Source organism: Pleurodeles waltl, chromosome 3_1, assembly GCF_031143425.1.
Source record: "Pleurodeles waltl isolate 20211129_DDA chromosome 3_1, aPleWal1.hap1.20221129, whole genome shotgun sequence".
NCBI lineage: Eukaryota > Metazoa > Chordata > Amphibia > Caudata > Salamandridae > Pleurodeles > Pleurodeles waltl.
This window is the reverse complement of record NC_090440.1, coordinates 1,179,174,683-1,179,318,861: the sequence shown is the minus strand read 5'-3', so window position 1 is coordinate 1,179,318,861 and position 144,179 is coordinate 1,179,174,683. Positions and strand designations below refer to the sequence as shown.

General features: G+C 46.9%; 1 long non-coding RNA gene across 1 annotated transcript; it reads left to right on the top strand.

The window, feature by feature from the left end:
- The first annotated feature begins 46,055 nt into the window (after positions 1 to 46,055).
- Positions 46,056 to 88,220, top strand: LOC138283332 (uncharacterized). Its single transcript, XR_011201195.1, has 3 exons — positions 46,056 to 46,226; positions 57,037 to 57,072; positions 87,952 to 88,220. It is a non-coding gene; the product is annotated as an uncharacterized lncRNA (long non-coding RNA).
- The last annotated feature ends 55,959 nt before the right edge of the window (positions 88,221 to 144,179 follow it).

The window sequence follows — 144,179 nt, the reverse complement described above, 5'->3', positions numbered from 1 at the left end:
CACCCACTTGATAGACTGTGGCCTTGCACTCCCCAGGACCAAGCACAGGGCATGTTGCCCCCTCCAAAACCAGTGGAAAAGTCACCCACTTGAGAGACTGTGGCCTTGCACTCCCCAGGACCAAGGACAGGGCATGTTGCTCCCTCCAGAACCAATGGTATCCGGCTGAGGTTCCTCCCCGAGGATGCGAACTGAGCACTGGGCAGTGGCTCTTTTTCTGTACATTTGTAGATATCTGTAACATTGGCTAAGTTATTTTTATACTGTGTTGATATTATTACACTCACTTTAGTCATTTCTTTTTGTCCTTGCATTATTCAGCCGATTTAGGGGGATTAACTTGTTGTCTTGTGCATCTAGTTGTGTGTATGGGGTGGGAGTATGTGGTGTGTGTGGTGCGTGTGTGTGTCGATGTTGTTTTCCTGCCCCCTCCCTTGTGTGCTAGGTGGCTGTACTCACCATCGTCCTCTTTGCCGGCATTGGTGTTCGTGGTGGAGCAGAACTTGAACTATCATCAGAAATACATGCAGTTCTGGTTCCATGACGGCATGGTTGTTCCCTGTGTCTCCAATGGTGAGTCCTTTCACTTCTGAGCTCTGTTTCCACCAGGCTTTTGATGTTGTTGGTATTGCCCCAGAAAAGGTGGAGAATTGCCGGGTCTTAATATGGTGGGCGGAACATTGACTTCCGCCTGGCTATTGTTTCTGCCCTGGCGGTCGGTGTGGAACATTGGCTGTCTTCTGGAGATCTTTCAGCCATGGTCATAATTTGGCAGTACTTACCACCGGCCTGTTGGCAGTATTACTACCACTTTATCACCGACCACCAGGGTCGTAGTGAGGGCCATAGTAAGTAAAATCACCTTACGTTGAAAAAACTGAAATTCATTGAAAAAACCAAAGGTCACATTACATTAAGTCCTTGGGGAGGTGGCAGTCCGGGGGGCCACAGTGGTCCACAGGACCCCCTTTAATAATTAAGCCATTAAGTCCCAGGTAGGCGGTAGTCCCCAGGGTGCGGGGAGCCGCGCGCCCCCCGGATGCAACATAAACAAATGACATGCCCTGGGCAATATAAGCCCTGGACAAGGGCCCCGTGCACCCCTCCTTATGCTTTCCATGGCCCCAGGACCGACCTGGCCCAACCAGAGGCATAATAAAAACAAGCACAGGAGACAGCACTTGTTTTTGTTTTAATTATTACTGTGAATTTGAAATGACATCGCACATTTGTAGTGAAAGATCTAACGGGTCAGGGTCTGTATTGTGGCCCCATCTCCTTTTTTTTGCATTTTTCTTTTCTGTTGGTTCTCGGCTGAAGCCAAGTCTCAAGATGGTTGCCAACACTTCCAGACTGTAGTGTTGGCAGACAATCAGAGCTCTGCATTTCACTCTATGAGCTCGTCTTTATGGGAGGAGTGGTTGCGAACAGAAAGCCCAATTTTATTTTCCATTTAATTTTTTTTAAAACTACTGAACGGATTTACACCAAATAAGCAAAAGCACAATCTGCATACCGAAAGCTAGCATTCTGCCAAATTTGGTGTAATTCCATCAAGTGGTTTGGGCTGTAGTTGTGTTCAAAAGCCCTATAGGAATTAACATGGGAAACACAACTTTTTTGACTCCCCTTTTTTCTCAGCCCCTTCTTGACGGATCACAGGAAGTCTTTCAGTGCACAACAATAATCACTGCACACTTTTTTTGCAAATTTTTGTGAAGATTCATTAACATGGTGACAAAGATATAGGCAAGTCATAAAATGCTTTTCCTATGGAAACATAGGCCCTCATTACAAACCTGGCGGTCGGTGATAAAGCGGCGGTAATACCACCAACAGGCCGGCGGTCACAAAAATGGAATTACGACCACGGCGGAAAACGGCAACACAGACAGCAACTTTAACACTCCGACTGCCACAGCGGTAGCAACAAACACAGCAGTGGTAACCGCCAACAGCCAGGCGGACAACAATGTACTGCCCACTCTATTATGTCACACCAATCCGCCAGATTTTCCGGGGCGGTACCAACGCCATCAAAAGCACAGCAGAAACAGTACACAGAAGGGAAACGACTCACCTCTGGACACTCAAGGAAGAACCAAAATACCATGGAGCCCCAACTGCAGATCTTCCCCATGCTGGTTTACCCCCTCCTACCCCAGGAACACGAACGTCGGCGAAGATGACAATGGTGAGTACCGCACCTAGCACACAAGGGAGGGTGGGAGGAAAAAGAGAGTGACACACACATGCAACACCCCCACCCCTAACAACATACACACAAACAGATGCAATAACATCACATATTCACCTCCCACCCCTCAGGAATAACACAAGGACAATAGGAATTGATTAAAGTGAGTGTAATATAAAATATTTAGATAAATACGTCCTTAAAGCATGAAACAGTATGTACAATATTTACAGATGGAGGGACAATGCCCACTCTGAAATGTTCGTGGCCCACAGGGCCATAACACATAGGCCAAGGCCACACTTGACTCCTGCCTCAATATGGAGAGAACACTGCAGGGGCATCAGGTCGAAAACACACAGGCACCTCAGGGGGATGGGGAATAGGGGGCACCTCAGCCGGAAGATGGTACAACGCCAGTGCTCCTGGAGGGGGCTACTTGCCCTCTGTGATGTCATGAGGAGTGCAAGGCCACAGTCTCCCAAGTGGGTGGTTTACCCACTGCTTGGTCCTGGGGAGTACAAGGCCACAGTCTCTCAAGTGGGTGGTTTGCCCACTGCTTGGTCCTGGGGAGTGCAAGGCCACAGTCTCTCTAGTGGATGGCTTCTCCACTGGTACTGGATGGGGCCTAGTGCCCAGTGTGCTTCCTCCTGCCAAGGAGGGGGTGAGTGGATGTCTTCTTCCACTGGTTCTGGAGGGGGCTCTGTGCCCAGTGTGCTTCATCCTGCCAAGGAGGGGGTGAGTGGATGCCTTCTTTCACTGGTTCTGGAGGGGGCTCTGTGCCTAGTGATGCAGATCCTGGATGGTGCAAGGTCACAGTCTCTCACCTGGGTGTCGCACCTACAGGTGTTGCAGGGGCCAGGACATACTACAGCCCATGTAGGCACGACTACACACTGCTTGCCATCGGTGACGGCTGCTCAGTAAGTGGCAGTTGCGCTGCAGGTGGCAGTGCAGTCAATGGAGGGGGGAGGCTCCAGCCCTTCCCCTGCAGCCTCGGACGGCTGCCCACTAGGGCTGCTGCTGCTGGCAGTGGTGCTGCTGGCAATGCAGGTGGTGGTGCTTCTGGCAGTGCAGCTGGCGGTGCTGCCAGCGGTGCATCTGGCGATGCTGGCCGTGGTGGGGGGAGGCACCAGCCCTTCCCCTGCAGCCTTGAACTGCTGCCCACTGGGGCTGCTGCTGCTGGCAGTGGTTCTGCTGGTGGTGCAGGTGGCGGTGCTGCTGGTGGTGCAGCTGGCGGTGCTGTCAGAGGTGGGGGGAGGCCCCAGACCTTCCCCTGCAGCCTCGGACAGCTGAGTGCTGGTGTTGTCTTCCCAGATGCTGCTCCAGCTGCAGGAACCAAATCCATCCTGCCTGCGGTGTCAGTTCCCTTTACATTGGCCTTGGCAGCTGTTGTCCCCTTCCTGCCTTTGGCAGATGGTGGTGCCTCCTTGCTTCTGCCAGCTGGTGTTGCCTTCCTGCCCTTGCTGGCTGGTGTTCCCTCCTTCCCCTTGCTGGCTGGTGGTGCCTTCTCCATCTTGCTGGCTGGTGTCCCCTTCTTGCCCTTGCTGGCTGGCGGGCCCTTCTTGCCCTTGGCAGGTGGTGCAGACACACTGGCTGTGCTGACGGGTGCCTCCTTGGAGCCTCTCACACCTGCAGTAGCTCCAGGAACTACATTGGCCATGGACTAGGTGGCTGAGGGGCTGGCCTGTGTTCTGCCCAGCCTGGCCCGAGGTGAAGGACAGGGGAGGGGGAGGGAATAGGTCAAGGTTGGAGAGGAAAAGCCTTTTAGGGACACTGGGGCTGAAAGAGGGTGAAGGTTTGGGAGTGTAGGAACAGGGAGTGGTGGTAGGAGATGTCAGTCTGGTGTGTTTGGGTGCAGGTGCATGGGCTGGATGCTGTTGTGAGGTGGATGGCTGTTAGGTGTCTGAGTGCTTGCGTTTGTGTACTTTGGGAGGAGGGGTCACAGACACAGTGGGAGAGGACACAGGGGACGTGTGCATGGATGTAGGGGTGGTGACTGCCAGTGAGGGGCGTGTTGTGATAGGTGTGCTGGTGATGGAAGTAGTGGATGAGGATGTAGTGCATGCAGGTGTGAGTGTAGACGCTACTGAGAGGGAGGTGGATGAGGAGGAGGAAGGAACACAGTGGAGGCAGTGGATGTTGGTGGGTCTGCATCTGGATGGTGCCTGTGTGAGTGCCTGTGGGATAAAGTGTGGTGCTTGTGTTTGCCTGAGCCACTTCTGTGAGTTGATTTGGGTGTATGCTGGTCTGAAGGTGTGCTTGGGATAGGCTGGGGTTGAGGGAATGGGACTGGGTAGAAGAAGTTGGAGGGGGGAGGCTAGAGACCGGGACAATGGCTGCCATCAGTGAGTTGGCCAGAGTGAATACCCTCAAGGTATGCATTTGTTTGTTGCAAATGACCTGCAAGACCCTGGATGGCATTCAGTATGGTTGACTGCCCAAACAGAGAGGGATCTCAGGAGGTCAATAGCCTCCTCACTGAGGGCAGCAGGGCTAACTGGGGAAAGGCCTGAGGTGCCTGGGGCGAAGAAGATGTCCACCCTCCTGGGTGAGCGGGCACGGGAAACTCGCTGAGGGGCTGCTGGGACGGCGATGCTAGTACGGGGTGGTGGCTGTACCTGTAGTTGGGGATGAAGACGTGTCCGCCACTGCCAGGGAGCTCCCATCGGAGGAGGTGTCCCTCCCTGAACTGTCCCCTCTGGCTCCGTCGTGGTGCTCCCCTCGCCCTCCGACCCACTGGTGCCTTTACCGTCGGTGGATTTGGCCTCCAGGCTCATGTGGATGCAGCTTCCTCCGTCACCGGTGCCTCTGCTCTTCCGCCAGGTGATGCTAATGCACACAAGGACAGGGTGACAAAACAAAAAGGGGGGGAAGAGACAGAGGATACACTTCGTCAATGCCAGCAACAACACTACTGTTGGCATACACAATTCACAGGGAACAGCCCTATGCACTAGGCCATGCACTACCAGTTACAATGCTAGTCACCAGGCCATGCTGTACAATGCCTAACGCCATTAGCTGCACACCTGAAACCCACAGGACCCTGCCCAGTAGTATATGCCCACTAGCATTATTGGGGTTGGAGTGCATCTGAGGTTGCCCATAATGGAACCTACCCTGCCATGTTCGCCCTGGCCTATCACCCCACACAGACCCACATCCCCCACCCAGGTAACACCTTAACGCGCGCAAAGTCATGATTCTGAATCTGTACTCACCCCCTTGTGGCTGCTGTGATACCTTCAAGCGCCCATCCTACTCCAGATAGGCCACTGCCAGGATGCGGAACATCATGGGGGTCAGGATACGACGGGCACCCCTTCCTCGTTGGGAGGCCAGCCCCACCTGGGCCTCCGCCGTCTTCCTTGCCCAGCAGTGCAGGTCCTCCCACCGTTTGCGACAGTGGGTGTTCCGCCTGTCAAAGACCCCCACGGTCCGCACCACCTTGGCGATGGCACGCCAAATACCCTTTTTCTGATGGGCGGTGACCTGCAGAAAAAGATACAGCAGAAAAGGTATGATTCATACCATCCGGACTGTTAAACTCATGGCCCACCATATCCCTCCCATCCCCTTATTTTTTTTTTGTAAACAAAGTTTATTGCAATTTCGATCAACCAGTGAGCAGGTAAACATAGTATGAGAGAACATACAGTAATCTACATAGACTCTGAGGGCTATAGCTTTTTCAATCTATACATCTCTGCACTAACAGCAATCTAATGTTGCAACATCTACCCTATCCCCCATTCCACAACCTCCCCAACAGTGCCCCTCCCCCCAGTGATGATGCTGGTAGCATATCTGGACAGTTGTATTGTATGTAGGTGTGTTATGAAGGAGTCAACCCTCCGCTCACTATGTGAGAGTGTTTCCCCCGTCTAATCCAACCGTAGGATCCTGCCCCGGGGTCATCTGTAATGGCACCAATGGATTGGGTCTATAGGTAACTTCACAAAACATCCAATCATCATTCAATCAGGGGACTGGACCCAATCGACATTCCTCCTTAAAGGAGTCTAATATCGCATCCCAACATTGCGCCGCCTCCAGGGGCCGCCAACCCCTTCTGGCCTCACCATGCAGAACCGCGCTCTCGCACCCAGCCCACCTAGTTAATTCTCTGGTCCATTGGGACAGTCTCAGCCCAACTGGATTCTTCCAGGACATCGCTATTTCCCTCTTGGCCAGCACGTAGGCCAAGTCCCGGAACCTGTTGGTTATTTTGTACTTAGCCGTGCGTGGAAACCAGCCAAGCAGACAATGACCTATTGTGCAGGGGACCTCCCTTCCTATCGCTCCAGCCACCAGACGGCTCACCTCCGTCCAATACACCTCCGCCGTAGGGCAGCTCCAGAACATATGCCTAAATTCCGCTTTCTCTAGCCCGCACCTCGGGCAATGTACTCCTTTCACTCCAATGTACCTGCTGATTCGTTCAGGGGTGAGGTATGCCCTATGTAGTACATAAAAATTAATCAGCTTAAATCTGGCATTGCGACTCATTTTGGGGAAGCCCCCCAGAATACGCTCCCAGTCCACTTCGGATATAGTTGTGCCTAGGTCTACTTCCCAGGACGATTTGAGCTGAGTCAAAGGTATGGTCCTATCGGCCTGAACCATGCTGTAGAGATTAGAAACTGCCTTAAAGGTGCCAGACGAAGTCGCCAAATATGTACAGGTTGTTTGTGCAGTGAGCTCTCCTGTCCGTCTCAGCCAATGTTTCCTGATACTAGCCACTACTGAGCCATATAATAAGAAGTGCCCTCCCTGTAGACCGAATTGTGTCCTTAAATAGTGCTCCTACCGTCTGTATCCCGGCCTCCACCCAGGACTGGAGTCCACCCCAGTCACCTCGGTGGGGCAAAGCTCTTAGGGACAAGAGGGGTAGGTCAGGGGAGTAAGGAGCCTTTACTTTAAGTTTACGCAAAAAGCTCCTCCAACAGCGCGCCAGGACTTTAAATTCAAGGGAATCATGTTTCCCAGTACTCGGACACCCCAACAACAGTTCGTATAATCTAGTCTCTGGGGGAGTAAATGCCTTTACCCCCAACCCTGTCACTGCTCTGTTGGTTATCCATTGCGCCAACCACTGGAGCTGCGCTGCCAAGTAGTAAGCCTCAAAGTCTGGAACTGCTAGGCCTCCGTCTGGGGATCGCCTCTGAAGTTTGGCCAGAGCCACTCGCTTCCGTCCACCCCCCCAGATAAAGGCTATGACCATGGACTCCAGTTCTGCAAATATGGCCTTAGGAATCCATACTGGCAGGACCGTGAAGTGATACAGGAGGCGAGGCAACACCACCATTTTAAGGATGGCTACCCTCCCCGCTACAGATAGAGGTAAGGTTTGCCAGAAAGCCATGTTGGAACGGAGGGAACGCATTGAGCCTCCAATATTGCTGTCTATTATATCCTGTGGGTCATGGAAAATCCTGACCCCCAAGTATGAGAGGCATCTTGGAACCCACTGGACATTTCCCAACTCCAATGGTGGGGTTACATTAGCATTCAAAGGAAACAGGCCGGTCTTGCCCCAATTCACCCGAAGTCCAGAAAGCTCGCCAAATTGCGAAAGCATCTGTTGGGTTCGGGGAAGGTCTCTGTGTACATCGTCTAAGAAGATCAACAGGTCATCCGCATATAACGCTATCTGATGTCTCTTGCCCCCCGCCACTATGCCGGGACCCCCACCACCACAGCGGGCTGCGGCTGCCAGTGGCTCCATAGCCAGTGCAAACAGTAGCGGTGATAGAGGACACCCCTGTCTGGTACCCCGCTCAACGGCATAAGGTCTGGATATAGTCCGTCCTGTCCGTACCCTAGCAGTGGGCTCGGTATACAACAATCTGACCCAGGCAATGTATTCAGGTCCGAAACGAAGGTGGGACATCACTGTGTAAAGGAAAGCCCACTCCAAGATATCAAAGGCCTTTTCTATATCGACTGCGAGCACTCCAGGGGCTGGGCTAGTCGAATTCTGATCGTTCATGACCGCTATAAATCTGCGTATGTTATCCGCTGTGTTGCGCCCCGGGATGAACCGTGCCTGGTCAGTATGTATTAGTGTTGTAATGTGGGGGAGCAGCCTAGAGGCCAGTACCTTGCTGAGGATCTTGTAATCCAGGTTCAGCATGGATAAAGGTCTGTATGCCCCGGCTTCCGCAGGATTTTCCCCAGGTTTAAGCAAGGGCACTATTACCGCACTATTACCGCCTCCCTCGCTGTTGCTGGCAAAATTCCTCGGTCTCTGGCGGATTGAAATAGAATCTCGAGCCTAGGAGCTAACAAATCTATATACATGGCATAGAATTCAATAGGGAGACCATCTGTCCCCGGAGTCTTTCCCCTTGATAGTTCACTAATGGCCCTCCGAATCTCTGGTTGCGTAATGGTGCCCTCAAGTTGTGACGCAGCGTCCGGTGTTAGTGCCTGTAACTGCAGTCTTGATACATAACTATTGATGGAGTTACCGTCAGGACGAAGAGTGCTTTTATATAATCGTTCGTAAAAGGTCATGAGGTGAGAGTTAATTTGCTCCTGCCCGTGAAGGGGATCCCCCCCTCCGATATCATTTCCAGGATAGGTGATGTCTTATGCGCTTGCGATACTACCCATGCTAACATCCGACCCGCTTTGTCTCTCCCCCCGTGTGCTCATGTGATATAGTTTTGGTAGTCGAAGCAACGAAGGTGCTCTACACAGTCAGCGACCGTTGCTCTAAGCTCTAGGATAGTAGGTTGAAGGAGCGGATTTTCAGGTCTTTTTTTCTCCACCTCTCGCAGCTCACTCTCCACTTGTTCAGTGTCCCTGAGTAGAGTCCTTCGGACCCCCACCGCTCCCGCAATACAGCGCCCACGCATTACCACTTTAAAAGCGTCCCATTCAATCAAGGGGTTATTGGTCGAAGCCTTGTTATCTACAAAGTAGTGGGTAATATGTTGTCTCAGCTCCTCCCGAAAGGGTGCGTCTTCTAGGGACTCAGTCTTCAGCCGCCAGGTGGGGATGCGGGAAGGGGTGAACCCCAGTGTAACTCTAATAATAGAGGGTTATGATCAGAGATTGTGCGGGTCAGGTATTCAACATTATGCACCTGATGGAAAATGTCTGGGGAGCAGAAAAACACATCTAAGCGGACATGGAGCTCGTGCCAGGGAGAGAAGTAGGAATAGTCTCTGGTCTCAGGGTGTAGCCATCTCCAGACATCCACCAGCCCCCAGCTCGCCTGCCAGGAGGAGAATAGCCTTGCTACTCTCATCAGAGGGGAATCATGTAGCGGAGGGTGGGAGCGATCCCTGGAGGGATCGACCACACAATTAAAGTTGCCCCCCATCACTAGAGGGAACTGCAAATAGTTGGCCAGGAGGCCCGATAAGCGTGTAAAGAACTCACCCTGGTCCCAGTTCGGGGCATAGACATTGATCAACGCTAGATCCCTTCCCTCCAGTCGACCCCGGATTGCTACAAAACGTCCCTCAGGGTCTATGAGCTTGTCCAATAACTGGAATGGAACCCCGGCTTTGATCCATACCAAGGCACCCCTGGCGAATGCGGAATAAGAGGTATAGTATGCCTGGGCCCTCCACCGTTTCTGCAGTGCTTGCCCTTCAGCCTGGGTTAAATGTGTTTCTTGGAGCAATGCAATCTGAATCCCTCTCCGCTGTAAATGTGAGAATACCTTATATCTCTTGGACATTGTGTGCATGCCCCGTACATTCCAAGAGAGAAATTTATAAGTGCCTAATGTCGCCATAACTGTATTTCAGTCCCCATCTGTGACATGCCCCAAGCAGGGCTAGCAGATACCATGAAGATCCCTACTTTCACATTATACAACACCAGCAGCCCAATGTTAAACATCCACCACTCATCACTCCCCCTAAACAAGCCCCAACAATTAACATCCCAACTCCCCTTCCCCAGGACAAAAGTTTGAACGTCTCTCATCCAAACTTCGTGAAATGTCAACTAGTTTATCGAAAGTGGGGGAACTCCTAGACCACAAAAGGAGTGGGCCATCGCCCCGATCCCCACTACCGGATTGCAAGATATAGTAGTACTTGTGGACCCATATCTCATCCATCTGGTGGGTACGACTGCCATAGTGACAGCTAGTGCGCCCCCCTCATCAGCTACTACGGTGTCTGCCAGAGGAGGCTCTCATTACCAGGGCAACTGGTGCAAGTGTAGATCGATGGGAGGACTCTCATATGATACAGTCAGAGGTGCCCGGTGTTATGGCCGGGCCCGATCCGTCGGACACACGGGAGGTCTCGGATTCATGGTCCGAATCAGATGGTTCATCGTCCGCAGCGGTCTGTACTTGGGATCCACGATCAGAGCCGCTCAATGAAGCTGCTGCCTCCATGGCTTTTCGTCTCTCAGTTTGAATCTCCACAGGGGAAGGACTATTTACTATACGGGTCGTGTTGTTTTTAGCCCCTCTCCTCCGTTCATGTTCAGGGTTCTGTGTCGGAGGACCATTCCCCTCATGTGTCAGCAGATCAAGCCATTGCCATACCTCCTCCGCCGTAGTGAAAAACTGTGTACTGTCTTTGGCCACTACCCCAAGCTTCGCCGGGAACAGCATGCCATATTGTAGACCTAATTGGCGCAGTTTCTGTTTTGTATCCCTGAAGGAGGCTTGTTGTTTCTGTACTTCCCGGGAGAAGTCTGGGAAGATACGTACCGTGTGATTGTCCATTGTGCGATCTCCTTTGGTCCTGCTCTGATGCAACAGGTAATCCCTATCTCGGTAATGAAGAAGCCTGGCTATTATAGGTCGCGGGGGGACTCCCGGGGGGGGAGGACGCGTCGGAACTCTATTTGCCCTCTCAATCGCAAAAAAGGGAGAAAGTCCATCGCTCGCTAAGTCCTCTCGGAGCCACCGCTCGAGGAACTCCGCCAGGCCAGTTTGTGGAACACTTTCAGGCATACCGATCACTCGTATGTTATTGAGTCGCAATCTATTTTCCGCATCTTCGGCCCTTAATTCCGGTTCTCCAGCTGCTTTGTAGACTTAGTGGCATCCTTGACCTCTGGAAGAAGCTCTTTAAGTTGCTTGTCGGTGGTGGACACTTTTTCGGCCAGGCGACGGTGATCATCTCGCAGTACTGTGAGATCCATGGCCAAAGCGTCGATTTTCCCCTCCAGTGCTACACGGGAAGCCGTTATAGCTTGTAGGACATCTTGAAGTGTGGGGTCGTCGCGTCCCTCTCTTGAAGCGTCATTCCTGGGGTCAGGCGGGTCTGCTTGTGCCTCGGCTGAGGACCCACTTTTTTGTACCATGTCCCTCCGGCGACCGATTTTACCCATTTTCTGGGGCATGGCTCCAACTCCGTCTGGTCGGTGGCCTCTGGACATCAACTTTCCCACCTCAGCGCTGTATACTTCACTGCCAGAGAGATCGCTGAACTGTTATTAGAGAACTGCTGTTTCCGGTGCTCAGTACTCGTGTAAGAGGCTTATCGCCTTCCAGTGCCAGCCGCACTCTGCACTCTGGGCCGCCAAGAACCCCTGGGGACACCACACGTCAGGTAGCCAGGACTCCCTCTCTCCTCTCAGTCAGGGTGTGGACCTGTCGAGCCAAGTAGCCTCGCCGTTCGTGGAGGGCGCCCTCAAGCATTCATGTCTCGCATCCAGTGTCTGGGGGCCCCCTGCACTCTCCTGTAGGTAGCACTGCGCATCTAGAGGGACCCCTGTAAAGGGGGGCCGTATGCACCGCGCCTCAGTGCAGGCCAGGTTCGCCCTATCAAGCCACCGACTTCGTCCCCCTCGTTCCAGCTCACCTCAGGAAGTCCATGGAGTCAAGCCTCCCCAGGAGTACCCCCCGGCGTTGCCGGGCAGACTGCGATCAGTCGTCCTCAGAGGGGAGCTGCCAACGGAGCTCCGGGGGAACCCCGGAATTATCGCCACTAACCGTGAACCATTGGATCCTTCCCTCGGGTGCCGGCCGCCATGTTGTGTGTTCTCCGCAGACCTCAGCCGAGCGCTGTCGCAGTGCTGGGCCCCACTGTTCACCGGTGTGGGTCCCCAGAGGGAACCGCCAGGTCCCCTTGTAATTCTTGTCTCACAAAGGGGTGAGCTGGGTAGGATCAGGGAGTTGCTGTAGTGGGTCGTCTGCCGCCGGGAGCGTCGGACAGATCGCGGCTGCCATCTTTTTTTTTTTTTCGCGGCACTCCGTCGGCTGCAAATTCGGCCCCGAAACTCTCTTCCCTTCGGGATCGGGCCCCTCAAAATGAACCTCGGGACCCCTTCGCACTTTCAGCCAGTCAATGGGGCGGGTTGGGGGTCCACTGCATTTCAGGCTGGACCGGAGTGGGGATCGCTAGCAGGAGCCTCACGGAGAGGCTTCCTCTGCCATCGGCGTCAGGCCACGCCCCCCTCCCATTCCCTTATGCACAGACATTGGCCACTGAACATGCAGCACTCTGCCCAGGAACCCTCAGCCCCCCCTACACGAAGCTTACACACTCAGCACTCCATACATTTATGCCCCACACATTGTGCTCACAGTGTACTCACCTGTTTGTCTGGAGGACCACAAAGTAAAGCGTACTGGGGTAGGACCCCATCCACTAGTCCTCCGAAGTGAAGGCAGGGGTCCTTTCCCCAGACACTCGAGCCATGGTCACTTCCAGACACAGGTCACAGCAGCACTTGCAGTGTAGGTCCTCTCCTGTTGAAGGTCAGGTAGCAAGTGAGTGAACAGATAGAAAATGGCGGTCATGTCCGCGGCGGTGCGTACCGTCACCGCCGGTGTACATCACCATTGGCTCCTGGAACTCATAGGTCACAATGATAACCAATGATGTGTTGCATGGCAGTCGTCAACGCCAGCGGAATTACCTAATTTCCACTTGTCCCTTCTTCAAGGTCAGGCAGCCGCCATTTCAGAGGGACACAGGCCATGGCACCTAACTGCGTCACAGCAGACATAGGCACATCAACGAACCTACACGTTCACATACTGTTTCTGTAAAAAAAGAAAGGCATATTGAACTGAGTATATATTTGATTATGACCACCTGCTCACTGTTTTTCACCCTAGAGTTCAACCACTGGGGATGAATAGGAGATGGCGACATACCCCATGTACAGACCCCTGGTGGACCTGGCGACAATGGAGGACAGGAACATTATCCTAACCTACAGACTTGATAGGGCCACAATCCAAGAGCTGTGTGCCCAATTGGAGCCAGACCTGATTTCAGCTATCCGCCACCCCACATGTATCCCCCCTCTAGTGCAGGTACTGTAAGTGCTCCATTTCTTGACAAGTGGTTCCTTCCAAGCAGCAGTTGCCATGGCATCAGGGATGTCACAGCCTATGTTCTCAAATGTGCTGACCCGAGTGTTGTCTGCCATGATGAAAAACATGCGCAGCTACAGCGTATTCCCCCAGGTGGATGAACTGGCCACAGTGAAGGCTGACTTCTATGCAATGGGACATATCCTCAACATTATTGGTGCCATTGATGGTATACCTATTGCTTTGTCCCACCCTGGAAAAATGAACAGGTGTTCAGAAATCGAAAGAGCTTTCACTCTCTGAATGTGCAGATGGTGTGTTTGGCAGACCAGTACATCTCCCATGTTAACGCAAAGTATCCTGGCTCTGTGCATGATGCCTTTATCTTGAGGAATAGCAGCATCCCATATGTGATGTCTCAACTCCAGAGGCACAGGGTGTGGCTAATAAGTGAGCCCAAGGTCCCCACCCAGTTGATGTAGGTATATGGGTGTGTGGTTGGCCTTAAGGGTGAGTGTGTGGCTAACAGGTTTCCCCTGATATTTACAGGTGACTCTGGTTACCCCAACCTCTCATGGCTACTGACCCCAGTGAGGAATCCCAGGACAACGGTAGAGGAACGTTACAATGAGGCACATGCGCAAACAAGGAGAATCATTGAGCACACCTTTGGCCTCCTGAATGCCAGATTCTTGTGCCTCCATCTGACAGGTGGATCTCTGTACTACGCACCCAAGAAAGTATGCCAGATCATCATTGCATGTTGCATATTGCACAACCTAGCCTTGAGATGCCAGGTGCCTTTTCTGCAGGAGGGTGAGGCTGGAGATGGTCTTGTGGCAGCTGTGGAGCCTGTGGACAGTGAGGAAGAGGAGGCAGAGGAAGAGGATGTGGACAACAGAACTACTATAATTCAACAGTCCTTCCAGTGACACACAGGTAAGACACTGTAACTTAACCTTCCATTGCAGTTTTGTGTTGGACATTGTACATGGCAGCCTGATTTTCCTATTTTTATGGCCACTTACTGTACCCTTTGGCATCTCTATTTTCAGATATCTGTGCCCCACTCTGGCTCCTCGTGTGTTAACTGCTGCCCACTACAGGTCATACCTATGTAAATATAACTGAACATTTGAATTGCAATGCTTTCAGCTTGTTAAACTAATACATATTTCAATCAATTGCCAGACTCCATACTCGTATTAGTTCCAAGGGTGTTTATTTCTGTGATAATAAGTGTAGGGGGTATTGAAATAGGCTGGGTTGATGGTGGAGAAATGTCCAGGATGGAGTCCAGTCTATTGGTATCACAGATGCATTGTCCAAGGGGGCATATGGAGTGGGGCAATGGCAGTTCAAGGTAGACAGGGTGACAGAGTAGGACACAAGGGTGACATTCAGGGGAGTCTTATTTCTCTGGCTTCTGCATGGATTGCAGGGACCTTTTGCGTGGTGGTTCACCTTCTGCAGGGGGAGGGGTGCTGGTGGCCTGTTGTTCCTGTGGCGGGACCTCCTGTCCACTAGCGTCGGCGGAGGTGGAGGGCTGTTCTTCAGTGTGGCTAGTGTCAGGGGCCCATTGGTGTGCCACTGCCTCCCTCATGGTATTGGCCATGTCTGCTAGCACCCCTGCAATGGTGACCAGGGTGGTGTGTATGTCTCTCAGGTCCTCCCTGATCCCCAGGTACTGTCCCTCCTGCAGCCACTGAGCCTCCTGCAGCTTGGCCAGTATCTGGCCCATCATCTTCTGGGAATGGTGGTATGCTTCCAGGATGTTGGTGAGTGCCTCATGGAGAGTCGGTTCCCTCGGCCTGTCCTCCCCCTGTCACACAGCAGTCCTCCCAGCTTCCCTGTTGTCCTGTGCCTTTGTCCCCCGTACCATGTGCCCACTGACCACAGGTCCCTGATCGTCCTGTGATTGTGAGGTTGCCTGGGGTCCCTGTAGTGGTGGACACACTGCTGACTGACGTGTCCTGGGGACAGAGGGATGGGCCCGCTGGATGGGTGCTCTGCTGGTGTTTCCTGAGGGGGAGGCTCTGTGGTGGTTTGGGACTGTGGCTGGGTCACGGATGGGTCCAGGTTGGTCATCCTGATCCAGGTGTGAGAGCTGCCGTCATCACTTTGGGCCTCTTCTGGGGAGGGACTGGATGTTGCTGGCACCTCCTCTCCGCTGACGTTTTGTGAGGGGTCCTGTGGGGATGTAAATGCAGTGTTATTGTTTCTGCGTTGACATCTTGTGCATGTGTATGTTTCCCTCTATGGTTATTATTACCAAGGCAGCTTTGGCTTGTGTGAGTTGTGATTTGGTTGGCTAAGTGATTGTCACTAGTGTGCATGATGTGGTGATGGGTGTCCATGCAGGTCTGTGATGGGGGTCCATGCATTGATGTTTCATACAGGGCTTGGTATTGGGATTGGTGGGTTGTGATGATGGGATTTATATGAGGTGGTGGGGTGATGGGGTGAGGGTTGGGGTAGGATTTTGTGATGGCATGCAGGTAGGCGGGTGAGAGTAGTAAAGATTTGACTTACCAGAGTCTAGTCTTCCTGCTACTCCTGCCAGGCCCTCAGGATGCATGATCTCCAAGACTTGCTTCCCCCATGTTGTAAGTCGTGGGGGAGGAGGTGAGGGTCCACCGCCAATCCTCTGTACAGCTATCTGGTGTCTTGCAACCACGGAACGCACCTTCCCCCATAAGTCGTTCCACCTCTTCCTGATGTCATCCCTTGTTCTGGGGTGCTGTTCCACTGCATTGACCCTGTCCACGACTCTCCGCCATAGCTCCATCTTCCTAACAATGGACGTCTGCTGCACCTGTGATCCGAATAGCTGTGGCCCTACCCGGATGATTTCCTCTACCATGACCCTTAGCTCCTCCTCTGAGAACCCAGGGTGTCTTTGTGGTGCCATGGGTGTAATGTGTGTGGTGTGTGTGAGGGTGTGTGGGATGATATGTTAGGGTGTGTGCTGTGAGGTGTGTGGATGGTGTATGGGTGATGGTGTTCTGTGGCTCCGATTCAGTGGGTGCTCCTGGCGTGTCTCTTTCTCAGTTGTAAATTTTATTTTTTGTAAAGGGTTGTGGGCAGTGTGTGTCTGTGTTTTATATTGGTGTGGGTGTGCTGGTGTGGTGTGTGTATGTGTGGCAGGTGTGTGTAGTTTGAATTGTCCACTGTGGTGTTGTTTTGTAAGTGTATGTTATTTTTAGCGCGGCGGTCTGTACCGCCAATGGTTAACCGTGGTTGAATGTCCACTGCAGTGATTCGTCGGTCATAATGCTGTGGGCTTATTTTTGTTGGCCTAACGGTGTGGGTTTTGGTACTGTCATTTTATCAACGACCTTTGGGCTGGCAGACTTGTGTGTGTGTCTGTATAGTGGCGGATTTCTATGTGTGGGTCATAATACGTGTAGCAGTATACCACCTCGGTCGCGGTATGTTGGCGGCAGTCAGCATAGCGGTAAGCGGCACTTACCGCCAATGTTATAATGAGGGCCATAGTCCCAACTGTAACTAGCTAATGGCGACTGCCAGTAGGTAGTATATATGTATATATGTCACTTACTGGTGGTCAACAGTAGGTAGTTGTAGTTAGGACCAAGTTTCCGTAGAAAAGCATTTTTTTACTTGATTTTATTTTTGGCACTGCTTGACGCATCTACATGAATTTTCCCCAAAAAGTGCCTTCGCCATGCACTGCTGATTATCCTAGATATTACATCACTCATGACATCTTCCATGACATCATTGATGATATCACCGTAATATTTTCTGTTTGATGAGAAAACTGTGCATAGGTAGGCTGTGTTTGTGTGAGTGTGTATATTTATATTTATATTTAGATATTATATCATAAAGTATATATGTGGTGTGTCTGTATCCATGTCAGGAAAAGTACAACTTCAGTAATACTAAATAGAATATTGCTTTTTCCTTACATGTACAGCTGTAGGAAAAACCATGGTACGTGTTGTTTAATATGTTATAATTAATGCACTCTGCATTTGTCATTTTACATATTTGATGATGTAAAATTTCACATATAAGTTTTTTCTTGCTTTTTTCCTATGTGCAGGTCAGCCCCAAGCAGAAGTAGAAAATCTGGCGGGCCATCACATGGAAATTGCGGATTCTGTGAAACTGGACCAAAATAACAGTTGAGGTCCATTCTGGAATGTCCTTATGGTAGCGGTCACTTAATGACCTGCATCTTGGTGGTGGCCTATACACAATTTGATGGGATGTGACAGCCAGACAGCAGCAACAAATGGGGTAAGCATAAGCTTGTTTTATTGTGTTGTATAGTTAATAATGTTTTTTTCAGTGTCATAAAAGGTGTTTGAAGATTTCTTTGTGTGGGCTGGAGGCAAACGCTTTGACGTGTAGTGGTGCAAAGTACAGCTCTCCCCTTAGCCATTCGGGCAGAATGCCCATTCTTTTCACATCTAATCACCTTTGTGTCACTGTCTTGGAGGAATACATAAACCAGTAACAGCAGCACCATACACAATCATGTACCCAAGGACACTGGCAGAAGTCACAAATGGGTAGGACAAGTAAATGGCCAATTTCTAACGTATACAAAAAAGTGATAGAAGAATGCTTGAATTAATCTCAGCCCCTGGTAGTTACTCAGGTCACATCCCAGTCAATAGCTATTTTGCACACCATGCCACTACAGTTTGAACCCATCTATATACAAATCAGTTGTGACCCTTCTCCAGTAGTAACAGTCTAGCCTGAATTGCCAAGCCAGGCCCTCTCTGATCTGGACCACAAGCAACCCAGGACTAGTTTCACCCTAGGTAGGGATCATCAGCCAAGTATAGCTTGGCTCCAGGGACACTATGTGCATGGGATCCACATCTGGATATATCTGTCCCACTTTGGGTGACACACTAAAGTATACAAAAAAGTGATGGGTGGAATGCTTGAATTAATCTCTTCTAATGGTTGTATCCCAGTCCATCATTATTTTGCACACCATGCCACATCAGTTTCGACCCAGCAATACACAAATAAGTCTTGACTATGGACCATTGAGAACAATCCAGCCCAAACTGCCAATCAAGGTCCTCCATGAAACGGAACAGAAACAATCCAGAATTAGTTTTTCCCTAGTTAGGGCTCATCAGCCTGGTATAGGCTGGTCTGTTTTATGCTCCACTTTGTACCATAGGACACATTTGGCACCTGGTGCACCGTGTGGTGCAGATTGTGCTGATTTTGTAGCACGGAACAAGTTCCCAATGCTAAAAATGAAAGGGCCAGGTGTATCAAAGATCCGTTATGCATTTCTTAAATAATGAATTTCAAGAAATCGCTATTTGAGAAATGCAAAAAGGGATGTATGAAATTTGCGATTCGGTAATAGCAATTTCTTAAAATTCACAATCGCTATTACCAAATCGCAATTAGAGAATGCAACTCCGTTCATCCCTATGGGCCTGCAGGCCCATAGGTGCAAATGGTTTTGCATTTCCCAATTTGCGAATTCCAGTTAGGAATTCGCAAATTAGATAATGCAAACCCCAAGGTGCTGGGGGCCTGAGGCCCCCTCTGATGCACCCCAAACAAATATTTGCGGACATGTGAAGCACACACATGTCCTTGGGGCATGTGTGCGTTACATGTCATTTTTAAAAATGCATTTATAATGCATATTTAAAGATTGCACATGCTTACCACCAAATTGGATTTGGTGGTAATTTCATTTCCTAAATGCCCAATTCGCATTTCGGAAATGCTTGATACATGTGCATTGGAAATCGTAATAGGAATTCCCTATTTGCGATTTCCTATTTAGAGAATTGCAATCTGCGATTCTCTAAATGGGGTTGCAATTTTAAGGAATCACTATTTTAACAATTCCTTAAAATTGCACAGTGAATGCCTTTCATACATCTTGAAAGGCATTTTTGCATTCGCTAACGGCCAAATTTTGCGATTCGCACCGTTTGCAAATGCAAAATTGCTTGATACATCTGCCCCAAAGTGACCACTGTAATATGCCTGAAATCCACCCACTCACAGAACTCTGCAGAATCTTGCAGACTTTTTATGTAACTCTGCAGAATTCAGTGGAGTGAAACTTGCCAAGGATTAGGCAACTCTTCATTTTTGTGTTTAGAAAGCTTGGGTGTCCTCCTATGCTCATGACTGGGCCACTACTGATGTGACTTAACATTTTCAGGATTCCATCTACAAACTCAGTGGCAGTCTGTGGGTGGATAAGAAGAACCTTTAGCCACATAAATACTGTTTGTTCTATTCAACTGTACTTCCTAGGTGTTTGTTATGTCTGTCCAGTGAGACCTTCCTGAAGGGAGGCCTGGTGCCTGGTTACTTTGCATGTGCATTATTAACAGCCATTTGAAAGGCAAGTGGGACGGGTACTATAGACACAATACCAATTTTGGCAGTATGCTCAACGTCTCTCAACACCCAGCCCCTATTCTAGACTGTCATATATAAGTATTCTTTCAGGGGGGGACAGGAAATTCCACCCCAGGTGCAATGGGACAATTGAAGGCAGGCCGCTGAAAATTTATGCTGCACTTCAAAAATAGATACAAAGATTTTTTTTATCTGACTAACGCATTATATTTAAATGTTTCCTTTCAGGGAAATGTACTTTATTATAGGAAAAAGTGCAAAAAGCATCCTTCTTGCATTTCCGTACTGGATTGTATACATCATTATGATCCAATCTTACACTAAAGAAAATAGGTCATAGATTATCTAAAGTGGCACAGCATGTTTAGACAATACATGTTCTTGTAGGTAATCTGGACTTGTGTTTTGTAGGGCCTACCTTAGGAGTGTTTTATACATCTTGGAAAGTTATATATAGACTTGAAATGTTGTTTCCTAGCAAAGGACACTGCCTCAAAACCCTAATACATGAGATTAATTCTGCTGCAGCACAAGAGTAGTTGTTCAAACTTTGATTTAAATATGTTGAACAGACTCATAATCATATTTGTGTCACAGTAAACCATCACCAGCAATTGTTGTGAATGTATGTAGAAAAGTACATAGAAAATAAGAGATATAGGGCCTCATTTACAACAAACTGGTGCTTCACTCACGATGTGACAGTTTGCTTGTGTCACCATGCGCCCCCCCAATGACACCATGGAAGCACTGCATTTACAATACAACGCACCATGGCTCTCGTTAGCACAGCTGCATCAGAATTTCTGATGCAGTTGTAGTACTTTGCTGGACTAGCATAAAAATATTTTACGCTAGTCCAGCAGAGCTTGGGTAGGCCCATTTAAAACAGTCTAGCATCACTCGAACACCTGCCCTTGAGCAGGCATAAAAAATGACACGAGAATGACGCAGTGAAATCTTGTAGATTTCACTGCACCATTCCTGTGGGCCTCCTAGTGTGGGAACCCCTCCCTTGCATACATTATACCGGTCACATTTATAATGTGGGGCAGTAGTTTACAAACTGGCTCAATGGTCCCATTGCGCCTGTTTATAAATATGGCACAGGGTCGGGGACTGTTCTGTGCTGCCGTAGCATCAAACAAAATTATGCTACTGCTGCACAAGGGGCCTGTAAATGAGCCCCATAGTTTGCTAAACTAATTTAAAAAAATTCTCTTTCTATTGTAAGCATCCGCCTGAGCTACTGAAGCAGACATTTGCCAGGAAGGTGCCACCACTGAGATGGAAAGACCAAGAGGCATGGAGGGTGTCAGGGCTGGCAAGGAGGCCACAATATTATCTGAATTTGAGGCCTTCACATTAGACTAGCCCCAAATGGTAGCAAACTCTAGACCATCCACAGACTTACTATCTTGTCCATCACAGCCAGATCCATTAGAATCCTCCCTCATGCTCCCCCCAGTGTAGGCGAACACCCAATCGCCAACAAGGCTGGGGTCTTCTTCACCCTAGGCACCTCAGCACCTCCTCCTCTCCACTGAACAGTGCTCTCTGCAGCAGCTCTGGATGTGTTGCAAAGCCTCTCTGTAGAGCAGACTGCACTGTTGTGTGCTATTCTTTCAATAAGCCAGCAACTCACTATGTTAGTAGCATTCCTTCAATACATACTCTGTATTGTGTGCTCGCAATGCAGAGATGCTTGAATTGGAGGAGAGCCCCCTCAGACAGCACTGGCTCCTTCTTACCCCATCTACCCCTTCCTTTCTGAACCCCTCCTTTTTTTACACCCTTCCTCCGACCACCATTCTACCACTAATCCCCCTTCATAAACACCTAAACAGCCTCACACCCAGACCTCAGCATTACACCACCAGACACATAAAAATGCAAACACACACACTCACTCACATTATCACCAACACTTCAAGCCAAAAGCACACGCAAAGCAAAGCACACCAGCACAACACAAAGCATCATCCCCACAACCACCACAGAACCAAACAACAAACAGACTCACATACACCCAAGCACCCACCAGTATCACAACTCTCACAACGACTGCCACAGACACCAGCAACATACAAATACCCATACCCCAACTCCATCCAATGCTAACACCTGCATCCTTTAGCAAGCACCCAGCCAAAACCACTCCCTCACCCAAAGAAACACTGAAACCCACATCCTCACCCATACACACATCCAATAAACCCTCACCCAAACCCACCCACGCACCCAAGCCCAAAACACATCCTCACCCAAGAACACACCCCCAAAAAAACCCTTCCCCAAACTCACACCCTCAACCAAACACACACCACTCCCAAACACCCAGGAATATTCTGTATCAAGAAACATAGGAGTCAAGATTATTTAGCAGTGCAAAACTGTTTACACTCTTTTAATTTATTTTGTATTATTTTCTGAAAAACTAATTATTTCTGTTTTATGAGAGATAAAAATCGCAGTAAATAAATTTAATTTACATTTCTAATCACATGGTTTCATTTATCTTCTAACATACATTATGTCAAAAATATGTGCCATTTGATTAGAATACGAGGCACAACATATGCCATTTTGACTTTGAGCTACTAGGATACTTTTGTGTATATCCTTTTAAATGTTTTTAACTATCAAAAGACGTGCAAAATCAATGATGAAGACAGAACAAAATAAAGGTAAGGTAAGAGCAAAACCGATAATGGATATGCATTTTTGTGAATTCGTTTCAAGTATACTGAAATTCAACTTATGCTAATGTATGATATGGTAACATCAGGGAGAAATTATGCCAGAAATGTTGAACTACAATTCACGTTAAAAATTGAGAACACATGTACGTGTATGTCTCCTAGAGGTTTTAAAAACATAACTTTAAATTATTGTACCATAGCTATACCTTAAACTTTAATAAACATTGCTTAGTTGGTGTGTGCTTCAATCATATTGACAGAGGAGTACACTAAAATGTCAATGAATAGTCATGTGGGAAAGCAACAAGGATTTAGAAGGTTGTTTTCAAGTTTTATTTTAAGTATAAGACTATAGTTAAATATTTATAATGAAAATAATGAAAAAATAAAAACTTTTTGTAAAAAACTACACAAACAAATAATGACACTAAGTAAAAACATCACATTTCACAAAGAGGTAGTTGAAGAAAAAAACATTAACATGCCTTCAATTATGTTGGTGACATTGTGGTTTGTCATTCATATCAAGTTCAAGTTTAGTTTTATTTTGGTAGAAAAAATATACCATAAAAGCACATTTTTACAAGACACTTAGATAAATATGAAAGAAGAAGAAAAAAAACAAGAATAACATCCTCTGACTAATAATTTTGAATATCCATTTAGCACTATGAACCATAAGCGTTGTCTAAAAAAAAAAAAAAAAGTACAAGGATAAAAATACAGTATGATATAAATAAGTTTAAAATTGTAACCATGTATAAAAAAATGTGACCTCACGAAAAAAACAAAGGTCTTATTCTCAATTCAATACTAAACGTTCATAAGTTATCTATAAAATGCTAAGCTATTGGGCTGCAACTCCACACTCAAATCAACTTTAATACAGTACCTTATGAGTTACCCCCCAGGGGTTTTGCTCTAATATGCCAAATTACTTCTGAGAATTTTGCCAGTGTGCATGCCACAATCCCATGAGGGTTAGCTTTACAAATCCTAAGGCCTAAAGACCGATTAGTAAAGACCGATCTGCATAGTGGAAAAATCCAGCGGGCCCTCTGCCTTAAATATGCGGGGCAGTGAAATAAAACATGGGCAGCACATTCAGCAGTTCCGTATCCCATTGGACATAGATCTGAGTGTTTCATTTTGGGACCATCTACATGTGAAAGCGCTTAATGGTAAGGATCCTAATCAGAATCTGATGTAAAGTGCACGTGCTAAAGGAGATAAAATAAAATCCATATAATGCTCAAATTCATAATGGCATTTGACTAATGTGAAACTATCTGTCATACTAAGCGAAGGCACCTGTGCTAACTTTTATACTTGTAGATTTAGCCAATACGCGTTCTTTACAACCTGCTTGGCATTTTTCAGAAGGTGAGAAGGATCTGACCAGTAAACAGCCAACCCAAGGTTATTAAAGGTATACATAATTGCACCACATGATTTTTTTGATAGCATGCGTACTCAACAAATCACTTAGCCATGTTCTGTATGGGCTAAAAATATCCAGAGACCAGATCCTAATCCAATACAATAGTGGCCTTAAGGCAGCTATATGTGAGATGGACTATAGGTTTGAGTCCATCCGAATACGCAACGTGGGGGAACTTGCAGGTATTTTTAATAAGGCTTTTATGAAAAAAATGTCAGCTCTCCCTAAATCCTTCAGGTTGCTATGTCTCCACAGCTCAGCACCATATAGTACCCCCCCTCTAGCTTGGGTTTTAGATATTTCTATAGTGGGGTGATGGCAAATCTAGGGGATCTAGCAGCAAATCTCAAAATACCCCCAGAGTTTCGTTTCAGGCACATGTGGGACCTTGATAGATGAGCCTGCCATTTATGTGAGTCCTCCAATCTAACTCCCAAATAATCAAAGTCTGGCACTCTATCTAGAGCTTCCCCATCCAGAAATATCTGTTACCTCGCTATCTGTTTTAAGTCACCAAAAACCATGTATTTGGTTTTGGAAGTGTTGATTTCCAAATCATGGTACTTGCAAAACCCCCTAAACTTCTCGAGTAGGTTAGCAAGTCCAAAAGAAGTTTGCAAAAATAACAAAGTTTCATCAGCAAACAGCAGACACAGGGTCATTACCCCGCCTAATTTGAGTGCGTCATTAACGCAGTCCAATAAGTAAGGAATGCAGTCATTAATAAACAATAGAAAGAATGTGGGGACCAACACACAACCCTGTCTCACCCCTCTACGAATTGGGATGTCTCTTGTTAGTTCCCATTTTGTTCCCCATCGAAATTTGGCATAATTCTCAGAGTACAAATCTTTAATAAGATTTAATAGGGGTCCCGGAACTCTGGCTCTATCCATGACCTCCCACAATTTCCAAAGCGGGACCAGATCGAAGACAGACTTGAGATCTACAAAAGCAACAAAAAGTTTCCTGCGTCTATGTCCACTGTCTTCCATTTGATTGTAAGAAATAAAAAGACCTGGTTAACTGTGCTTATTCTCTGCCTAAAGCCCGCCTGAAAGTGACTAAGGGCTTAGCCTTCTTCTATCCATTCCTTAAGCCTACTCAGGACCTGGTGACAAAATATTTTTGGGAGATTGTCCAGGAGACTGATTGATCTGTAATTCCCCGGGACACCCCCATCCCTTTTTTTGTGAATGGGAACAAAAATTGCTCCCCTCCAAGACTGGGGGTAATGCCACTTACCAAAGCGGCATTTGATACCCTACTAATGTAGGGGCCACAATAATCAAGATCAGATTTAATCAGATCAGAAAGTCTACCATCCAGCCCAGGTTCCTTTCCTGATTCTTGGCCTTGATGGCTATCTTAGTTTCCTTAAGCGTAAAGGGTGTAAGACTATCTGCAGAGGGAAAAGAAGATATCATTTTGCTATCATTAACAAAGGGAGAAACAGGCTCACAGCTATACAGCTCAGCAAAATAGCCAATCCAATTTTCAGGGGGGATATGGCAATCAGGTATAAAATTCTCATTCTGTCCATTTTTTGGCCACCATTGGCCAGAAACGTTTTGAGTTGCTAGCCTTAGCTGCTGATAATAGTTCCTGCCATGATGACTCTTCCCAGTGGTTTTTGCTGGACTTTAGTACAGATGCATACTCACGCCTCACAAGGCTCATAGATCTATCTTTTGATTCTATTGCTTTTAAAATACTACTCTTAGCCTCTCTGTTTGCCTTACCAAACCACCTGTGGTGGAATCCTACTTCCGAATGTTTGTTCTCCTTAGAAGTTCTAAAAAATAACTCCCTCAGAGAGGAAAAAAGGCCTATATGCAAGACCATAACCTCATTTTGGGTATATAGACAAGAGCCATCAGATAGTTGGTGGGTTGATACTAAGATACACATTTTTGCCCACAATTTCTTAGAGCTTCTAAAGGAATCCCATTTCAGGGTGCGCTTGTTGGAACGCACCTCTAAGAAAGAGGTGGCTTCATAGTTTTGTTGTACATCTGCTTTGGCAAAAAGCTGCCCAGCATATGTTACCAGAATTGGAGCGTGATCACTGTTATATTGGTTACCCATCCTAATATCTTTAATTATATGCCATATCCTCACATCAATAACTACAAGGTCAAGTATGTTACTATAAGTCCCTCTGAAAAACCAGGGTTTAGCAAGAGTGTGCGAAGGAAAACGCCCATTTCCTGGGCGAAGACCATGCATTATCATAAAATCTATGACCTGAAGAGCCCTGATGCTTGATTTAGGTTGTTTTCTCTGGGATGGAAAAAGTGGAATATTCCATATTAGATCTTGTAGCTGCATAGTCTCAGAGAAAGCAGAATTCGGCTCAAGAGACACATTAAAATCACCAGCTATAATGATAAAATGTGAAGAAAGAAAATCCAACACAAGGGCATTCAAGATCTGGATGGTTTTAGATGGTTGGTTTGGACAGCCTGGTCTATTGTAAACATTGACACACAATAGCGGCCACTATATCAGCTGAATCCACATAGATTTCCTTAGTTTTTCCCACCTTGGAAATTCGTACCCATGTGATAAGACCCCTGCTGCTCTCCCAGCCAGAGAAGGGCTAGCTTCCTTCCAGAAGGAGTTATACACCTGTCTATAAACATTTGAGGTAGCCCAGGTTTCCTGAAACAAACAGATGATGAACTTATCAATCAACATCATCTAATTTATTACGAATTCTGGCCACATTCCATGTTATAAGCTCCGGAGTTGAAGTCTCAAGACCCATAGAGACCTTCTGAGGGAACTCCAGGGTACACATTCTTTCTGGACTCTTCAAGGATTTCGAATTTGCCATATTTGCATTATGCATTGAAGCCAGGCTCACAGTATTATCCTGGGAAACTGGGTGCAAAAACAGTCAGTCAATATCGGAAGTAACATCTCTTTGTTCTATCTCCGGTAGATTGGTCCTCTCAATCAGGCAAACATGTTCCTTCTTTTGGACCATAGAGGATGCCATTTCTGATGGGGCTAGTGCCCCAGTTCCCTCATTTTGGCATCTAATGTTCCAGGTAGTGGGAATTCTCTTCGGTAAGGGACTGTTCACAGGCCAACAGCTTTTAAGACAATCATTTGAGCCATTTTGCAAGGGGTTTTGAGCCTCCATAGATAACAAGCCCTTTACCAACCTAGAGCTAGATAGCATTAGCTTTATGATGTCCCAGTGGCCTGCCTTCTCAGTGAAACGTTCAGCTGATGATATATCTGAATGGATAATGGAACCACATTGTCTGGTGTGTCGTATCCAGTGAATAGCCTTATTTATTAATGATGGTCTGTCCTCACCTGTATTGAGCGGTAATAAAGGTACCTTGCACATATAAATACTTCTGGACGGTTTATGAGAAATTTGCATGATAGTAGAGTCCCACGCCAGTTTTGCACAAGATCGAGGAGCAAGTGGAACACAAGGATGACCCTCAGTGCCTGATGGACTGGTAAGGCTAACCTGGGAACCTTTACCGCCCTGAACCGGCCTGACAGGACGACTAGAGCAGCTTTCATTACTCATGATATCTTGTTTTAAGGAGGTAAGAAGGGTAGTACGGGCTCTTCCTTATGGATGGAAACAATATCCCTTGTCAAGCTGATGGAGCATAAAGTATTTAATACATCTACCATTATTGACTTCAGCTCCCTCACTTCTTCTTTTAGACCCGTAATGAGAGAGAACACTTCTTCCTGGGAAGGGTCTGCACTAAAATGTTGCCTTAAAGGTCGTGGACTTGGGATGGGACTTCCTTGTTTGTGGGCTTGGTCCTGTATTTGTAGCGGCAAGTAACGATTTGTGCAGGGGATATAATGAACAATCACGCGGTTTGACAAGGTATTCTCTGTGGTTAAATGTGATAAGCTGGTTCCCATAGCTTTTTCATTTGGGCCTTCGACCTGAGCTGCTGTTACTATCAAAATGTCTCCATTTGAGGAAGTGCTCTCTTTCCTAGGGAATCTAGCCTTCAGAAAAGGGGAGAGAGAGATGCTTTTCAAATCATTCCGAGGGTTCTTCTCCTTTTTCTTCAACAAGGTTTCAACCTCTTCAATCAAAGTATCTATTTTGTTAGTTACGCAACTGGAAAAGGTGTGTGACTTTTGGTGGAGCTTAGGGATATTAGTTTGCACTGTGCCCACTGCTAGGCCGCCCTTTGCCTTACGCTTCCCCATTTTTACAATGCAGAGTCATCTGCAGCACAGGATTAACAGTACCAAGCAACAGCAAAATTCAATCAGAACTCCTACCTCAGGGCCAAAAGGGATTGCCCAGCCAAGCCTCAATCGGTCTCAGACGAGCACGGATGGGCCCGCCCTTGGCTCGGGCTTTGCCTGGGCACGGCACGCGCGCATCCCGCGTTGCAGGGCAGCGCGACACGCTTTGAAGCGTTCCCAATCCTGGCTCTGCCCCCCTCACAGCAGCAGGATCCTGCGACTGAAAGTCCCCAGCAGGACGACACAGCAAAGATTACCCACTGTTCACCTGCTGTTTGATTGTCATCCATTTCAAACAGCAAGTAAACAAAGCCTTGCAATATTAGATTAATGGTGAAAGATCGATGTGGAAAGGTAGATAAGCTCTTTTGTCCACGTGTATTGGTATGAAACCACCAGGTCAGAGCTGACTGTTTAACAGCCATGGATACGTTGACAGAAAGCAAAGTTATGATGTGGCGGCCAGAGTTCTGGTCAGCCAATTTTCGTCAAATACTTTGATGGCGGAGTGAGGTGAAAGCAATTGAAATGGCAGTGTTTTAACGGAGTTGCATCCATCGAACTGCCAACATATACATTGGGTGGACAGACAGTCACGTGGTAGATGGATGGATGCAACATCGATTCACGATGGACCCATTGCATCCGGCCAAGATATAAAGAGGACCCTTTGTCTTAACTTTTCATAATAAACAGATCTGGCCTGTAACATTGATCATTGGTCTGTCAAGATAACCAATTCAGTTTTACTGTAGTGGGTATAAACTTTCCTTCAAGGCAAAAGTTGCAATACCTGCTCTGTTTTTCAGTGGAGTCACAAAGCTTTCCCCAATCAAGTGATTCAGCATTCATCGTGTGAGTTGAGTCAAAACCACATTCTCGGCGGTGCTTCTAAAAGCCTTTTCTTCTGTTGATCACATAAGGTAAATAACAGTTGCACTGTCAAGCCGGACCTAAAAAAACAGGACATTTTATGTACATTAATGACAGTGTAGACTAGACATGGTGTAGCGAGGTTGTACTAAAACCCGCAAACACTGGCATGTGACTAGCAATTTCTTTCTTTCCATGAATTCTCCCATCGGAATGAGACCAGTGGCTGTCGAAATATACTAATCTCCACCAGAGACTAGAACTGTGTCAAGAGCAATGACATGCCAGAGCTCATAAGTGATTGGCTTCCACTTTCATAAGCCTCCAGCAGCTCATGTACTGTAATTTTCAAACGAGCTACGACAGAGAGTTTAAAACAAGGGCAGAAAATATATTACCAAGTAGTTCCAATAAAACTGCATTCCAACGCTTATGACATGTTTATGATCTCGTTAACTTGATCTTAAATTTCAAGGCTTTTAGTGTACACGTTAATATTGAAGTGTCAGATGTCTGCTTAATGACATCCTTTCAAACCTGTAATCAATATCTAGCTACTATAATTGTTTCTTAATTCAGTTTGCTGCCTACCCATTCTTCAACAACCTAATCTATTCCTGTTCAGCACAAAAGGTATCTAATTCCACATGGTTAACTTTTGCACTACCTGTATAATTACATGCCATTCAGACTCGTAATCTCACCTCTACTTTCTGTGTGCCACCCTTCAATGTGTGAAGATTCGTTTGGCGGAAAAGTTTCCATTTAATCCTGTATATGTGTATATATATATATATATATATATATATGTATATATATATAAATATATATTTATTTATTTTTTCAGAAGTTTTATAGAACACTTCGGGGCATATTTATACTCTGTTTGCGCCGGAATTGCGTCGTTTTTTTTTACGCAATTCCGACGCAAAACTAACTCCATATTTATACTTTGGCATTAGACGCGTCTAGCGCCAAAGTCCATAGAGATTGCGTCATTTTTTAGCGTGGACACCTACTTTGCGTTAATGATATGCAAGGTAGGCGTTCCCGTCTAAAAAATTGACTCCGAGGCATGTGCGCCGTATTTACACTCCCGGGCAAAATTCACGCCCGGGAGTGGGCGGGTCAAAAAAAATGACGTCCGTCCGCTTTTGCGCCGTTTTTTAGCGCCTGGTCAGGGCAGGCGTTAAGGGACCTGTGGGCTCGGAAGGAGCCCAGAGGTGCCCTCCCAAGCCCCCAGGGACACCCCCTGCCACCCTTGCCCACCCCAGGAGGACGCCCAAGGCAGGAGGGACCCATCCCAGGGACATTAAGGTAAGTTCAGGTAAGTTTTTTTATTTTATTTTTTTGTGGCATAGGGGGGCCTGATTTGTGCCCCCCTACATGCCACTATGCCCAATGACCATGCCCAGGGGACATAAGTCCCCTGGGCATGGCCATTGGGCAAGGGGGCATGACTCCTGTCTTTGCTAAGACAGGAGTCATTTCAATGGGGGTTGGGAGTCGGAAAAAAAGGCGCAAATCGGGTTGAGGCGAAAAATTTGCCTCAACCTGACTTGCCCCATTTTTTGGCGCCCAAGCTCCATATCCCCCTACGCCGGCGCTGCCTGGTGTACGTGGTTTTTTTTCACGCACACCAGGCAGCGCCGGCGGCTAACGCACACCAGGCAGCGCCGGCGGCTAACGCCGGCTAACGTCATTGAATAAATACGGCGGCCGCATGGCGCTTCAGAATGGCGTTAGCCGGCGCTAATTTTGTTGACGCAAAACTGCGTTAGCGCAGTTTTGCGTCCAAAAGAATAAATATGGCCCTTCATGTATTATTTAGCCCTTTTCGGAACACTGTACATGTCAAGTAAATCTCAAGAAAGTAAAGGGTAGTAGGAGTCCCGTTGAATAGTAACGAATGCACCAATCCTGTATTTTCCACTCACTGACACAACGTTTAGCTATAAATCAAAGGTCAAATTGGCAATTTAGTTTTTAAGATTTTTCTGAAGTACAGGTGATCAGATTTGATCTCAAAGAGTGGTTCAAAACTGAGTACTATGTCTGCCACGCATCAACCTTTAGAGGTCCACCGACTGAAATAAGCTTGGTTACCTAGATTGGAACCAAGTTAGATGGCCTGTCTGCAGACTTCCTTTAGATTCACAACCAGGGTCTGCCGCTACTGTTTTAAGAGACGCTTATCTTGGCATAGTTTCGTATGTAAATACACAACTTATCTGGAAGACTCACTGTGTAGAAGGCTGCCCTTTTCATTTCCCTCTATTACCCGCCATACCCTATTGGTCTCCTTGGGAAAGGACTCAAGTTGTTTTCAAGGCAAAAACACAACTGTTTCAGGCCTGCATGTATGGGTGTTGCCCAAACAGGAATGACAAATATTTTGGACGTGACAGTGAGGTGAACCTGTGTAAACCACAAAATGTAAATTCAGACATTACTCACCACAAAAGATTAGGTAGGCTTTAGCTAGCTGTTTTGCTCGTCTGCTGATGTTTGTTACTGTTGCTATGCTATTTTAAACCATCTCCGTCTTCTACTAGTTAAAAGTAGTGAAGATCAGACACTGCCGCTGCTGGAAGAGGTAGCAGTCTTAATTCACATTTTAAGAACCGACATTTCTAGGGCCACATTTCTAGGGTCTGTCACCATCCCCACCACATTAACATTTCAAAAATATGCATAGGACAGTCACTTATTAATTCACTCATTCATTCGTTCGTTCATCCATTCATTGGTTTTGTAAAGTGCGAAAAATGCCCAGAGGCATCAAAATGCTTTACCACAAACTAAATAGTTATTATTGCATAAATGTTAAAGGAACGACACCGTTACTTTGAATAGAGAAAACAAATAGTTAATAACATCTCCGGTGACAACATTATGGCGATCTATAGGTAAATTTGACGATAATGTGTTTTCCACGGTTTCCTCAATGCATGCGCTTTCTAAATGGTGAAAGTTTATTCTTTGCCACGTTCAAGGAAAAGACTTGCTCTTGATTTCACCTTCACTGCTTTATACAGAATCAAATACATTCTGCCATCTCAACATTAGGCTGTCTACCCGGGCTAGATTTCTACACGTGTCTATCCGTTGAATGAACACCAGGTCATGATTCGGGTCTGCGGAGTAAGTTGACCTTTGTATAATTTACTGGAAAACCAGCACAATCTTGTTATTGTTTATAAAGCAGTGGGAATGTATAGTCTTGGAATATGAAACACATTGAAACCTGCCCCATACCGTACTGCATTAATATGTTCACCCTTTATTTTAATGTGCGAATTGTACAATGTAACAACTTCAGGCCTGTTAAAGTGTGTGATTACCCAGTGGCATACACTGCATGCAGCATCAACTTTGGAAGTAAATGCTCCAACCAGGCACCAGGAAGCACCCACAGCTGCTGGCTGCAGACAGGTCTTAAAGTCGGATGAAAAAAGTGGGGGCTCTCTAAAAGAGAACTTGTAAATACATTTCTGTGATTCCCATTGTGTGCCACCGGGCCTGTATTTTGGTTTCTCTCTGAGATGTTATTATATCCAGATATAAAACACAACTGACATTCACCTAAAACCTGTCAGTACGTTTGGCTTTGTCAATGGTTGTTAGATGTTTAAGATAAATGAGTAACAACAGTGATTAATTATAAATATTAACATTGGAAACGTTTCAAACCTGAAATTGTGAAACTGTGAATTAAATATTATTGAGGCATGTTGAAGGAGAAGGGCTTTCAGTTATGTGTGCTCTATGTTAGATATGTACACCCTTTTTCTCTTCACATCATCATCCATCTGCATATTTTCAACCTCCACTCTTTCCTCTTCAGCACCCTCTTTTCACTCTTCCATGAATGCACTCCCTCGCATCTCCCTCATTTTACCACCCCAAACATACATTGCAACCATTTACATTTAAGCACTTTATTTCCTTTTGCTTTTGCCTTCTAAATATTTTGACCTCTGTGCACCCCTTCACACACATTTACATTGAATTTCAATTTTATCTTTATACGTGACCATTGTTTTGTGTGCTCTGCAGAGAAAAAGCACTACCCAGCAGGGAAGGACATGTGAAGGAAAGGTTTGGGTTTAGCATCATTGACACCATGCACATGCACTACATTAGGATACACTACAATCCAACATGGCTGTTTTGACGTGTTGGCTTAGGGTCTGGGGAATCTTTGAGCTAAGCTCTTATTGAGTCTGCCCTTGTGATATTTTTGTCCTAGTAAGCAGCTGGCACTTTGCACAGCTTTGGTCCTCCTTCGAGTCCATTTCTATTGCCATAACACACATGCTTAAAGGCATGTATAACCTATGGATGCAAGAATGGGTTCTCACAAATGTGCCAAAAGTTTGCATTTTCAATGTGAAGATCAACCCTAAATTTGATTCCTATTTGGACAAAGTTTAGTGGATATGAGCAAAGATTTTGCATTTCAAAGTGGGGGTCCTTTATCTAATCACACTAACCATTGTCAAATTTTCTATTGCTGTACTAATTGGAATAATGATGAAAGGCAGCGCTCTCATTCAATTCAAATGAAAGTGTGTTCCCTTTACAACTACTTTTATTTGGAAAAGGGTACTTATTTAGGAGCATACTTAAGAGCCCCTAGCACCATTTGAGCACCAAATTAGCGTCATTTTTCAGACGCTAATATGGTGTTACATGGCCAAAATTGCTGCACCATTTACAAAGTGGCGCAATGCATGCGTTGAGCCACTTTGTAAGCCTTTGCGCTGTATTATACCTGCGCCAGTCATATTGTATGCAAATGGGGTGTTCCGCCATTAAGAAGGACAAAAAATGGTGCAAGGAAATCTAAGAGATTTCCTTTGGCAATTTTTTTGGGCACTTTTAATACCTGCTCAGAGCAGGAGTTCAAAGGAGGCTTCCATTGGTTACACTGACCCCTGGGTGTTTTGCAGGATTAGCATCAGCATTTTTTACACTAATCCTGCAAAGCACCGGACTAGTGTAAAACATTCTGAGGCTAGTCCCCTAACTACCACCGCGACTACTACCGCGGTGCACAGATGGTGGCATTAGGGGTGTGCTAAAGGTCACAAGAAAAGTGGCCCTGCACTGTGTGCAGCACCACTTTTCTTAAATATGCCCCTTAGAATTTAGCAGTCTGCTGTGCTCTATTGGTTTGTATAAAGAATTTTGAGCTATTGCTTAAATTGATACCATATAAACGTTATATAAAAGTTAGGGAAATTAAATGGTCCCCACCAGCAACCAATATCATATCTTGTTCTGATTCATGCAGGCAGAGAAAATTGCCTCTTACCCTAAAAAAAAATAGCCCGAGCACTGTGAGCTTTTGGCGTGGCACTCAGATCTGCTTTTAATTTGGAGGTGGATCTCTGGGTTCTCCAAATACATCTACAAATTAAGTTGATTCCACCTGCATTGCATTAAAATGGCGCAGAACATTGGCGATGCTGATCATAGAATGAATAGAAATGAAGGGGAACATACTTATCATTCTCAAATACTTTTCAAACGTAAAGACTGAAAAGTCAATACAAGCCACGTTAGCTTCTAGCAAACCCTTTAAGAGACAGAAACTTAGAGGTGGCCCAGTTGAAGGGGTCCAGAAAAAGAACATCTTGCAAAAACTGTTCCCTAATAGATACATATAGGTATGCAGAAATATTAATTTGTGAAACACAGAAGTCAACCATACTGAAAGTAATATTTTCAGTTAAAAAACTGTTGTACTGCGGGTGGTAGCTCTGATTCAACCAGTAATCAAGGGCCTAATGCACAAAAATTATTCACAAATCCGGATTTGCAGTTTGCACGCTGACTGGTTTGTGAATGGGTATGTAACATGTGATGCAATGTATTTACTAATAGGCTGCATTGCAGATTATACATAGTAAAACGATCTGCCTAAAGAATACTGTTAGACAGGTCACAGTTTGCAATGCGCTCTGTGTGGTTGTGGTTGCAAATGCAGGGATAGTGCCCTGCAGGGACAGTAGATCTCACTCCTTGCATTTGCTTTTCCAAATGGGAAACTTTGCTTTTTTTTAAAGATAGCCCATGTCCATTGTAAAGAACTGGTGCTGGTTTTAAAAAACAGGCTTTCTTTTTGGGACATACTGGGAATGAGAGCAGGTATATGGTTTAGATAATAGACTTTTAGGACCTGATCAATGGTTTGCAGATGTAAAGTACTAATAAATCCCATTGTGACTCCTTAGTATGTTGGGGACGTCCCTTCACACCCGATGGTACATGTGATTCCTCATTAGTTTCTAAAATCCTTTTACGAGTCAGAAACACTTTCACGACTTGTGAAAGGGGTGTTATACTTGTATAAAACACTCATTCATGGTTGCAAACCATGTGATTGCCCCAATAGTAATGTGAGGCCAACTGTTTGGTGAGATCTCCTCTGAACAGGAGCACATGCAGCCTAGATGGGCTTTGCCTATTTGGGCCTCGTCTGTAAGGTGCAATTTGAGTCCTGTGACACAGTGAGAATGGACCCATGCCTGGGCATACCTGTCACTCTTCACGTTTTTGTTTATGTCAGTGCGACACCCTAAGGGCATCAAGTTTGCCCAGAGGAAGGGTGTGCCCACTCTGCATTGGAACCAAGTTATTCTCTACTGATGAGGTCCAAATAGGTTGGCACAGTACAACCACACCACTGCCAGAAGCACTGAACTTCGTGGAAAGCAGGCATCATCCTCATAATATTCATGGGAGGTCCTCTGCCAGTGGAGTGGAGGCCATGGCCTAACAGGCTGCTGGGCTTCACATTGATGTCTAAATGGCCTCCTATATCTTCAAATAGAATAGAAAGGACCTGTTCTGGCAGTTTATGAGGGAATGTACCTATTGGAGAGGACCAGGTTTGATTTACGTATGTCTGCCCCCTGTCTGAAGTGACAAGGGGGAGAAAAAATGGACTGGAATGCAAGTAATTGCCCATTCAATTATCAGTGGTTGAGATTATTTCAAGCATTCCACCCAAAACGTTTTTGTTTTCGTCAGTGTGGTGCTCTTAATGCAACAAGGGTGCCAGGACGTGGGTCCCATTCTAACTGAGCACTGAAACCAAACTGCACCCTCCTGACTAGGCTCAAATAGGTTGAAATGGGTGTGGAATTGCTTATGCTCTGCTTCAGAGGAGTCCTGGACAGGTGACGTGGGATGGAATATTTTTAATGGAGCAGGACCAAGTCCGATTTGCTTCTGGGTGGTTGTTGTCCGAAGCGACAAAGACAAAAAAATAGATTGGAATCGGCTAATTAAGTCAAGCATTCCATCCATCAGGCTTTTGTTTACTTTATGTTGCCCTCTACTTGTATGCAACATCACCCCTTCTTGACACAACTCACTGTCGATCCAAACATCCAAACATTCATAAATTCGGTAAAAAGCTTTTCACAGACAACTTCAAGAGTAAGTGACAGAAGCGAAAATCTGCACCAATCATGTTTTGGAGCAAGCGAGAAAAGAAACTACACTGGCAAACAAAAAGTATGATAAGCACGGCACAGGTAAATATGCTAACTGCAAGGAACTATAAGCAAATTTGACTGGTTTTCCCCACACTGTTCTACTTCATGCCATGCATAAACTCAGATACACGTTTATTGCCAGGTTTGGAGCACACATGAAGTACACACTCTACCAATCATGTACGTGAACATGAGTGACAGCTTAGAAGACCACCTAGAAAGCACTTTCTGGTCTCTTTAGGCACAAGAAAGCGTTTACAAATGTTAAAGTGCATGGCATTACAGTATACTACAGACCCCCTCAACGACGATGAGGGTCACCATGTGGTTTTGATTCAGCTTGACCCTGACAGTCTGCAACATGCTTGTTGAAACAGCTGCAAGAATAAATTGATATTTTGTGAATTGTGCCTAAGTGGACCAAGAGGAGTCGTGTTAGTCAAACCAAACAGACAAAGGGTTTGATGTAGCATTCCACTGGGCTCCTCCCCTCCCACTTAATGCTCCAAGTCAACGCCTTTTTAACAGATCTAGATTAAGTCCTTATCACGTTTACATAGAGATGCCGCTATTATATCCCCTTTAGAAAAACGGAGCTTTTCCCCAAATCCATATTTTTCAGGGCTTTTTGCTATTTTTGTAACCCACATTTAAATTTTAATGTTACCCACTTCCACTACACAGAAGCTGAGGTTTCTTCTGCCCTTTTCCTTAATTCCTTACTAAAATCCCCATTGTCACTGTTGCCCCCTCATCTTCTCCCAAAATGCTGCTTTTATATTTAGCGTTCTAGACCTCTCCTATATTGATGTCTTGAAGTATTCTTCTACTACCTTTGTTTAATTCCTCTAATACCAAATTTGCTTTGTACTGGGACATTCTGCGAATTGCATGAGTAGGGAGGGCCAGTGTTCCAACTAATTCTGTTTTCAGTCCTGGAATTTTCTTCTTCCTCTGTCCAAAGACATTGCACAGTTTCAAACATCATCTAAAAACATGGAACATGAGTTACATAGCAAATATCTTTCCTGAGGATAATCTGGCATTAGACAGATTATTATTCCAACACCTCATTTAGAATATTTAGGCAACAGAATTTGCTTTGCGATTTATAAAAATTAGATGGGCTTATAGTACCCAGGGTCGCACAATGCATGTCATAGGAGAGAAAACCCTTCTAGATTCACTTGTATTCCTTATTAACACTGTTTTTAATTGATGTTTCCTTCTTATGATAATATTTTTATTTTATGGAATGGCATGTTTTTCGCATGTACACTTGTGCTTTCAAATAAAAAATGTAAACTTAAAAAAATAGGAGAAACAACGAATGACGCATGTCAAAAAATGAAAGAACACTAACATATTTAGGGACATATTTACAAGAAAGTGGTTCAATGGTCCTGATGCATCACTTTTCGTGCCTCGCCCCTGCCCCACCTAACAGCATTATGGTTGCACCATATTTACAATAAAGCGCACCATGGCGGTCGTTAGGACAATAGCGTCATAAAGTTTGACGCTATTGTGGTACTTTGTTGCACTAGCATCAAAAATGTTGATGTTAGTGCAGCAAAGGACAGAGAGGCCCCCTTATTAAAATGGGTGGTCATTTTGACACCTTGTTCCGAGTAGGCGTTAAAACTGATGGAAAAAATGGCGCAGTGAAATGTTGTTGATTTCACTATGCCATTTTCAGGCCTCCCTGCATCGGTTGACCCCCCTTGCATGCATTATTCCTGGCGCAGGCATAATGTGGGGCAAGGGTTTACAAAGTGGTGCAATGCAAGCATTGTGCCACTTTGTAAATATGGCGTGGGAGAAGGGCCTCCTTGGTGTCAAAAAATTGTTGCTAGAGCGGCGCTAGGGGCTTGTAAATGTGCCGATAAATGTGGCCTTTACTGAAGTGAATGGAAACAGGTGGTCAACGATCTTCACCTCTTTCAAGTTTTCACTATTTTGTCCCAGTCAACCATGAATGACAGACAGGCACCCTTGTGATGTTTGCGCTGATATCTGATGTCATTTTTAGCACTTCTGGCCAGCTACGTTTGATATCAGAAACTGTCTGTAATAAGAGCATTTTGTATATAGTTTCAAACGCAGGCGTACAATATAAGAATACGTGTACTTCTCCATTTGAAAGACAATAACGCAAACCATTCCATTATCTATAATTTTTTCCTTTAGTTTAAAAGTGCTTTATTAAAGAATAAAAGGAAGCAAACAATGTACTATGTCTTATCATAAAAGTAAAAGACTCCAACAGATAATGTGAGAAAGTATAATGAGCAAAACATCAACAAACAGTGTATAAGTATAAAACTATTATACAAAATAAGTGATTGATATAAAACGTGCCAGTATTAAAAACTGCAATTTTTTTATTTCCAGGAGCAGAGAAGATAAAGATAGAGGTAGCAAGAAGAAAAAGAGAGAAGGAAAAGAAGAGGAACATAGAAGAAAAAACTACCTTTGCCAGAGATACTCATTAGCTCATTTGTCATATCCACTATCTTAAAAGCACAAAAGCATCTTTTCCCAAATAAATTGATATGAATTCGACCTCAGACAGACAGACATAAACGGAGAGAAAAGCTCATACTATTTCCCCACAGTTATACCTTTTTAGGGTCGAGCCTGCGTTGCATGCGCTTGCGCATGCGTATCGCAGCAAGATGCTTTAGTGTTTAGAAAAGGGCTTGGAGCCCTGTCAAGGTCAGGTCAGTTTTTTTAATTGGTTCATGGGCTTGCCTAATAAAATCTGCTTGCTTTCATTAGTGAAGGCACGCATACGTCATGCCTTTTCCGGTGGCTAGCCCTCCTGGAGCGCAGGGACCAAGTACAGAAAACATGCGAGGCTTGCTGTTTTCCATCGGGCTCGTGGACTTCTTTTTCACTCATTTACGAGCGCGATCTCGCTTGGCAGAAGTCGAGCGCTTTACATAATCAATTTCACTTTTTCGGGTTATGTACATAAACGCACTTTTGCCCGATAGGTGAAAAGTCGGGTTAGGAGTTTACAACGCAATCAGCTCTAACATGAGCAAACGCGAGACCCGTTGCATTATGTTTATTGCTTCCACTTTGTTAATGTGTCTTGTCCGTGAACCCTTCTTTTGTTTCGCTCCACCCTACTATAAAGTAGGACGAGGATCTTTAACTGGAAGGCGGTAGAGCCCGCTGCCCGGTAAGTGTTACTTTAAAATGATGCTGTTCATTTTCTTTCATCTGTCTTCTCATTTTCTTTTATCCGTCTAATGCCCTTTTTGGCGACGTTGCTCGGATCCGACTTGTTTCCACACCAAGAGAACATCAGTCAAAATAACACCAGGCAGAGCAGCGTTTCCGCTTGAATTGCCATTGTATTTGCGTACGCCGGATCAGGCAGCGCATTAATACAGGCGCGCCCGACTGAAAGTGGCATATGGAGCAGGAGGAGCCAGGGGGTGTGAGGGGAGAGAGGCGGTGTGGAGGCCTTAAGTGAGTGTTCTACTGCGAGGATTTCAGAAGGAGGGACGGAGACCGCAGGGTGAGTGAGCAAAAGATCTAGAAAGAGGTGACATAGGAAGGAATGGGTACTATAGCGAACAGAAGCCTGCTTAAAGCGCATTCTGTCTTAATGAATTTAAAAGCATGGCACGAAGGTCAGGTTAGGCTTACCGTTATTCTCCATGTCGTGCTAACACCGCGACATCGGTTCTTGGCATTAACGTGAAAGCCGAATGACACCAAGGTGCATTCTGGTATTAGTAGGTTTTGATTTCGCCATGAATGTGTTCGGACTCCATTAGCTGGTAAAAATGATTTCTGACAAAAAAGTCCAGAACTTTATGGATTAGCAGCCTAAGAATGCTCTAACTCGTTTGAGGATGTTTCTTTGATCTTTATAAGTATTTTATATTCATATTAATTAGACACAGAAACCTCTATCCACTCCTATTTCTGTTCATGTACCTTATTAAATTGTAAAAGTTACAGAAGCTAGGAGCTAATTAATATGAGCATGCTGATACAAATTTATCAATATAACTTCATCAGGTTGTTAGATTAGCACATAAATTATGTAAATGTAAACTTTATTTATGTGCAATGGGCTAATTTACAAAGCATGCTCTAATAATGCTGCTCAACTATATATGGGAAAAAAAAAAAAAAAGGAAACCACTTTTCCAGATGACTTGAATTGATTTTTTCATTGCTAGGCGAGGTTTCTTCTCTCGGACTCTTGGCTGAGGAAAACTAGAAGCACAGATCAAGTTTTTGATGGAGTCCATCTCTGGCCAAAGGAGCAGATACTTAAAGGCTAGGTGCGATGTGGGACACAAAATATGTCTTTAACTATGTGTCTGAGACCCACAGAAGAGAATTGGCAGTCACGTCACGCTCATCAGACCAGTCGATCAAACCTGACCCACTGGAGTATAAGAGGCAAATAGGGTATAGGCCAGCTATATTTATTTTAAACAAGCAGCGTGTTTTGGGAGTAAAGCGTAGCCACATCTCACGAGCCCAGCACTACAGTCTCTCAGAACATATTGTGAAAAATATTGCTGCATCTTCACATCAGAAAAGCAGCTGTGAAAACTTGGTTGCATTGACTATAACTTTATTGATGAGGTGAAGGAGGGCTATAGTAGATAGGTGTGTCAATGGCTTCTTTTAATCCGCTTGCCTGGGTATAAGAATTGAATTTGGTTTCGGAATTTTTTAGAGAGCAAAGTGCTCTGTCCCTGGTGTAATCTCTCTGTGGACTTTTCATCACGCCCATCAGTTTGGTTGGTTTGTGTGCTTGGCTTTTAAAATTTGATTCATTTCTGAAAGGCATGCATACGTTATGCCTTTTCCGGTGTTTAGCCGTCCTTGAGCGCACTCGCCAACTGCTGAAAACATATGAGGCTCCGTGTTTTCCGTATGACTTCAGGACTACTGTTTCTCTTTATTCCATAGGCGTCACGATCTCGCTGGGCAGCCGTCGAGTGCTTTGCATGACATCGACCCTGTTACATGGATAATTACACTTTTGCTGATATGTTTCACTGCGAGTGAACTTCTGTTTCCCTTTGTGTGTCTCCTTCACACCCATGGCGCCGTCGGCTCCCTTATGTGAGACTGTTTTACTTTTCATTTTTTTCCTTTGTGTTACTTTTCTTTTATTGAAACCGAGCGGCCTGTGTGCATATGTTGGCTACGTGGTAGTATGAGAAGGCAGGCAATGGCATTGGAACACAATGCACTGTTTATAATTGGTGTGAGCTTGTGTTTTGTGTTATTTCACTTTTATTAAAGAATAGCAGTGTGAGTGTATATGTTTTTGCTACTTATACAGTGAAAAGGCAGCCAACGGCCTTGCAACATAAAGTGAGGCACTTAAATGGCACAAGCCTCTGTTGGTGTGTTGTTGGGCTTGTGTTTTGCATTTGGTAATTTGGTTTGTGCAAAAATGATGGCGTGTGGGATAGCAAAAAAAAAGATAATTAAGAACGATAAAGTAGCATGGGTGCGCACTTGTGAACGCTGTTTTGTTTATTTTTAGTGTCGAGCCTTCGTATCGCTTGCAAGACTCTAAAGTAGTTAGAAAAGGGCATGGAGCCCCGTCTATGTCACGTCAGTGTCTTTCATTGGTTCGTGGGCTTGCCTTTTAAAATCTGCTTGCTTTCATTAGTGAAAGGCATGCAAACATCATGCCTTTTCTGGTGGTTAGCCCTCCTCGAGCGCAGCGTTGAAGTACTGAAAACATACGAGGGTCGCTGTTTTCTGTCCAGTTTGTGGACTATGTTTTATCTTTTTTCGCCGCGCGATCTCGCTTGGCAGAAGTCGAGCGCTTTGAATGACATCGACCCTGTTACATAGTTAATTGCACTTTTGCCGGTTATGTAGATAATTGGAGTTTTGCTGATAGGTTTCACTACAAGTGAGCTGTAGCAGCGCGATCACGCTCTTTTCCCCCATTTAATGTGGCAAGAAAAATCCGGTTGGGAGTTTACAACTGCTAATAGCTCTAACTCAGAGAAATGCGAGACCCGTTGCATTGCAAATGCTTGTATTTATTCCAAATGGAATGCTCGCAGCTCTAAACAAAGCTCACCTGCCTGTGTCTCAATAACAGATGGCTGTGGGTTTCCTCTTAGTAAATATAATCCAGTCTTCATCCTTGACTCAGACAGATTTAGAAATAGAGCGCAGTAAATACGTTAACCACAGGGAGAATGTCTGAAAGATAGTTTGTAACTAAGAAAGCAACCGAATTCTCTTTAATGTTTTTTCTAGATGCTATACTTAGAATGTAGAGCTTTTTATACCTTAATTACTGTGTGATAACCAAAAACATTTCATAACAGAGATCCCAAACTATTAATGGGCTAAAGGAAAAATATGAAGTGTGCTGGAGTAGCAACAGTATAGTTGGGTCTTCAATCAAACAAGGAGTTAACTTGAAAGTTGGGTATACCTCCAGAAACGCTATTTGGTTTCCATGCGACCATCATGAAACATAATATTGTAGTGGAAAAAAGCCTTCGAGGAAAATGATTTAACCTTGTATTAACACTGCCAATATTTTTAGGACAAATAGCATTCCCAAGGTGTTTACCAACGCTTTACAACATTTTTTTTAACTGCACTGTTAAGTGAGGGGATTCTGCCGATAATAATTAGCTCCAAGTGAAGTTTCAATGTTACCAGAAACATTCCCGGAATTTCGTGTTATAATTTTTGCATGAAATTCCGAAAAATTTCCTAGTTATGCCATTTGGCGTAAATATGGGTCGCTCAGGTAAAAATCATATCCTGAGAGCACCCCAACAGCATGAAAGGAAGGAATAAGGGCGACTCTTGTGTTTTTTACTCCCTTTTAAGCATGACGTGTGTCCTCGCATCTGAAATGAATCCGAAGATGCATTTCGCACTAGAGTACAGTGCAAATATGGCAGAAGTATTATGTAATTTAAGTACCACATTTTCATGTAGTTATGTGAAAGGAAATCATTGCACACTCCTACTAAATATCTAAATTGAGAATGAGCAACTCAGGTGAGTGAACGGGAAAAACATTATTTTGCAAATAATCAAATCTTTAGACTTTCTTCAATACAAACTTGTTTGTGTTTGCTAAAGCGCAGAAGGGCATTCCATTCCCTAGAAGCATGAACAGAGAAAGAGCGTTCTCTCTTGCCCTTTCAAACTGTGGACCCATTATCATGGAACTGTGAAAGTGTGTATAGGCTTATTTGGGACAAATAATTGAATTTTTGTTTGTAATTTGGCAGGAACCTGCTGATGAAGGGCCCTGGGGATAATGTAACTATAGTCTTTTGCTAAAAGGGAGCCAATGAAGATCCCTCCTGATAGGGCAAATGAGAAACCATCTAGGGAGTGACATCACAGTGTGCCCAGCCATATTTTGTATCCGCTTCAATTTAGACATCTGGTACTTTGCAAGTCTCCAAAGCAACGGTTGCACAGTAATCTACTCATGAAAAAATAATATCTTGGACTATGGTTATTAGTGCTTAGTGAGGGCTTGACAGATTTTAGACAGTGATTTCTGACAGTAAAAAAGAAAAGGTAATTTTATTGATATTCGACCTAAATCAAAGTCTAGTGATTATAATAATCCCTAAATTTTTCACCAAAGAATAGATGGAGCATCCAGCTTCCTGGGCCACAAAGCACTGGCAAAGCTTTCCGGAAGGCCCGAGAATGAGTTTCACTGTTGTTTCCCAACTTAGTTGTATGGCATTGCCCATTAGCTAAAAGGCTATTGCGGAGAAACAGGTTGTGAACTACACTTTAGTTGCCCCCTTCATTTTTTCAAGTCAGATTCACATATGAGTTGCTTCTGCGGATGTCTTAAAGGTAGAGCCAAATAATCCAATCAAGCAGGGCAATGGGATGACGTAGATATTGAAGAAGGAGACTATTGGGGACTCCTAAAGAATGCCTTGCTTCACAAAATTAAATACAGAGTAAAAGGAGTCTGATAGCTTGGCTTCTATTTGATAGAGTGGAGCCAGGACAGCACATTGCCCTGGATGCCTACTTCAAATAACCTGGTTAGTAGAGAATTATGTGAGATTGTATCCGAAGTGGCAAATGTAACGTCCTCCCAGCTTGGGTACCCACCATTGACTACGCCACGCATAGAGCTGTAAATCACCCATCTTTATTCCTCTGCGTGTACCAGTGAACTGCAACATTCTAAACCAAGCTTTCATTACATTCTATTCTAGCGATTACGTCACATGGCTCTGTTAGGAGCCAGAAAGGTCCGGTACTAAACATGCAAGAGACTACATCTCCCACTCTGTTCAATTTTTTTTTTTTAGAAAATCGATATATATATGTGTGTGTGTATGTGTGTGTGTGTGTGTGTGTATATATATATATATATATATATATATATATATATATATATATATACACACATATATGTATTCTATATACATATATATTCTATATAATTACACATATATATATGTTATATATATATATATATATATATATATATATATATATATATATATATATACTTCGATCAATCTTTGTGACGCTTTGATGATCTGATTACCGGAACCTGTAAGCTGTCATTTTCAGAGTCAGGGATTGCTATAGTGCAGCAGTCACTGAATTTTCAAAGTCAGTCTTTCTATCACCACATTGAGTTGAAGACCAATGAAACACAGGCCTAAAGTGAGAAGGGTCTCTGGTAACCAACCTCCCAGGGCGCTGAGCAGTCACCATGTATCCCTTGGTAGATACCACTTGGAAAGGTTCAGCATCATAGAGAGCATCAGATTTTCTTTTTCACATCTGTTGGGGGATCACCAAATCTCCTTTCCTAAGAAAGATGTCCTTTGCATGTCACCTTTTCTATGCATGAGCCTACATTTTCTTCTTGTTAACCAAGTCCCTTGAATAAACCGTATTTTCACTTTTGTCTCTTAATAGTTGTTAGAGAGCAAACATTAAAAATAAAAATGTGTAACTAAAACAAAATGATTAACGTGCACTAAAAAGGCCTAAACAGAGAAACGTGCTACAAAAATAAACGTGCAGCTTTAAAAGTGATTGCCATGGTTTCAGCCAGCAGAAGTTCAATTTGAAATAAAAAGTGACTGTGGAAATGTATTTGGATTGACAAAAGAAGATTAATAATATGTACTACAAAACTAATGGTTTGAAATTATTATGAAATGTTTTATTCTTCGTGTTTAGAATTAGATAAAAGGCCCACGTTTTGTTAGTTTTCAAGAAGCACAAGTCATCCTGTGTGACTTGCACTGTGGAAATTTCTGTCCTGTTCTTGTTTCACTTGTTATAATTCCTTGAGATTACTGCTGCAACCTTAAACAATAAGCTTTAGCTTTTGAAAGCAACCTTAGCTAAGTGTCATGTTCTGTTGTCTTTTAAAAAATGTATCATTCATAGGGAAATTGCCATCCAGAGAGGAGCATGAACGTGACCCTATCTTGGAAGGAACAAAAAAAAGATACAACTGAAGCACAGATGATGTTTTATTGGCTGCACACTTACCTACCTCGTCCCCTTGTTCAAAAGAAGCTTAGCCTGTATCTTTTGGAACTTTAATTTAGCAAACTTGATGCAGGTCAGTTTATTTTTTCTTTCAGCTCCATGCAGTTCAGTTTTCCATTCAGCTGTTTGCAGTCTGCTCTTGTTTAAAGGTTCAGTTACTTTAGGCCCAGCATTCCTGAACTGAGGCCTCCATGTTCCTGATGCTGACTGAGGAGCTGTTTTTCCTTGCGCTCTGCTGCTGAAGAATCTGCAAGCTGCTGTCTCATTTAGGAGAGGTATAACCAATGTGCATGTATTTTTCATTTGCAGGTTTTCCCTTCAGAAACCCAACCGCATGTTTTTTGGTTAGTGCCATAGTTAGATGTTTTTCAAATAATGTTTTGTCTTTTTAATTTTGCATGAAGTCCACACATGCTTTTTCATTATTGCATATTTTGATTGTTTGATGGCTTTTGATTTTCATTGATAATTTGATAATATCATCCTTCTGTCTGAGGCAAAAGATTTGAGTCAACGTCTGAGGGTAGTAGATGTCACTGCCCTCTTACATGTCACCTCATCATGATAATATAAAGTAATATAAGGTCACACACCCACCGATTTTGGTAGCAGAAGATTGTTTTGTCTCAATCGGGGAGGATCATCCAGGTTTTGATGATTTCATCTCAAAAGGAGAGAATCATCCTGAATTTGAGAGATTTGTTTTTGCCAATGTTTGTTGAAAATTTCGATTGTTTTGGAAATTTGGTTTTGGCAGTGCTTGTTTAGATGAGGTTTGTCATGTTCCCTGTGTTGTATGGGCTCTAAGTAGGGTTTTGTGCTTGCAATGCTTTGACAAATTGCAAGGTAATTGTGATGTCTGAGAATTAGGGAGTTTGCACATTCCAAAGTAGCTGAATAGGGAGTTTGCGTACTTCAAAGGGTGAGTGGAGGGAAGTCGTTGTACTTCAAATGTGTGTGGTACTTTGTGTTTAAAAATACTCCACATGGTTGTTATTGTAACGGACCCTGCCAGACTCCGGAGTATTTTACAAGTGTAGAAGACACTTGGTTGTTGTAACTTGTTTGCTGTGTTTGGTCAATCGGGTGTGGTTGACAAATAGTATCCTAGTGTGTGTGTTAAGTGAGTGCTAGGTTGACAGGTATTAGGTGATTTCTGAATGCCTACAAAGGATCCTGCACTGGTCAGGAGTGAGGTTTGCAGGTCAAATCTTTATTGCATTTCTGAGAAAGCTATAAGTCGAAGGAGTAGCTGTCAGAGCTAAAAGCTGCAGTCAAAAACTCTGTAAGGTTTCCGAAGTGATTGAGCCCTCCCTGTAGTAAGCAGAGAAGTTTGTTTTTGTTGATTTTTTTTTTTTTTTTTTTTTTTTTGTTTTTTGTGCTCGCAATATTTTGCCGTTAGTTTTCTGTGTGAATCAAGTTTGAAGAAAGAGCCGCTGTGTGAGCAAGTGGGATGTCACTGGGTCTGCGCTGAGATTGGTCTGTTGGTGACAGGAGACAAACAGATTGGTTAAAACAGTGGTGCAAAATAACAGGGCAGGAAGGAAGCTTAGTGTTTCCAACTCGTGGGAGTTTTGAATGAGAATTTTAGAATATTTGAGAAGAGTACTTCATGAATGAAAGCCTCCTTGGAGACCAGCAGAATTGAAGCCTTGGCTATTTGGGAGCTGGTAGCCAGACAACAAGACAAATTAAAATTTGAGAAACAAATGAGAAAACTGAGAAAACATTGCTAGAAGCCAAATGAGATAATGAGCAGAAGTTGTGGAGAATAGAAACCTTATAAGGTATTGGAATGTTATCCTGCAATTTCACAAGAAAAAATGGGTACAGAGTCAGAACAAAGGCAAAGAAAAGGAATACTGAAATAACTGAGTTGAAGTCAGATGAAGCTAGAAGATCACTGACTTATGATAGTGATTCAGATGATGATGAATTTATAACACAATTGCTGAGAAACAGTCCTCCTCCATATGCAGCAGAATAGGCAAGTCAAGGTGCTAGTACTAGTCTAAGTGCACCTCCAGTTGTGGTAACACAGAGTCAAGTACAGGTCGCAACTGATTTTCTGACTATTACAGTAACTCAGCCTCCTGTGATCCAGACTGTAGCTCAGCTTGTAGTATATTCCTAAAAAGGACCTGTTGTGAGTTCTGCACCAAGTATTACAGTACCGGCGGCAACACAGATTTTACTGAAACCAATGATGGTTCAGGTGGAGTTTGCCCCTAACTCAATGACTCCTGTGCACGTTGTTAATCAAGCCCAGACATTGCCAAGGTATACTCCACTAACATATCACAATCAAGTTCCACAGTATTTACAGGTCAGAGTTCTGTAATGATTTACTCGAGAAATCAGAATACTTCACCAAGTCCAGAAGAATGAACAGTTCCTGTTACAACTGGTCCAGTTGTTCTTTTGTATGTTCAGGGAAATAATGAGCGCAATATGCAGAATATTTTTAACACAAATGCGGAAATGGAAAACTCAATGCTACTGCAGAAGGTATGTCTCCAAAATATAAATTGTTTGACAAAACAGGTCTGCTTATAGACGTAGCATGTCCTGGGATTTCACAAACTTTTGTCCCTCCAAATTCAGTTCCGGTGTTAACTGACAGAGTGATGTCTCAGCCATGTAATACTCCACAATGTGTGCCTAGTGTGAATAATAATGTTTCCTACAAGGCTTGATAGTTCAGCAATTAACAGAATGTTTGGAGAAAGTGAGTGGAACATCAGCAGTGAAAACAGTTCCTGAGGGAGAAAGAACACTGAATCTGGCAAGACCTAAGTTTGAATTAAATGAATGATTGAGAGAACACTTGAATGAAATAGAATTGACTCATAATGAAGATGAGTTAGGCTTCATGTGCACAGATGTCACAAACAGAGCAGGAGGATTGGCACATCAGAATTTTTCAGAGCTTGCAGAAAAATATGAAGTGGATATTGGGAAATCCAAACCATTAAAGAAGAGTAACAGGTTAGAATTTGATTCAAAAGACATTGTAAACATAAGATCACCTGGAATGAAAATTCACATTAGAGAATTAATCCAAAGTATTCAAACATAGGGAGCATTAAATCAATGGGAATGCAGATGGGTAAAAAAAGAGAACCGAAGAAAATAGGGTCTGCAACTTTGAGCTGTGCTGACATACAGTAGACTGATAGTCCAGTGAACATTACCAATTAGAGAAATTCCTGGAGGGAATTATGTTCATGTTCCTTGGAGCAGGAGTGATATTTTGACATTCACAAATGAATACCCGAGATTGAGAGAGAAACCAGTGGAATGGTATCAGCAGACAGGCAGGTTTTGTGAAACTTGCAAAATGGTTGGTGGAAGATTTAAATTCTCTTTAAGAAATAGTGGTCCTGGCTTTTGTATAGATTGGATGCAAAAGAAGTGTTGACTGGCCGATGAAAGAGCCTGCACAAGATCCAGTTACAGGTGCACCGCTCCTGAAGTAAGCTATCACAAAGCGATGAAGAAGAATGTGTGCTAGCATTTTCATTAGCGATGGATCATAGTGGTCCGTATGTAAATGGAACAGTCATGGGTCATGATGTTTCTTTTTTGGTTGACAGAGGAGCTACATGCTCTACTGTCAGAACTGCAGAAGTTTCCAATGTGCCACTTCCTGGGAGAACAGTACAGGTTGTAGGAGTAGCGAATCAGAACTTGATAAATCAGATTACAAAACTGATTCCTGTTAAAACTGGTACTTTTAAAGGCATGAACAAATTTCTAGTCTGTGACTCAGGTCCAGTATGTCTTCTGGGAAGAGATTTGTTGTGCAAATTAAAATGTTCATTTACTTGCACGAATGATAAAATTACCATTCATACAAATAATGATGATGAGGAATCATGTTTACCAGCTGGAAGTTGTAAGTTGATTAATGAAGAATTCCCATTGATTACTCTTTATCATGCATTCACAGTACAAGAGCTGCCAAATGTTGAGCAAGGAGTTTCGAAAAAAGTGTTGAGCAGCCCATGTAACTCACCTATTATGGGTTTGCGAAAACACCCGTGGAAATTTCACATTATGCAGGGTTTTTGAAAGATTGACAACATTGTCATTAAGGGGGTCATTCCTACCCTGGCGGTCCGAGACCGCCAGGGTAGGGGACCGCGGATGCACCGCCAACAGGCTGGTGGTGCATCCAGGCCCATTCTGACCGCGGCAGTAAAGCTGCGGTCAGAAAAGGGAAACCAGCGGTTTCCCGCCGGTTTTCCCCTGGCCTGCAGACGCCATGGGGATTCTGACCCCTTCCCGCCAGCCTGGTTCTGGCGGTTTCAACTGCCAGAACCCGGCTGGCGGGAACGGGTGTCGTGGGGCCCCTGGGGGCTCCTGCAGTGCCCATGCCAATGGCATGGGCACTGCAGGGGCCCCCTAACAGGGCCCCACATTGATTTCCAGTGTCTGCATAGCAGACACTGGAAATCGTGACGGGTGCAACTGCACCCGTCGCACAAAAGCAACTCCGCCGGCTCCATTCGGAGCCGGCTTCATCGTTGCTGTGGGTTTCCCGCTGGGCGGGCGGGCGGGCGGCCTTTTGGCGGTCGCCCGCCCGCCCAGCGGGAAAGCCAGAATGACCGCCGCGGTCTTTTGACCGCGGTACGGTCTTCTGGCGGTTCCCGCGGTCGCCGCCCGCCAAACTAGGAATCACCACCTAAATGTTGTCGAGTGGTACCAAATCCAGCAGTGATTCTGTTCCTAATTCCATGTGACGCAGAATGGTTCACAGTAGTGGACGTGTCACAAGCCTTTTTCTCAGTGCCTCTACATGAGGATAGCCAGTTTCTCTTCTGTTTCAAATTCTGCAATCAATTTTATTGTTGGTGCAGAATTCCACAAGGGTTTTCAGCATCTCAGTTGATTCTTAATCAGGTGTTGAAAAAGAATTTGAATAATTGGAAATGCCTTTCCAATCTACATTGGTTCAGTACATTGATGACTTACTGGTTGCTTCAAAAACACGAGAGACATTTAGGCAAAATACTATTATTGCCTTATTGAATCATTTGGGTGAAAATGGACATACGTGTCACCAGCAAAATTACAGTATTGTCAGAAAGAGGTGAAGTACTTAGGACATCACATAGAGAAAGGTACAAGGAAAGTGCAAGAAAAGTGTCCAGAGAAAGGGTTACATCCATATTGCAAATGAACCCTCCTGTTACTCAAAGAGATGTCAGAATGTTTTTGGCAATGGAGTCCTACTTTTTCTGTTATTTCCAAATCTTTGCAAAGATTGACCCACAAGGATGTTACTGACCCTGTCCCTTTCGATAAAGCTTGTATGAAAGCTTTTTCTGAACTAAGAGATAGTTTGTGCAGAGCACCAGCTCTGGGAATGCATGACTAAACAAAACCATTTTCATTGTTTTGCCATGAACGTGATTGTTGTGCTATTTCTGTCCTGAAACAGGTACATGGTGGTGTAAATTGCCTGTAGCATATTTTTTTGCTACTTTGGGTCCAGTTGCTGCAACTTTGCCTGGCTGTTTTAAAAAAATGTGGCTGCAGTTGGTATTAGCCTTGCCCAAAGTGAGAGCATTGTAATGGGACATCATTTAACTGTTCTGGTTCCTCACTCTGTTGAGGTTTTGATTATCAAACTAAGACACAATACCTGACAAATGCCTGTTCAGGAAAATATGAGCTCCTTATTTTGGGCTCTTCCCACATTAACCTAAAAAAAGAAATTGAAAATGTAAATGAAGTGGAACTTGACTTCCTGGATGTTACTGAACTGTGCGACAAACCGAGACCTGATATTCAGGACAAACTGTAAGAGAAATATGACCAAATAATTTTTATTGATGGTTCCTCTCTAAGAGACAATGCAGGAACATTGAAATCTGGTTATGATGTATGCACCATCTGGCATACTCGAAGCTTCATGGCTTCAAGGAGTATTTTCTGCACAATTGACGGAATTGGTTACTCTTACTAGAGCATGCTGTATTTCTGCACAGCTTAAAGTTACAATTTTTACAGATAGCCAGTATGGATTTCGTGTTGGTTATGACTTTGGGCAGTTGTGCTCCCACAGAGGGTGTATGACCTCTTCTAGCTCACCAATTAGGAATGGTGACAAAATTCATGAGTTACTGAGAGCTTTACAATTTCCTGAAAAAGTTGCAGTTGTGAAATGTACTGTGCATTGTAAAGCAAATGATTTTGTCACAATGGGCAAGTAGCTAGGTATTGTGCACTTAATTGTGCCACTTTCAATGAAGAATGGAAACATTTAACAGATACTGATGAGACAATTCAAAGCTTTTTGTTGGCAATGGTTGATACTGGGAAAGACATTGAAAGACTACAAAATGCAATTCCAGATGAAGAGAAAAGAAGCTGGAAAAATTGGGTTGACCTCAAATAGACATTGATGTAATTTGGGCTTCCAATGAAGGGCAGGTGGTCTTGCCAAACTGTCTATTAACGCAAATGACAAGATACTATCATGGTTAAACTCACATTGACAGAGATGTAATGATTCAAACATGTAAGCAATCCTGATTCAATCAAAAATTTAGGTTGCAGAAGCAATTTATCACAGATGTATTACATGCCAACAAATTAACATGGGAAAGAGAACTGTTGTCAATGTGAGTCACATTGGAAGAGCAGGTGGTCCATTTAACAGAATGCAGATGGATTTAATTGAGATGCCTGGGTGTGGTGGTTTGAGATACGTTTTGGTGATTGTCTGTATATTTAGTCATAGGATTGAAGCCTTTCCTACATGATGGGTAGGGTGAGCAAAGATTTTATTTAAGGAGTTTAGATTTGAGATTTGGTTTTCCGGCCTCTTTAGAATCAGATGGAGAAAGTCACTTGAATAATGAGGTGATAAAAATGCTATGTTCAGCCTTAAACATTGAGCAGAAGCTGCACTGTAGCTACCGTCCTGAAGCCTCTGGATTAGTAGAGCAAATGAATGGAACTCTGAAAGCTCGATTGGCAAAAATGTGTGTATCCACAAATCTGAAATGGACCAATGCATTATCTTTGGTTCTGATGAGCATGTGAAGTACACCAAACAGAAAGAATGGATTCTCCCCACACAAACTATTAATGGGCAGAGCTACGAGGTTGCCAGCTGTTCCTGCAAATGTACTTGTGAGCATAACAGATGACTTGGTGTTGGATTACAGCAAGGGTCTAGCTGATGTGGTTTGCTCTTTGTCTCACCAAGTGGACGCTATAGCCTCACCACCATCCCAGACCAGTGTCACAGACTTCAGGTTGGTGATTGGGTGCTGATCAAGAAGCATGTGCGGAAGACTTGTTTGGAGCCTAGGTGGATGGGGCAATACCAGGTTATCCTGCTAACGACGACTGCTGTGAAGTGTGCTGGAGTTCCAAACTGGGTCCATGCGAGCCATACTCGCAAAGTGCCATATCCTTTGGGTAAAGAAAATCCAGTGTTCCTGAGAGCACTGGCAGTAACTGTACAGTCTCCTCTTGAGCAAGTGACAGAAACAGAGCAAAAGACTGTAGAAGTAAGGACAGTGCAAACTGGTGAAGATCCAGATTCAGGTACTCCTCTGACAGATTAAATTGAGGGCAATCCTGTCATTCCTCGATCAGAAGAGACAGAAGTGGATGTAGCAGGAGGGTCAAGTCTGAGGAGGACTCTTCCAGAAGCAGATGATTGGGAAAAAGAGATAAATCGGACCTTGATTTCCTGAAGTAGCCAAAAGTGAAGTTGAGTTTAATCAAAAAAAGTCATGCAGATCTGACTCCTCCTGAGGTTGCAGGTGAAACAAGTCAAAGTCAAAGAAGAGCTTGTCAAACTCCTGCTAAATCAAGAAGAATTGTAAGTTTAGTTGTGCCATCACTGTCTAGAAAAACTGTGAAAGGAGATAAATGGCCTTCTTTGTATGCAACTGAAAAAGTTCCTGATGTGTTATTGAGCATAAATGAGGAAGTAGAAACAACAGAAGGAACACATCTGAGTAAGGAAGAAATAAGTACAAGTTGGAAATCAAAGAGAAAGAGAGTTCAAGTCGAAGATACTCAGGTCCTGAATGGACATACCTTGCAGCTGATGAGTGGGAAAACAAGTTTATGTCCTTTTGTTTTTACTGTGAGAATCCAGTTCTTCATTTTGAAACTTGAAATCATAATCAAGCTGAGTTTTGAAATGACATTGCCAAATGAACAAGAAAGATATTGAACACTGGAAGTTATAGTGAGTAATCAATGATCTACTAAAGAGACATTTGAAACTGATTTTGACAAAGTTGTTAAACTGATTTTTGACAAAGTTCTGGAGAGCCTGAAAGCTGCTGTAGATAATTGCAAAGAAGAGTGATGATTATTTTTGATTTTCTTATTGTGGCTGCATAGATAAATTTATATTTGTCTTTTCTTTCACATTTTGATTCTTTGCAGGCCATAAATACCAATCGCAATAGAAGCAATGGATATAAGTATGTGTGTGTTGGACTGACAGTTGTATGTGTGTTGATAAGTTTGTTCTTGATCATAAGTATGCGTGTTTTTGATAAGGCTGGAATTACTTACACACTCTCTCTAATACAAGAGGCTACTACGCTTTGTGGATTAGACAAATTCAATAAAGATGAGAGTTACTTACACTTATACAGTTCACAAGGAGATCTTTCTTCTAATGTTTATTATCATTTGTTGTATGGATATGTTTAGACTACGGATGATAGGATGTTATGTGTGTACACAAATTACTCACTGCAAGAAGAAATGATCTATCATAGCTTACCACTAACTTATGGCATCAGTTGTAGTCTTTTATGAACAGGGCTTTATGCATAAAATTGCAAGAGGTGAAAAATGAACAGAGAAGGGAAGAATTAGAAATGGAAAAGATGAGAAGCAGATATTTTCGTGATTTAAGACATTTTTAAAACTTGAGAAAGTCTAACTGTAGATATAGTAAACAAACTAAGTTTTAAGCTGTTTCGTTAATAAATTAATGTAGTATTCTTTTGTGACGGGACATATAGCCATCAGAGGAGCGATTGTTGGAAAGCAAATATTATTAATAAGAAGGTGTAACTAATAAAAAACTATTAATGTGCACTAAAAAGGCCTAAACAAAGAAACATGTGTTAGAAAAATAAACATGCAGCCTTAATAGTGATTGCCATGGTGTCAGCCACCTTGAGTTCAATGTGAAAAAAAAATTGACGGTGAAAATGTATTTTGATTAATCATAATTACATGTACTGACAAAACAAAATTCATATTATGTACCACAAAACTAATGGTTTGAAATGATTATGAAACATTTTATCCCTTGTGTTTAGCCTTAGTTCAAAGACCCACGTTTCAGTATTTTTCCAGAAGCATGAGTCATTCTGTGTGGCTTGCACAGTGGAAATTTCTATCACGTCCTTGCTTCACTTGCTGAACTTCCTTGAGATAAATGTTGCAACCATTAACAATAACCTTTATTTTTTTGAAGCAGTATTATCTAAATGTTGTGTTCTGCTATCTTTTAAAAAATATAATATTTGTACTGACATTGCCATCCGGAGAGGAGCATGAATGTGACACTATCTTGGAAGGAACAAAGAAAAGATACAACTGAAGCACAGATGATGTTTTATTGGCTGTGCACTAACCCACCTCATAGTATTGTCCAATAGAAGCTTAGCTAGTAACTTTTGGGACTTTAATTTAGCAAACGTTAGATGATGCAAGTCAGTTTAATTTTTCTTTCAGCTCCATGCAGTTCAGTTTTCTATTCAGCTCTTTCCAGTCTGCTCTTGTTAACAGTTCAGATACTTTAGGCCCAACATTACTGAACTGTGGCCCCCCTCATATTCCTGATGCTGACTGGATACCTGCTGTTCCTGTGCTTTGCTGATGAAGAATCTGCAAGCTGCTGTCTCATTTAGGAGAGGTATAACCGTTGTGCATTTAGTTTTCTTTTGCAGGTTTTCCCGTTAGAAACCCAACCTCATGTTTTTTGGTTAGTGCCATAGTTAGATGTTTTCCAAATAAATTTTTAACGTATTTTTATTTTTGCGTGAAGCCCACAAGTGCTTTTTAAATTAGAGTTTGGTAGTTAGGATGTCTGATCCAACAATGAATTTAAATGTTTATTAATTGATTGGTAATTATTCAATTGCACAACTAAATTAAGCTTGTTAGTATTTTTCAAATAATTTTGTTTTTATTCTGTCTAATTTATTTGGAGTGTTTAATGATATTTTTGCACAATATTTATGTGACCTTAGCATTGTCAATTTAAGGGCAATAAATGTTTAAACTTTACTAAATTGGTGTGGTGATTCATGACCACATAGGTCTCTATATTACTGATTCATTATTGCATATTTCGATTGTTTGATGGCTATTGATTCTCATTGTTTAATTGGATGATCTCATACTCCTGTCTTATTCAAAGGATTCGAGTTGACCTCTGAGGATAGTAGATGTCACTGCCCTCTTACATGTCATCTTATCATAACAATATAAAATAATATAAGGTCACACGCCCATATAGTCCACTGAGTTAACTTGGTTGTCATTGGTCTCCCAAACATCAAAGTCACAGGACCTGTGGTTGAGGGGGGTGTCGAGCAATAAGCTTGTGTGGTAGAATTCAATACTGCTTTCAAATTGAGCCTCTGAAGAGTTGAACGCTGTACTGCTTTCTATAGTCATAGATGTTATAATGCTAAAATGCTCAACAAGTCCATTGGCCTGTGGCCATAAAGGTGTACTCTTTTAATGCTTGATGTTCAGATGCTCTAAGAAATATTTGAATTCTTTACTATTAAAGGGTGGGCCAGTGTCCGACTTCACAATGACTGGGATGCCCCATGTTGTGGATATGCCATCTAACTTTTCAATAACTCTTTCAGGAGTTGTGGATGAGAGATCTTCAACCAAAGGAAATTGTGAGTATTCATCTACAATCACCATTAGATCATGTCCATTATCAAGTGGATCAAAGAATTCAATGGCTATTCTTCCCCATGCTGTCTAGGGGGTTCTTACATGTTCAGAGCATGTTGAGTAACATTGGTTGACAGGCCATTGCATATGTGACAGGCTTTGAGTTCCTTTTCAACTCTTTCATATAAGTATAGAAACCAAACTCAGACTCAGAGAGATTTCTTTGTGGCAATGATACCACGATGTCCTTCGTGAGCCACTAGAATCACTTTCTGTAGCAGACGCTCTGGAATCAGGATTCTTGACCTTTGCAGTATATCTCCTTCCTGAGTTATGGACGATTCATATTTGACATTTTTGTATTTTTGATATTCACCATCATTATTGGGAGGTCGAATTTGTTTGTTCCACAACTGATGTGTAATTATGTCTTTTAACTCCAACGGGTCACTATCATTGCTCTTGGCAGTGGCAATCTAGGTTAATGATATGGCAGCTGATGTACTTGACTTGACAGTTAAAGTTACTTATTTAATAAATCAAACAAAGTCAGAGCCTCTTCTCTTTAACAGATCATTTCTGGTTTGGCCTGCCACTATGAATCCACAGTATTCTAGCACTAGTAGATATCATGGGATCTATGTTACACAACATTTTGCAGATTTGTTTTGATTAAACTACTCCAATATTCTCCACAAGATGCAAGGCTTACTCCAGCCATGGCACTATTTGCCTCCTACTGTAATTAATTGTGTAGTCCTGATAAAAATTGCAATTTTTCCACTATGTATTTTTGTTTTTTCCAGATGTTTTGATTAAAATCCTTCACTTTTATTTTTGGGAACTCAACTCTATGATTCGCCATTTTTTATGACAGGGGAAGAAAGCGTGCACCAAGTTGCTGACTTTACAGCTGAACTCCAAAAACAGTGGACTAGCCCTTCTATGTTTGAAAAACTATTTTGAAGCAACATTTTTAGATTGGCTAATCTGTCGATTTCTTCTACTTACATCATATGTTAAGTGAAGTTGATTCCCGGCTTTCGTCTTCTTAAAAATTCCAAGACCACCCAACATACAAGATATATGCTGCCGTTCATCATGATCTAGAGTTGCAAAATATAGAGACAAATTTCAGCTTCCCTTGACTCATCCGCTTACTGGTTTGCAGGACTGCCCCTGGCTGGGGTTGCAACTGGAGACCACAGTCATAAGAAAATAAGAAAGGGTGGGGTTTTCTAGACTTGGTGACTTTATGGTATCAAAGACATTGATATCATGGGACCTGCTTATGACCAATAGTGCAACCATCTTGCCCATCTCATGTTTCCTATTTTGCAAATCAGCCATTTTCTCAGGTTACCAATAACCTCAAAACTTTCTAACAGAAGATGTAAAACATGCCTATTTTGTGACTATACTCACTGGGATAGGAAATTGGTATTGCCTAGTAACCCAGAAGCTATGTGAGGCCATACTTCCCACTTACTGGTCCGATGTTGAGACCCTCTTGGATTGTAAATTTGATAAGTGGACATGGCTTCAGTATATTCTAACGACCTGTAATGCCATTTGGGTTGCGGACTTCAAAAGGATGGCTTTTTACTCCAAATAGATACTTTATCTCATCCCTTCTAGACTGCATAAAATGTTCCTTCTATCTCTGCAGCCTGCTTTAGATGTGGTTAGGAGAGAGGTGATTGGGCGCACATCTGTTTAACATGCCCTGCTTTCCAACAGTTATTGGAAGAAATATATGGTTCCATTTGCGTCAAACTTCAAATCAAGATTGACCCAGACCTGTGGGGGGTTCTATTTGGCATAGCTCCACTGTCAATCCAATCAATGAGTCGAGAGCAACAGTTTCTTTTCCTTGCTACGCTGATAGCTAAATCATTGATACTGCAAAAGTGAAGGTCTTCAAAACCACCTACTTTGAGTCAATGGCAGCTGAAGAGGAAGCGAGATAGGCACAACAAAGAGATTTTTGCCCAAAGGGTTGGTCCCCTTTGAAAATTCAGTGAAATGTGGCATGACTGGTTTGACTGATTTTATTGCATGCTAGGCTGCACCATAAACCATGTTAAGGAACAAGGGATGTCTTTCGTTGTTGTATTCCTGCACTTTATGAGGTACCACTACTTTATCTATGTACTGGAAATATTTTGAATGACAGATATATGAATTGTTGAATTATGATTAAGATGTACAACTATACTATGAACTTATTCTATCTGTGGATAAATCAAAATGAAAAAAAAAGATAATGAAATTAATCTAGGCCTCATCCTTCTTGAATGGAGTGCAGTGACCTTGTATAGGCATTCTCGAAAAGTAGTCAGAAAGATTCTGATCTTTTCCTGGATGATGCACAAGTGTATAATTGTACTCCTGTAATCATAGTGGCCATTGGTCAGTGCGAGGATGCATCTTGGCTCTTGGATTGACAATGATGGTCAGCAAAGCTTGACGATTGGTTACCAGCCTAAACCGCTTTCTGTACAGGAATACATGGAAATGTTCAGAAGCCCATACCACAGTCAAACTTTCTTTCTCAGGTTGTGAGTAAGCATGTTCTGTTTGGGACAGACTTCTACTAGCATAAGCCTCTGCTTGAAGTTTGTTTGGATTAAAGTATGGCATTTTTGTTGCATTTTTAATGGCATGTTTGATTCTCTTGAAACTTTTCTCACATTCTCGTGACCATTGAAAAGAAACATTTTTGTAGTGGAGCACTAACAGTGGCAAAGTCTTGTATGTATCTTGAACAATAACTGGCTGTTAGAACTGGGGTCTCTAGTTGACAGTCAGTTTACACCCTGTCCAAGTATGGACCCTCACTCTAGTCATGGTAAGGGAGGTACACAGATCAGATAACCCCTGCTCATCCCCTTGGTAGCTTGGCACAAGCAGTCAGGCTTATTTCAGAGGCAATGTGGAAAGTATTTGCACAAACACATTCAGTAACACAGTGAAAATACCACAAAATGACTCCACACCAGTTTAGAAAAATAGCCAATAATTATCTAAATCAAACAAGACCAAAACAACAACAATCCAACATACAAAAAGATGTCAAATGTTAAAACTAAAAAGAGTCTTAATCCATAAGAATCAATGGATGCGTTGTTTTAGCACAAAGTACCTGGTATGCGAACAAAATAAAGCCACAGGGGGTGAGCGTGCATCAGAAAAGCAAGTGATGCGTTGATTTCTTACTCACAAGTGATCCTGTGCGTGGACTCTTTCCTTGCCGGGTAAGCAATGTGTCCATTCTTTCCCAGCATGGAAGGGATGCTTCGATTTATGGACAAGCAGCCTCAGTCAGTGCGGTGATGTTGAAGATTCTGACACCCAGGGACATTGTGTGGAAAATCCAGATGCACGACAACGGTGATGCCACGCTGAGCTGGCGATGTGTCAATTTCTGTAGCCACAAGACAGGCGCTATATTGATTTTACAGCTGTGAGACAGGTACTGCACCGATTTTTCTGCCGCTCGGCTCTGCTGTGTGAATCTTCAATTAGGTTCTGACATCTTGTCCTTCCAGGGGCCAAGGGCCTGGATGTGGCACCACTTGCCAAGTCCGGCGGTCTCAGCAAGAGAACCCAGGTGCTGGCAGATTAAGGCCCTCATTATGAACATGGCGGTCCGTTCCGCACCTACGGCGGTGGCGGTAGAAACCGCCAGCAGAGGAGCTGGCCGGACCGCCAAATAATGAACCACACGAAACACAGGCATCCCGCAAACCACCCATCGCCAGTAGACCAGTGCCGCCGACAATGGCAGACTCCGCCCACAGGTCGACGGAAAGGCCCAACCCGCCCATCAAATAATGAACCACCAGTCCGCCACCAGTTTCAGAGCGGGAACCACCGCGACGCAAAGCTAGGCGGAAATGAACCAAATAGAAGGAAACACTCACCGGAGGCCCACACAATGCGCTGAAGCAGACATGGATAGAGAGATGCAGATCATGCCAGCCCTGCTCCTTGCCATATACCTCCATGACTGAGACCGCCGCTGACGACGGTAAGTAGCGCAACCTACTGAACAAGGGAAGAAAGGGCACAGTCACATACCCATCCACTCCACCCACCCTGCAACGCCCCCAACCCTTCACAGCAGCACAACCCATACACCCCTCAGCAAGAGGTACACACCCGACACAAGGCTATACCAACTTGACCATAGTACATACAAATGCCCCACACCCACAAAAAATGAAACAAAAGACCAGGGTTCAACAGCATGCCACTGAAACACTGGCGACACAGAAACTTTAATGTGAAGCTCACAGAGCCAAACAGTCTAAACAGGGCCAATGGCCAGTCTGTGTGGCGACAACTGCCAAGGGCAACAACGGGCCCAACCTGACTCCCACAAGTGCATTGTACTCCACCTAATGAGGCAGCACATGGGCATCCAGACACCTCATGGAAGGGGGCAGGGGATGGTGGTGGTGGGGATTTTTGACGGGGTGGGCCTTGGACTTACGTTTGGAAGGTGGAGGGGGTGGGGGCAGTTTGGATCGGGTGGAGCTAGATGGCCTCGGCTCAGTCCGGGACTTTTTCTTATCTGGGGAAGGGGCACGGGAATGTGAAGGTCAGACAGTGGTGGGCTGTGATGTGGAAGGAGCGGAAAGGGCAAGGATGTGAGCACGTTTGGGGACAAGAAGGGGTGGGCCAGTGGGTGGGATGAGGTCAGCACAGGAGAGGAAAAGTTTCTTCGGAGCAATTGGGGTCGGCGTGGATGAGGGTGTGGGAGTGGAGGCAGAGGGTATGGATGTGTGTGGTGTAGGGGTGGGTGTAGTGGGTGCAGGTGACTGGTCAGTATGCTGTGGTGTGGTGGATGTCTGATGAGTAGGTGTCTTGGTGCGTTTGTGTGTTTTGGGAGGGGGTGGACACAGTGGGAGAAGACAGACAGCTAGTGTGGGTGTCTGCAAGTCTGGTGAGTGTGCTGCATATGTCAACTACAGTAGTGGTGGTGATTGCAGGTGTGGTGTATGGGGTGCATGTATGGATGTCTGCTATTGTGGTGAGTGCAGGAAGAGGAGCAGCAACAGTGAGTGAAGGTGCAGTGCATGAGGGTGTGGATGTAGAGGTGACAGACAGGGAGGCAGAAGAGGTGGGCACACTGGGGGAAGTGGATGTTGTTGTGTGTGCATGTGTCTGTTGGCTGTGTGAATGCTTGTGGTGAGAGGTTTGGTGCTTGTGTTTTGAAGTGTGTTTCTTGTGTGTTGATGTGCTTGACTGGGTGTCTGAATGTGTGCCTTGGACGGGTGAAGGGAGTAGGGTGCTGGAAGGGGTAGAGGAGGCTGGAGGGGGTACGGAATGGCCAGGTTAACTGGCTGCCATCCAAGAGGAGGCCAGAGCCTGAAAAGATCTCTGTAGGGCAGACACGGCACTGTGAATGCCATCCAGATAGGCATTTGTCTGCTGCACCTCTGATGCTAGCCCCTGGATGACATTGACGATGGTCGTCTGCCATACAGAGATGATACTCAGGAGGTCAATAGCCTCCTCTGTGAGGGCAGCTGGTCTGACTGGGGCAAGGGAGGAGGTGCCTGGGGAGAAGGAGACACCCACCTTTCTGGGAGGGCGGGCACGGGCAGCTCGGTGGGGAGCAGAAGGGAGGGCGGTGATGGAATGGGGTGGCAGAAGATGTCACAGTAGTGGTGTGGGTACTATGGTCCGCCACCGCAGGGAAGCCTCCATCGGAAGAGGTCTTAGAGTCACTACCTCCTGTGGTAGTAGCCTCCACCGTGGAACTCCCCTCGCCCTCCCACCCACTGGTCCCCAGGGCGTCGGGTGTCTCTGCCTCCAAGGATCCGTGGGCCACTGCCTCCCCACTTGCCGATGCCTCAGCTCCCTTGCCTGATGTTGATGCTGTACCAAACCAACACAAGGGAACAGGGATGGGGAGACAAAACAGGAGAGACACTTGTAAATAGCTGAATGCAGGTTCATAATGGCCAGACATACACCCACCCAGAAGACGCACCCAACAGGCAACACCGTTCACTATGCCCATGTCCATGCCCCTGACTACTGACCAGAATACTGCTCTACACCCATCCCCTGAAATACCTAAGCAGCCGACATATGTGAAACCTGACAAAGACACCCCTACACACTTTGGGGACCATGAAGTAGATGGACACCAGTCAAAGTACCTGCCTTTAATCAGCATGAACCCTAATGCACACCCAGACATCCTTCCAGACTGAAGTATGTGAAATGAGTACTCACGCCCTTGTGACTGCTGTGCAGCCTTCAAGTGCCCATCCAGGTCTGGGTACGCCACCGCCAGGATCCGTCGCATGAGGGGGTCAGTGCCCGATGGGCACCCCTTCCACATTGGGAGGACCTCCCCAGCTGGGCTTCAGTGATCTTACGCGCCCAGGGCCACATGTACTCCCACCTCTTTCTACAGTGGGTGCTCCGCCAGTTGTACACCCCCAATGTCCGCACCTCCTTGGCGATGGCATGCCAATATGCCCGCTTCTGGTGGGCGCTGATTTAAAAGGGTGATACAGAAATGGAACACAGAGGTCAGGCACTTGCACAATAGGAACAGCTGGCAAATCGTCCACTATGGGACGGACAGTACTCTCAGACATACAGGACAGTCGCACGCAGCATGCCATGCTCCATAGCACATGCAGGCTCTGAGATGCACACATATGTGCAATCAACCCCATCCATTATACACACACAGTGCCCCCAAACCCTAGACTCACCTGTACCTCTGGCTGTCCGTACAGTTTTGCATACAGGGGCAGGACCCTGTCAACTAGCTTCTCCAGTTTCTCCTGGGTGAAGGCCGGGGCCCTTTCCCCTGCAACAAGAGGCACATCCATAGCCAGAGGCAGGCCACAGCAGTACACAGAGTCACACGAAATCAGGGAGTCAAGTGATCAAACGATGACGAACGTGCGTACGTTCCACGGTGGTGTGCACCGTCACTGCCGGCAGCGATGATGATACGCCAGGATTTCCCATTGGCATCCATGTTAACCAATGAGGGTGCAAACAGCGGTAAGTACCACCTTATGCTGTGATGTCAACCGCTAGTGGTATGAGATCACTTCCACAACGAAAGGGCAGATTTACAGTGGGCAGACATTTTGCCATGACCTACGCATTTAGAATTAATTACTACTCACAATGCAGGCCCTACTAGCCACATGAAGCACCTATCCCTCTGTCCATTCAATATTGTCGCAAACATGAAATACTCTGTTCCCTCCTTGTGATGTACATGTGTATCTGTCAGGTAGCAGTTATTGCAGAGACACTACAATGAACAATGCAGTGCACAAATGATGACAAGTGTGCCTATGTATGTGTCTTCATCACACCTTTTTGTAACCCCTCGTAGGTACCGACCCTTGTGGCGAGGAAGGGCACCATCGGTGTACAGACCACTTGTGGATATGAGGACCATGGTGGAGCGTCAGATCATAATCACTTACAGGCTCACACGTGCAACAATTCAGGACCTTTGTGCATTACTGGATCCTGCACTAACTCTGGGAAATCGTACTCAGCATGCCATTCCAACTGAAGTGCAGGTGCTCTCTGCACTCCATTTCCTGGCCACGGGCTCATTTCAAGTGAAAGTGGGCATGGGTGCTGGTTTTTCACAGCCAATGTTCATCCAGGTACTGACAAGATTTCTGAATGCATTTGTACGACATCTGCAGTCCTATGTGAGGTTTCCCCAAAGTATTGACCTACCTGCCATCAAGTCTGAATTCTATAGCTTTGCCAACATATCCCATGTCATAGGTGCCATTGATAGCACCCCATACCGATCACCCCCCCCCCAAGAGTGAATGAACAGGTGTACAGAAACAGAAAGAACTTTCACTCCATGAACATCCAATTAGTATGTACTGCAGACCACTACATCTCACATGTGAATGCCATGTTTCCAGGTTCAGTCCATGATTCCTTTGTGTTGAGGAACAGTAGTGTGCCACTGAAGATGGAACAACTCCAAGAGGACAGAGGGTGGACCATAGGCAAGTGTGCCTGTCACTAACTGACACATTGCAGAAAACCAGCTGGTCTGACTAAGGGACATAACAATGACGACTCTGTATTGCACCATTTTCTAGGTGATTCTGGCTATCCAAACTTACGTTGCCTCCTGACACCAGTGAGGAATCCCAGGATGGATTCAGAGAGGAATTACAATGAGACCCATGTACGTAATAGGAGGGTAATAGAGCGAACTATAGGTCTCCTGAAGGCTAGATTTCGTTGTCTACATATCTCTGGGGGTTCCCTGGCCTATGGGCCTGATAAGGTGTGTAGAATAGTGGTGGCCTGCAGCATGCTGCACAAAGTGGCAGTGAGACATTCTATCCCCTTCTTGGAGGTGGAGGGTGCTTTAGGTCCTGATCAGCTACCTCAGAAAGGTGAGGAGAGTGATGGCGATGATGAGGAAGGGAAATATGTCAATTCCAGGAACCAACTGATTCAACTCTACTTCCAGTAACTGTGTGGGACTTGGGCATGTCATTGGGGTTTGTCACTAATACTGTCAGTTTGCTCAGTAATATAGGGGGGGTTGGTAATGATAGGTGAAACATGGCCCACTTCTGCATGGTACTGACTAAATATATATGAATTTCGCCCTTGCCACCATTTGGGCACACAGTACTCCCTTCATGCACAGATTCGACAATAAAGTTGTTCTCTGCCAGGTGCATCAATACTTCACTTTGTTGACAATTTAACACAGGGGACAGTGTTACAGGTGTGAAATGTGTTTTATTGGTTGAAGTGAGTGAATAGTGCTATTTACAGTGATGGCAAATCGTAAGGGGAGGTGTCCTCAAGACCAACATGGTGGCAGCCTTGTTGGTAGTATTGGTGGGTCCATCTTGTCTAACAGTACTTCATATTGCCTCTTAGCAATGTGGGGATTGGTGATTGTGTGGGATGGTTGCTGTGCATATTGTTGCAGAGTTACTTATTGGAGGGGGCCTTGTTTTTAGCTGGGGTTCCAGTGTCATACCTTGGCCTGATGGTCAGTTTGGGTGCCTGCTGTTGACCTTCAGGGGATGACATGGTAGGCCCTTGTGTTTCCTATGAGGGTAGTTCCTGGGATGTTTCTGCTGCTGGGGTCATCTGATGCTGGTTGTCCGGTGCTGTTGTGTGGGCATCTTTTCCGGTGTGGGTGTCAGACTGGTTTTTGACCAGCTGCAGCAGTGCACTTGCTATTGGGGCTATTGTGGCATTGTGCTCTTTCCATTGCTCCATGGCCTGTTGGTGGTTTTCCTGCTGCATCCTCTGACTGTGCTCCAGGGTGGACACAATCTGTGTCAACCTGTCATGGATATGTTTGTAGGCCCCCAATACCTCTGATATACACTTGCCCTAGTCCCCTGTGCCTGTGTCCCCTGCACAGGTCTGGCAGTACCACTTGTACTGGGGCCCTCACCTTTCTGCATGTTGGGAGTGGGAGACTATGGCCTCTGTACCTGTGTTCCACCAGTCTGTGGCCTGGGTACACTGGTGTGGGGACACCTGCCCTGGGCTGCGGGTCTTGACTGGGTGGTAGGGGTGACAGTGGTTTCCTGGGTGGGGCTGATGCATGGTGAGAGTCCTGGACAGTGTGAGGGGCATGCCTGCTCATCAGTGTCCAGGGATCCTTCACCAGTGTCCTGTGAGGTGCCTCTGTCTCCCTGGGGGGCACTGGCACTCCTTGTCCTGTCCATTAGGGTTGCATGGGTGTTGGTGCTTGTTGGGAGACATAGACATGTCTGTTAAATCTGCATGAACTTTTGAGGTGAACAGGACTGGGCTAATTTGTGCTGGTGTTACTTTCAGTGGCCTTCCAGGGTGCCTTTGTGAGGTTGACATTGCATGTGGCGCCAGTGTAGGGTTGCAATGTTGAGGGGGTGTGGTTCCATTGTGGGTACGTGCAGGGGTGAGTGACTGTGCACAGTGGGAGTGATGTGGGCCTGTTAGTGGGTTTGTGGTCATGCAGGGGGGTGGATATAGTGGCCGATGCATGGTTGGGGTGTAGATCCTGGTGGGTGTGGGTAGGGTGGGGTGGTGCATGCATTACAGGTGTGGTGGATGTGGGGTATGTGTTGATGACTTACCTGAGTCCATTCCTCCAGTGAGTCCAGTGAGTCCCTCTGGGTGCAGTATGGCCAGTACCTTTTCCTCCCAGTCAGTGTAGTCTGGTGGTTTTGGTGGCAGTCCTCCCCCAGTCTTCTGCACTGCGATGTGGTGCCTTGATGCCATGCCCCTGACCTTCCCCCGCAGGTCGTTCCATCTCTTCCGGATGTCGTCCCTTGTGCGTGGATGGTGTCCCACTGCATTGACCCTGTTCACAATGGTCTGCCACAGCTCCATCTTCCTTGCGATGGGTGTGTGCTGCACCTCGGCCCCAAATATTTGTGGCTCCACCTTCAAGATCTCGTCCACCATGGTCCTTAACTCCCTTTCAGTGAAGCGTGGATGTTTGGGGGGAAACTGGTGAGTGTGGTGAATGGTGTTGGGCTGAGAACGAGGTGAGGGTGCTCTTCTGTGGGACGGTGTGCGTCTCCTGTATGCTGGCATTCGCTGTCTGCCTCTGGTGCTCTCTGTCTTCTTGTCCTGGTTTCGTTGCTAAGGATTGTGGGGTGTGTCTGGAGGTGTTTTATGGGGTTCTGGATGTGTGTCAAGTGTGTGGGTCATTCGCCTATCCAATATGTGCACTTCTTGCTGTTGAGTCCACTTGCCGCCGGTGGCGGTCGCAGCTGCCAATGGTCGTCCAGCCTCCACTGTCCGCTGAGATGATTTGTGCATCATTATTTGGAGGGCAGGATGTGGCTGTGCTTGGCGGTAGCAGGGTGGGGAGGTCCGGAATTCCCGCCGACAGTGTCATGGCGGGGAGTGGTGGTCTAGTGATTTTTGGCGGGGTTGGGATTTTCGTTCATTATATGGTGGGTTTCCATTCACCGCCAATGGTGGGATTCTGTTCACCGCCGCCACAGCGGTCGGCGGTCTTTCCCGCTGTGTTCATAATGACCGCCTAAGTGTTTGATGACCCTGAGACTTCTTAACAGGAGGCAAGCTCAGTCCAAGCCCTTGGAGAAACTTCACAAGCAGGATACACAGTAATGTCCAGTCTTTGTACTCTCTGAGGCAAAAGCAGAAACTGCAGGCCAACCCAGCAAAGCACACACAGTAAAGAGGCAGTACACCTCCTCGCAGCTCTTCATCTCTTCCTCCTTGCAGAGGTTCCACATGATCCAGAGGTGTTCTAAAGTCAGCAGTCCAATACGTATTCTCATTTCTGCCTTTGAAATAGGCAAACTTCAAAGTAAAGTCTTTGTAGTGCACAAGACCCTGCCTCTTCCTTGCCCTGCCCAGCCATACTCTAGGGGGTTGGAGACTGTATTTTGTGAGGTCAGGCACAGCCCTTTTAGGTGCAGGCGTCAGCTGCTCCCTCCCACTTTAGCCCAGGAAGTCTAATCAGGATATGCAGGACACTCCTCAGCTCCCTTTGTGCCACTGTCTAGAGTGAATTCACAAACAGTCCAACTGTAAGTCTGCCCCAGACATGGATTCAGCAGCCATACAGAGGAACAGAATGGTGAAGCAAAAAAATGCCCACTTTCTAAAAGTGGTATTTTCAAACAGACAATCTAAAAACCAACTTTACATAAAGATGTATGTTTAAATTGTAGGTTCAGAGACCCCAATCTCCATAAGTCTATCTTTTCCCAATAGACAACTGAACTTAAGAAGTATTTAAAGGCAATCCCCTTGTTCACCTATGGGAGAGATATGCCTTGCAATAGTGGAAAAACAAGTTTGGCAGTATTTCACTATCAGGACATGTAAAACACACCAGTACATGTCCTACTTTTATAAAAGCACTGCATCATGCCCATGTGGCTACCTTGGACCTACATTAGGGGTGCCCTACATGTACTAAAAGAGAAGGTTTGGGCCTGGCAAATGGGTGCACTTGCTAGGTTGACATGGCAGTTGAAAACTGCACACAGACATTGCAGTGGCAGGTCTGAGACAGGGTTACAGGGCTACTCGTGTTGGTGGCACAAGTAGTGCTGCAGGCCTACTAGTAGCATTTGATTTACAGGCCCTGGGCACACATAGTGCACTAAGCAATCATAATTACAATTTAGATAGGGAGCACTTGCACTTTAGTACTGGTCAGAAGTGGTAAAGTGCCCAGAGTACCAAAACGAGCAAAAACGAAGTCCTGCAGAAAGTCAAAAATAGAGGAAGCAGAGGCAAAAATATAACAAGTGAAACCACGCCAAGGATGTCAGGCCCAACATACCCATCGACTGCACCCACGAGGGACTAACAGGAAGAGAAATTGCCCAATCACAGCCTCTAATTTCTAGCACTAGTGTGCTTGACACAGCAACCTACAAGCAATGACTTTTGCTGTTCAAACACCAAACATTCCAATAGCCCCATACTTTGATTGCCAATGCCTCCCACGAGATGAATCCCAACCTTGACTTGGCTTCCCAGCCAAATGTGATCTGTGTCCCAGGGAATATTTGTTTAACAGATCATAAAGAGCATCTAACCTCAGGTAAACATCGTAGTCCAAGTTCTTTGGCATATTCTGAGAACTTTGAAGGCACTTCGCTATTTGAGTCCCCAGTCGGACATGCTCCTGCAGCAAGAAAGAAGCAAGAAGGACTAAGGCTGAGAAACTTAAAGGCTGTTTCTTGGAACATTGCTTGTTTAGAGTCAAAATTAGCGAATAGTGATTGGGGCTCTTTTATTGATGACTGATGAATGCTTTTTTAAGGAAACAAGGATGACTAATTATACATTTAGATCTGGGTATACAAGTTATCAATTTGTGGCTAGGAATTCTGTGGCGGACTTGGTGGCAGGTGCGCTATGTATGTGGGTGAAAATTTTGCTTAGGTGCACTGTTAAGGTGATCTGAAATCCATGCCAGAACTTACTAGTCTTAAAGTTATCTCTGCACAATGGCAAAAGCATGTTGTTGGTTTATGTCTACAACAGACCAGTTGGCAACGCTAGAGAATTTCCCACACTGCGCTATGTGGACCATCTATTAAAGTCAGTTAGCAAAGGGGGCACAATCATTATGGGGGAAGATTTTAACACCCACCTTGAATCCTCTCCATTCACAGATGTTTTAGGTAGTGATGAGGACGCATACTGAGGTATGCCAGCAATTGATGCTACCGCTGTTAAACATCTGACCAAGAACGCTCTGCAACTCATTAATATAACTCTTTCTTATCACTTTCGTGCCTGCAATGGTCCATCAGCTTCTGACAGTAAACCTGTTCCTACTTTCAGAAGGGAAAAGCATAGAAACTGCCTTGGTTATTTTTTTGTTAACCTGGATTTGTGGAGTGAGCTGGTCGATTTTTGCGTGGCTCTCAGAAGAGTGAGCTACCATGTTCCCATAGCTCTTCTTCTGGAAGGGCCAACTGTAATTAACTTGTTTGTCGACTTAGCACAGGGAAGCAATGGTATAGTTGTAACCAATAATATGTCAAATGGATTTCCTTAGAATCCAATGACAGAGTACTAAACTGCATTCCTGCAAGTACCTGTATAGCTCTACATCCTTTTAATGCAGATACAAGTTGTCCAAGCAATATCCTCAAGATCCATAACATACTCTTTGAGAAGATCAGAGGTATTTGTTTGTTAAAGCTAGGAATGAGAAAGGCAAGCAACTGAAAACCCAACAATGGTTTGACTCGAACTGCCGCTCAAGAAAGTTAGGCCTTATAAAGGCTATAAGAACTGGTGAAAAAGAAACAATAAGGACAGCCAGACACTGCTATAGAACAGCCATGAGGGGGCCAATGAAGCATGGGATAGTTCCATCATGGATAAGCTTGTACAAGCGGCCAAAATAAGGACTTTAAACAGTTCTGCCACTTAGTTACTGATAGCGGCAAGAGGGGGCACAACAAGCCTAAGGCATATGTGCTAGCCAGTGAGTGGGTGTCACACTTTGGAGTGCTCTACTTAAAGGAAACGGTGGAATTGCTTTGCTTCACCACCAACGAGCAGCCCAAAGTCTGACTATGACTTAGTCAAACAAATCCTCACTTTTGCCCTAGCTGATATGGTAGCTGCCCTTAAGGCCCAAAGAGCATGAAAGGCTCTTGACCTAGACAAAGTACCAGTTGATCTTTATCAGTTTAACCCTGACCTATGGCACAATATGTAAACATCTTAGGTAATGCAGTCTTGCAAGGAGGCCCCATCCCAGACACATGGAAGGGCACTGAGGTAGTTCTGATCTTTAGGAAAGGATCTTAAAATGGTTCAGAGAACTATTAGCCCATTAGCCTAATAGACAATTTGCAAAAAATATTATGCAAAAAAGTTTTGGATAAACTTGCATTCTGGGTGTCTGAAAATTCTATAATAAGCCATTTCAGGCAGGTTATAGATCAAATACAAGCATGTTAGTTCAGGTTTTTTTTATCCCAACTGATCAGGTGGAAGACTGTAAATATCAGAAATGGTAGCCTATACTTTGCTTTCGCACATCTCGAGTGGTGTTCAACGCGGTCTGAAGGGCCATGCTCTGGCAGGTCCTTCCAGACATAGGCCTCTCTCCTGATATGCTAGCCTTTATTAAGTGTTTATGCTCAGACGTGACACTCTGGTTCATAGTGGCCCAAATGGAGTCCTTAAAGAGTAGAAAGAGATCAAAAGAGGGTGTCCAATAAGGATGGATCTTGGCACCCCCATTATTTATATTGTTCATTAAAGGCTGTGTGGAATTTCTGTCCAGTTCTGGGAATGATTCCCCTCTCTTGGCTGGACAGGGAACTCCTGCACTACTTTTTGCTGATGACTCTCTTCTGATTTTGAAAACACAGAAAGGTTTCTGTATTTTCATTGAGAGATTTGGCCTGGTTTGTAAAAACAATAGTGTGGAAAAAAACACCCTGAAAAATCAATTAAGGACTTTCAATGTCAAGAAGGCCCATAGGTGCTTAATTAGGGTGGACACTAACATTTTAAAAAGAGTCAGTGACTTTGACTACCTAGGTATAAGATTTTCCCAAAAGGACAGGTGAGGTGAGCAAATTGAGAAAAGTAACCTTTTCGTAAAGCACAGGACAAATATGATTGCTAGGTTTTTTAGGAGTTGCAAAAGCTAGCCAGTCTCCCCTGCACTAGAGGTCTACTGAGTACGGGCTGCTAGTGCAGTAATTAATGGAGCCGAACTGTGAGGTCACTGTGAGGTTGAAGCTCTTGTGCTACCAGAGAACTTTTTCATATGATCCTTGCTGAGGCTCCCACAGAGCACTCCTCGTTTTCCTCTGTGCCTAGATTCAGGTATGCAGGAGATAAGGGACTACTGTAGACTAAAGCCTATTCTATTTTGGGTCTGAGTGTCTTCTAGCGAAGAACCAACCTACCACACAGCAGGAAAAAGCAATTTAATTAGTGGACCCCAGGTGCTAAACTCCCCTGTGTAAGGTATATTAAGGAGTCACTAACAAATCTAGGTTTGGGAGAGTTCTTGGCGGATCCAACTTCCATCACCCACGACACATCCCTTAATGATGAAAAAGACCTTATGGAAAGCCATCCAGAAGAGAAGAAGAAATAGCCTGGGGTGTCTAACTGATTCCTTTTTAAAACATAAAAGCTCATTGTTACTTCAAGGAATTTTTTGATTTGTTTTTATCACCTCTCTCTAGGAAACTACATTTAATTAACGTTGGCATCCTTTACGAGCCTTTGGTCAAACTCAAAGCTAATCCATCACACATGCCTGTTTGCAAATTAGACCAGGAAAATGTTGAGAACTTACTTTTGTTCTGACCTGTGTATAAACCTCGTTGGCAAAAATGGGTCAAAGACTTTGCTTAGCACTGGAGAATAGGCATTATTGGGAGGCCCTGAGGGTTTGTAAAACAGATACAAACCCAACGATGGTGCTCCCTGACTACAGTTTTCTTCAAGCAGTCTTGTTTGTAAGATCAAAATATTGAGGCAATAAATTGTGATCTATATTTTAGCATTAGTGAATAGTGCTTTGAAAACCCTGCATATCAACTCAGGGAGCACCCATTGCGGTAAGACTGTTGTGCTGTCTGACAAATATGCTTTGAATACTTGCACCCTAGCACTGCCATTTTAAGCTTTATCTGGCCGATGTATTGTTAAATTTGAATTTTGTGATTTCTCATATGAAGTTGGAGAGGAACTAATATAGGGAAAGGGGTCTTCATTTAGTGTTCTTTTGTTTCTTTCTTATCTAGTTTTATGCTGTTGTTAACTTATTTTTTTTTATTTCCACTGTGTATTGTTGATGCATCTCTGAAATTCAAACTGACAAATAAATAAAGAATAGTGGTGTAGGTCTATTCTTGGAAGTATCTAAGAGGGATTTGATGTGAGAAGGCTTTGCACTAAAAATGTGTTTTTTGTGATTTTTCCTTGCTGATCATAGCTTAGTCAGATGGAGTGGGGTAGGTGTTTGTCTTCATTCTGTCTCAAGCTTAGTGAGAAACCTCCTTTATTTATAGAGGTCTTCTGAGTACCAAGGAAGTGGAGGTTTATTTCTGCTGCATTTGCTCTTAAGGAGAGTGAATTCTTCAATCAAGGATTCCATGCAGGGGTTGAATTGTCTCTGGCCTATCTCAAGTTGAGGCATAATCAGCACAAGGTTTTGAAGGGACATGTTGGCCATGCCTTTGATGTCGAGTTTGCGTGTGTCCCTGAACCACATTTTTTCCTTCTTATGTTGGCCAAAGGTTTTAGTGATGATGATAAACACTGTGAAGAAAATCTGCAGGTGATCAGACCAGTCCACCACGATGAATCCCTGGTCAATATGTGAGGCGTTCTAGATATTATCATATCCAGAGGGGAGTCCTTGCAGTCTGTCGGTTTCTGGCAATGTTGTCAGAGGTTGTTTTCATGATGAAGGTGTGTGGTGATGTCACTGGAGGAGCATAGAACATGATGACATCTGTGGAATGTGTGACATAGATGTGTTCTATGTTTCCAATTGGCAGTTGCTTTTTGCGCCCTTTTATGTACCAGACGTAACCTCTTCTCCTGGTAACAAATACCAATTAATGTAATAAGAAGAGCATGGACATTCACCTTACAAGGTGTCCAAAGGTTTTTGCCCTCAGTGTCCCAGTGAGGATTGAAGTCCCAAAGAAAAATAAGTTTGTCTGAGATCATTATGTGCCGCATAAGTACCTTACACACTGCCTCTAAATTAAGCCTGACTGTTTTTTGTGGCAAATTGCCCAGAGTTAATTTAGTGACTTTTTATGGTTCGCACTGCCAGGGTTTGTGGTTATTGCTTGACATTGGCTCACACCCCAGTCAACCAGCAACCTGATTGCCCAAAATACTCGGGCAGAAATTATGCAGAGCAATAAAGGACATGCATAAGACTTTAAATATCACTTATTTCCTGACCGGAAGTCAATGAAGGGTCTGAAAGCCCTTGGCAACAAAGAGATGTTTTAGGATGCCTAAAACAAGCTCCGCTGCCCTATTTTGGATGGCCTGAACTTTGTTGAGAGAAGCCTGGTTGATGTTCAGGTAGAATACGTTCCAATAATCTAGGTGAAAGGAAAACAATGCCGTGGTCACAGATTAATGCAACTCTTCTGGAATGAACATAAAGATCTTTTTCATAGATCTAGTAATATGGAAGTCCGTGTTGGTAGTGCAATTAACCTGTAGGTTAAATGACAAAGAATTGTCATGATACTATCAACTGCAGCAACTAGGACGGACTCCGTAATGTGATGACTTCTGAAGCCAGTCTGGAATGGGTCAAGAAGATTATATGTATCAATAAATGTAATCAATTCCTGGTTCAAATGCTTCTCCAATATTTTAGTAGGAGTGAGCAGTAAAGAAACTGGACAATAGTTTTTGAAATCCTCAGGCTTAAGATTAGGCTTCTTAAGCAAAGAAATAACAATTGCTGCTTTTCATGTGTGAAATTATCATCCTCTACGACCTTAAGAATGGTCAGTGCAAGATGTTCTGTGACAGTGCCGGGGGTAAGTCGTAAGATTTTAGGTAAGCAGGGATCCAACTGAGAGCCAGATTTAATGCCCTTCAAAAGTGCTTTAACTTGAAGCACTGTAACCTGTGAAAAACAAGAGCAGGACAGACTTTTCAGTAAGGGGGAAGGGACAAAAGTCAAAATATCCTGATTGCAAGGGAGATCAAACTCAGAGTAACATTTTATCTCTGAAAAAAATGACTAGCTCACCTCAAAAAACTTCAGAAGTGTTAGAATGACTAATGTTCCACTTACATTTTCAAATGTAATGCGTTACCTCATTACTGATCCCTTAAATCTTTGCAGTTTCATTGTATTTCTGTTAAAATATTAGATACTACTATTGTTCTTCTGCTTAACGTCATTACCCTACTATAAAATTGCACTCAGATTTATTACATAGTTTTGTATTATGTTATTTCTTGCAATTGTCATTTGTAAAGTGTTACGCTGCTGATTAAGCCTTTCCGTTGTTTTGAACCATTTGTATCACATCTAATTTGGTTATCCTTTTAAAGTGGTTTGACAGCCCGTAAATTTGGTTTGCACTATAAAGAACCACAAATAAATAAATTAGAAAGTAATTTCCTAACATTTCCAATGAGTTATCTTTTTGGATTGTGCCCTAATTCTGTTTTTCTCAAAAATGAAATAGTGCAAACCGGTGCTGCTTTTAATTAATAAAGGGGTATGAATTGTAGATGATTGTAACTGGCACCTGTGTACTTTGATGATGTCATCTTCAATAACGTATTTTAAATACCTGACTAAGGAAAGGCATGGAATGTTAAATTTATCCTATGTATCATCAGAACATAAAAAACTAAAAACAAAGTCCAGACTTTGCGCCCCAATCACAAACACTTATGCATCTCTTTGGATTTTGTTTTTTGCTATTTAGAGTGTTCTCTCAATATGAGTTATATTGGGTAAATATTGGAAAAAGTTTTCCATAGACAAGACTGTGTGAATTATCATACAGTCAACAGTATAATTGAAAAAGTCTTCACTCCTTGATCAGCCACCGGGCGGCATTTGTGTCCCACAAATGACTTACAATACAAAATAACAATATCCACTTGATCTATTACTGGTTTATGTCATACACAACATTTCAGATTTCAACTATACATTATATGCTATACTACTTCACAAGGTCTTAATAACCAATCTTTATTTGCAGCACTTTCTGTAAGAGCACCCATGTTCTTAAGCAGATGCCACAAGCAAATTTCTTGTTTTGCTCTGCGGTATGTTACTGTTGCTTTCCAAATTGATGTAGATGATTGTTGTCCTTAGTTTACTGTAGTTATTTTCATAAAATCAAGTGTGTTCCAAAATGGGAAAATCTTGCCGCAGTCCTGTGAGGAAATTACTTTTTGCAGGTTCACCCTCACTTTGTTCCATCACTTTTAGACTTTTAGGTATTGGTGTACTGCCTTAGTGCACTGGGCCCTGCAAACAAGCATCAGTGCCAGTGCTCTGACCCTTTAATGGTTATAGGTCTAATTGGTTCACCCACAATTGTCATAAATTAACTCACTTAATATATGGTACCGGGTGTACTCAGATTCTGTAAGTTAAAGTGTTTTTCGTGCAGTGTAGCACTTCTTTTGCCACCAATATTTTGACCATACAAAGCACAACTCCCAGTCTGCTATTGCAGCTTTGCAGGGCAGGCTTACACTGCTAACTTGATTCGTCATTTTAGAGTCATAGCAAAGCTCAAACCTTTCTTTTTACTATATATAAGGCACCCTTAGGGTAGGCCTAATGAATCCTCAGGCAGTATGCTGGTTATTAAAAAGTAGGACACACAATTTTACATGCCCTGACAGTACAAACCCTACATTATTATTTTTACTGTAGTAAGGCTAGTAACCCCATTGGAGAGTGAAGAGTTATATGTTGACAGCTCAGCAGTGTTGGCTTCCGAATGGGTCTACTAAATATGATACTTCAAGTCAAATTTAATGTAACTTTTCTACAAATGATAACTTTAGGAAGTTTCATACACAAATTGCCTGCAGGATTATTGGGTTGCCCTATTTTGTGGCACTTTAGAAAGTTGACACTTTGTTGGCCAAAGTTTTCCAGTGACTGTTTATGGTGGCACACAAACTGTTGTTATAGAGGCAGCCACCTGCCCTCCTGGGGGGAGTTGTGAATGAGTCTAAGTAAATAACACAAAAGGTCTGCTGCTGGAAAAGGTGTGGCCTCCTCCAGGCAGGAAGGCTAAACAAGGTGTGAGCCCAGAAGGTGACCTTCCAAGGGAAATTGGTAGTCACACCCGAGAGGGGCTGGTCTTTTATTTCAGTAGACAGGCTGGCATCTTGTGCAGAGAAGGGGAAGCTGCAGCCAGACCATTTTTCCCATTGGCATGTAGTCCCTAGGTAGCAACACCTCTGGGATGTAGTAGGGAGCTCCACATACGATGACAATGGATCTGCCATGTTCGAAATGGGCATAATGGTGCATTATTGGCTAGCTAGATGGCACATTTTACGGGAAATTGTCACTAGGTGGGAGGGGACCTGGTAGCTCATTGGCTAGTAGTTGCCTCATCCCCCTAGGACAAGAACTGGCCATAAAAGTGACAGTCCGGCACCCAGTCTTCAGATCACATTTGCACTGGAGAAAGGACCGAAGAAAGACTGCCTTGCTGTTACCTGGACCCAGCAGAGAGAGCCTATCTCAAAGACTGGACTACAACTGTTGCACCTCTGGCTAGCAAAGAAAGGGCTGTGCCTGTGGTGCTCCACTCGAGGAAAAGTCATCCCTGAGTCTGTAACAGAGAAAGTGACTCCAAGAATCAGTTGGTTGACTCCCTCTTACAGCTACAGGGCCATAAAAGCTCAAAAAAAGTCTGCCTTTGCAAATTGGCAGCCAAGAAAACCTGATTGGTGCTGATCACTGAAGTGCAGCCTGAGAGCCCAAGCCCTGACCCCTGAAAATTGCACCCAGGTCTGCTGGATCAGGGAGAGTCAGTGGAGTGATGTTTGGTAGCACAACAAAGAAGTTACTGCCAGTTAAAGGGAATTGCTGGTTTAGTCGTAACCGGAGACCATTAGACCAGTGGCAACTGGTTTTTGCCTGCACTTCACCCAGACTTCAAGGGACATTGACCCCTCGGACCAAAGTCACTCCACTGTGTTTACGGACTGAGGGGTAGCCACACGAATACCCCTGACACTGGTTCCACATCATCAGTATCCTTGAGCATTGTCAACATTCTGCATTTCTTGCGTCAGGTCCACTCTATTGAATCCTATGGAAATCGCTCATAGACCCAGGAACTGGACTAGAGACTGTGTTAACTACAAGATAACTGTTCAATTGGACCTTACAGGTCCTTGTGACTGGCTCTGTTGGGGTCTGTCGCCACAAGAGTGCCCTTGTAGCACTTTTCATGTTGCTTGTTAAGCTAATTCTAAACCACATGTCATGGTAGATTAAAATGATTTATTGCACCATGTGAATAGCTGTGATTCATAGTTTCTTTAAAAATTCAGATCTCCAGAACCTTCTGGTGGCTATTTGTCTTTGAGGTATCTTTTTAAAGATAAAGATACAATAATTTTTTATAAATTTGTTTTGGATTTTTATTGTGTCTTATTTTCAATTCCTTCAAATGCTTCGGTACTTTTTAATGTTTTACACCCAGTTCTCTGGTAAAGCCTGACTACTCCGAACCATAATTACCCAGGACTAAGATAATGTTTTGCAAATAAACCTGACTGGACCTGCTATGGAATTGTAACATTAAGACATGGCGAGATCACACAACCACACCATAAAATAAACCACTTTCCTCAAAAGTCCTGTATTCCAGGGTTCCTTATCCCACCACAGTATAAATCAGTTATAAAACAGCATCAGGTATATTTCACTTTTATTACAGTAGAGGTAGAAATTAAAGATGAAGTTTGTATCTAGCCTCCTTGTTGTGGATATGATAACTCACTTTAGATACTTATAGTTTACACACTGAATTTATAGTTGGCCATAAAGTTCCAACTCTGTCTTCTCCTTTTCAAGATTTAATCTCATGTTGAGTAGCAGAACCACTATTACTTGATAGTAATGAAACCTGTTTGTCCCCTCAAATGTGTTCCAAAGGTACAATTCCAACTCAGTCTTCTTTGCAGGATCTAATCTTATGTTATTGTGGAAAGGAAATTCTCTTACCTGATAGAAATGAAACCCAACTATAGGGCTGCAAATTGAAACTCAGTCTTGCAGCCTGAAAACAACCTCCTGTTGCCATTTATATACATGTGGGCTATTGGTGTACAGCCAAATTTTTCTCATTTTGTATTGTTCACAGCCGGGTTGAACTCTGAATTGTCAAGTAGCGCTATAGTAGGAAAAGAGAAAGAAGTGAAATAAAATCTATTTGCTGAGGTTATCCATATAATCAGTTTGAATTTTTGCAATAGGGAGGCTTTACAGATATTTGATACTGAACCTCTTCCAAAGCGACTGTAGGAAAGTACCATCTTGCCTGGCATGTTACCCCCATATTTCAAAGCATATATGATGTTTTAGTCTATGTGTCACTGGGACCCTGCCAGGCAGGGCCCCAGTGCTCATAAGTATCTGCCCTGTATGTGTTCCCTGTGTGATGCCTAACTGTCTCACTGAGGCTCTGCTAACCAGAACCTCAGTGTTTATGCTCTCTCTGCTTTCGAATTTGTCACTAACAGGCTAGTGACTAAATTTACCAATTCACATTGGCATACTGGTACACCCATATAATTCCCTAGTATATGTTACTGAGGTACCCAGGGTATTGGGGTTCCAGGAGATCGCTATGGGCTGCAGCATTTCTTTTGCCACCCATAGGGAGCTCTGACAATTCTTACACAGGCCTGCCAGTGCAGCCTGCGTGAAATAACGTCCATGTTATTTCACAGCCATTTACCACTGCACTTAAGTAACTTATAAGTCACCTATATGTCTAACCTTCACCTGGTGAAGGTTGGGTGCAAAGTTACTTAGTGTGTGGGCACCCTGGCACTAGCCAAGGTGCCCCCACATCGTTCAGAGCAAATTCCCCGGACTTTGTGAGTGCAGGGACACCATTACACGTGTGCACTATACATAGGTCACTACCTATGTATAGAGTCACAATGGTAACTCCGAACATGGCCATGTAACATGTCTAAGATCATGGAATTGTCCCCCCAATACCATTCTGGTATTGGGGGGACAATTCCATGATCCCCCGGGTCTCTACCACAGTACCCGGGTACTGCCAAACTGCCTTTCCAGGGTCTCCACTGCAGCTGCTGCTGCTGCCAACCCCTCAGACAGGTTTCTTCCCTCCTGGGGTCCAGGCGGCCCTGGCCCAGGAAGGCAGAACAAAGGATTTCCTCTGAGGGAGGGTGTTACACCCTCTCCCTTTGGAAATAGGTGTGAAGGGCTGGGGAGGAGTAGCCTCCCCCAGCCTCTGGAAATGCTTTGATGGGCACAGATATTGCCCATCTCTGCATAAGCCAGTCGACACCGGTTCAGGGCTCCCCCAGCCCTGCTCTGGCGCGAAACTGGACAAAGGAAAGGGGAGGGACCACTCCCCTGACCTGCACCTCCCAGGGGAGGTGCCCAGAGCTCCTCCAGTGTGTCCCAGACCTCTGCCATCTTGGAAACAGAGGGGTTGGTGGCACACTGGACTACATCGGAGTGGCCAGTGCCAGCAGGTGATGTCAGAGGCTCCTTCTGATAGGCTCTTACCTCTCTTGGTAGCCAATCCTCCTAACCTGGTAGCCAAACCTCCTTTTCTGGCTATTTAGGGTCTCTGCTTTGGGGAATTCTTCAGATAACGAATGCAAGAGCTCACCAGAGTTCCTCTGCATCTCCCTCTTCACCTTCTACCAAAGGATCGACCGCTGACTGCTCAGGACGCCTGCAAAACCGCAACAAAGTAGCAAGACGACTACTAGCAACATTGTAGCGCCTCATCCTGCCGGCTTTCTCAACTGTTTCCAGGTGGTATATGCTCCGTGGTACTGAAAATTCTGGACCCGTGTTTTAAGCGTCGTCGTATCACAACGATTTTGGTATCAGCAGATCGGGAATGATTAGAATAGTATGCACAAGCATTGTATTCATATTCGGGTAACGAAATCACCCGAATATCAGAGTTTCCGTCTTGAACCCTCGTGTTCCATTTAAACGACAGCCATTTTGTGATTGCCCTCACATAGGCCAATGTCTAATGCTGAAAACGAGTCTGAAGGACACGTACACCTTTGCTGACTCCTCTGTGACCTGGGCAAGCTGACTCCACTGCCTGAAGCCAAACCTGTTCGGCCAGTTTCTTTCCCAGTGGCCGAATGAGATTAGTATCAAGGCACAACACATCATAAACCTTTCATCACACACAAACCATGCCTAATCTTACACACACCTGTCTCTGTTTCTTTCTTTATGACTTGCTTTACAAGGAGGAGGTGCCCGTTTATATTGGGGGTCCGTCGATATCTGATGAAAGTACTAAGCCTTTCCGGGTAATTGATTGAGGGCTGGACAAACTGAAATATGGGCTTGTCATCATAAACCTGCTATTTCTTTGTAGTGAAAATATGTGAATGGTCAACTGTAAAATAAGGAATGTTTGCCTAAAGCATAATATTTTGTATAAAAGAGAAGGTTAGCTTTGCAAAGAGAGCAGTCTCCTGAGAATATACACCGTGTTGTACTTCTAGGATACCTGTTACTGGCTGCAGCCAATAAACAAGATCTTTGACTTCACCAAGAAGACTCTGTGTTTCTGTAGTCTGAAACAGGAAGGACTCGAAGTCTTAGGGTGTGTTCCCTGGCACCGCTGGGTTCTGAAAAACCCAGTACTTCAGCTCTGGGGGTAGCCTGCCTTCACCCTGCACCAGAAGCTCTGAAGAAATCTCCTGTGGGTCGATGGAATCTTCCCCCTGCTAACGCAGGCACCAAAAGACTGCAACACTGGTCTTCTGGGTCCCCTCTCATCCTGACAAGCGTGGTCCCTGGAACTCAGCAACTCTGTCCAAATGACTCCCACAGTCCAGTGACTCTTCAGTCCAAGTTTGGTGGAGGTAAGTCCTTGCCTCCCCACGCTAGATTGCATTGCTGGGTACAGCGTGATTTGCAGCTGCTCCGGCTCCTGTGCACTCTTCCAGGATTTCCTTCATGCACAGCCAAGCCTGCGTCCCCGACACCCCTTTCTGCAGTGCACAACCTTCTCAGTTGTCCTCCGGTGTCGTGGGACTCCCTTTTGTGACTTCACATTGAATCCGGTTCACTTTCCTTCCAAGTGCCTGTTCAGGTACTTTTGCGCATGCTGCCTGCTTCTTTGAGGGCTCCCAGAGTTGCTGGGAGACCCTTCTGTCTCCTCCTCCAAGTGGCGACATCCTGGTCCCTCCTGGGCCACAGCAGCACCCAAAAACCTCTACCGCGACCCATGCAGCTAGCAAGGCTTGTTTGTGGTCTTTCTGCATGGGAACACATCTGCAAGCTTCATTGCCACGTGTGACATCTGTCTTCCAGAGGAGAAGTCTTTAGTCCTCTTCTTTCTTGCAGAACTCCAAGCTTCTTCCACCCGGTGGCAGCCTCCTTGCACCTTCAGCTGGCATTTCCAGGGCTCCTACCCACTCTCTACGCTGTCGCGACTATTGGACTTGGTCCCCTTGTCTTACAGGTACTCGGGTCTGGAAATCCACTGTTGTTGCATTGCTGGTGTTTGTTCTTCCTGCAGAATCCCCCTATCACGACTTCTGTGCTCTCTGGGGGTAGTAGGTGCACTTTACACCTACCTTTCAGGGTCTTGGGTTGGGCTATTTTTCTAACCCTCACTGTTTTCTTACAGTCCCAGCGACCCTCTACAAGCTCACATAGGTTTGGGGTCCATTCGTGGTTCGCATTCCACTTTTGGAGTATATGGCTTGTGTTGCCCCTATACCTATGTGCTCCTTTTCCAATCTATTGTAATTCTACACTGTTTGCATTACTTTTCTTGCTATTACTTACCTAATTTTGGTTTGTGTACATATATCTTGTTTATATAACTTATCCTCATACTGAGGGTACTCACTGAGATACTTTTGGCATATTCTCATAAAAATAAAGTACCTTTATTTTTAGTAACTCTGTGTATTGTGTTTTCTTATGATATTGTGCATATGACACCAGTGGTATAGTAGGAGCTTTACATGTCTCCTAGTTTAACCTAAGCTGCTTTGCCATAGCTACCTTCTATCAGCCTAAGCTGCTAGAAACACCTCTTCTACACTAATAAGGGATAACTGGACGTGGCACAAGGTGTAAGTACCTCTGGTACCCACTACAAGCCAGGCCAGCCTCCTACAGCGACACCATCCTCTTCAGAGTAATATCTTGCAAAGCCCTCTGCATGAAACACCACAACTTAACTCAGCAAGCCCGATTGCATTCGGGATTATCTTAGAGACCTTGCAAAGTATAAATTTCAGAGCCTAGGAAAGAAGAGCCTTCCTGGCAAATGTCTTAACAGAATGCACCGGACGAATAAGCAGTCTCTTAGGAGTCCCATGAGTAAGCAAACTTCTTTACCTTAGGTGCCTCCTAGTCCAACCCACTAAACAGCCACCAACAGCCGCACCTTTTACACATCATGAATTATATTGAACAGTCGGCAATGGCCAACAGGTGAAAGTTGCTAAAATCTACATTCAACCTTTGAGTCACAATTTCTGGATTCGAATAGTTTTTCTGCTTTGCATAGCACTTTTCCTTCCTCTTCCATTCCTAAGGTGGCTGCTTACTTGGTTCACTATTTTTAAGTAATACTGCACGCTCTGAGCCCTGAAGATTGAGGATGCCAGCATTGGCTTTTAATAAATGAACTGGCAAACTTCTGTAAGGTTTTACAAATTATGCAGACCTTTCCACATTGCCAATCCCCAGGCTACCTGGCTGAAAACAAATAAATATATGCTGTGATTTCTACCCCACATCTCTTGACATAGCAACTGTTCCAAGAGTGCATCTCAAGTAAAGAGGTTGAGGGGTATTCTGCATCAAAGAAAAAATATGTATAGTCCTCTGTCCCAAATACAAGTCTTTAGATATTGAACTAAGGAAATGCACTTCAACAAATGATACAGTCCTTAGCTTGTCATTGTCTACTATGTCCACTGTCCTTGCATTACTGGCAGGTATACTCAATAGTAGGGTTGTGGGCAGGTCCAAATTTAGAGCGGGTGGCTCTCAATGTGATAATCTTTGTTGGTGCACCCCAGCGATCTCCTCTTTAATGGATTCACTTGCTACCACCCTCCAAAGGGGCCCCCATCTCTCCATAACCCTTCTCTCACATGTATTTATTTTGTTTTCTAATGCTCTCATACAAATGTAAGGTACTAGTACACTTTATATTACACACATATTATACACACGCAAATATTCAATTGTGTAAATCAATGTATAGGAAATGATACATGAGGCAATAGGGACTACAATGCCTAGAAATCACGTCATTCATTCGAGTAGTCATATTTTATAAGTGTTTGTCCCGGAGAAGCAAAAACTCAGGATTTAAAACATATCAGTGGTTGTGGTTGGCTTTTCTAAAAAGAATTGATATCTACCCAAACAAACCCTTTTGAGCAAATGTGGAGAAATGAAAAACTGAGAGAAAAACTTAAGTTTATAACCTATGTCTTACAGTTTGAATGCAGTTCTTTGACTTCACTTCATAGTTCACTGTGCTGTATTATGATTGTAACTTATGAAATGCAGGTAACAAAAAGATCTCTGTGACAAAAGCAATAACCCATTGAGCTTACTTTATGAAATACAAACCTCCCACAGGTGCTTTGCACTCTCGCCTGTACTTTATTGTGAGTCAGAACTGTAACCACATAAAACTCTGATTTCTCTCCAGCAGGTACATTAATCACTAGAGTTAAATTGGTGATTTCATCAGTGTCTGAAAATTGATGGCTGCACAAGAAACTTTTCAGCAAGTGCTCCTAACACCATAAGACATTTTAAACTACTGCTTGGTGCCAAGTCTAGTGGCACTGTTCTCACCTCACTAAAGCTGGCTGTGGTTGTGGATATTTTTAGGTTGAATGCTAGCCTAAAAGAAAGAAGAGTTGCAAACATTATTTCAGGGGCCAAACGTTATGGTGTGTAGTCTGATCAAGGGCCACGTTGATGCCAGAAGGGTAGGGGTCAGTGGCGAGATGGGTGTAAAGTGGGTGTAGGGGAAGCCAAAGTACCTGATGCAGGCAGTGCATTTTTGAGTCATTTGGAGGGTTTCATTTCATATTGCCCTCCAAATTAAGTCCCCGGTCACACAGATTTGACAATACTGTGATATGCTATATCTGAGTCACTATTCCTCTGCTGTAGGGTCAAGACAGATGCCAGGGCTCTTGCTCTAATTGGGATTCTCTTGGATCCTCAGCCCCAAACTGAGCCAAGCCTTTATATGACTTCTGTTTGCAAACCACACTCTACCCTCATGCACCAAGAATTAAAGTCAAAACATTAAGGCCCAAAATTGTATTTTGTGAGTTTGCGCCACTTTTGCGTCAAAAAATGATGCAAATGCGGCGCTAAAAAAGTATAAGTATAGGCCTAACTTTGATGTAAATCAAGAGAAGGAAAGACATATCAATCTGAATTACAGAATGTGAAACCAAAAAACCTGGCATAAATCATGGCTTCCCAACTTGACCAAACTGTGTGATTGCAACCAATCGTTTATTTCACTTTGCATCCTTTTCCTTTATTATCGCATACAAATGCACCTTGAAAAAAATTTGTTTGGGATGTGTGCTGTATAAATCCTTCTCTTGTATTTAACTGAATAAGCTATAATGTTGTTCCATGTATAATAACAACTAGGCCACCTAGAGGGTGTACCCAACAACTGACATGCCTCTTGGGTCACAAATGGCATTGGTATTGGAGCAATGGGAGGCAAGAATGTTTCTAATTTCATGTTTGAAGACAATCACTTTTAATAAATGGCTCTCAATGTACCAATAAAACCTGATGCACTAAGGTGAAACGCTTATGCATGCTACTGAAGTAATCTTTTCAGTTTTGAAGAATTTATCATATTTATATGTGTTTGTAGAATTTTATTTTTCAAAATGAAAGTGTTCCTAAAGATAAATGGTGCAGGACACATTTGATTATTTTTCTTTTTGTTGACATGTAAATAAATGCTTGCCCATTTAACAGCTCTCTGAATTATGGTGCTCTTTTAAGTAAATAGCAGCCCAATGCTGCTGTTAACTAGAGGACCACATGTAAAGGTCAGGAGGGTCACATGTGGCTCTTGAGCCATACCTTGAATATCACTGTTCTAATCCATCTTATTTCTGTCCTGATTCGCTCCCTGAGCTCTCGTGCCCACCACATGCTTGTGCTCTCATAAGCTTCTGGACCTTCCTCTGCATGCATATCCTGACTTTCAGCCATTTGTATGCAGTTTGGTACTTGCCATTCATTCCCAATCCATGCCGGGTTTTGTGGAACCCAGTAGGCTCATGCTTGGAACTGCAGCAGTTCAGTTTTTTGTCAACATCAGCGGTTCTTAACCTATGGTCTGGGAAACATGTGGGTCTGCGACTACTACTCAGGGTGTCCACGACTGCTTAAAAAAATAAAAATATTAACATAATATTAAAGTGTATATAAATTTTAAAAATATATAACATTGATCTTTTTTTAGAAAGTCTGTAATTGTAAAGTTATTTGAAATAGGAGGCTCAGAATTAAGTTGGTATCCTCAAATTTTTCTGTGGGATCATTGTAAGTGCATCAAGCTGAATATAGTATTGACAATGAGTGCCCTCAACTGAATATAGAAATTTTGATTCATGAATTTCATTGTTTGTGTATTTCTTTGAGGAATACCTGTTTCTGTATTTTTGAGTATAGTTGTGTATTCAAATGATCAAATTTGGTTGTGCTTGGATCCCTGGTTTCAAAAAATGACTCAGTGGAGGTTACCTGCCATCCAGAAATCCAATGAGATATTTGGTTGCAGTAACAATTTTTCAGAGATGATCCTTCACCTACATCGCAGCAAAGAGCTTAAACCTCCTCCCACTGCACCTCAGACAAAGCCCATCACTCACCATCTTCAGGAAGGACCTCAAAACGTGGCTCTTTAAATGAAGCTCCATCCCCTGCCCTCCTTCCCCCCCCCCCCCCTCCGCCCCCACCATCGCCCTGAGACCCTAACAGGTGAGCAGCAGTACTTTACAAAAAGTGATTGCTTGATAGACAGCTCAGGGGAAGCACAGTTGCTGCTGCCTGACGAGTTTTTTTTTCATTTCTTGCTGTTGGAAGTATACCAGGGTGTTCCGACATGGGGAAAGGGCAAACATGAGGCAAAGTCGCGGCTATAGATAAGCTTTTATTTTTAAAAGCTTTGCAGTTTAGTAAAGTTGCAAATCATGAAGGTTCTCAGCTTCACAAAGCCCTGCTCAGTAGGCGATTGCCTGTCCCACTTATGCATAGAAGTGACTGGGTATGCGCTTTAAGCGGTAAGAAGTGATAGCACACATGCAAGAGGTACATTAATCATATTTCCCTAACTTTTCGTCATGTTTCACGCAATTGCACATCTGATTGGTTTCCTACTTCGGCTGAAATTTCCTAACACTGTGAGAAGCGAGCTCTGTCATAGCCCCACTATAACAATGCCCGATAACAACATTTCAAAGGAATGTCAAGAATTGTTTATGCAAATAACTTACTCTCTTGCACTGTGATGTAAAAAGAATATTATTTTTCTGGTGCTCTAACTCTGCTATAAAATCTCCTTTGTCTGCCTTTCTTTAATTCACAGCCAACTATGTTTTGACAGAGCACGACCGTTCGCTCTGAAAGGGAACTTCTGCCTTATTGGTGAATTTCTAATCGTTAGGCCCCAGGTCAGGGGCGAACAATTACACATTGTTTTTGAGCCTGAACTGACTGTCAAGAAGCTTTGGCGAGTAAATATTATCACGCCCGAAGGGAAGTTGGCTGAAGTCGAGGACAAAGAAACCCAGTGATCTCGGAAAAGTGTTTTTGTCACTCTGCTAGATCTTTACCTGAAATCAAGATTTTTATCATCCGCTGAAAGTGATCTAAATAAACAGTAGAAACATATACGTGAAACAAGTGGTTCCAGGTCCTTCCATTGTAGAGAGTTGGAATATTTGTTCAGCGGTCTTCCTACGAAAAATCCAATTATCCATTTGAGAGCTGTCAAGTGAGAAATCCACCTTTGAACAAGCAGTTATTCCAAAAAATGCATCTCTTATTTTTCTTGACATCGTGAGCAAGCACTGGGAAAACCAGTAGGTCTTTTGTTGGCTGCCAGAATTTTGACTTGACCAACGCTTGTTTTATTTTTTCGTGGGCTTTGTAAAACGCTGGGGAGCTGCAGGACCCTTGGCAATATAATACAAGCACTGGTAGAGCCAAAAGGTCTCAATGTTGGGACCTATTGGCATGGACGTCAGTTTACCGAAATGCCAGGGGTAGCGGAAGTGACACCACACACCCTTTGACCTCCACTTTTACTCATACACACCTACTTAAACATATCCACAAACTCACACTTATTAACACTTTCTCACATAAATGCACTCTCACCCACAAGCACGCACACAACATATATTTAAAACCATTTATTACTTACTCTAGCGGCAATGGAAAGGAATAGTCCAGCTAATTGCACTCCATTTTCATTACACTAATAGTCAATGATACATATTTTATTCACTACTAGTGTAATAAACCAATTGACAGAAAACATAGAGCGTGGAGCCCCAACTAGCTGCCACTGTATTCCTGACACTGAATTTGCCACCTCTGAAGCCAGGGGTAACAAAGGCAGTGCTAGGGGTAGCAAAGAGCAAGCCAGGGGTCACAGCTGCAACCCCTGGCGACCCCTAAATGACATCCATGCCTATTGGTTTTGCCACTTGCTTTTAGCAGTGCTGTACAGCATCAATAAGCTGTGCAGTATAATCAAAATAAAAAAACAAACACAAAAAAGGCACAATGGTAGTTGTGTAATTTAATTTACGCACACGTGTAATAAAAAATAATCATTTTAGGTTGAGCGTCGGTAGCTCATGTGCTGTCTCTTGACTTGTGGTATCAACTGTGTGGAGCTTCAGCACGCCCATTGCTTGTCATTGGTTCCTTCATGTGCTTTTCGAAATTCCCTTGTTTTAATTGGGGAATAGGTTGCATTTGTCCCTCCATTTGTTCTTTTGGTCATGCCCTGAAGAGTGGCCCTCTTACATGGATCATCTCATGATTGACCATATAGATTAGTTTTGGAGCACTAGCTGTTTTCTTTTGCCTGGCTTCAGGTTTAGGATTGTTGTGTTTATTGGTGGCTTCACTCCCCTTTGGATTTTCCCACACCCCGCTACGTGACATGTGCCCCTTCGGGACTGCGGTCTTCATTTAGGCACCCCATGTGTAGGTATTTTCTTCTCAAGTCAATTGGTATCTTGGGGACAGTGCTTCATGCAAATTAATGTGCTCCCTTTGAGGACTTCCACAAGCCACACTAACTAGCTGCCTTTTAAATTGCCACTGTTTAATTTGAAAGGAGTGTAATGTTGATTAGCGAGTTTTAATGTTCAATGTTTAACAAGTTTATTTTTATGATTGGCATGCTTTTTCACAGAAGAGCTGACACTGGAACTCAGACCCTGTTCCCCAGTTCCTAAGTCGGCAGCTCTGTATATTTAGACACATCCTCTCTATTGAGGAGTCGAGGAGAGGGCATTTGTTATTGCACTGTGTTCCTCATGCGTCTCTCCCCCTGCGTTGTCTGTCCTTTTCACTTCAATGCCCTTGAAAAAGCTGGTGCGCTGAGCAGCGCTCTTGTATCTCACAACCTAAGATCAGCTTGGCATTCAACTATTCCTGCCTGACTAAGAAGCTGGTCTCCGAGACGGGGCGGGGCTAAGAGAGAGCTCTCTGTGTTTACCTTATTCGGCATGAAGACCGAGGTGCTACGAAGAGAGCCGAGGAGCAGCTGCTGCACTAAATTCCATGGGATACTGGTCTCCAGCCTGCTTATTTCGTTGCTTGCCCTCCTCCATCTCCTGTCGCTATTGTCTGTCTCCTCTCTTCACCCCACCTTAGTTGCAGCTTAGCCACTGCCTTGTTTGCCCCCTCCTGCCCTCCCCACTCCCATCATAGTTGCTTGTGTTTTAGCAGAAGAAGTCTTCTGGGTTAGTTGCATACAAAGCTGTACTCCTTTGCATCATATTATTTCTCCGAGCCGGTGGGCAGAAGCTAATCTTGAGAATTAACCAACATTGATAATCATAGCTTTCTTTCAAGGACTCTTATAATTTTGCTGGGGCTATCACATTGTTTGAAGTGCTGCTCTGCATGTCTGCTGCTTAACCTGAAGACAAGGGAGTGATTATGGAGGTGGGCGAGGCTGTCTTACTGACTTATTGACTCTGCACCACAAGCAAATTGTGCAGACAATTTAAAATGTCCTAGGCATTTAAAAATAAAGTACAGGCGATGGTTCCTTCACCTTCCGTAGTTTCTCTGCAGTCTCCGGATGCAGGTGCTTAAATATTTGCTTTTATAAAGAAGTGATTTGTATTGAATATAGCGAAATGTGCTTAAGCAAAGGTCAAATTAGGCACCAAACATCAGGTATCCCTTGGTAAAGCTGAACAGGAAACGTGATTTTTCTCCTAAAGTATAACTTCAGTGCAGCTCCTTTGCATATCCACAGACTGTGTCCGTGATACAGATCCTGTTAGTCATTTGCACCTCTATTCTCAAACATCATTCAGACCTTTATGAGCAGTATGGCCTCCTTAGGAGCTTTCAAATCTTGTTTGGGTGCCCAGTGCCCTAGAGGTGTTGATAAGCACACTAAAGCGCATACTCATACTTGGCTTGTGTCGTATTAGTGCCAAAATATCTGACAATAAAACAGCTCATAGCTAACTCCATATTTATATTTTGATGCTAGACCCATCTAGCATCAAAATATTGGAGTTAGTGCCATGTTTAGGATGCGTGAAACCACCTTGCGTCAATGAGATGTAAGGTAGGCGTTCCCGTCCTAAACACAACGCTAACCCCCCAGCACTATATTTATCCCCGACGGAAAAATGGCCCAAACGAAGGAAGCGTACTCATAAAATGGCACAAAGTCCGATTAGCACCAATAATTAAAGCCTGGTCAGACACAGGTATTAAAAAGAGGCTCACACACCACAACTCATAGAAAACAAACCAGAAGGAGCCTTGAAAACTGCCAGCAGAACATGGAAGTGCTACTGCTCGAGCTTGGCGCACGCCCAAGACGTCTGAAAAGACAACAGATCCAACCACCACCACTGCAACAACCTCAAACCCCACCACAACAGCCTCAGAGGCAGGAGGATGGAGCTAATATTCTGACAGCGAATCACCATCCTAGGAATGAGGAAACAGGATGTGGTCCAGATGTACAGACTCAACCGGAGTCCTTTGTACGCCTGCTGCACCTGATAGTGCCACACATAACGGCAAGGCTGCAAACTCCCATAACAGTCCACCCATTACAAAACATCTTGCTGTCCTCCACATCATGGCTTCTGGATCATTCCAGACAATGGGTGCTTTAGTGGCTGGTATCTCCCAGTCATCCGTCTGCCTACCAAATGTCCAGGATGCAATCCTACGCCTCATGCCACAACACATCTGCTTCCCAAAAACCCAGCAGCTGCAGCATGAGACCAAGCAAGGTTTCTATCAGATAGATGGGTTTCCACATGTGCTGCGTGCAATGGACAGTACCCATGTCCAAATGGTGCCACCTGCAGCTATGGAACACCTCTACAGGAACCGCAAGCATACACATTTCATCGATGTGCAGGCTATAGTGGACCACCGTGGGCTCTTTACAAACATCCCGGCAAAAATCCTGGCAGCGTCCATGATGCATACATCTTTCGCCACTGCACCATCAACCAGCGGTTCCAGGATGGCGAATATGGCAATGGCCTACTCATAAATGAGTCACCATACCAATCATATCACACAACACACCAACCATCAAGGGCAAACAAGACAAACTCAAAAAGAAATACACATGGGCAGGTCCACAGAGATATACAGGCAACAACACATAAGCCACATGCCACACCTCCCTGCACAAATTGCATGTCATAAACGCATGCACCCAAATCAACATAGCACAGCACCACCCTGACTGGAAAACCACCAGTGGACAGGTGGAGCCAAGTTTCCTTTACATGCAGAAGCTACTCACAAATCTCTACAAGTGTCCACAGGTTGACAAATAAATACATATCACACATACACATCACACCAAACAAAAAAGCACACAGGTCTGTCAATGACATAGGCAATGTTCATGTTGAGGAAGTCACACATAGGCACAGTCTCACGTAACTCATGGTATGAAAGCCAGGGGCAGAACCTAAATCAAATGCCATCCAAGTGGTGCCATAACTAAGTATACATCAGCCACACATACCCGACATGCCTGTAGTGTACACACACACCTATCTGATGCATTGTGTCCTACACATATGTATACAAAAATATTTGCCATTGAAGACCATGGGGTTGAATCATGACAAATGGGGCAGTACCTACTCCAGTGTCACCTCACATGCACCCCTAGTGCCCACTAAGAAAACCATGGCCCTCATTACAACATTGGCTGTAAATCCTGCTTACCGCCGTGCAGAAGACCGCCAACACACCGCTGCGGCGGCGGAATTCCGCTACAGCTATTACGACCCACAGCTCGGAATCCGCCGAAATCTAGGCACCCACACAAGTCCGCCACACCAAAGGTCAGTGATAAACTGGCGATAACAAAACCTCCACTGTCACGCCAACAGGAATACGCCCACACTATCACGACCCTCGAATCCACGCAGCGGTCTTTCAACCGCAGTAAACCATTGGTGGTACACACCGCCGCGCTCAAAATAGACACACATTTACAAAACACAACCACATTGGACAAATCGAAATACACACACCTGATACACATACACACACTACTCCCACACACCCAATACAATATAAAACACACACCCACATCACCCACAAACCCTTACGACCAGAATTGCGACAGAAGGCCAGAGAGAGACACCACCATCAATAAATTAGCATCCACAGGCACTCAACACCATGACTCACACAACATCCACACATCTCACACAACACACACAAACACATCCCCTCACACATCACAACACACACCACCTCACACATCACCCACACCACCCCATGGCACCACAAAGACACCCCAGGTTCTCTGAGGAGGAGCTCAGGGTCATGGTGGAGAAAATCATCCGGGTAGAGCTACAGCTATTCGGATCACAGATGCAGCACACCTCCATTGCTAGGAAGATGGAGCTATGGCGCAGAATCGTCGACAGGGTCAACGCAGTGCCAGCACCAAAGAACATGGGATGACATCAGGAAGAGGTGGAACGACCTACGGGGGAAGGTGCGTTCCGTGGTCTCAAGACACCAGATTGCAGTTCAGAGGACTGGCGGCGGAGCCCCATCTCCTCCCCCACAACTAACAACATGGGAGGAGCAGGTCTTGGCTATACTGCATCCTGAGGGCCTTGCAGGAGTAGCTGGAGGAATGGACTCTGGTAAGTCAATTCTGAAATACCATATCCCCCACCCTACCTGCATGCTATCACATACCCCTACCCTCACCCCCATCGCTCCAACACCTCACATATGTCCCACTATCACAAACCACCCATGCCAACACCAAGCCCTGCATGCAACAACAAAGCATGGACACCCATCACCAAAGCATGTCCACTACAGATACCCACACAGACCCCAAAACAATTATCACACAAGGTCCTACACAAGAATGTAAGACTGGGGTACATGGTCACCCACCTATTGCACACAATGGCACACACAGATGCAATAATCATGCCTCTACTCCCTGCAGGACCCCTACCCAACGTCACCAGACAGGAGGTTCCAGACATGTCCACCCCCCCACAGAAGAGGCCCACAGTGATGACAGCAGCTCTGTCCAACTGGATCTAGATGAGCAGCCCGGCCCATCTGGGACCTCGGGACAGTCGGTTCCCCTCACAAAAGGCACAAGCCACCACAGATCCTCCCCCCTAAGGAAACACCAGCACAGCACCCACCCAGCGGGCCCATACCTCTGTCCCCAGGACACATCAAGCAGCAATGTGTCCACCACTACAGGGAACCCAGGCAAACCCACAAACCCAAGAACAGCAGGGACCTGGGGGCAGTGGGCACATGGTTCAGGGGACAGAGGCACAGGAAAACCGGGGAACTGGAAGGTCTACTTTGCGAAAGGGGGAGGACAGGCCCAGGGAACCCACTCTCCACGAGGCCCTCTCCAACATCATGGGAGCGTACCATCATTACCAGGAGACGATGGCAACGGTACTAGCCAAGTTTCAGGAGACCCAGCGGCTGCAGGAGGAACAGTATTTGGGGATCAGGGAGGAACTCAAGTCCATCAACACCACCCTGGTCACCATTGTAGGGGTGCTGAAGGACCTTGTGTACACCTGGAGAGACACTGTAGCACAACAAGGGGCCCCTGACACTAGCCTGGATGATGAACTGCCCACCACCTTCGCCAGCGTAAGTGGACATGAGGCACCACCACAGAACCACACCCCCTGCAGATGGAGAAGCACCCGGCAAACGGTCCCTGGGATCCAGGACAAAGACAGAGAACAATACGAAGACCCGTGCCAAGAAATGAGACCACCCTGAATGTCATCCTTCTGTCCCACTTCATCGTCCTGTCCATCCTTAAACTGCCCTAACTCCACTTCCTATGCCCCTTTGGACAATGCACCTGTGAGACAAGTTAACTGGACTCTGCCATGGACATTCCTCCACCATCACCCCTGCCCATTTACAACCCCCTCCTCTATTTCGCACTTAAATAAACACCCTTAAATCACAAAACAATCTGGAGTCAGTCTGTGCTTTCACAAATGTGTATTTGCAGCAACTGAGGGAAATAGCAATGTGCATTGTATTGTCAACATACCTATGTCACACAGCTCTAGTCCATGAGGTAAAATAGCAGAGGTCACACAGCGGGACCCACATCTGTGAAATGGAAAAGCAAAGTGACAGGTCAGGGTCCATACTCTGGGTGAAAGTGACAGACATATGATGGGTCTAACAATTGTATCAGATGTAGGAGGCAGTGATGTCTTCTTACCTGTGTCTCACTGGAAGTATTGCTGGATCACGTTGTTTCTTTTGTCGATATCCTCTTCTTCTGCCTCCTCTTCTTCACTGTCCACAGGCTCCACAGATGCCACAAGACCTCCTTCTGGACCATCCTCCTGCAGAAAAGGCACCTGTTGTCGCAAAGCCAAGTTGTGCAGCATACAGCAGGCCACGATGATCTTGCACACCTTCTTTGGTGAGTATTAGAGAGAACCACCTGTCATATGGAGGCACCGGACCCTGGCCTTCAGGAGGCTGAAGGTCCTTTCTATCACTCTCCTAGTTTGCCCATGTGCCTCGTTGTAGTGTTCCTCTGCCCTTGTCCTGGGATTTCACACTGGGGTCAGTAGCCATGACAGGTTTGGGTAACCAGAGTCACCTGCAAATGTCGAGGGACAACTGTTAGACACACACTAACCCTTAGGGACAACCCCGGACCCAGACAACTATTCACAGGGTATAGGGTCCTTGTTATCACCTATTAGCCACACACGGTGCCTCTGGAGTTGCCCCATCACATTAGGGATGCTGCTATTCCTCAGAATGTAGGCGTCATGCACTGAGCCAGGAAATTTGGCATTCAAATGGCAGATGGACTGGTCCATCTGCACATTCATTGAATGATAGCTCTTCCGGTTTCTGTACACCTGTTCACTCCTGCGGGGGGACCAAGGCCACATGTGTCCCATCAATGGCACCTATGATGTTCAGGATATGTCCCAGGGCATAGAAGTCACCTTTCACTGTAGGCAAATCCTCCACCTGAAGGAACACAATGTAGCTGCGCATGTGTTTCAGCAGGGCAGACAACACTCTGGACAACACGTTTGAGAACATAGGCTGGGACATCCCTGATGCTATGGCCACTGTTTGTTGAAAAGACCCACTTGCCAGGAAATGGAGTACTGACAGGAACTGCACTAGAGGGGGGATTCCTGTGGGATGGCGGATAGCTGACATCAGGTCTGGCTCCAACTGGGCACACAGTTCCTGGATTGTGGCACGATCAAGTCTGTAAAGGTGACTATTACATGTCTCTCTTCCATTGTTGACAGGTCTACCAGTGGTCTGTACACCGGAGGATGCTGCCATCTTCTCACCTGCCGCAGCGGACGTGCCCTATGGATGAGAACAGCGAGCACAGAGTCAGCCAACACTGAGGTATTAAAAAACATTTTTATTGCACACATTTGTCAATACGCTATGTGCCTGTCTTTGTGTGTATGCAAGGCCTAGATATGTGTGACACATTTAAAAGTAATGCCATGTGACCGCTTGAAATGGCGGCTGCCTGACCTGTAATGTGGGACGAACGGATATGAGGTAATAGCGCTGGCGTTCTACACCGTCGCGGTAGGCGGTCGAAAGACCGCGGAGCAATCCTTCATTGGTTAACATTGCACCCTATGGATCCCAGGAGCCAATGACGATGTACGCCGGCGGTGAAGGTACGCACCGCTGCGGACGTGACTGCCATTTTCTGTCTGTTCACTCACTTGATACCTGATCTTCGACAGAAGAGGACCTACACTACAAGTGCTGCTGTGACCTCAGTCTGGAAGCGACGATGGCTCATGTGTCTGGGGAAAGGGACCCTGGCTTCACATCGGAGGAGTTGGATAAACTAGTGGATGGGGTCCTCCCCCAGTACACGCTACTCTACGGTCCTCCAGACAAACAGGTGAGTACACTGTGAGCATGCTGTATGGGCAATGCCTGTTTGGAGTGGTGTGGATGGAAGATACGGGGGGATGAGGCCTGCATGATCGGACAGTGAGTGTATGTGCATCAGGGCAAGGGTGGGAACGTGGGCCAATGACTGTGACGGTCCGGAAGGTTAACGTTTTTCCTTTTCCCCTGTACTATTCCTGTAGGTCAGCGCCCACCAGAAGAAGGATATCTGGCGTTCCATCGCCAAGGACGTCCGGACCCTGGTGGTCCACCACAGACGGAGCACCCACTGCCAGAAACGATGGAAGGACATTCGCCGCTGGAGAAAGAAGACGGCGGAGGCCCAGCTGGGTATGGCCTCCCAATGTGGGAGGGGTGCCCGTCGCACCATGACCCCCCTGATGTTCCGGATCCTGGCGGTGGCGTATCCGGAGTTGGATGGGCGCTTGAGGGCATCACAGCAGCCACAAGGGGGTGAGTACCGTCACATCCATCTGACTCTGCGCGCATCGGAGGTGTCTGGGTGGGGGAGGTGGGCAGTGGGTTCCCCTACGCTAGGGCGAGTTTTGTAGGCAAGGACCCTTTGTGATGCAGGCTAAGTGGCACCCCAACCCCACTAGTGGTAAGAGCATGTACACTTAGTCAGGCTCCTGTGACTTCCATGAGTGGAGCAATCGGGCATAGGCCATTTACCCCATGTCCCTGTGATGAATTAGGGAACTCTAAGTGCATGGCGTAGTGCAGAGGGCTGCTGTGTCTGTAGTGTCCGCCAACGGTAGCAGTATTGCATGCACTGAACATGTCTTTCTTCTTTCTTCCCCCCCATTTTTTGTGGTCTCCCTGTTCTTGTGTGCATTAGCATCATCAGGCGGAGGAGCATTGTCACCGGAGCAGGAGGGAGCTGTATCCCACATGGCCCTGGAGGGCGAGGCAATGGATTCTGAAGTGGGACGGAGGGCGAGGGGAGCTCCACGGCAGGGACAGGAGCAGAGACCAGCAACGCCGACTCCTCCTCTGATGGGAGCTCCCTTGCGGTGGCGGACCCCTCTGTGCCCACCGCATCTACAGGTACAGCCGCCACCCCCCCTACCAGGCCCGCCCTCCCAGCAGCCCCTCAGCGTGTGTCCTGTGGCCGCTCACCCAGGAGGGTGGGCATCTCCTTTGCCCCAGGTACCTCAGGCCCTGCCCCAGTCAGCCCTGCTGCCCTCAGTGAGGAGGCCATTGACCTCCTGAGATCCCTCACTGTTGGGCAGTCTAACATTCTGAATGCCATTCAGGGTGTAGAGAGGCAGTTGCAACATACAAATGCATACCTGGAAGGCATTCAGGCTCTGACCTCAGCACTGATGGCAGCCATTGTCCCTGTGTCCAGCCTCCCCCTTTCCAACTTCCTCCACCCAGACCCAATCCCCTGTACCTCAGCCTATCCCAAGCACACCATCAGACCAGCATGCACACACCTCAACACACAAGGGTGGCTCTGGCAAACATAAACACCAGACATCCCACAGGCACTCACACAAGCATCATACCCATGCACACATACCAACAGCCACTGCCTCCACTGTGTCCCCCTCCTCCACGTCTCCCTCCTCCCTCCATGTCACATCTCCACTCACACCTGCATGCACTACATCTTCAGCCACTACCTCCATCACCAGCACGCCCATCACCACACACCGCTCACATGCACTCACCACCCCTACTACTATTCACACATCCCCTGTGTCCTCTCCCAGTGTGTCTGTGAGCTCACCTCCCAAAGTACACAAACGCAGTCACACACCCACCCAACAGCCATCCACCTCACTACAGCCTCCAGCTCATGAACCTTCACCCAAAGTCAGCAAACAAACACCTCCTACAACCACTACCTCTTCCTCCACTCCCAAACCCCCTCCATCTACCCGTCCCAGTGTGTTTAAAAAAACCTTTCCTGTCAAACCTTGACCTCTTCCCTTCACCTCCCCCACCCCGTCCATCCCCTAGGGCCCGCCTTTCCAGGTCCCAACCTAGCACCTCAGCCACCACATCACCGGGCACAGTGGTGCCAGCAATAGCCGGATTTTGGAGTGCGCCAAGCAACAGGGCTGCCAGTGTCCCAAGGAGCGAGGCCAAGGACATTCCCCCACCTCCTAAACAGAAAAAGTTGCCCACATCCCAGAGGGAGAAGGCCAAAACACCTGCCACCAAGGGCTCAGGCAAGACAATTGTTGGAAGTGGCAAGACAGCTGCGCCACCATCCAAGGTGGGGAAGGGCCTGAAAATGAAAGGCAAGTCAACGTCGCCGCCAACCTGCACGGCGGACAAGACCGTGACCGGACCCACCACATGCACCGCTGCCACGGACACCGCCGCCAGCACCCCAGATACTGAGCCATTCACCAGCACCGCAGACACTGTGCCCTTCAGCAGCACCGCAGTCAGTGAGCCTGACAGCAGCACTGCCGCTACTGACACCGCCGCCAGCACCGCGGTCAGTGAGCACGCCACCAGCACCACAGCTACTGACACCGACGCCAGCACAGCAGTCAGTGAGCCAGCCATCAGCACGGCAGTCAGTGAGCCAGCCACCAGCATGGCAGTCAGTGCGGCAGCCACCAGCACCACCACAACAATGACTGCCGCAAGCACCGCTGCAACAATGACCGCCGCTACTGACCCCGCCGCCAGCACCGCCAGTGGCCCCGTGACATCCTGAGCCAGTGGCACCACCGCAGACATGGCTGCCATCCCAAGTGGTCATTCGTACGAGGCTGGTGGTCAGTTCCAGGGGCCTGTGCAGCTTGCATGTTGCACCACCGTCAGTAGAGTGTCACATCCACTACCTCTGTCCTTGGCAGGATGAAGCACTCTGGGCACAAAGCCTCCTCCAGAACCAGTGGAGAAAGACATCCACTACCTCTGTCCTTGGCAGGATGAAGCACACTGGGCATAAAGTCCCCTCCAGAGCCAGTGGAGGAAGACATCCACTACCTCTGTCCTTGGCAGGATGAAGCACTCTGGGCACAAAGCCCCCTCCAGAACCAGTGTAGACTGTTATCTACTTGAGATACTGTGGCTTTGCACACCCCAGGATAAAGCAGTGGGCAAACCACCCACTGGAGAGACTTGAGAGACTGTGGCATTGCACTCCCCAGGATAAAGCGGTGGGCAAACAACCCACTGGAGAGACTTGAGAGACTGGCATTGCACTCCCCAGGATAAAGCAGTGGGCAAAAAACCCACTGGAGAGACTTGAGAGACTTGAGAGACAGTGGCATTGCACTCCTCAGGATAAATCAGTGGGCAAACCACCCACTGGAGAGACTTGAGAGACTGTGGTATAGCACTCCCCAGGATAAAGCAGTGGGCAAACCACCCACTGGAGAGACTTGAGAGTCTGTGGCTTTGCACTCCCCAGGATAAAGCAGTGGGCAAACCACCCACTGGAGAGACTTGAGAGACTGTGGCTTTGCACTCCCCAGGATAAAGCAGTGGGCAAACCACCCACTGGAGAGACTTGAGAGACTGTGGCATTGCACTCCCCAGGATAAAGCGTTGGGCAAACCACCCACTGGAGAGACTCGAGAGACTGTGGCTTTACACTCCCCAGGATACATCAATGGGCATGGAGCCCCCTCGTGGAGCTGGCATGCCCCCCTTCCCTTCCCCCTGAGGTGCCTGTTTTAATTCGATCTGATTCCCCTGGAGTGTTCTCTCCGTTTCGAACGGGTATCGAGTGTGGGCCTCGCCCATGCATTTTTTGCCCAGTGGACCACTGACTATATAGGTGCAGTGCCTGGACTTGAATTGTTAGTGTACATAATTGCTTATAGTGTATGTACATTTTTGACTAATGGATTAATCTTGATTACAATGGTTACAATCATTTCCTTTTGTGATTGTGTTCTTCCAGGGAAGGTTGGGGGTGTAAATGTAATGTTGCAGCATGTATTGGTGTGTATGTTGTTGTGGGTGGGGGTGGGGGTGTTGCATGTGTGTGTCACTCTCTTTTCCCTCCCCCCCTCGCCTGTGTTGTAGGTGCAGTACTCACTGTGGTCGTCGCCGCCGTCGTTTGTGCTCCTGGTAGAGGAGCAGGAAGACAATCACAGGGAGGATTTGGAGTTCAGGCTCCATGGCGTCCTGGTTCCTTGTGGGATGTGTAGAGGTGAGTGTTTCCCCTTCCAAGTCCTGTTTCCGCCGTGTTTTTGTTCGCATTGAATCTGCCCCGGAAAAGGTTGCGGATTGGCCTGTCATAATAGTGTGGGCGGTACATTGTCTTCCACCTGTCTGTTGGCGGTGACCGCCATGCTGTTTGTTTGTACCGCCGTGGCGGTCGGAGTGCTAAAGTGGCTGTCTATGTTGGCGGTTTCCACCATGGTCGTGATTCAATTTTTTTTTACCGCCGGCCTATTGGCGGTTTTACCACCGCTTTACCACCGACCACCAGGGTTGTAATGAGGGCCCATGTCTGTTCCAACTACCAGAAAGGATCCACCATGGTCTTGTGTCTGTACAAAAATCACTAACATTCATGGATGACATAGTCAGATGTGTTAGGTGTATAGTAGAGATACCGGACCATATATGCACTGTATTAAGAGACCTATGTGACAAATAGCTGTGCCCCCTCCCAAAGCCAGCACTGTGCATGTGTTGAAAGTGTCTGTCAGAAATCATGTAATAGAAGGCATGCGAAACGTCTGCACCAAATTACTTCATCCTACCAATGTGGGACACACACTCACGTACACTTCATGGCTGGTACAACCATCATCTGCCACAAAGGGTCACAAGGGCACATCAATTTAAGGGAAATGACAGAGTACAACACTGTGCCAAAATAGGCTGCACAGCCAACCCTCATGTACACAATGCAGGGATGTGCCTAATTTAATAGTATACAGCAAACCCCTATGTTGTTGCCAGTGCTTGCGCAAAAATTAGCTACCAGCACCAACCCAGACATCCTTGCATCTTAGTGCAAGGATGTCTGCGTTGACAGCTGTGATTGTTCATGTGTGGGAAGGGACACCTTCCAGCACATAAACTACCATGTCTGGCATTCTGCTCCTACTAAGCGTGTAGCAGTATGCAGCACATATCGAATTTGCTAAAACACAAGGAGGAATCAATGTATTACTTCTTGTTGTGCCTTGCTAACGCCACCCCTGGGATGGGGTGAGCTACTGGTGCTTCCTAAGGTTTACAAAAACTCCCATATTAGAGTCAGCTATAAAATGCAATGGGTGTTGCTGTTGCACACCCACAGCAACACCCTCCGACACCCCTTCCATGCAAAGGGTTGTGTGTGCAGGGGCCGTAATCACAAGGTGGCATCAAGCAACGAAAAAATTGTATAATGCCACCTTGAAATATGGGCAGGGCATAGTGACACCGAAACTTCTTTAAAAGTGATGCTCTGGTGGTGCTAGGTGCTCAAAGTGATGCCCCTAAGTGTCACACTGCATGTATAGTGCAACATGTCAAAAAGGACGGCACAATCTTGCTTTGTAGGGCAGCAGTGCTGTATCAACATCTGACACCATTGTGCTGCTAGGAAGTGGTATGTGCCATGTAAGACTAGTACACTGCTCCAAATATGGACTACACAACACATAGGACCAAATCATGACTATCACTTCTGGGAACAACATGAAAACTTTCTGGGCCTTTGAGCCACTACCAAAGTTAGTCATGTCCATCAACACAGTTCAAAGAAACCATTTCACAAGAACAGGAACATACAGTACACCACCAGCAGGTTTGTGTCACAACTCTAACGAAAATGTACAACTGCCATGGGTAGTATCAAACCACTATCAACACCTAACAACAGATCTCCTCTCCATCCTTTGCAGCTGACCAAGGGTATAGCATCCAGCCGTGGGTGATGACCCTTTTTCCCAATCCCACAACGGTGGAACAGTGGGCCTACAATGAGGGACACAGGAAAACCTGCAATGTAGTGGAGAGGACATTTGACCTGCTGAAGTCCAGGTTCAAGTGTCTGTCCCTGACAGGAGGAAACCTCTTATATGCTCCACCACTTGAGTGTAAGATCATCTTGGCATGTGCACACCTGCACAACATTTGTGTCGGGACAAATATCCACTGGGATGAACAGGATAATGTTCCCAGCAAGGATAAGGATGATGATGGAGCAGATCATGTGGAAGTGTAACAAATTAACACTGCAGCCGGAGTTTGTGGGAGACTGTACATTGTAGAGAACTTCTATAAATGATCACAATACTTTAAACATCACTTTGTAAAAAGCACTAATAAATCACTTTGCACCTGAATCTCCTTGGTCTACTCATTCTTTACTACATACTCCATTGGAATGTGACCCTAAACAAAGTGAGCAGGTAGGTAACACAAAGGTCACCAGTATGGTAGCAAGAACGTTTATGACATGACTGGGTCTACTGCCGCCATATCAAATATCAGTGACACGCAAAATGTGGGCAGTGGAATCTTGAAGGTATAGATCCATGCACCACTACATATATTGTCTTGTTAAGTGGGAAAAGTGCCAATTCCTAGACCATCCACCACAACGACACCATGCATAACATGATGAATGCAAGGGAGGCACACATGCAGTAGGGGCTGTCATCAAATGAATAACAAGTCATGTAGGAACAGTAGACTGTCACATCTCATGGTGAAAGTAGCATTGCCTGCATGGTACATGTGTGACAAGGGTTTGTACATCATTGTGAACTGTGGTCCCTCAGTTGAAGCCCAGGGATTGTAACCAATGCCCCATGCTGAGCCTGCCTAGTGTAACCATGGAAATGTGTCCTAGCACTGTCAATGTGCACATCCCGGGCACATGGTGGGCTGTACCTCAAGTATGGCACACACATGTTGGCTGTGGAGTGCGCAATGGCATGCCTTGACTACATAAGCAGCTATGGGTGCAGAATCACTTTCCAAACACATGCCCCATTGTCACTATTCATGGATATTTTGGGACAATGCACCACAACATATTTAACTGGGTTGAATGTAGTCAGAGTAGCAAATGATCACAATGTACAGAAGGTGCAAACGTTTCACACAAGGCTCATGTCCTGTCACATGGCTAGCCCAAATCCAGGCAAACATGCGCATACTGATATGAGGGTGTATGTTCTAGGTAGCAACGGTTTTGCCAGGATAAACAATGCTTGATGTGACAGCATGTATATCTAGTATGTTGTGTCCAACTACATCACACAGCACAAGGTAATACACACCACCCATTGTCACTCACATGACAGGACAGGTGCATGATGGCAATATAGACAAATAGTCCCATACATGTTGTGGCCTACAACATTTGCAATCAGGTGTGGGATGTGCTACTCTGTCCAGCATTGTTGAAATATGTCTGAGACACAACACCAGTGGGAGTAGATCTACCTATACATGCTGCAATTTGCTAATAAACTCTCCAACACTGAGATGATGTGACACTTCAATATCAGTCAGTCGTGGTAGGAGTTACCTAGGCTGTGCCATGCTGGAAGAAATGCTAACACATGTACAATAGACATACTGGATGGACTGCTTCCAGACACCTACACATAGTTATACATACAACATGGGATGACAAATGGAGACAACAGAAGTGGTGTGGCAGGAGTGACGTTGTGTGTGTGGAACACACAAATACAGACAATGGAACTGTCCCTATCAAGTTGGCAGGAGAAGGAGATGTGTACATCTTCCATGAACATAAGTCACATGTAGCATCATGTTGTATATATAGACAATGTTGCAGTATGAGTTGTGCACAAAGTGCTAACAGACCAAAGAATGGGAGCAATGTAGGTGGCAATACATGCCTCACCAGGAGTGCAGGAATACACAGAAGAGGGACACACATTGACTAACACTGACTGTAGAACACATCAATGTCTACATGTCAATATTACACATTTGTACACAGAGGGTGGCCAGCCAGTGCATCACTCAGTCATGTTGTCCACTTGCATACCATGGTATTTGCCCATCACATGCCACCATGACAGGAGGCTGCAACAGATAACACCATCTGTACCCTGGCATGTTTCCAATGTTGAAGTCACAACTAGGCCAAATAAATGCCCAAGGGAAAGGCTAAGGATATCAAAACATGTCACATGTACAAAATGTCCACGATCATAGTGATGTATGTGAGAAGGGAAAGCTTCAAGTACGGCAGTGGTAAATGTGAGATCCAGGACTGTATGACAACAAATGTGCATGTCTCTGCTGGGGGGTGTGCAAAGTACTGCTGAGTGACAAACATGAAGAGGCTAGGTCCATGCTCAATGAACCCACACACCACTGCTCCAGCTACATGAATATATCACATTGTCAGGGGCCTGATGCATGTGCACAGGGGTGTGATAGACTGGGGTTGCATTGACTTACCACTTCACATGCAACCATGGTTTTGTGTTGCTATAGGAACTCACACTGTTGTGATGATGAGTAGGCTGGCAGTTATGCCAGACTACAACACTGTGACACAGTGGTATGCCATTGTTTGTGATAGTCATAACCTGATGAAGACAAATATGGGTGCCTAATTGATGGCATGCACACATATGCCACATATGTCAGCACACATGGACCACTGTATTGGCTCAGCCATGGAAATGTGTATGGATTGAGAGCAAAAGGCAACCTAGCACAAAAGTAGGGCATAGGTGTCACAAGATCAGTGACTGACAGAAATGATCTACAAATGTATTCTGACATACGGAAACATGGGTGGCACTGATGTGACAACACATACATTTGTCAAATGGCTACATGTTTCCATGCAGGAAGAATGTAATGTGAGATTTCACATCCCATGAACACACCACTGTCATCACATGTGGCAGAAATCACAAAACATATGTCCCTAGACACACATGGCAGATACCAATCTTACACAACACATGTGTACATGACATCTCCTGCCCCTACGGTGCTTGGTGGCATAAATGGCACACGTGTAGCAGAGCAACATGAAGGGAAATCCAACAACACAGTACAGAGTGAACACACATACAGAGGCAAATTGACTGGGTTGTTGTGATGTTAATGCAGTCCAAGTCCACTGAGTACTGTGTGTAGAAGTTTACATGGTTGTCACATACATTACCATGTGTTGAACATTGGCCACCCAACATGTTTGGTGTCGTAGATATGTGAACATCTGTATCTCAGACATAACAATGTAGTACACACCAAAATTAATTTACGTACACTTGTATACACACATAGCACACATGTGCCAACATTTCTGTGGACACAGCATAGCTACACATGCACATGTGTATGAGGTGTTCAGTAATCGCATGCAGCACGTCCACAAATTAACCCCTAGGTCCAACATCCCATTGTCACCGTAATGACAGTAGTGGACATACACCCATATGTTGCCATTACATATATACACCATAGTTGTACACCCCTTGTAACACCTAAAGTCACTCAGGGTGCACTCAAGGGTCACAATGCAAAAATCCACTCAATACCGTCATGCGTGAAACATTTTCATGCATACGCATTTGCCATATAATTTACCTAGGCTAATAGACGCAAAGCCCCTGTGTGTCTATTGCACATTTGCAGACATTTTTCATGCTAATAGTGTGAAAATACGGCACAAAACTATCATGTGTCAAAAAAACGATGTATGACTGAAAAAGATGATGCATACACCCAGGAAGTGATGTACCAGGACCTCCTGCTGCAAACATGCTACAGTGAGTGTAGTTTCACTTTCACTTTGCAGTCTGTTTCCCTGTGACTGTGTGAGGTTGTGTTTGTGTTGCTGGTGGATTTCTGGAGTGTTTGCAGTGTGTGTGTTGTGTACATTGTGCTGTGTCCTGTGTACATTTTGTATTATTATTGTGTAAATACTTTTATAGTTTGATTACAGAGTATACTGTAATTGTCTCTGTATTGTTGGGAGTTCGTCTGGGGTAGTTAAGTAATTGGGGTAGTTTGGGTAGTTGGGGTAGGAGTAGGGGTTAAGTTTCATTTATTTTTTATTTGGGTGAACTCCATTCACCACTGGTAATGTCTGAGAAAGGAAGGATGAGCCGGATGTCTGCTGATGAGCTGGGGGGGTTCATCTAGCTTGTGGCACACTACCTCCCCATGGTGCTGCAAGTGGGTGGCAGGGTGATCCAAGGCTACCCCAAAGAAAGCAAGGCGGCTGCGGTGGGGAAAAGTGCTCCATCATCTGATTCAGATTTTCAAAACTGGAAGGAACAACCACCAAATCAAGCATCGATGGGCAGATCTGGTGTTGAGGGAGCAGGATCTGCTCGACCATCTGGGAGTAGAGATTGGTGGAACAGTTGGTAAGTCATCTATTGCCATACAACCTAATTTTGTTAGCATATGCATAACAGTTGCTGTTAAGTTTGAGTGCTTCATGCAATGGATGTGGACATGTAGTATGCAAGCTGTATGAAGAGTCAATGCCCCATGTGAGGGCAGCATTTCAATTGTACAACAAGGAAGCAAAAGCAGGACAGATGTATAATTTACCATGGACAACCATCTCCAAGTGTTGTAATGCAAGCATATTGTAACTAGGTAATGAGCAGCTACAAATGAGGCCTGTGCCATGCAACATGCATGGATGGGGCCCCAAAACATAGTTGGGATCCCAAATTTTCATCCGCTGAGTCAGAAGACAATTCCCTAGGTATCATTTTCCAGCACTCAGAACGGCTGCTGTGAGAAGCTGTGTAATATGGACATACAAATGTATGGGAAGGGACCCGTTTACTTAGCAGTAGTTTTGACGATCTGTTGCATCTCCTGCTGAGTGCATCATTGACCTTCACAGGAATAGATGATGCTGGATGACATATGCATCATGCTGTGACAAATTTCTGACTATGCATACACATGGCGGGGAGCAAGGGATGCACTGAGGGCCACGAGGACAGTACAGATGCAATTGGTAATGCACAACTGTAGTCCTATCGGACCCTTTGTGTAAATAGCCAAGGCCATGTAAGGGTGTTTGAGCATGCAATGGTAAGGACTACTGGCATTTCCATGTTCCAGTTCATTGTGTATCACAGATAGCCTATACGATGTCAATAACCAGACACATGTGCTGAGTCAGTTCCACAGGCCTGCCGCTTGTCTCTGACAGTATGGGGCTGCCCTGTATCAGCTCCATCATTGGCATACCACTCACTAACCTGCACCATCAGATGCATCTTTTGATCACTGAGAAAGTTTCTCTGTGTTGAGCCATATTTCTATTCCCATGTACTAATTCCCCACTAGACTAATAAAGGTATACCATGGCAGCAATGGCAGGCCATACACTTTTGACACTACATCCATGATTTCATCCAGTCAATGTGAAGGTAGGCACCTCAACATCACCTATATACACTCCCATAGACATTTTAAAAGTATTTGTGACTTGAGATGGCACACACAGATTACTTACTTGACTGAAGGATGTATGATGGCATTCCTCGAGACCTTGGAATACCCACACAACCCCAGGGTAGTAGTTTGTCAGTTAGCTGTGACAATGATGTAGATGTTTACAACATCAGATGCAGGCTGAAATGCCATGGGTATTTCAATGGGCCAGGCACTGCGACAACCATTGCATGCCCCTCAGATCGAATAAACATGATCAAGCAGTCCCACATGGCAATGAAGGTGTTGTACTACCAGACAGCTGCATGACAATGTCATGTATAAATGGTGCAGTGAAAAGCACCACAGTAGTGTCAGGGACAGTGATGGTTTGGAGGTGTGTGGGTCTACCTTATCTGAGAGTATGTGTGATGGAGTGATCATAGAAGTTGGTCAGTTACTGTGATCTACCACTAGGACGACAACCTCATTCAGCCTAACACGTTTACACTGTACACTGTTGTCCATGTACTGCAACTTGCCTTTTACACTAAGCAATGTTTTCCATTAATGTCTTTCAGGTGGACCAGCCCCTTACACCATTGGAGAGGTGGCATATATACAAGACCCCGAAGCATCCAGTAAGTGTCATATTGTGCATCCTGTGAGCCAATCCAGGGAATGCTGTGAGTCAGTCAGAGGTGTAGAATGCAATGATAGGAGTATTTGGTCCTGACCAGTGATCTGATATCATAAGAGGATGGATAGTGACACATGTATGTTGGAATGTTATATAATAAGAATGGCCTGCATGTAGTTTACGGGCCAAGGTGTGCTGGCATGGAATTGTGTGTAATAGGAATAGTTATGGCTGACCATATATTCATAGTTGTCTACCATCATGGGTCACAGGGCAGCTGGAGATGTAAATAGCATGCCTGTTGACAACCACTATATCACAACACCATTGCCAGCACTGTGTGCCACACATTGCACACACTTATTGACATGATGGTGCAGATGTGGGTTCTATCTGAAGAAGTCACTAGGGGGATTATGTAGGAAACACACACACCAGAGCTGCCTAAGTAACCTTCAGACCTAATATGTTTGTAGAACAGCAGGAAGCCATTATATGCTGCACAGTAAGTAGTGTACACAATTTGTGGACAACTCCACTCCAGATGGCTGTGAGAAATGTCTATGATTCTCCCACACCAGGGGCCATATGTAAGAGGCCCTAGCACCACTAGAGCATCACTCAGCGTGACGCTCCAGTTGCACTAAACTCAGCTCCATATTTACAAGAAGGTGTAACACAAGTTTTAGTGATGTCATGCCTCCTTGTAAATATGGGCCCCTCTGACACAGTGTTCGGCGTCAGAGGGGCGTGCAGTGGGTGTTGCTGTGGGCGTGCCACAGCAACACCCTTTGCATTTTGATGCTGCCTCGGATCTATGAGATTCCGTACACCTGAGGCAGCACCAAAATCAATCCCCACCCCAGGGGTGGTGTTAGCAAGGTGTGACAAGGAGGAATACATTTGTCCTCATTCTTCCCTTTTCCTATGCGTGCTCCATTCTGCAGCACACATTAAAAGAGAAAAAAGTGTCATAAATTATTGTGTATGTGCAGGAAAGGACACCTTCCCACATATGAACAACAACACCCCTCAATGCAGACATAAATGCACAATGGTGCAAGGATGCCTGCGCTGGCACAGACAGATAAGTTTAGGGCCAATGCAGAGGACAAAACAGATGTCTGCCTTAGCCAATGAAATACAGCGCATCCCTGCATTGTGAAATTGACAGAGCTCTGCACAGCAAATTTTGACGGTGCATCGCGCTTCATCATTTTCCAATTAATATGGGCCCAAATGTCTGCAGTTCTCACCCCATTGTCCTGCCACCATGATAATTGTGACTGATGTAGGTCAAATCACATATGCAAATTATGTGATTTGTGTGTGTGTAGCTGGTACCTTGATGATGTATGACATGCATGTGCTAATGATGTAACACCTTTCAGGATAAGGTTGCAGCACCCAATATTGTGCCAATATCACTGTGGGCTTAAGGCCATCCATACAGCCACCTTGTGTGTGCTGTTTTACACTTGTAGGACTACATAGCACAGCGTAGGGGGCTAAAGTTCTATAATGTGTTGACAACTGTGATGTGCACCTCATACTTTGCCCAACTGTTCTTCAGCTAGCATTGCATCAATTGTCCATGTGGGCACATAATGGGATATGGGGTGGCCCTTTGTAACATATACTCAGGGCAGATCTTACACCAGACACATGAATGTAGATTTACCTGACCTCAGAATAGCAGGTTGGTAGTTAGCAGATATGGGCCACACCTTGACTCCATAATGAGTGGCCTGGCTGGTATGTATCACCAGGGGTGTTGATGAGATGGATAGCATGCCCATGCCCTCTAATGGCCAGGGAGACAGTTAATTCAGACCTGTAGAGGCACGTGATCCTCACACGTTAGATAAGGGTTGTATTAGTTCCTGTCCGCTCTAGGCCCTTTTCCTTTTCTGTGGATTGCCCTCATCTCACTGACATGTACATGATACTAGTGATGGCTGATTGGTTTAAGACACAGATGAGGATCATGTAATTGTTGTGGAATGTGTGTAGGACTGTATGTGTTAGTTGCTGTTGCAGTGTAAATTTAAACTCTGTACAAACTCCACCCAATGTTGATGCTTGCTTGTCCTCATACTTCAGCTGCCAACATCACTCTTGAGCAGAGGTGTATGTTCATGAAGAAGGAAGACTATTACTGCCACATCCTAGAATTGGAAGCGGGATACCACAGCATGGGCAGGCGTTACAGGAATGAGAGAGCTTCCGGGGATGGTGTGCCTTTCCGCATGGTGGTCCCATGATGCTGGCACCAAGGGACATAGGAGCCAGCACCTCAGGCATGCAGGGGGTCCCAGCTCCACCTAACCCCTCAATTTCAGCAAATAGCCACAGATACAGCCACCAGCAGCCGGTACCCTGACCCAGTCTGAGCTGGACCTCAGGAGGGACTTGAATGCTATCCTCAAGCGACGGGACAGACTGGAGGAGGATTCAGCTGACAACCGCAGAATTTAAAAGTTAATTAAGATAAAAATCAAGAATTAACTTTAGGACTATTTGAACTAGTTCTCAGTTCCTCCCCCTTCCTTTTGCGGTTTTGTTAGTTTTGGGTTCGGTTTTAAATAGTTAGTATTAAGTTAGTGTAGGGTAGGCATTAGTTAGGTTAAGTATGTTGGAGGGTGCATTTTTATTAGAATGTTTTTATTGGCAGGGGGTTGGGTGGAGAGATAATGTTGGGGTATGTGTACTTATGTTAAAAAAAAAAAAAATATCTTAAATCTCCCAGAAATATATTTGTATAGTAAATAGGATAAGTTAGTACATGTGTCGTTTAGTAATTATTGTCCTACTTGTGTCTTGTCTCTTAAGGTGGGTGGCGGGCCAATGTTTGGAGTGTGGTGTTCCATGTGTAAGACACATTTAGATTAGGTTAGAGAGATGTAGTTGTTTTATGAGTATAGTTAGTATAGGTTAGCTTAGGTTTTATTTACCATATTGGTTGTTGTTTTAAAAATAAATCCTCTTTATTTTAGCCTTCATTTAGTGTCAGTTGCCTGAGTATCTGGGTCCTCCCATGAGTGCACTGAGCAAATTGGGGGAATGGCCAATGGAAACCTTACTGTTTTGTAATCCCTGTCTGACCATGTGTTTCGACTATTGACAAAGGAGCTTTCATTTTGGCTGCAACATCACGTCTATTGGTCCATGCAATTGCCATACAGTGTACCCGCCATTCACAAAGTCCATGTGTACTTTGTCTTGGACAGGAAAGTCTAGTACTTCAGCTGTAATTGGTGGGGTCCTGTAGTTTCAATGTTGAGAACTGTGACACATATGACAAGAGGCACAACTAGAACTGTATCCACCAACACTGATGGGTGCCCAACACTGATGAAGGTGGCTATCTCTGTACCACATACATGAGTTGTTCTGGGACTTCTAGCTGCCTATATTGGCATTGACATTGAGTTGGCTCTCAGCCATACCTGCCATATATCAGAAGTAAATGATAAAAGCAAACATTTTAGTTATTACAGTCAGTGAATTGGTTGCATCAAATAACACAATCATACACCTTTCACGTGTTAGCATCCTTGTGTGTAGCTTGGTATCCCACAGTCTTACACTCATGTGCTGCTATACTGTAATCATTGCAATGGATTCACACAATTCAATCATTTAGCTGAGTAGCTGGATCACAGAAAAGGTAGACATGCTAAATGTGTATAAGGTGTTTATATACAGGTGGAAGAGTGAAAGTGACTTATTTACAATGTCCAGGTCTGAGACCCCATTAGTGAAAGTCATAGATATGTGACACAATCAAAGTCCAGAGTTGAGGGGTATGTCATGAGACATGCTTAGGAGTAGTGTCCATTAGTGAGGAGGAACAACAATTGTTAATTGGTATGTCAGAGACAATGACAGTACATAGCAAACAAGTCAACAGTGGTGGGTGAAGAGAGCACATTTCCTACTCTCATGACACTGGCATGATCTTGAGGGCAGAACTAAGGAGAACTGTCCATGTGGCACATACTGGTGCTACCTGGTACTCGTCCTACTGAAAGTCATTTGTTCCACATCTTCATCCTCTGATGTGTGTGGTGCCTCTTGTGCCACAGGTGGTGCTGTTGTAGAGGTAGAGGGGGCCACACACACTTCAGGGGATAAAGATGTGGAGTTCACAAATTCCCTGCCGCTGCCATTTGTGGTAAGATAAAGGCATCACTGCAGCAAGGAGGAACTGCTGATATTTCAATATACCTGCAACATTGCCGTGGTAGACAGCCATGTCTCTCAAGAGGAAGGCCATTTCCCGCTAAATGGACTCCAGCCTATTGTCTTCTATGCTGCTGCCACTTTGGGAGGGGAATTGTTGTGGCCTCTCCCTCATGGCAGCAGCTATGTCCGTCAGGAACTGGTGGACACCACACAGTGGGGAGTGTGTGCCTCGGATGGCAGCTGTATTTTCATTACCAATTATGAGGCATGTCCGCACTCCCTCTAGGCTGCCTGCCACATTCTCCATCTCCAGCCACCCCTGCTTGGCCAGCTCCTGCTGGACTCCTACCACTGTCCTCTGAAAGGTGGTCTCTGGGTCCTCGGTGTCTAGGGCCGTGTCAGTACTGGCAGGTGGTATATTTTGGTTGTTGGGTGGTTTATGTGGAGACCCCACAATGCTGTGTGTCTTCCTTTCAACTGGAGGGTGTCTGGATGGATCTTAGGACCTCCTGGAGGGTCTGTTCATTTATGATTGTCAGATGGTCATCATTGAAATCCAGGACAGACAGGTATGTAGGAGGGAAGCCATCATCCTCTGCAATGAGATGGTGTAAAATCAATCTTAGATTGTTGTGGCAGTTGACATGGCACATAATGTATCCGGTAGTGGAGGCTCCGTGACTAGTTAAAGGCCCAAGGTTGTTATTGTACATTATGTGGCATATATTTTTAGCCCCTAGTGCCACTGGAGTGTCACGTGAAGGGACGCTCCTGTGGCACTATGGGCTGCGTCATATTTACTAGGTGGCATTAAACCACTTCTTGTGCCTTGACGCCACCATGTAAAAATCTGCTCCTTCCCATGCTGTGGGGGAGGGGTACATTGGCCGTTGATTTGGGTGTCCCACACCAACAGCCATTGAATTTTTACACAGCCCCAGATTTACATGTTTTTGTAGACCTGAGGCTGTGCCAATATCTATCACCACCCAAGGGGTGACATAAGCAGGGCACAATGTCAACATATATTTTATTTCCTCCTCATGTTTTCCTTTGTCAATGTGTGCTGCATTACACTGCACACATGCACCAAGCAGATGGCCATATCAGTTTCTTGTTGTGCAGTAAGGTCCTCCTTCCTACACAACAATATCCCCCCTCAATGCAGCCTTCCTTGTACTATGTAGCAAGTGATGCATAGTTGGTGCGGGACAGCTAATGTACTACTAGCACAGGGGTGGACACAGGGATGGCCCATATGCTTTAGATTTTTGGTCAAGAATGCATTTACTGAATGTCAGTGCATGATCCAGCCTAAGTTGGTACACAGGCACCCACCTTCTTTTCCAGCTTGATCAGGGCCTCTATCTTGTTTGCTGGTGTGATTGCAGCTACTTGTACTAATGCACACATGGACCCTCATAACAAGTCTGCCTGTCCTCTGTTCATCTGACTTGCAGTGGTGCTCGGACCACCACCAACTGCAGTGGTCCAACAGGCACATTGGGAACTTGGTGTAAGTGCCACAGCCCAATTGGCTGGCACTGGCAGGTTGCCAGCAGCCTACAGACTGGCAGTGCCACCGGTCTTGATCCTGCAGGCTAGCACTGGAATCAGCGCTGCCCTCCAGATTATTATCCCACTTTCCTACCAGCCTTTGCATGGCAGTCCGTCCACCATGCAACAGCTGATATTAATGGGGTGTTGGGTGCCCCTGGGCAGCCCCTTTGCGCTTTCCACTGCCCAATTTACAGGCAGTGATAAGCACAACCCAACTTTGGCGCTGGCTATATTACAAGCCAGCATCAATGTTGTTGTGAGTTTCCCACAGAGCTGGCACCTCCAGACACGGTTCCCACCCACCTTCCCAGCCTTAATCTCATAATGCCTACCACGGAGGTAAGACCGCACTGGAAGTCTTTCTAACACAGGATTTTGGTGGGCAACATCTGCCGGCAAATTTCATAATGGGCGCCATTATGTTCACAAACATGCACCATGTGCTGTATTTGTTCAGTTGTTTGCCCACTCCCATGTGTGTAATATGGTTGTGTCAGAGTGGGTTCATCCTGTATGTGTTGTGTTCCACGGGTTGCAAGCTTTAGTGCATATATTTCTCTTGTTGCACAGTTCAGGTCAGCAGCAAAATGTGTAGCTCAACACTGCACCAGGTTAGTTATGCAGGGAAGTGCCATGTTTACTGGGATACAGGACAGCCCTGCAATTCTCCCTGCAAATGCACTGATTTGTTCTCCCTGTACTGAGATAGGCATTGTTGCTGAATGATGTAGGTGTGGCTGCCTTGAGGGGTTGAATTGTTTCTGTGCAGGGTGTTTTCCCTTCCTGCACACGTACAAGTAATTTTAGCTAAGGTGGTATTTCAATGTGTGCTGCAAGATGTGACACGTGTACTGGCAATGCTACAAGGCGATAGGGGAGCATTTTTGCGAGATACACCACCCTGAGCACACTCAATGGTATTGACTTCCGTCCTAGTGTCAAATGTCTAAATTGTGTCGGTACAGGAGGTTTGACAATATGCAAGGGGTGTTGTGATGGCACAGCCCCTTGGAACAGTATCTACATGTCCCTTCCAGCCTATGTGCTGCATATTTACGTGGTGGAGTATAGCCCTGGCAATTGGTGTATATCCACGTTGTGTATATGTTGGGGGGCAAAGCACAACCAAGGCGTGTTGCTTGGATGCTTGGATAGGGATGGGGAATCTGGATTCCGGGTGCATATGTCCTCATGCACTACTTTAGCATGCTTTGGGTGTGTCCTATCTACCTCCCCCTTCTGGCATTTGGAAGAATCCTGTTAATTCCCCCATGCAACTTACCCTGTATTTGTGGTGGTGGTTGGTAGTCTGCGCTGCCCTGTCCTTGGATTACTGTGACCAGCTCTTCTGGGTTGACCGCTGCAACCAGCTCCTCCAGCTCATCCAAGTCCTCCTGTGGTGCAGGGCTTCCACCTCCAGTCTGCAGAGCTGCCTTCCTTTTCTTGGTCAATTTCTCCTTAGTTCTACGCGTGCAATCATGCCAGTGCTTCTTGCACTCAGTGACAGTTCACTTCACCTCTGCCACGCAGTTGATTTGTCCACTATTTGCTCTCATATAGCCTCTCTCTTACCAATTGGCAATGTGGAGGTGACGAAGAGCTGGTGTTGGTGCTCTGTCATCTCTCTGACAGGGATGTAGTGCTTCTCCTCACTGAAGTGAGACTAGCGCTTTTTCTTGTCCTTCTCCAGGGACTTCTGTGGATCCTCCTGGGTAGTGTTTGGGTAATTGGGGTCTCCCTGGGGTCTCTCTTGGCCTGATTCTTCCATTTTCAGTTACACTTGCACTTTTTCCTACTTGTGCATTTAAATTTGGCACTAATGTGGCGGTAACCCTTTTGCAACATATTTAACTGCTGCAAAATGGTTTTGCGCCACTTTTGCAGCATTAACGTCATTTTTCTTTATGACAGGGCGTAAATGATAATGAATTTTTTTTTACGATCACCATTCATTTGCGCCTGCTTGCCCCCATTCCATACATATGGCTCCCAGCTCGGCTCAAGAATAGCACTAGCGGGCACTAATATTTTTGACTCAAAACTGCATTAGCGCAGTTTTGCATCTAAATGTATAAATATGCCCCTAAATGCCCTTAAAATGTTTTCACGCACTGCAGTTTCGAGAGTTGACACCCCAGTCACCTACTCACTGCAAGCCGATAACAGCGTTTGATCACTGCCAGTCTGCTCCAGAACTGAATTGGCAGCAAGAGGTGAAAGAATATAATTAGAATTTTAAAGGCCAGCACTGAAACTCAGTTTTGTGTCTGTCCTGATAGCCATCTCTGCTCCTGGGTTTCTAGCTAAAGCACACGAGGAGCCCGAAATACTAGTTTGGAATATTAAGAGTGTCTATTGAATGTGCTCTTTTAATGTAAGTAAACCAGAGGCCCTTCACTTGTTTCTTAGTGAACGAAGTTTTAATCATATGAAGTATATTTCTGGCTAATACAATTCACTTATGTTGATTTGCATTAATAAAACACACGGGAGACATACATACACGTGCTTTGTAACAAGTTACTAATTTTATCTTTCTGTAGAAAAAAAATGTTTTTTTCCACTCCAAACCAAAACACGAGTAAAAAACATTGTAATTTACAATGCCAACAGCTCTAATTTTCGCAAATGTGAGACCAATCGCATTGCTTATTTATCTTGAAAGTGCCAAAAACCAGGAAAAATACATCATGGATATTGGTGAGGTTGTTACTAACAAAGGAGCAGGTGGGAGAAGGGAGGGGAAAAGCAGGAAAGAATGAGTAGGGGAGAGAAGTACAAGAGGGAGGAAATGCAAAATCACACAGATCTGAGAGAGAGCAGAGTGGGGTGAGAGAAGGACGCAGATGAGAGTGCACCACAGAGAGACATTGGGAACAAGTAGATAGCCAGAAAACACACGCAAGGTGTGCGTAAGCAAAAAAAAATGAGAGAGAGCAATGCCGGAAAGAAAAGCAGATGGACGAGAGAGAGAGCAACACAGGGGGAGAAAAGTAACCGGATGAGAGGAAGCAATATAGAGTGGGAGTATTGATAGAAGCATATGAAGGGAACAGGGAAAACACATTCACTCTTGTTGAGTGCTTCAACAAAAAGAAAAAAGTATTCCGCTAAAGGTGAGCAGTGGAAGAGCTTAAGCAAAGAGTCTATGTTCCACAGTAGGGACAAACACATGGACAAACATATGAAGGACAAGACAAGCAGTTGAATATGACACAAATAAGACTGACAATAAAGGCAACCAACAGTGCACAAGTAGACTTGAAGCCCACTGTAAGAGCTTGATAAACTGACAATAGGTCTATGCAACCAAACAGCTTGTGCTGTCTGGTGGATTCATCCAAAATTTATTCAGGTCTTAAAAAGCACATGTTGTGTTGTAAGACCTGGACTAGAAGGATCTATTTTGTAAGCTGAGGTGCTCTTTGTGATTGAGAAGAATGCTGTTTCTACCAGTGTGATTAACCAAAGGTTGAAGTGAGCTGACCAAGGGGGTCATTACAACATTGGCTGTAAAAGCCGCATACCGCCGTGCAGAAGACTGCCAACACACCGCCGCGGCCGCTGAATTCCGCCACAGTCATTATGACCCAAAGGCCGGAATCCGCCAAAATCTAGACACCCACTCAAGTCCGCCACACCAGAGGTCAGTGATAAACTGGCGATAACAAATCCTCAACAGTCACGCCAACAGGAATACGCCCACACTATCACGACCCACGAATTCACGCAGCGGTCTTTCAACCGCGGTATTCCATTGGTGGTACACACCGCCGCGCTCAAAATACACACACATATACAAAACACTACCACATTGGACAATTCGAAATACACACACCTGATACACATACACACACCACTCCCACACACCCAATACAATATAAAACACACACCCACATCACCCACAAACCCTTATGATAACAATTGCGACAGAAGGCCAGAGAGAGACACCATCAGAAAGAACAATAGCATTCACAGGCACTCAACACCATCACCCACATAGCATCCACGCACCTCACACAACACACCTCTAAAATCACCCCACACATCACAACACACACCACCCCACACATCACCCACACCAGTCCATGGCACCGCAAAGACACCGCAGGTTCTCTGAGGAGGAGCTCAGGGTCATGGTGGAGGAAATCATCCGGGTAGAGCCACAGCTATTCGGATCACAGGTGCAGCACACCTCCATAGCTAGGAAGATGGAGCTATGGCGAAGAATAGTGGACAGGGTCAACGCAGTGGGACAGCACCAAGAAATAGGGATGACATCAGGAAGAGGTGGAACGACCTACGAGGGAAGGTGCGTTCCGTGGTCTCAAGACACCACATCGCGGTACAGAGGACTGGCGGCGGACCCCCACCTCCTCCCCCACAACTAACAACATGGGAGGAGCAGGTCTTGGCTATTCTGCATCCTGAGGGCCTCGCAGGAGTAGCTGGAGGAATGGACTCTGGTAAGTCAAATCTTTACTATTACATCCCCCACCCTACCTGCATGACATTACATACCCCCACCCTCGCCCTCACCCCATCACTCCTACTCCTCACACATGTCCCAATATCACAAACCACCCATCCCAACACCAAGCCCTGCATGCAACACCAAAGCATGGACACCCATCACCAATGCATGGCCACTGCACATACCCATACACCCCCAAACCATCATCATACAAGTTCCTACACAGGAATGCAAGCACTGGGGTACAGGGTCACCCACACATTGCACACCATGGCACATACAGATGCAATAATCATGCCTTTACACCCCTGCAGGACCCCTACCCTACGTCACCGGACAGGAGGGTCCAGACATGTCCATTCCACCCACAGAATAGGCCCACAGTGATGACAGCAGCTCTGCCCAACTGGATCTAGATGACCAGCCCGGCCCATCTAGGACCTCGGGACAGTCGGTTCCACTCACACTGGCACAGGCCACTACAGAGCCTCCCCCCTTTGGAAACACCAGCACAGCACCCACCCAGCGGGCCCATACCTCTGTCCCCAGGACATGTCAAGCAGCAGTGTGTCCATAACTACAGGGAACCCAGGATAACCCACCACCCCAACAACAACAGGGACCTGGGGGCAGTGGTAGTGGGCACACGGTTCAGGGGACAGAGGCCCAGGAACACAGGGGAACTGGGAGGGCTGCTGTGCGACAGGGGGAAGACAGGCCCAGGGAACCCACTCTCCTCGAGGCCCTCTCCAACATCATGGGAGCCTACCACCATTCCCAGGAGACGATGGCAACGGTACTGGCCAAGTTTCAGGAGACCCAGGGGCTGCAGGAGGAACAATATTTGGGGTCCAGGGAGGAACTCAGATCCATCAATTCCACCCTGGGCATCATTATAGGGGTGTTGAAGGAACTCCTCAATACCAGGAGGGATACTGTGGCACAACAAGGGGCCCCTGTCACTAGCCTAGACGATGAACTGCCCACCACCTCCACCGGCGCTAGTGGACAGGAGGCATCGCCACAGGACCATGACACCAGCACCCGCTGCAGGTGGAGAGCCACCCCGCAAGCGGTCCCTGAGATCCAGGACAAAGACAGAGAACAATGCCAAGACCCCCGCCAAGAAATGAGACCATCCTGATTGTCATCCTTTTGTCCCACCTTGTCACCCTGTCCATCCTTAAACTGCCCCAGCTCCACTTCCTATGCCCATTTGGACAATGCACCTGTGAGACTAATAGACTCGACTCTGCCATGGACATTCCTCCACCATCACCCCTCACCATTTTACAACCCCCTCCAATATTGAGCACTTAAATAAACACCCTTAAAGCACAAAACAATCAGGAGTCTGTCTGTGATTTCGCAATATTGTATTAGCAATTACAGTGGCAAAATGCTCTTTCAAATGTAATGTCAACATACCTATGTCACACAGCTCCAGTCCATGAGGAAACAAAGCAGATGTCACACTGTGGGACCCACATCTGTGAAATCGTAAGGGAAAGTGACAACTCAGTGACCATACACTGGGTGAAAATGACAGACAGTAGAGAGGTAGTGGATTAACATCAGATGTAGCAGACAGTGTTGTCTATTTACCTGTGTCTCACTGGAAGTATTGCAGGATCATTGTGTTCCTGTTGTCAATGTCCTCTTCTTCTGCTTCCTCGTCTTCACTGTCCACAGCGTCCACAGCTGCCACAACACCTCCATCGGGACCATCCTCCTGCAGAAAAGGCACCTGCCGTCGCAAAGCCAAGTTGTGAAGCATACAGCAGGCCACGATGATCTGGCACACCTTCATTGGTGATTAGAATAGCGAACCACCTGTCATATGGAGGCACCGGAACCTGGCCTTCAAGAGGCCGAAGGTCCACTCTATATTCCTCCTAGTTCACCCATGGGCCTCATTGTAGCGTTCCTCTGCCCTTGTCCTTGGATTCCTCACTGGGGTCAGTAGCCATGACAGGTTGGGGTAACCAGAGTCACCTGCAAATGGCGAGGGACAACTGTTTGACACACACTGACTCATAGGGACATCCACAGACCCAGACAACTATTCCCACTGATTTGGGTCCAGGTGCTCACCTAATAGCCACACCCGGTGCCTCTGGAGTTGCCCCATCACATAAGGGATGCTGCTATTCCACAGGATGTAAGCGTCATGCACTGAGCCAGGGAATTTTGCATTAACATGGGAGATGTACTGGTCTGCCAAACACACCATCTGCACATTCATTGAATGGTAACTCTTCCGGTTTCTGTACACCTGTTCACTCCTGCGGAGGGGGCACCAAGGCCACATGTGTCCCATTAATGGCACCTATGATGTTGGGGATCTGTCCCAGGGCATAGAAGTCACCTTTCACTGTAGGCAAATCCTCCACCTGAGGGAAAACGATGTAGCTCCGCATGTGTTTCAGCAGGGCAGACAACATTCTGGACAACACGTTGGAAAACATAAGCTGAGACATCCCGATGCTATGGCCACTGTTCTTTGAAATTACCCACTTGCTTGGAAAGGGAGTACTGACAGCACCTGCACTTGAGGGGGGATTCCTGTGGGATGGTGGATAGCTGACATCAGGTCTGGCTCCAACTGGGCACACAGTTCCTGGACTGTGGCACGATCAAGCCTGTAGGTGATGATTACATGTCTTTCCTCCATTGTCAATAGGTCCACCAGCGGTCTGTACACCGGAGGATGCCGCCATCTCCTTACATGCCCCAGCGGACGTTGCCTATGGAGGAGAACAGCGAGCAGAGAGTCAACCAACTCTGAGGTACGTAAACACAGCTTACTCTGAAAATATTCAGAAATCGAAATTTGCCTGTATGAGTGGTTAGGCAAGGCCTAGATATGTGTGACGCAGTCAAAAATAATGCCATGTGGGCCCCTGAAATGGCTGCATGACCTGTAAAGTGGGACGGGGGATATGAGGTAACTGCACTGGCGTTCTACACTGTCACGGTAGGCGGTCAAAGACCGCTGCGCAATTCTGCATTGGTTAACATTGGGCCCTATGGGTCCCAGGAGCCAATGACGATGTACGCCGGCGGTGACAGTACGCACCGCCGCGGACGTGACCGCCATTTTCTATCTGTTAAATCACTCGATACATGATCTTCGACAGGAGAGGACCTACACTGCAAGTGCTGCTGTGACCTAATTCTGGAAGAGACAATGGCTCGTGTGTCTGGGGAAAGGGCCCCTGCCTTCAGCATGGAGGAGTTGAAGAAACTTATGGATGGGGTCCTCTCCCAGTACACGCTACTCTACGGTCCTCCAGACAAACAGGTAAGTACACTGTGCGCATGCTGTATGGGCAATGCCTGTGTGGAGTGGGGTGGATGAAAGATAGGTGGGGGGTGAGAATGAGGCGTGCATGAAACGACGGTGAGTGCAAGTGCGTCATGGCAAGGGTAGGGATGCGGGCCAATGACTGTGACGGTGCAGTTGGTAATTACTTCTCTTTACCCCCGTACAATTCCTGTAGGTCAGCGCCCACCAGAAGAAGGACTGGTGTGCCATCGCCAAGGAAGTCCGGACCCTGGGAGTCTACCACAGACGGAGCACCCACTGCCGGAAAAGATGGGAGGACATTCGCCGCTGGAGCAACAAGACGGCGGAGGCCCAGCTGGGGATGGCCTCCCAACGTGGGAGGGGTGCCCATCGCACCATGACCCCCCTGATATTCAGGATCCTGGCGGTGGCGTATCCGGAATTGGATGGGCGTTTGAGGGCATCACAGCAGCCACAAGGGGGTGAGCACACTCTCATTCTGCTGATTCAGCAAGCATTTTACGTGTATGTGTGGGGGAGGTGGGCTGTGGGTTCCCTTAGGCCAGGGCGAGTTTGCTAGTTAAGTTCCCTACTTCAGGTAGGCCCTGTGGCACCCCACCCCAACTGTGTACAGTGCCAACTACACCTAGTCAGACTCCTGTGACATCCATGTGTGCAGAAATCGGCCATAGCCTTGTAAGCCATGTCCCAGGGATTGAATAGTGGACCCCAAGTGCGCGGCGTAGTGCAGGGGGCTTATGTGTCTGTCGTGTCCGCCAACGGTGGCGGTATTGCATGCACTGAACATGTCTTTCTTCTGTCTCCCCCCCCCCTTTTTGTGGTCTCCCTATACTTGTGTGCATCATCAGGCGGAGGAGCAGTGGCACCGGAGCAGGAGGGAGCTGCATCCCACATGGCCCTGGAGGGCGACACTACGGACTCTGAATTCACCAGTGGGACGGAGGGTGAGGGGAGCTCCACGGCGGGGACAGGAGCTGACACCAGCGAGACGGACTCCTCCTCTGATGGGAGCTCCCTTGCGGTGGCAGCCCCATATGTGCCCCCGCATCTACAGGTACAGCCACCACCCCCCCCTAACAGCACCGCCCTCCCAGCAGCCCCTCAGCCTTTGCCCCGTGCCCACTCACCGAGGATGGTGGGCATTACCTTCGCCCCAGGCACCTCAGGCCCTGCCCCTGTCACCCCTGCTGCCCTCAGTGAGGAGGCCATTGACCTCCTCAGGTCCCTCACTGTTGGGCAGTCTACCATTTTGAATGCCATCCAGGGTGTAGAGAGGCAATTGCAACAAACCAATGCATTCCTGGAGGGCATTCACTCTGGTCAGGCAGCCCTTCAGCGAGCTTTTCAGACTCTGCCCTCAGGACTGATGGCAGCCATTGCCCCTGTCTCTAGCCTCCGCCCTCCAAATTCCTCCACCCAGACCCACACCCCTGTACCTCAGCCTATCCCAAGCACACCATCAGACCAGCATGCACACACCTCAACACACAAGGGAAGCTCAGGCAAACATAAGCACTACACATCCCACAGGCACTCACGCAAGCATCAGATACATGCAGAAACAACAACATCCACTGCCTCCACTGTGTCCCCCTCCTCCTCGTCTCCCTCCTCCCTCCCTGTCTCGTCTCCACTCACAACTGCATGCACTACATCCTCAGCCACTACATCCATCACCAGCACACCCACCACCACACCCCGCTCATGTGCACTCACCACCCCCACTACCATTCACACATCCCCTGTGTCCTCTCCCAGTGTGTCTGTGAGGCCACCTCCCAAGGTACACAAATGCAGCCACACACCCACCCAACGGCCATCCACCTCACGACAGCCTCCAGCCCATGCACCTTCACCCAAAGTCACCAAACGTACACCGCCTACAACCACTACCTCTTCCTCCACTCCCAAACACCCTCCAGCTACCCGTCCCAGTGTTCTTAAGAAACTTTTCCTGGCCAGCCTTGACCTCTTTCCCTCACCTCCCCCACCCCGTCAGTCTCCTAGGGCCCGACTCTCCAGGTCCCTACCTGGCACCTCAGCCACAACATCGGCAGGACCAGTGGTGCCAGTAGTCACCGGATTATGGAGTGCACCAGGCAGCAGGGCAGGCAGTGTGGCAAGGAGCCAGAGAACAGACAGTCCCCCACCTGTCAAGCATAAAAAGTTGTGCAGTGCCCGGCGGGAGAGGCGAATGAAACCAGCCACCAAACCCGCTCCCAGGGGTCCAGTTGGGAGCGTGGAGACAGCTGCAACACCATCCAATGGGGGAAAGGGGCACAGTAAAAGCGAAAAGTCTGGGAAGATCAGCACGGCGGACAAGACCACCACCAGCCCCGCTGCCCAGGAAGTGACCGCCAGCATCAGCCCCGCTGCCACAGACAGGACCGTCAGTAGTCCCGCTGCCCAGGAAGTGACCGCCAGCAGCGGCCCCGCTGCCACAGACAGGGCCGCCAGCAGCCATGCTGCCCAGGAAGCGACCGCCAGCAGCAGCCCTGCTGCCACAGACAGGACCGCCAGCAGCAGAACCGCTGCCCGGGACACCGCCGCCAGCAGCCCCGCAGGGCATAACAAGACCGCCAGCGGCTGAACCGCTGCCAGGACACCGCCGCCAGCAGCCCCGCAGGGCAGAACAAGACCGCCAGGCAGCTGAACCGCTGCCCAGGACACCGCCGCCACAAGCAGCGCTGCTAAGGACACCGCGACAGAAGCACCGCTGCCCAGGACTCCGCCGCCACAAGCAGTGCTGCCAAGGACACCGCCACAAGCACCGCTTTCCAGGACACCGCCGCCAGCAGCTCCGCAGGCCAGTCAGCGCAAATGATTCCGACGCTACTCAGTCCACCACGGGCAGGATGAAGCACTCTGGGCACAAGGCCCCCTCCAGAACCAGTGGAGAGATACATCCACTACCTCTGTCCTTGGCAGGATGAAGCACTCTGGGCACAAGGCCCCCTCCAGAACCAGTGGAGAGATACATCCATTACCTCTGTCCTTGGCAGGATGAAGCACTCTGGGCACAAGGCCCCCTCCAGAACCAGTGGTGACTGTTATCCACTTGAGAGACTGTGGCTTTCCACTCCCCAGGATTGAACAGTGGGCAAACCACCCACTGTGGAGACTTGTGAGACTGTGGCTTTGCACTCCCCAGGATTGAACAGTGGGCAAACCACCCACTGTAGAGACTTGAGAGACTGTGGCTTTGCACTCCCCAGGATTGAACAGTGGGCAAACCACCCACTGTAGAGACTTGTGAGACTGTGGCTTTGCACTCCCGAGGATACATCAATGGGCATGGAGCCCCCTTGTGGATCTGTCGTTGTGCACTCAACCGGCTGAGGTGTCTCCCCCTTCCCTTCCCCCTGAGGTGCCTGTTTTATTTCTATCTGATGCCTCTGCAGTGTTCTCTCCGTTTTGATCGGGTATTGAGTGTGGGCCTCGCCCATGCCTTTTGGGCCCAGTGATCCACGGACTATGATGTTGGAATCCCTTGGACTTGTGTTCTTGGTGTATATAATTGTTCATAGTGTAAATGTGTAAATATGTAAATATTTTTTATTACTATATTTTAATATATTACAATCATTCGACTCATTTCCTTTTGTCCTTGCATTCTTCAAGGGGGGGTTGGGGGGTGTAACTGTGATGTATCAACATGTACTTGTGTGTGTGTTGTAGTGGGTGAGGGTGGGAGTGGGGGTTTTGCGTGTTGCGTGTGTGTGTCACTGTTTTTTCCCTCCCCCTCCCCTGTGTCATAGGTGCAGTACTCACCGTTGTCTTCTCCGCCGGCGTTCGTGCTCCTGGTAGAGGAGCAGGAAGATAAAGGCTCGCTGAATTTGGAGCTCAGGTTCCATGGCGTCCTGGGTCCTCGTGGGGTGGGTAGAGGTGAGCGTTTTCACTTTGAAGTCCTGTTTCCGCCGTGTTTTTGTTCGCAGTGAATCCACCCCCAAAAAGGTGTCGGATTGGTGGGTTGTAATAGTGTGGGCGGTACATTGTCCTCCGCCTGCCTGTTGGCGGTTACCGCCGTGGCGGTCGGAGTGTTAAAGTAGCTGTCTATGTTGGCGGTTTCCGCCACGGTCGTAATTCCCTTTTTTTTTACCGCCGGCCTGTTGGCGGTTTTACCGCCGCTTTAACACCGACCGCCAGGGTTTTAATGACCAACCAAGTGCCCCTTGCTGTATACTGTGATGGATAGAAAAATGTAAATGACACAACAATAAACAAATGAATAATGAGGGTGGTTGAAAGGAAATTCTGTCAGCCATCGTGGGACCAATATACATACAGCAACCTATTGAAATGCATTGTAGTGAATGGCATGTCTTGAGGGTTTTATATAACGCAGACTTGACCCGAAGTTATTGAAATGCTTTACGTGAGCATCAGTTACATTACACAAGGACACATTCATTTTGATATTAGGCATGGGGAGATTAAGTGACTGCCCAGAATCACAGGATGTCGAGCTGATGCCGAAACTCAAACCTGGTTCCCCAGTTGCAATTCTGCAGCTCTGGCCATAATGCCAGATCCTCTACCCTATGTGTAACATATAATCAAGTGATCAACTGGATAAAAAAACATAAGGATAGCAAAAAACTTAAAATTGCATTGTCGCTATTTGAGAACTCAGACAATATGTCCCCATCTTAGCTTTTTAGACCATAGCCATCCAGTCTCAGTGCCCCCACACCCCAACAAGCCACGCACATAACCTCTATTTCATTGTGGATTAATCACTCACCATGACCCGCCAAGTCAACTCAGTCACATCCTCCTGTTTTCACACACTCCGACTTCTCTGGAAGATGTACAAATGGATCCCAAAGGGCTGCCTCAGAACCATAACCCATGCCCTGGTTGCCAGCAGACTCGACTATGGCAACGCCCTCTACTCCAGCACTACCCAGAAGAACCTGAAGAAACTACAGCACATCCAAAATGCCTTTGCCAGACTCATCCTGGACATCCCCCGCCGCGAACACATCACCAGTCACCTAAGAGACCTCCACTGGCTTCCTATTGAGAAAAGAGTGGACTTAATACTCATCCATGCATACAAGGCCCCCCACAACCTAGGAACTGCCTACCTCAACCACCTCATTGCCTTCTACTCCCCCACCAGACCTCTCTGCTCTACTCAACAAGAACTAGCCACCATACCCTGCATATGGAAGACCTCGGCTGGAGGAAGATTCTTCGCCCACCTCGCGGCAAAGAGCAGGAACACTATGCCCCTGCATCTCAGGAAGTCACCATTGTTATCTTAATTCAGGAAGGACCTCAAAACCTGGTTCTTCGACTGAAGCACAGAGGATAAACCCCTTCAGTGCTCTGAGACCATTATGAGGGAGTTGTTGCGCTCTATAGCTTCTGATTTGATTTGATTTCATTTGAGTTGAGAGCACTACCCATAATTTTTATGGTAGTAAGACCCTCGCATTTTTATAATTACTAAAGGAAATAATTTAGGTATTACAGTTTTGATTACATTAAGAGGACACACTTCTGTAATAAATCTAGCATGTTAGCAATCTAGTTGTTTATTAGAATACTGTGGAGAGGCAGCGGTCAGGGGCACGGACTTTGATAACTGATGGCAGGAAGGATGGTGCAGGGCCAACAAGTTGACCATGCTGGGAAGGCGGGAGAGAAGTGGCAGCCCAGGGGACCATTGAGGGCAGTGGGGAAGGGGCAACAAACCAATCATGCAGGACAGTCAAGAGAGGCTGTGGCAATATGACAGACCATTGAGGGCAGAAGGAAGAGGTGGTAGCAGTACAATCATACATGCTAACAGACCTGATTCAGGGAGGATATTCCTGATGTTTTTATGTCCCAAAAGTGTTATTGTATCTTTCTCCTCCCTTCATTCATCTCTTTTTCAATGAACGTCTATTGGGAAAACCAATTTCCCAGGATTTAAAATAAAAATTCCCTCCTACCGGGGGAATGGCTATCACCTGAGGAAAATGGCAGCCTAATTGGAGAGCTCTGCTATGCTGAGGGACAAAAACGACCCTGTTTGCTGATACACAGCCTCCACGGACACTTCAAACAGTAGCCAGCATGTAGGTATTTGTGGTGCTTTCACCGACCCAGTTTTGGCGAAAAAACTTTGAAAGAAATACCTTTTTTAACCAAGTGCTCCAGAAGTTGCCTCACAACGCTTGACCCTAAAATGGCTGACACCAGGACTCCACGTGGATGAATCTCTACTTCACTACCCCAGCGTCAATACAAACATCCTACCCCTAGAGGTGACCACTTAGTGGTACTAGTCTACAATGCTCTATAAGGGTAGGAACCTATAATATACAAAACTAACCTACCGACCAGATCAAATGTGGTACAGGCCCTCCCATCCTATGCCTGAACCTAAGATGGCAACCTCTGTTTATTACAGCTCTCTCTAAAGCACTCTTCAGAACTTTCTTACTTCTAAACTACACACATTAGATCCTGAATTTCTCGACCTGAACAGCAACCCAAATTGCAAACAGGACGGGGCTCAGTATAATCCCCAACCCTCCAAAGTACTATACTTTGCTATTCAGCAATCTGCATTGCAGTACCAATACAATTAATTAAGTGTTACTAACCGAGGAAGGATACTGACTTCTGCACCTCGCCCTACCTCCCAACATTGGGCGCCTCAGTCAAACATCTCAAGGACTACCGAAATCCCACTAGGCGCACCCAAAGCAAAGTATACAGTAAGGTCCACTCTCAAATTGGCAGACTCCAAACTACATGACCCCAAAGAATCTAGGGGAGGTATGGAAGACACCAAACCATCACAGATGAGACGCAAGCAGGACCCTTCGGACCCAGACTCCCCTAAAAAATCTAAATCCGAAAATTCCGGTACTCTAAACCTAAGTATGCAGAAACTCGACATGCTACCTGTGCTTGCTCATTCGGCAAAATCCACCACAGCAAATGTACAGAGTGACCTTGCATCTTTGAAAACAGAAATTATACAACTGGGTGGCAGAGTCTCTGAAATAGAATCACAGATAAATCTACTGGAAGACCACAAACACAACTCTTCGATAACTTTATCAACTACCACCACAAGAGTGGCTCGACTGGTTTGACTGAACAGGAACATCACAAAACCTATATGATAGGAAAAGAATGGACAACTTGCAATTTTTTGACTTCCTGAAGGTAGCCAAAACCAAGCTCCTTCTTGTGCAACCTTCATTGGAAAATAGATCCCCAAAGTACTCAATATAAATTTAGACAAGAACTTTGAAATAACCCGAGTGCACAGAGTGCCCACATATAAGCCCACAAACAGGGAAGCTCCAAGAGTCCTCATTTCCAGACCCCTCCGCTACCCACATACTGAAGCCATCCTCCCAAAGATGAAAAAAATTAAGTGGCAAGACGCATCCATTGGGATCTCTCAAGATTACTCCAAAGATACTGTCAAGAAATGAAAGGGGTTCCTTTCCCAAAGGAAAATTGTGAAAGATCTGTCATTACAATTTTCGTTTATTAGTCCTGCATGAATAAAAACAACTTACAAAGGCAAAACCATTATTTTTGAAGACCCTAAGTGTTAGACCCGGCAGCCTTAGGGTAGTCACCCCAAACTTTTTTTCTGCCTCCATCCACTTTTTGGACACTGTTTTTGCTGGTTTTAGGACTCTGCACAAATTACAACTGCTATCCAGTACTAAAGTGCATATGCTCTCTCCCTTAAAACATGGTGACATTGGTTCATGCCCAATTGGCTCATTTAATCTACTTGTAAGACCCCAGTAAAGTGTACTACATGTGCCCAGGGCCTGTAGATTAAATGCTACCAGTGGGCCTGCAGCTCTGATTGTGCCACCCACATAAGTAGCCTCTTAACCACGCCTCAGGCCTGCCATTGCAAGGCCTGTGTGTGCAGTTACCCTTAAAAGTACTTGCCAAGCCTTAAACTCCCATTTTTCTACTTATAAGTCACCCCTAAGGTAGGCCCCAGCTAGCCCATAGGACAGGGTGCTATGTAGATAAGAGGCAGAGCATGTACCTGTGCAGTTTATATGCCCTGATAGTGTAACACTCCTAAATTCATTTTTACACTGCTGTGAGGCCTGCTTCTTTCATAGGCTAATATTAGGGCTACCCTCATATAGGGGGTGATTCTGACCTCGGCGGTAAAATGCCCTTACCGCCGGTCAGAAGACCGCCATAACACCGCCGCGGCCGCGGTCAACCGCCACGGTCATTCTGACCCACAACGGCCAAACCTCCAAAAATCCATCCTCCACTGCAGCCCGCCACATCGGCGGGCAGCGATAAACTGGAGATGACCAAACCTCCACCGTCACGCCAACAGAAATACGCCCATGCCATTACGACCCACGAATCCACACGGCGGTCATTGAAACGCGGTATTCCATTGGCGCTACACACCGCCGCGGTCAGAATACACACACATCACCAAAACACAGCCACATTGGACAATTTGAAAAACACACACCTGATACACATACACACACCACTCCCACACAATCAACCAACTATAAAACACACACCCACATCACCCACAAACCCCTGCGACCCCAATTACTGAGAGAAGGAGAGAGAGACACAGCAGACAATCCAAAGCAAGACACACTGAGGCACACTACACCATCACACACACCACATAGTAGCACAAAGCACCACTCACCAACACACTCCTCATCACATACACCACCCCACACCTCACCCACACCACCCCATGGCACCCCAAAGGCATCCACGATTTTCGGACCAAGAACTCCGGGTCATGGTGGAGGAAATCCTAAGAGTGGAACCCCAGCTCTTCGGCTCGCAGGTGCAGCACACCAGTATAGCCAGGAAGGCGGAGCTATGGCAGCGGATCGTGGACAGGGTAAACGCGGTGGGACAGCATCCCAGGAATAGGGAGGACATCCGCAAAAGATGGAACGACCTACGGGGGAAGGTCCGGTCGATGGTCTCCAGGCACAACATCGCTGTCCAGAAGACTGGCGGCGGACCCCCACCCACCCCTCCCGAATTTACATTGTGGGAGCAAGAGGTCTTGACCATCCTGCATCCTCAGGGCCTCGCAGGAGTAGCCGGAGGAATGGACTCTGGTAAGTCCCATCTCAACTACTATATCCCCCACACCCCACCAGCATGCCAACCCACACCCCCACCCTCACCCCCAACCCCCCAGCACACATCCTTCCCGACAATGTCTCACCAGCACAACCCACCCATCCCAACACCAACTCCTGCATGCCAACACAAACCATGGGCACCCATCACCTAAGCATGACCACTGCACTAACCCCTCCCCCCCACTAAATACCCTCACAACACCTCCCTCCAGGGAATGCCTGCACTGGGGGACAAGGGCACCCACAACACGCATGCTATTGCACACACAGAAACAATAACCAAACTCTCTTACCCCATGCAGGACCCGAACGACAACACACCAGCCAGGAGGGTCCAGAAGTGTCCATCCCACCACCGGAACAGGCCCACACTGAGGATAGCAGCTCTGTCGACAGTGAACCTGATGACCAGCCCGGACCATCGGGGACCTCTGGGCAGTCGGTTCCCCTCACCCAGACACAGGCCACACCAGACCCGACCCCCTCTGCCGACACCAGCACAGCTCCCACCCAGCGGGCCCATGCCTCTGTCTCTAGGACAGCTCAATCAGCGGTGTGTCTGCCACTACAGGGCACCCAGGCTAACCCGACACCCCAACAACAACAGGGACCTGGGGGCAGTGGGAGCGGGCACACCGGCCAGGGGACAGAGGCCGGGGGAAACCGGGCAGCTCGGAGGGCTGCTGTGCGACAGGGGGGGGGAGGAGAGGCCCAGGGAACCCACTCTCCAAGAGGCCCTCACCACCCTCATGGGGGCCTACCACCACTCCCAAGAAACGATGGCGACGGTACTGGCCAGGTTCACTGAGATCCAGGCACAGCAGGAGGAACGCTACATGGGGTTCAGGGAGGAGCTGAGAATCATCGGGACCGCAATGGGGACCATCGTCCTGGCCCTCCACAGGATAGAGGACGCGTTGCGGGACCATGGTGCACCACACAGGGCCCCTGTCACTAGGCCAGACCAGGAACAGCCTACCACCTCCGCCGGCGCTAGTGGACAGGAGGTCCCAACACCTCGACAGCCCCCCAGAACTCCACCTCCTGCTGAAGAACAACCACCCCGTAAGAGGAGCCTGAGACCAAAGAAAAAGACAGAGTAGGATGTCAAGACCCCCGCCAGCAGGACATACCCCCTCAAGTCTTCCCACTGTCCCACATTGCCACCCTGTCCAACCATGAACTGCCTATGCTCCATCCTTCCACAGGCAAAAGAACAATGCACCTGTGAGACTGAGAACTGGACTCTGCCATGGATATTCCTCCACCCCCACCCATCACCCTTAGAATCACATGTACCGGTATCTAGCACTGTAAATAAATCACATTTTGCACACAAACCTGTTTTGAGTCATGCTGTATTATTAACAAAGGGATAACATATTACTGTTCAATTTCTGTTCTGTCAATTAGTCATGACAACATACCAATGTCAATACGCTGTATTTCATGGGCGAACCAAGCAGAAGTCAGGTACTGAGTCAGACAGCACTGAGAAGGGAAGGGAAAGGCATAAATTAATAAAAAACATCTGTGGGGAACTACAGAAAGTACAGATGCAGGAGGCTAGAAGCAATTGTGAAATGGCGTGGGTGATTCTTACCTGGGTGTTACTGGAAATACTGTTGTATCACTCTGTCCCTATTGTCTGTGTCGTCCTCAGAGTCTTCCTCCTCTTCACTCTCCACAGGCTCCACGGCTTCTACAACACCACCATCTGGACCATCCTCCTGCAGGAAAGGCACCTGGCGTCGCAAAGCCAGGTTGTGAAGCATACAGCACGCCACGATGATATGGCACACCTTCTTTGGTGAGTACATTAGGGATCCACCAGTCATATGCAGGCACCTAAACCTGGCCTTCAGGAGGCCAAAGGTTCGCTCAATCACCCTCCTTGTACGCCCATGGGCCTCATTGTAGCGTTCCTCTGCCCTTGTCCGGGGATTCCTTACTGGGGTCAGTAGCCACAGCAGGTTGGGGTAACCAGAGTCACCTATTAGCCACACACGTTGTCTCTGTAGCTGCTCCATCACATAGGGGATGCTGCTATTTCGCATCACATACGCGTCATGCACTGACCCTGGGAACTTGGCATTTACATGGGAGATGTACTGGTCAGCCAAACAGACCACCTGGACATTCATCGAATGATAATTCTTTCTGTTTCGGTACACCTGCTCATCGTCTTTTGGGGGTACCAAAGCCACATGGGTCCCATCAATGGCACCAATGATGTTGGGGATATGTCCAAGGGCATAGAAATCACCCTTCACTGTGGGCAAGTCACCCTCCTCGGGGAAAATGATGTAGCTCCGCATGAGTTTCATCAGGGCAGACAACAGTCTGCTCAAAATCTTTGAAAACATAGGCTGAGACATTCCAGATGACATGGCCACTGTGGTCTGGAATGACCCACTGGCCAAAAAATGGAGGACTGACAAAACCTGCACCAGAGGGGGAATCCCTGTGGGTTGGCGGATGGGGGACATCAGGGCTGGCTCCAGCTGGGCACACAGTTCATGGATAGTGGCACGGTCAAGTCGGTATCGAAGGATTATATGGCGTTCTTCCATTGTCGACAGGTCCACCAGCGGTCGGTACACGCGAGGATTCCTCCTTCTCATCCCAAGTCCCAGCGGACGGTGCCTAGGAAGGACAACATGGAGCACAGAGTCAGCCAAACCACAGGTACGTACAGACAGCTTGCACAGTTAAAGAATGGCAATGGGTTGAAAGGCGTGTATGTGTGGCAATGCAAGGCCTAGGCCTGTGTGTCGCAGTCAAAATTAAGCCATGTGGGCCCTTGAAATGGCGGCTGCCTGACCTGTGAAGTGGGACAATGGGATGTGAGGTCACTGCGCTGGCGGGGCACACCGTGGCGGTAGGCGGTCGAAGACCGCGGCGCAAAGCCGCATTGGTTAACATTGAAGCCTATGGGTTTCAGGAGCCAATAACGAAGTGCGCCGGCGGTCGCGGTACGCACCGCCGCGGTACGCACCGCCGCGGACGTGACCGCCATTTTCTATCTGCTTAATCACTCGAGACCTGATCATCCACAGGAGAGGACCTATACTGCAAGTGCTGCTGTGACCTCGGTCTGGAAGATACAATGGCTGCTGTGACTGGGGAAAGGGCCCCTGCCTTCACGTCTGAAGAATTGGACAAGCTCGTGGATGGGGTCCTCCCCCAGTATGCGCTACTCTACGGTCCTCCAGACCAACAAGTGAGTACCCCGGGTGCTAATGGAATGGGCTATGCCTGTGTGGATTGGGGTGGATGTAAGTTGGTGGGGTGGGGGGCGAATGAGGAGTGCAACGCCCGACAGATGAGAGCATGTGCCATATGGCAAAGTGGGGGGGGGGGGGCAATTACATCTAACATGCAGGCCATTGAAGATTTCCTCCTTTCCACCCTGTACATGTCTAATAGGTCAGCGCCCATCAGAAGATCGAGATTTGGCGTGCCATCGCCAAGGAAGTCCGGACCTTGGGGGTCCACAACAGACGGGGCACCCACTGCCGCAAGAGGTGGGAGGACATCCGCCGCGGAACAAGGAAGACCGCAGAAACACTGCTGGGGATGGCCTCCCAACCTAGGAGGGGTGCCAGTCGCACCATGACCCCCCTGATGTCCCGGATCCTGGCGGTGGCCTACCCTGAATTGGATGGGCGCTTTAAGACATCACAGCAGACACAAGGGGGTGAGTATCAGCACATTCTCCTATCTTTCTGCGCAGTGGAGGCGTCTGGGTGGGGGAGGAGGGCTGTGGGTGACATTAGGCCAGGGCGCTTTCTGTAGTGTAGTCCTCTCCCTTAGGCATGGCCCTGTGCCCCCGGCCCCCACCTCTGTAGGGTGACAAGTACAGCCATTGAAGGTCCAGCATCTCCCATGTGCGCGTTTGACGTCTCTTGGCCTGTTGTCTTAGTCAGTAGTACTGAGTAGTGTACCCCGAATGCGCGGCTTAGTGCATTAGGCACCTGTGTCTGTCCTCTCCGCCAACGGTGTTGACATTGCATGTACTCAACCTGGTCTTCTTTTTTCTCCCCCCACCCTTTCTCTTCATCTTTTTGTGCATGTGTGCATTAGCATCATCAGGCGGAGGAGATATGGCATCGGAGCACGAGGGAGCTGCAGGACACAAGGCCCCGGTGGGCCCAGGAACAGACACCGAGGGCACCAGTGATCCGGAGGGCGAGGGGAGCACCACGACGGGGACCGCTGGTGAGAGCAGCGCAAGCGACACGTCCTCGGATGGGAGCTCCCTAGGGGTGGCGGCAACATCCGTGCCCCCGCCTCTACAGGTACAGCCGCCACCCAGCGCACCAGCCCCGCCCTCCCAGCAGCCCCTCAGTCTTCGCTCCGTGCCGGTTCGCCCAGGAAGGCGCGCGTCTCCTTCGCCCCAGGCACCTCAGCCCCTGCCCCTGTTGCCCCTGCTGCCCTCAGTGCGGAGCTCATTGACCTGGTAAGGACGCTCATTGTTGGGCAGACGACCCTTTTGAATGCCATCCAGGGTGTGCAAAGGGAGGTGCAACAGAGCAATGCGTACCTGGAGGGCATTCATTCGGGTCAGGCTGCCCATCAACGAGCGTTCACTGCTCTTGCCTCAGCACTGACGGCAGCCATTGTCCCTGTTTCCAGCCTCCCTCTTCTTACTGCCTCCAGCCTTTCTCTGTCTCCTGTTCCTCAGCCGATCCCATCCACACCATCAGACCAGCCTGCACACACCTCAACACCCAAGAGCAGCTCATCCAAACACAAGCACCACAGATCCCGCAAACACTCACCCGAGCAACACCCAGATGCAGACATGCCAACAGCCACTGCCACCCCTGTGTCCCCCTCCTCCTCGTCTCCCTCCTCCCTCCCTGTGACGTCTACACTCACACCTGCATGCACCCCAACATCAGCCAGTGCTTCCATCACCACCTCACCCTCCAGTACAGTCCACACTCGTGCAGTCACCACCCCCACTGCCATGTACACGTCCCCTGTGTCCTCTCCCACTGTGTCTGTCACCCCCTCTTCCAAGACACACAAACGCAGGCAGCCACCCACCCAACAGCCATCCACCTCACGACAGCCTACTGCACCAGCACCTTCACCCAATGACAGCACACCTGACTCTCCTACAACCACCTCCTCTACCTCCACTTCCATCTCCACTTCTCCTACCCTTTACCTTGGCCCTAAAAAACTTTTCCTGGCTAACCTTAACCTCTTTCCCCCCGATGACCTCCCCCATCCATCTTCAAAGAGTCCCAAGAGCACCGCAGCCACCACCAGCCCAGCTTCGGGTGTCACTGTTGTGCCTGGGTTCTGGAGCCCACCCTTTGCCAGCAGTGACACATCGATCAGCAGCAAGGACACGTCCAGCCCCCCCCCGGCAAGAGGACCCGCAAAACCAAGGACCGCCATGCGAGGACCGACAGGGCTGCCCCCAAGGAGCAATGTGCGGCCACTTCACCACCCACACCATCTGGGGGAGGCAAGGGCCAGAGAGCCCCATCAAAGGAGCGGAAGGGCAGCAGGAGCGCGGAGAAGGTGGACCCCACATGCCACATCCCAGCTGGGAAGGAGGACACTAAGGAGGCCAGGAGTCCGTCCCCGAAGGGTCCAGAAACGTCACGGTCCGAGGGCTACTGAACAGGGAGTCCAGGCCAGGTCTGGCTCCCTTGACCTGCTGGATGGGCACCGCTGAACAGGGCCCGCGGTGCAGAAGAGCACCGCTGAACAGGGCCCCGCCGTGGAGATAGGCACCGCTGAACAGGGCCCGCGGTACAGAAGAGCACCGCTGAACAGGGCCCCGCTGTGGAGATAGGCACCGCTGAACAGGGCCCGCGGTGCAGAAGAGTACCGCTGAACAGTGCCCCGCCGTGGAGATAGGCACCGCTGAACAGGGCCCGCGGTGCAGAAGAGCACCGCTGAACAGGGCCCCGCCGTGGAGATAGGCACCGCTAAACAGGGCCCGCGGTGCAGAAGAGCACAGCTGAACAGGGCCCCGCCGTGGAGATAGGCACCGCTGAACAGGGCCCGCGGTGCAGAAGAGCACCGCTGAACAGGGCCCCGCCGTGGAGATAGGCACCGCTGAACAGGGCCCGCGGTGCAGAAGAGCACCGCTGAACAGGGCCCCGCCGTGGAGATAGGCACCGCTGAACAGGGCCCGCGGTGCAGAAGAGTACCGCTGAACAGGGCCCCGCCGTCTCAAGCACCGCTCCGCTGGGCCCTTCATTTCAAGCACCGCTCCGCTGGGCCCTTCCTGTCAAGCACCGCTCCGCTGGGCCCTTCCTCTCAAGCACCGCTCCGCTGGGCCCTTCCTCTCAAGCACCGCTCCGCTGGGCCCTTCCTCTCAAGCACCGCTCCGCTGGGCCCTTCCTGTCAAGCACCGCTCCGCTGGGCCCTTCCTCTCAAGCACCGCTCCGCTGGGCCCCGCCGTCTCAAGCACCGCTCCGCTGGGCCCTTCCTCTCAAGCACCGCTCCGCTGGGCCCCGCCGTCTCAAGCACTGCTCCGCTGGGCCCTTCATTTCAAGCACCGCTCCGCTGGGCCCTTCCTGTCAAGCACCGCTCCGCTGGGCCCTTCCTCTCAAGCACCGCTCCGCTGGGCCCTTCCTCTCAAGCACCGCTCCGCTGGGCCCTTCCTCTCAAGCACCGCTCCGCTGGGCCCCGCCGTCTCAAGCACCGCTGAACAGGGCACCGCCGTCTCAAGCACCGTTGATGGTTCATTGTGCCCACCATGCCTCCTCCTTGACCAGTGGAGACTGTCATCCACCTGATGGACTGTGGCTTTGCACTCCCCAGGATGGTCCAGTGGGCAATCCACCCACTGCAGAGACTTGAGAGACTGTGGCTTTGCACTCCCCAGGATGGCCCAGTGGGCAGCCCACCCACTGTAGAGACATTGAGAGACTGTGGCTTTGCACTCCCCAGGATGGTCCAGTGGCCAATCCACCCACTGCAGAGACTTGAGAGACTGTGGCTTTGCACTCCCCAGGATGGTCCCGTGGGCATGGTGGCTCCTCGTGGATCTGGCGTCGTGGACTCATGTGGCTGTGGTGCCCCCCCTTCCCTTCCCCCTGAGGTGCCTGTAGTTTTTACATCTGATGCCCCTGCAGTGTTCTCTCCAAAGGACTCAGGTCTCCTGTGTGGGCTTTTCCCTTGTTTCTCAAGACTTTGGCCCATGGACATGCTGTATTCGTAGGATGTGCAGGACTTGGTACTTCAGTTATACACTGATGTGTATGTCATTTGTTTTGTTGTGGATATCTTTCATGGTTGTACGCTAATTTTCTGGAGCTTTTTGGTACATAAATATTTATTCCAAATATGATTATGTCCTAGCATTTTTCAGGGGTGTTTGGGTGGTGTCACTGTGACTTGGTGCTCTGCATTGGTGAGTACATGATTGGGGGGGGGGGGGGTCACATATGTGTGTGCCCGTAACCTTTCGTCCTCGTCCTCCCGTGTGTCGTAGGTGCAGTACTCACCGTTGTCGTCTGCGCCGGACTTCGTACTCGTGGTAGATGAGAAGGTAGACGAGAGCAGGTAGGATGTTTAATTCGGGTTCCATGCTGTCCTCCGTACTCGTGGAGTGTGTTTTGGTGAGCGTTTTCCCGTTCGTAGTCTGTTTCCGCCGTGTTTTTATCGGCGGTGCTCCCGCCCCGGAAAAGGTGGCGGATTGGTGAGTTATGATAGTGTGGGCGGTACATTGTCTGCCGCCTGCCTGTTGGCGGTGACCGCCGCGCTGTTTGTCTGTACCGCCGCGGCGGTCGGAGTGTTAAGTTGGCGGGCTGTGTTGGCGGTTCCCGCCAGGGTCAGAATTCCATTTTTTGGACCGCCAGCCTGTTGGCGGGTTGGCCGCCACTTTAACACCGACCGCCAGGGTTAGAATCACCCCCATAGTGTTTGAGTGGTATATTGTGATCTGAAAGGAGTAACAAGGTCATATTCAGAATGGCCAGAATGGTAATGCAAAATCCTGCTGATTGGTGAAGTTGGATGTAATATTGCTATTTTAGAAATGCCACTTTTAGAAAGTGAGAATTTCTCAGCACTTAAAACCTTCTGTGCCTTACAATCCATGTCTGGCTGGGTTAGTTGACAGCTCCCTTGTGCATTCCACTCAGACAAACCCCAAACACAGGTTGCTCAGTCACACTTGCACACATCTGCATATTGAATGGGTCTTCCTGGGTTGGGAGGGCGGAGGGCCTGACACTTACATGTCAAAGGACAGTAGCCTGCCGTCACACAAAGGACTGCCACACCCCCTACTGGGACCCTGGCAGACAGGATGGAACTGAAAGGTGACCGTGTGCACTTCTAAGCCACTCTTTGAAGTCTTCCCCACTTCAAAGGCACATTTGGGTATTTAAGCAGGGTCTCTGACCCTACCAGCTCACAAAATTTTACTTCACAAGACACTTATGCACAAGATACCACTGGAGAAGAATCCCTGAACCAGAACCTGCAACCTACCAAGAAGAGCTGCCTGGCTGCCAAAAGGACTCACCTGACTGCTCTTCTGCAAAGGGCTGCTGCCCTGCTGTTGCCCTGCTACCTTGCTGTCCTCTGGCTCTGCTGAGAAGTGCTCTCCAAGGGCTTGGATAGAGCTTGCCTCCTGCTCCTTGAAGTCCCAGGAACAAAAAGACTTAGGGGGTCATTCTGACCCTGGCGGTCACCGACCGCCAGGGCCAACGACGCGGAAGCACCGCCAACAGGCTGGCGGTGCTTCCTGGGCCATTCTGAACGCGGCGGTAAAGCCGCGGTCAGAAAAGGGGAACTGGCGGTTTCCCGCCGGTTTTCCCCTGTCCCAGGGAATCCTCCATAGCGCCGCCATGGGGATTCCAACCCCCTTCCCGCCACCCTGTTCCTGGCGGTTGTTACTGCCAGGAACAGGATGGCGGGAACAGGTGTTGTGGGGCCCTTGGGGGCTCCTGCACTGCCCATGCCACTGGCATGGGCAGTGCAGGGCCCCCTAACAGGGCCCCATAATGATTGTCAGTGTCTCCTTGTGCAGCGAAAATTGACTCACAGCCTGCAAGAAATGACACACAGCCTGCATCGCAGTGAGAAAATCACTGCACGCCGAACCGGATCGATGCAGCCCGAATTCCTGAAGAGGAGAACGATGCAGAGCCAGCGTTGCAACCGGAAATTCGATGCACGGGCCACTGGATCGATGCAAAGCTGACCCGGAATGACACAGCCTGACTTCCTGAGAGGATCGACGCAATGTCTGCCATGCAGCAGAAATTTCCATGCATCGCCTACCAGATCGATGCAGCCCCTGTGACTTTGTCCTGCATGCCCAGGACTTCAACGTATCGTCTCCGGGGCATCCGAAAACCCCTCAGCCAAAAGCGGATCCCAGTCTATGCGCCGGAAATCAACACAAAGCCTGCCCTGAGTGAAAACTCAACAATGCATCGTCTATGTGTGCCGGAAAAATCTACGCACACCTCCTGGATTTCCACGCATCTCCTCCTTTGCGGTCCCTTGTGGAGAATTTGAACGCAAGACTATAGACATTTTATATCATTTTTACAGTAATATTTCAAAATATACTTATTGATTCTTGATCGTTTTGACCTGTATTTATCCAGATAAATATTATATATTTTTGCTAGACACTGTGGGGGTGATTCTAACCCTGGCGGTCGGTGTTAAAGCGGCGGCCAACCCGCCAACAGGCTGGCGGTAAAAAATATGGGATTCTGACCCTGGCGGGAACCGCCAACACAGACAGCCACCTTAACACTCCGACCGCCACGGCGGTACAAACAAACAGCGCGGCGGTCACCGCCAACAGACAGGCGGCAGACAATGTACCGCCCACACTATTCCAACTCACCAATCCGCCACCTTTTCCGGGGCGGGAGCACTGCCGATAAAAACACGGCGGAAACAGACTACGGACGGGAAAACGCTCACCACTACGCACTCCAGGAGGAAGGAGGACAGCATGGAACCCGAATTAAACATCCTACTTGCTCTCGTCTACCTTCTCATCTACCACGAGTACGAAGTCCGGCGCAGACGACAACGGTGAGTACTGCACCTACGACACACGGGAGGGGGAGGACGAAAGGTTACGGCCACACACATATGCGACCCCCCCCCCCCAACTATGTACTCACCAATGCAGCGCACCAAGTCACAGTGACACCACCCAAACACCCCTGAAAAATGCTAGGACATAATCATATTTGGAATAAATATTTATGTACCAAAAAGCTCCAGAAAATTAGCGTACAACCATGAAAGATATCCACAACAAAACTAATGACACACACATCAGTGTATAACTGAAGTACCAAGTCCTGCACAAACTACGATTCCACCATGTCCGTGGGCCAAAGTCTTGAGAAACAAGGGCAAAGCCCACACAGGAGACCTGAGTCCTTTGGAGAGAACACTGCAGGGGCATCAGATGTAAAAACTACAGGCACCTCAGGGGGAAGGGAAGGGGGGGGCACCACAGCCACATGAGTCCACGACGCCAGATCCACGAGGAGCCACCATGCCCACTGGACCATCCTGGGGAGTGCAAAGCCACAGTCTCTCAAGTCTCTGCAGTGGGTGGATTGCCCACTGGACCATCCTGGGGAGTGCAAAGCCACAGTCTCTCAATGTCTCTACAGTGGGTGGGCTGCCCACTGGGCCATCCTGGGGAGTGCAAAGCCACAGTCTCTCAATGTCTCTACAGTGGGTGGGCTGCCCACTGGGCCATCCTGGGGAGTGCAAAGCCACAGTCTCTCAATGTCTCTACAGTGGGTGGGCTGCCCACTGGGCCATCCTGGGGAGTGCAAAGCCACAGTCTCTCAATGTCTCTACAGTGGGTGGGCTGCCCACTGGGCCATCCTGGGGAGTGCAAAGCCACAGTCTCTCAATGTCTCTACAGTGGGTGGGCTGCCCACTGGACCATCCTGGGGAGTGCAAAGCCACAGTCTCTCAATGTCTCTACAGTGGGTGGGCTGCCCACTGGGCCATCCTGGGGAGTGCAAAGCCACAGTCTCTCAATGTCTCTACAGTGGGTGGGCTGCCCACTGGGCCATCCTGGGGAGTGCAAAGCCACAGTCCATCAGGTGGATGACAGTCTCCACTGGTCAAGGAGGAGGCATGGTGGGCACAGTGAACCATAAACGGTGCTTGCGACGGTGGTGCCCAGCGGAGCGGTGCTTGAGAAGAAGGGCCCAGCGGAGCGGTGCTTGAGAGGAAGGGCCCAGCGGAGCGGTGCTTGAGACGGCAGGGCCCAGCGGAGCGGTGCTTGAGAAGAAGGGCCCAGCGGAGCGGTGCTTGAGAAGAAGGGCCCAGCGGAGCGGTGCTTGAGAAGGCGGGGCCCAGCGGAGCGGTGCTTGAGAAGAAGGGCCCAGCGTAGCGGTGCTTGAGAGGAAGGGTCCAGCGGAGCGGTGCTTGAGACGGCGGGGCCCAGCGGATCGGTGCTTGAGAAGAAGGGCCCAGCGGAGTGGTGCTTGAGAAGAAGGGCCCAGCGGAGCGGTGCTTGAGAAGGCGGGGCCCAGCGGAGCGGTGCTTGAGAAGAAGGGCCCAGCGGAGCGGTGCTTGAGAGGAAGGGCCCAGCGGAGCGGTGCTTGAGACGGCGGGGCCCAGCGGAGCGGTGCTTGAGAAGAAGGGCCCAGCGGAGCGGTGCTTGAGAAGAAGGGCCCAGCGGAGCGGTGCTTGTGAAGGCGGGGCCCAGCGGAGCGGTGCTTGAGAAGAAGGGCCCAGCGGAGCGGTGCTTGAGAGGAAGGGCCCAGCGGAGCGGTGCTTGAGACGGCGGGGCCCAGCGGAGCGGTGCTTGAGAAGAAGGGCCCAGCGGAGCGGTGCTTGAGGGAAGGGCCCAGCGGAGCGGTGCTTGAGACGGCGGGGCCCTGTTCAGCGGTGCTCTTCTCCACGGCGGGCCCTGTTCAGCGGTGCTCTTCTCCACTGCGGGCCCTGTTCAGCGGTGCTCTTCTGCACCGCGGGCCCTGTTCAGCGGTGCTCTTCTCCACCGCGGGCCCTGTTCAGCAGTGCCTATCTCCACGGCGGGGCCCTGTTCAGCGGTGCTCTTCTGCACCGCGGGCCCTGTTCAGCGGTGCTCTTCTCCACGGCGGGCCCTGTTCAGCGGTGCTCTTCTCCACGGCGGGGCCCTGTTCAGCGGTGCTCTTCTGCACCGCGGGCCCTATTCAGCGGTGCTCTTCTGCACCGCGGGCCCTGTTCAGCGGTGCTCTTCTCCACCGCGGGCCCTGTTCAGCGGTGCTCTTCTGCACCGCGGGCCCTGTTCAGCGGTGCTCTTCTGCACCGCGGGCCCTGTTCAGCGGTGCTCTTCTCCACGGCGGGGCCCTGTTCAGCGGTGCTCTTCTGCACCGCGGGCCCTGTTCAGCGGTGCTCTTCTCCACCGCGGGCCCTGTTCAGCGGTGCTCTTCTCCACGGCGGGCCCTGTTCAGCGGTGCTCTCCTGCCCCGCGGGCCCTGTTCAGCGGTGCTCATCCAGCAGGTCA